The sequence below is a fragment of the Strigops habroptila genome, chromosome 4, assembly GCF_004027225.2.
Source record: "Strigops habroptila isolate Jane chromosome 4, bStrHab1.2.pri, whole genome shotgun sequence".
Lineage (NCBI taxonomy): Eukaryota > Metazoa > Chordata > Aves > Psittaciformes > Psittacidae > Strigops > Strigops habroptila.
In genome coordinates this window covers 33,259,514-33,403,692 of record NC_046358.1, presented here as the reverse complement: position 1 = coordinate 33,403,692, position 144,179 = coordinate 33,259,514, and the positions used below count along the sequence as shown (strand labels likewise).

The window sequence follows — 144,179 nt, the reverse complement described above, 5'->3', positions numbered from 1 at the left end:
ATATTAATGACAAAGATGGTAGAGTACTTGAGCTTCCAAAGGTGGATTTGGAATAGAAAAGACAAGTGTTCACCAAAAACTACAGAGTTTTTATGGTTTTCTCAACTACAAGTTGGTGAACAGCTTTCTTGAATTCCAGTTAAATATCTCTAACTCATGATAGCTCTGTCAAGCTCTCTCTTTTCTTGGCAACAAATCTAGCTCACTGAAGATCTTTAAAAAAGTATCCTTTTTCCAGTTTTCATTAACTACATATTGGGCAAAGTATTCACAAACATTAAAACTAAATCATGTTTAACATCAGACATCTGCAGTGAAGTTAGAATGGATTTTGAATTCACCTTGAATGAAGAAATTGTTCAAAGTTAAAGATATATTGGGAGTTTTTCTTTTCTGCATCTATAGCTACAAAGTAAAGCTTTTTATGTTTTCTATAAATATGAAGTGGCATCATTCTTAAACGACAGTTCAGCTCTTTGAAAGAAGTAAAAGTGTCAGCTGCTGCCCAATAGGAAAGAACTGTGTTTGCAAGGGCCAACTGTAGACTTCAATTCTCTCTTTGTTCATAGAATTGGTATCACACTGGGTTCTGACACTGGTCCTATATTTTGACATACAATCAACAAACGGATAAGGGGGTGGGTGATTAGGGATCCTGTGACAGAAGTAGCTCTTAAGCTGTTGTTGAATAATGCTCAGGACCAGGTTTTAAATATTTACAATTAAAGAATTGTAAGATCAGCCCCAACATGCTTAGATTCAGTATCCATAAAACAGAAAAAAACCCAGTCCAACTTAAAAAATCTGCACAGCTGCATTCACCTTCAAAATGAAAAATAGAGAAGACCAAGAATGTTTCTTTTAAAAACAGCTAAAAGGAACATCTTAGCGTTAAATCCTTTTGAGCAGCATGCTGTCTAACTAAAGGTGCCCTACTAGAGGCACATGGTGAATGTATACTACCTATTACAAGGTCTTATGAAGAAGCAAAATTAAACCAACATGGCTAAGTAGGAAGATGACACACATAATTCGTAAATTCAGAAACCTAAAATGCTATCCAAAACAAAACTAACAAAAAGTCTTTAACTCATGAGTTAACTTTAAAAATAACACACAAAACCGTCATGATACTGACATAAACTTCGGAAATCACTTTCAAAAAACTAAAAAACCTTTGAGTCAAATAGCTACATGCTGTTGTGTAGCCACTTGCTTAATATGATGTTGGTACCTAGGAATGGGAGGGTGATGTGTTTGATGCCAAGTATTCCAGTGGAGAACTAGGAATCAGTAAAGGAGAAGTTGATAGGGTCCGTAATGGAGAATAAAACTGATAAACACATGGATAAATGTGGTATCTTAGGGAAATATTAGGATGACTTTGGTAAAGGAAGTCATGGGCATGTTCTATTTTGCTTCCAGTGTCCCAAAATCTTTTTAATTTGCCCATCCTTCAGATGGTGTTCATAACCCGACCCACCTCAATTCCTCGGCTCCCTAATCCTTTCCCTTCTTAGCAAGCATTAGTAGATGCAAACTATTTTATTTGTAGGAGTAAGTGTAGAGCCATATGAGTTCTCTGCACAATTCAGAAAACACGTATACAAAATACAAACTCACTTTGACAGACATAATTTAGAAACAAATCAACTTTTTTCTTTTTTTCCTCCAATTTCTAAAAAAGGGTGGAGCTAACTGACACGGAATGTCCTGCCTGTAACAGATCAAGCCCTGGGGCTCATACATGCTGCTTAAACAACCCACCTTGTGCAAAAGCCATCCATCTGAGAGGTTGTTTGGCTGCTCAGTGAAGACATGTATTTTTTTACCCTATTTGACTGTGTGCTGTGGGGCCAAATTTCGTGGAACGTCACTTAAATGTTGCCTGCCCCATGGGAGCTCTGGTTTGCTCTCTACAAGGAATAGGACTGGCAGAATCCACCATTAAAAATCTGTTTGGAAAGAGTTAATATCTCACTAACACACAGTTTCTAACCTAAGGTCATTAAAGGAAGAATATAGATCCGAAAATAATCCAGCTTTGCAGAAAGCGACTTTCATTTTTCACTCTGAAGGCTCTGGTGCTCTGTTCTAATACCAAAACCATTGTTCTGTGTCTCATAAAAAACAGCAAAACTAGATTTACCAGACATTGTATTCATCTACATGGTCTCAATTTTAAGATTATTGAAAAGTTATTTGCATTCAAGTGCAATTCTGACCACTAAAGACCAGGTATCCTCAGTTGGCATGGTCTGAGTACAGGCAGGATGCTCCCACCATCTGTCAGGCTTTGAATGTCATATTCATTTCCCAGATGCTTTTGGGCACTGGGAGGGCACCTCTGTGCCAAAGACGCAGCAGGAATTGTATTCTGTTGTTTAGCTGGCTGGCTGGTTTCCTTATTACTTCTCCCTTCAGATGGCTGTTTCTGATTTAAGCCATATGTAGCCATTTTTTCAACCACCTTCAGGTTCCTCCTCAAAACTACTCCATAATGCAAACAAAACCTGCCATTTATACTATGGTATAAATGTAACCCAGAATTTATAACAATATTCAGAATATCACAAGCTATAAAAAATAAAGATTTGCTAATTTTATGTAAGGCATCTAAGGTCAACTATACCAATTCTGCAAACTGAGTCATTCATCCTAATGAATTATCCATTCCACTAGAGATATTAGTTCTTTAGAGGTGTGAATTTTTTTACAGAGGTAAATTTCACAAAAACATAAAATCAATATGTATATTACCATTATAGCGTAAATTGCAAGAACTGGAACTGTGATATGTCTGAATTGAAGAAGATTTCAAGTTCAAGCATAGAAGCATAGAATTGAAAGCAACCTCAAAGGCACATGAACATGGGATGTAGTCAGCTAAAGAAAGAGAATCCTAGCTGATTGTCCTTCCTGAAATCAACAGTAATTTTGCAATGTACTTGACTGGGACAAGATTTCACCCATGGTTTATATACAGCATCCAGAAACTGAACTTAGGTACCTTCATGTCTTTCCTTCCTTTTGATTGCAGAGGGTTAAGTTAGGTGATGTCTCATTTCTAAGCAATTTTGTTAAAGAGTGGAAGTTCTGCTTCTTACCTAGATTTGTTAGACTTCTCTCCCTTCTTTTCAAATCTCAATTACGTTCCAGCATCGCAGAAAAAAACTAGTGAGTATTTAAAATGTTTGCCAACAGAAACACCTTAATAAAGAATTTACATGAAAGTACAAGCTCAAGCACTGCCTAATCAGTTTGAATTAAGCACATCAGGTTTTGTTCACTCAACTGGAAAACTAACATTTGCTCAGCTTGGCAACTCTTCGTGTTTACTGGTGTCTGAACGTAATGTACAGATCTCTCCAGCATAGTGTTTGTTCAGTACCTGTGCAAGCATCCACTGCTTGGTTAGATTAAGCTGACAAAATTCCAAAGGTATTTGGCATTCTCAAAGAAACTGTTAAAAAGAAATAAAAATCTCTAATGCTTGGAAAGATCCTGTTTTCTTCTGTTTCAGATTCTGAACTGTGGAAATTGGTACATTTCTATTGTCAGTGAGGTTTTGACCCAGACTCATTTTTATTTTAATGTGTGTCATTTAAGATGAACAATTCAATTAATAAAATTTACACTTCTTTTACCAGGAACTCAATAGCTTCAGACAAGGTTATCCTACTCACAATGGAAACTCAGACAAGCTTTAAGTTAGCTTGAGAGGCAGTCCTGTTGTGGAAGTACAGATCTTGACAAGCTATATATCCTGGATAAACTGAGTCATGTCATGCAGGGTAGCAAAGCATTGTCTTTTTCTCTTATTTAGAGTATATCTGAAGAAGGCTGGCTTGTTTCAGGAGCATGAAAGAAGGTATTTTAATATGCACAGCAGTGAAGTTTTCATTTCCAGGGACAACTTTGGTTGTTTCTCACAAAGCTTTCAATGAACAGCCTGCAAACTACTTTGACCTATTAGTCATAAACTTGCATTATCACCTACCTGTTTGCCAGTAAACAAAATTTTGTTTGCACTGTTTCTTTCTATCTCAACCTATTTGTCATTTCGCGCTTTTAGGAACACAAATAAGAATCTAATTTTTTTTTTTACTCTTCCTAATAAAATGAATATTTCTCCCTCATGTTACCTCAGTGTTTTCAGCATGCTCTGTTTGGTCTTTGACTGAGATAATGTTTTCCTGGACTACATATTATATCTTAAACCTCTTTCTCCTCTGCATCTTATTCAACTTCAGTATTCACAGGTTTTTTTCTTAGCTCTGATACGCTTAACTCCCATTTTCTGTCACTGATAAAGTGAAATTTTTCCTACCTGTTGTCTCACATATTTGTTCTTGGCATTAGCATGGACTCCTCATTTCGATATCATTGTTTCCATCTCAATTTCTCCCCTAGAGCTGCCAACTGGCTATTATTTCCTTAGCAAGCAGTGCAGCACAGAAATACAAGACGATCTATGTATGCAGAGCAGACATTTTTCTTAGGCAGTCAAGCTGAACTTCTACAGCACAACTCTATCCTCTCACATTCTCTGCCTTCTGTATTTTAGCACCATCTCCTCACTCTGTATTTGATGAATTTCATAGTCTCCTCAACCAGTCTTTTGCTGACATCTCTCCAACAGTTCTGCTGCTCAAAAATTTCTGAGTGGCCTCATTCTTTCTGTTCCATTTCATACAGGTTCTTATATGCATTCCTCAGTGTTTGATAGATTTATCTTGTTTGCTGTACTTCTATCCATCCACCCGTTCCATCCATCCATCCACCCATCCATCCATCCATCCATCCATCCATCCATCCATCCATCCATCCATCCCTCCATTCCATTGTCAATTTTTGCTCACACTTTACCAGCAATAGCTTGAGGATAGCAAATTCCGTTGGTTTTGGCAGCAGTCCTCTACTTTCTCCATACAGAGACAGAGAAGCAGATGAGACTGTATTGAATAAGGCAGGATGAGAATATGTTCCAGCCAAAACCAGTGACAGCTATGCTTAAGAAACTGTCTCTTAACCTTTTTCTAGGGTCAACTAAACTACAAGGCAGAAATCAGAGAAATGTATGGTACTGACCTTTTTTCTTCTGAATACTGTTTAATTTGTCATAAGATCCAAATGATGCTGTCTTATGGTGCAAAATAATCTGAAACTTTAATGGAAAATATTGGGCATAACTCTAGCTGTCATAATGGAAATGAAATATGAACCTTCAGTGCAATAAAAGAAGTATGACCACAGAATTGCAACAAGCAAATAAAGACTATAGGATTTGATTTGTATTATGGTCTCTACACAGAGAGCATCAAAACTCTGATGCTTCTTATTTTCGTTCAGGTGGTTTGTAATTGAACAGTACCATGTATCTGTGAAGGTGGAAGTAGTATTCAAGAAGTAGTATTCAAAGTAAATATTGCCAATTACTTTAAATGAAGAACTGCTCAAAGACAGAGCAGCTGAAACTTCCCTAAATCACACAGGATATGTCTACATTAGCAAGCAATACAAAAGGATCTATAGATCAAAGCATTTGGTTCTAAGACTCCTACATCTCAGATGTCTGCTTTGCCAGACTATATTCATTTTTGGTCACCTAGAATGAAAGTGGTCATGAATATGCTTGAAGTTGTCTAAAAGCCCAGTTCTTGGTGGTGATGTCTCTTAGGGGCTGCTGAGCATTTGTCATGCTGGAGTGAAACTTCTAATTTAATTTCCACTGAATGGAGCCTTGTTCTTATGCACCAAAACTGCTAACTGAACTAATACTTAACAAATTTAAATCTCTAGCAAATTGTACTCACTTTACTTTGAGTAATGGAGTCTTGATATAAGTTGTGGTCAGATGCAACTATCTTTAAAGAAAATGTCCATCTTTCAATATCTAGACTCTCGCACAAGCACAACTGGAACAAAACACCAAAAGAAACATTTGCAATTCTGACAACATTGAAATTGTGGGTTTTTTATTTTTAAAGAGTGGTGCAAACCAGCTGGCTGTGCACCTGAGAGGTTTTTAAGGTATCTAAAACTTATATCACTGTAACAACCCACAGAAAACACAGGGAGGTAGTAATGATAGTTCACACTTTGTTAAATCCTCATCCCTTAGCTCTGATGCTGTTTGTCTTTTGCACACTCTGAAGTCTTCTGTTTCTGATAGTGTTGGAATATTTATCCTCATTCATTCACAGATGATAGTCCACTTTGAGGCACACAAGGCAATTTATATACGAATACAGAAAAAGGTCAAAGTGACACTTAACAGCAATAGCTCCACTTACACAGTCCCTGCAGAAAAGCAGTTCAGTTGGAAGCAGTGTGGAAAAGGCAATGCAATCATCATGATAATTTAAATTACAATATTGTGTAACCCAATTAGGTTACACTATATTGGAAAAGAAATGCTTTTAAAAGGCACTGTTTCAGACAAAGGTGGATAAGAAAGGTTTTATGCAAGATAAAGATCATAACTGGAACTATCAGTGATTCTCTGCTTTTGTCTTTTTGAACCAGCATAAATTGTATTCCTCCTCACAGCTTTTTCTTTTTTTTTGCCAGGATGTGTGCCAATGGAAAGTCTGATCAACTTTACAAAACAAATAGCTTTGTGTGGCGGTCAGTGATATTCACTGGCTTTTTTTTTTTTAAGAAAGCTTTGTGTAATTTTGGGAGCCGAAAGGTAATCATTATTTTTCAAAAGTTCTAATTAAGATGTCAGACTGGGAAATGGAATGAATTTAGAATCCCATGTAATTTGATTGTGTTGGCCTATTTAGATAAATTGCTTTGGAAAGACAAACCAGCTACTTAAAAAGTCCAAGAGTCCCAGGCTTCGTTCCAGTATTTCAAGCAATGACTGAAGCAACAGCCTTTTGTAACTAACAGCCAATCCAACGACAGACATCCAAGTGTCAAAGTCTGATACAAAGAATGATACAAGCGCCTGGATCACTGTCACTAATAGAATAAACAGTACACAGTGTTATTTAAGCACAAATGCCCAGCTTTTTTTCCCCTTTGAACTGCAGACCTTTGGAGACTTACATTAAAGGAAATAAACACCCAAAGTTTGAAACATGTGAAGCTGAGACAGCATCCTACATAAACCCCTGGGATTATTTGGGTTTGTTTAGTTAGTGTGATTTCCGTTCAGTAGATGTACTAAATCTGTATGACAAACCTAGGATTTAGAACATATTAAGACTGTGCTGTCAGTAACCTGAGACTGTAAAATCCATAATACTATTCTGAAAATTCAAAGTAGGCTCTGACCCATTTATATATATATATATCTCTCCATTTTATCAGTTTGCCTCACAATGAACTTTTGGTCGTTCCCCCTACAGGGTAACGAGACACCCAACTACTGTCATGCCACGCAGCACGAAGGAGGAGAAGAAAGGTATTTGCTCTTACTTGGACAGACTTTGGTTTTTCCCTTGTTTTGTTTTGGATTTTGTTGGTTTGTATGTTTTTTGTTGTTGCTGTTGTGAAAGGGCTTAGGGGGAAGAATGTTTTCCTATGGTCTGACCCATTTTTACGTATATATATATATCTCTCCAGTTTATCAGTTTGCCCCACAATGAACTTTACACTCTATTGCTTTTTCCTTTTATCAGCAAGGAGTGTTAAGTCTGGAAAGGGTTAGAAAAGCATGTTTGATTTCCACAGGAAGTAGCTTGGTACTTTCTTTTCCTTGCATCCATTGTTGAAGTGTGAATTTAGGCACGGCCAGCTCTCGCAAGAGGAGGCAGATGAGCTTCTTGGTAGTCTATCCCAATGGCACACTTTCGTTGCTCTCAGAGCAGCTTTTCTTCCCTGATCCTTGATTTTATCTGCTGCTCCTATGCAAAGGCTAGCATTTAAGCCCTTGGTAGTGCTTTAGCTTCACTTGTGTTTTGGGATTTTTGTGCCGTTGATTCCAACACATTTTTTCTTGCACTGTGCATCTCGTGACACAACCAAGGTTCAGTTTCAGGGGCTTAGAAGGGGAATTGTGAAGTTGCCAGACCAGATGAAACAAACCTTTCTTTTTGAGCTGGGGGCACAGCAAACACAGTAGGGCTCTGTGGTGCTTTGGCATAGCAGCAGGGGTGTGCTGTCTCCCCAGGTCCCCTTCCTGTTCCCAGGCTGTACTGTGGATTATGCTCTGAACCCCTACAGGGTAACGGGACACCCAACTACTGTCATGCCACGCAGCACTGAAGAGGGTAAGAAAGGTATTTGCTCTTACTTGGACAGACCTTGGTCGTTCCCTTGTTTTGTTTTGGTTTTTGTTGGTTTGTGTGTTTTTTGTTGTTCCTGTTGTGAAGAGGCTTAGGGGGAAGAATGTTTTCCTAGCTGGAAGGTGAAAAAAAATTAAAAACAATTTTGCATGTCTTTGCAGCTAATGTTGCAAATGCAATGTTTGCTCTAATGCTGCCTGGACACTTTACTGGGAGGGATAACTTACACCCAATTTCCATCCCTTTCATTTGCATCTGAGTTTCCAGTGCCTAATGAAACAAAGTTATATTGAAATTTAACCTAGTGTTCTTCTCTGCCTTTCTTCAACGATAACAGGGAGAATAAAAGGCAATAGGATCTGACAAAGATATTACAACCATTAATTTTATGCTGGTACGTGAAGTCCTAAATCAACCCAACTTCCAATTCATTAATCAGGTTTAAAGCAACAGGAACAGAGTGTTATGGCACAAAACCAGAATAATCTCAAAGCCTTGGGGAACTGCAGTTCACACGACAGGCATATATAGGAGCTCCCAGCCAGGGCAGCAGGAAAATGATGTGAAACATTAGAGACAGGGTAGGCCCTGGCAGGCTCAACTTCCCCAGCGTGTTATTTTGTATAATTAAAATTAAATTCTTCAGATTTCTTTTCTTTCCTGAAAGGCGAAGAAGACTGGGAGCAGGACTGATGTTTCCTGACAGCTGTAACCAGTCACAGACTCCAGCCTTTCGAAGTATTTTTTCATTCTGTGACTTACGCATTTTCTTTCAAGGTCTTCCTGTGTTGATTTACTCCCAATTCCCCTAACTGATATCTTCTTCCCTGTGCTTGCTATAGTTGTGCCCCTAGTTGATCACTTACATGGACTTAAAATTAGCAACGCAAAATCTACAGCAGTAATTCAAGCCTCTTGCCAGTTCTCTTTAAAAAATTCAAAATTGGACAGTAGAAAAATACCTTACATTTTCTGATGAAAACAGTGCCACTGCACTCTTTCTTTCTGTTTAGCCTACTAACAAAGGTAACTTGTTAGGCTGTTTAATCTAATTTTTTGTACAGATAAAGAACTTTACCCATAAATACCTTAAGTAGATTACTACAGAGTCTTACAGTTAAAGCAAGGAGACTTGGGACCAGGACTCTTCCTGGTTTAGCCACAAGCTTGTAGCTTTACTTCGGTCAAAGCACTTTACGTATCTGGAAATCAGCACGGAAGTTAAAAGCAGATATCACTCCTCACCAACCAGAAGAAACAAGAAACAAGAGGACAGATTTAATTTCAGATTTGGCATGCAGGAAGGAAAGCTGCAAAAACAGTGTGAATAGTAAAACATTTTGCAGAAGTACCAGCTCACTGAGGTTATTCACTATGTGAGGAGCCAACTTTTTACAAAATTATTCTCATGCATAATACTGATTATTTTATTTATCAACCCTTTTCAATGCATCCACAGTATCTGGCATGCGGCATTACAAATATAATAAATAATAATTAAAACTTCATCAAATACACAATAGAGAAGGCAAGCAAACACCAAACAGAGTAACGGAGCACTGAAAAGTAAGCTTTTATATCTCAACCCCCGTGTAACTTCCAGCATCCTGCTGGGACATTGTTTCGGTACTGAAACAGATGGAAGAACAACCTCTCTTGAGTCACCCACATCAGTCCTTCTGGCACCACAGAGAATACTGCTGTCAGCACCAACTTTACTGAAGAACAGCCCCTCCCTGCAATACCCTTGCTACTGTCTGTAGCATAGACACTGATAGCAGTAGGCCAAGACTCCAGTGGTCATAGGAATCATTAAGGAAAAACACTCCTATATTCCACAAAACAATGGACTTTCCCCAGAAACTGCTGTTTGAAAAACTTCTATTCTTCAGGATCAGGCAAGGATGAAAACACTTCCAGATATGCAGAGATTGAAGGCTGGGATGATTTAAGAGCCCAGTTGTGTGCAGCAGCAGCTGGTATTCTGCAGATTAAATTTTGTGTATGCTTGAACAATACTGTAAATCTATTGTAGGTTTGCCTGCACACCATAGTATCTCACAAAGGGCAATTCCTTCCATGTTAGAGCAGTCTGTTGAGATCCAACAAAGATTACATGCACCTTGAATTCCAGTATAAATCAACAATCCAATATGAAACAGCAATCTTCTACTGTTCAATAAAAAGACACAGTTGTGTTTACATACCGGATTTAGTCTAGGCTACTTTGAGTGAATAGGGAGCATTGTTCCTCCCCAACTTCATTCAGAAATGCTGCTTTGAAGAAAGCAGTTTTGCTAGGTCCTGGGTGTCTTCTGCTCATTCATTCCCTTGAACATCTAAATGAGGTACTCTCATTTACTTTATTAGTTGATATCTGTTCAGCAGAACAGTCCTAGTTTCTCAGAAGAAAAGGTGTTCTTTTGAGACTACGATGTGTCTAAGGGAGAGATCCTCCATCAGAAGTCATGAGATCTCTGGTTCACACGTTGTCTTCCATGTGCCACAGAATATAGCCAGAAGGGTCCAACCTCTCTCCAGTAATTGACAACTCCAATAAATTTTTCTTCTTTGTTAAAAAAGTTCCTACTCAGATGGGATCCTTGCTGCTGAAGCACTTCCAAAATATCAGGCAGCCACAGCGGAGACTGACCAGGAAAGAAATTACTTGAATCTTTCATTTTCTATCTTCATTTCAGAACAGCACATTTTATGATAAAAGAAAGGTCTTCAGGAGACAAATTCTCTTTTAGTATAGTAAGAATGAGGTCATTTGTAGGAGGCATATTCAAAAGGGTGACTATAGCCACACTAAATGATTAAGTAGCAGAACTCATTGCTGAAAGATCTTACAGATGCCAGAAGTTCATACAAAAGTGTCATACGTTCAAAAAGTGTCAGCACAAATTCATGTAAGCAAAAAGAAACCTTGAGGCTATTATTAAAAACAAGACTATTACAACAGGTTCAGGAAATCTACGAAACAAAAATTGTTAGATCCTAGGAAAATACCTTTAAAACCCCACGACATATTTGCAAATTTCTCAGTACTGTTCCTTGATATCTGGAGACAGGATTATAGATTAAATGAATCTTTTGTTTTAAATTGTACCACTGTTCTGGGGTTTATGTTCCCAAAAAAGTATTGCTTTATTTTGCATTCAGGTACTTTATAACAGAGCATTTGAACTCTGATCTCCATTCCTGCCAATAAACATAAGATGAAAGTTGGCTACATCAGCGGTTACTGCCAGCCAGTGCCAGCTGTAGTCATAGTATCAAGATACTTCAAGCTAGCAGTAATGGAACATGTGGAATAGCTGGACCTGAGCAAGAAAGGTTGCCTTCATTAATCTAACCAGAAAGATCCCAAAGGAGCTGGAACATATAACTTCCCCTGGATTATCAAGAAGTTTCCTTACCAGAGATATTATGTGCTTGTTAAGTAAGGATGTGAAATTAAGAAAAAAAATCTCTAAACAGCTTGTGACTAATTGCCTTCTAGTGGAAGAGGAGTAGCAGGCTCCTCAAAGGACAGAGGCTGGAGATGAGGAGACAGGAAGAATTAGGGGCCAGAATAGAATGGCTGGCAGAGAACAAACAGGAACAAGCAAATTAATAAAGATGGAAGCAAATAATCCTGCTGAGCAGGAGACTTGTGTACTGAGAACCTGAGGTAAAGGATAGTACAGGAATTCTGAAAAAGAAAGAGCTTAAAGACATGGCATGATGGGGCCTTGAGTCAACCAGGGATGGAAGGTGGATCATCATAAACAATCAACCCAGAGCAAATTCTGCCTCCAAGACTGCAAAGATTTTAAGCAGAGAAAAAGAGGCATTGTCAGAACACGGGTTAGAATAATTATTCTTTCTAAAAAAAAATAAAAATAAAAAAATCTTAAAATGTTTAAGTAAAACAGAGTAAGATTAAAAGCAATCTCTAAACAAATTTCCTCCTGCCCACAAATGAGTTCTTTCTTCCAACATGGTGGTTTTCTGAGATGTAGCAAATAATGCACAGTCCTTCCTAAGTTCCGAGGAATGTTTATTTCCATCGCCTCTCAGGCTTGACTGTGTATCTGTCTGTTCCCTCCTCTCTGCAAATGTCCTATTTTTGCCTCTTGCTGAGCTCTCTCACTCTCAGTGCCCCAACCCAAGTACTGAAAATTTCTCTGCTAAAACACATTGTTAGGCCTTGGGAGAAGTCATGTTCCTGCCTTTCCCCAAAGGTACCTGACCCCATCACTCTCCTTTTAAAGAAACATGACATATAAACTCAAACAAATAAAAGAAATGTAACCCATTGCATGAGGATTACAAAACAAAAGGATCTGGGAAATGGAAAGCTGCATATGCCCCGAGGGTAAGATCAACAGATGAAATGACAGGAGAGCAACTCTCAGAAACTCTGAAAAAATTACCAAAACCATGGCCATAACATCTGAAACCTAGTCTAACTTGATTTATGATGGTAATTTTGTTATGTCTGTATTCAGTGGATGTCTTAACGGTCGAGTTTATTGTATTTCTAACACAAAACAGAGTTTACAATAAACTAAGCGAAATAACACTGCTTTTCTAGACAGGGTAGATGTGGGGAGAAGTTTTGGAACCAACTTTTAGCAAAGACATAGTATCATTTGTTCCAAGGGACTGTAAGGAAACCATAAGCAGCACTGATCTCTATCACTGTTGTTGGTTGCAGAAGCCTATGCTACATTTTATATACCATTGCCTGTTTGGAAATTTATCATAAAATTGACTATTAACTGGCTTGCACATTGCCATAGACAGACTGTTTTAGAATTCTCATTTCCTGAGATAAAATCCATATTTTATTTTTTAGTACTGCCCACTGTTCTTACTCAGCAGTTCTCGGGAGTCTTTCATAGACTCAGTCTTGTACTCTGGCTTAGTTGCTATCTATCTGAATTTGAGGCACCAAGAGGTACACAGGACCAGGGCAGAAAGAAACACCACTTTATACTTCAGTGGGTTCCTGTCTTGTAAAACAAGCACAAGGAGAGGTCCACACTAACTGACCTAGGGCCAGCTGGAGCTTCTATTTGAGGATGCAACAAAAGTATTTTACTGAGACTGCCACTAAAATTCCTGTTAAAACAATTTGCGCACTCTTTGTATCAACCCACTTTCTTTACTCATTGAAAAATGTCTGAGTTGTAATGGGGTGCATAGCACAGTGCATCAGAGATGTTGTTTGACATAGTTATCCTGTCTTCTGGAGAACCAGTGGTTCTTCCAGCAGTGGTTTTCAGGCAGCCTTTTCCAGACAGTATTTTCTGCTTTTTCAATTCTACCTAAGGATCACATATTCTTAAGGTATCAAAGGAGACTAGAATAAACTTCTTAGTTTCACTTGTAAAGGAGCCTGTAGGGTATTTGTCTGCCATCATGTTGTTAGGGGATGCACCTCAAGCTGAAAGTCTCTATTAGCAGCTGTAGACTAGTACCTCCTTCAAAAGCAAAGAAGAAATGCCTCATTGCTTTGGACAGTACATTAGGCCATAACACCATGCTACAGGCTCCCAGTGCAGTTCTGCCCCAGTTAATGCTGATCCCCACCTGAAATTTCCAGTAGTTCTGAAATACCTTTCTTCCACACCTACTGGCTGCTGGGAGAATTCTACAACCCATTCTTTAGGAAAGATGAGTTGAAACAAACCAATACAAAATTTGCATATACGTTTCTATTGTCAAAAGATTTTTAAAGGCACCTGTGGTATTCTTTTTGTGGCATTTAATACAAGGGGATCCCAGTTCCTAAGTCATTTAGGATCCCATATAATAAGATGTTCCTGGCTTTTTTTTTCTTTTGTGGATTCCTATGACTATTTATTACTCTTTTTGTAAATCTTTCTTCCTGTAAAGTGCCAGCAAAATTCCATCATGTTCTCTCTGGAGTACCTGTGACTTCAACTAAGCACTGACCTTAAAAAATATTTTAAAATGTAATGTAACTGCTCTGCTTTCATGATGTTCACTGGAAGCTGCAGATGGAAATAAGAAACATTGGAAATAAACGTCACTAAGAAATTGTTAAAAAAAAAGCAAAATGTACAATAATTTCGATGTTACACTGTATATGGGAGACACCTCGCACTTTTTTTTAGATTTATTTTTAATTATTTAAAAAATTCTGGCGAACTCCAATATCTTGGAGTTGAACCTGCTCTTTGCTCTACTGCAAGGTAAAAATACCAGCCAACATACATTACATAAACCAAAAAAAGAAAAACCCAAACCAAAACTAACTGGATTTGTACTTGAAATTTGACCTTCAGAAGCAGTGGGAAGATACTGAAAATAATAGTTTCTTTGGGTAGTGGGTTTTTTTCTCTCTTTTTAAAACCAGTTGAAAACATGTTCATACTCACACATTACCAACTACAAATTCATCTTAGGGAAAATAGTATAAGAAACCCCAGCAGTTCTGGAATTAATGAAGTCAGGTTTCCTATGGCTCTGTGCCTTACTGTGGAACTGCAATAGCCTGTGGCTGGTGTCACTGCCAGAATTTCGGGTTTTTCAATAATGGGATGATCTACATGGCACCACTCCTGCTGGCATAAGATGGGATTAAAAAATGTGGACCAAGAGATACAATTATAGATTTTATTATAGATTGTGTATATTATACAGTTTTATTACAATTATAGATTGAGAACTACATCAATGGCCCTATGCTTCAGATATCAGTTCTGTAAGATGCGGGGAAATTACATATCTAGGTAAGGTATAGAATGTGTAGGACAGTTCTAAGGCCACTTGTTACTCAGGTTCTCTATTGCATTTCCCTGCCCTGATCAGTTTTGGACTAATCTATCCTTTCTCCCACAGGGAATAACCATGCAAAAAAATGCAATATTGTTATGAAGAAAGAATTCCATACCCCAGTGAAATGCCAGAGGTTAGAAAATGTATATGTAACAAATTAAATTGGAATTTGGCCAGAACTTCCAGGTTAAATCATGGAAACTAACAAAAACTGTCGAGAAGTCTATCAATCAAAAGTGCTGGCCAAAATCCTTATGCTTTTTTATGCCTTTTCTTTTCTTTTTTCAATAATCTCATCTGACAGCTATTACAGCTTACTATGTTTTAGGCCAAGCCACCCCTAAAGCCCCAGAACACGGGATTAGCAGTGGGCTAGCAGTAGCTGAAGCAAAAAATCACTTTTTTACATCCAATGAAAAGATATAATTAGTTAATGTCAGTTACTAAATGTTCCTTTCAAATGTCTTTTTTTTTAATGCAAGAATGTATTCAAAATATATTTCTGTAAAACATCTGCTCTGATAAAATATACAACATTTACAGCAAAATTTGTCCTTTATGCTGTTTCGCTCCAGCGAAAATTCCTATTCATGTACCACTTGTATGTACGAAAACTTGAAGTTCATGATTTCTGTTGACATAGTTACAGGACACTGCTAAGTGTCAGCTGCCTTTTCAACCTTACTGTCCATAGTCTCACAGGTAAAATTTGAACCACTATGCTGATGTGTATTGGGTTTGCATGGCAAGTTTGATAGTGGGGAAGCTACAGTGATGGCTCCTGCAAGAAGCTGCTACAAGTTTCCCCCATGTCTGATAGAGCCAATGCCAGCCAGCTCCAAGACAGACCCGCTGCTGGCCAAGACAGAGCCCATCAGCAATGGTGGTAGTGCCTTTGGGATAAGATGTGTAAGAGGAAAAAACTGCTGTACCAGAAGACAGGAGTGAGAATCATATGAGAGAAACAGCTCTCCAGACACCCAGATCAGTGAACAAATGGTATGAGAAGGGAAAAAGATGTTTGCCATAAAACAACTGGTGCTTACAAAACTACGTAAAAGACATGCAAAACCTCTTAACTCCAAAAGGCAAGGGAATATGTAATTGGGGAGAACTGAATTAGTAAAATAATTACAGGATTTAAATAAGTGATTTCTCAGGATAAAAAGAAAATGTAATTTGGCCATCTCATTGTGAGAAACCAGAATAAGAAAACTTTTTTTATATGGAACGATGCAACACATATTATTTCATTTTTGTTTTGTTTTACTTTGTATTTTAAAACATAGTGCAAGGCTTTGCTTTTCCATTAAATGCTTCCATAGAAATTTAGCTCTATGGAACTTTCCAGCAACAATGCTTTTTTTTCCATTAAATACTGCAATGGCTCAATCTGTTTACCTGTTTAACTGCTTCCCATTCCACTGACTCCAGTGATGTCTTTTATTTAAGTTAATAAAGAACTCACTTTCGAATCCAGATGAAGTACACACACATAGACTCCACCCTGTGGGTGGATATAGTGAAACCTACCTAATTTGTGCCTATAATGCAGGCATATGCACCTATGGTAGCTGTCTGATTTCTCTTTTTACTAAATGGATATCTAGTCAATATAGTTAGAGCAGTTTGCTGCAATTAATTTGATTGAACCCTGGTGTTTATTTTGGGGTGAGATGAATGATGCCACAGATCCCAGGTACTCTCTTGCCAAAGATAGGTTCATTTAGATGGAGGCATGTGTTCTGTCCAAACCCAAGTTCAGTCAAATGCATCTTACTCACTATCTGTGAGAGGTGATAGACGCGACAGCCTTGTCCCATTCAAGGACACCTCTGGAAACACTCATGGCAGATGTAAACACCCACCCCTATTGTAACACTATATTATGTTGCCAGATAATTTCTTTTTGGTCCATAATGGTAAACAGATGTTTACCTAAATAAGTGTTTTAAGCACACAGTTTTGAAGAAAACTACTGATTCTCACCATGAAACTATCATCCTAGTTTTTAAACATATTTTACAGTAGAAGAAAGAAAACAAAGAAAAAATCCTAGAGCACATTGTTGTTCTTGGAGGCAAGCCAAAAGCAAAATCTGACAACAAAAATCCATACCAAACATCTATGTTTCACACAAAAGAAAAAATATCCATTACATAAAACTGGTCTTTATAAAAGTTTGGCAGTGTCAGGCAATGTGCATTGCTTGGAAAAATAATTTAGTTTGTTACCTTACAAAAAAAAACATTTCATATTACACTTTAAATTATGAATACAACTAGCAACTTTGATCCTGCAAAGGTACTATCTCCTGAGATGCAACAAACACGTGCGACCAACCTTGCTTTCAGGGATAGCTTGGTGTAAGTCCCTAGTCAGAAAAATGTAACGAAGTTTGATATTTTTGTTACAGCCTCATTGGCTAACATTTTATATTTTCATTGCAAAAAGTAGGTACAAATGTTAACACTAAATTAACATATGAGCTTTCCAGATAAAGCCTTAGCCAAACTTAAACATACCTGCATGCTCTGTGTCAAGCTATCAGTTTGCAGCAACATACTCTTGGCACAATAGACAGCTTCCATATACTTTGTACTGTCATCACTTAACATGATCTCAGCACTCAGTATTCTGATTGGTAGATATGCTTTATATACAAGATTTGATGCTGACTTCATAGAATCATAGAATCATAGAATAGCAAGGGTTGGAAAGGACCTTAAGATCGTCTAGTTCCAACACCCCTGCCATGAGCAGGGACACCTCACACTAAACCATGTCACCCAAGGCTCTGTCCAACCTGGCCTTGAACACCGCCAGGGATGGAGCATTCACAACTTCCTTGGGCAACCCATTGCAGTGCCTCACCACCCTCACTGTAAAGAACTTCTTCCTTATATCTAATCTAAACTTCCCCTGTTTAAGTTTGAAGCCATTGAAGCCATTACCCCTTGTCCTACCACTACAGTCCCTGATGAAGAGTCCCTCCCCAGCATCCTTATAGGCCCCCTTCAGATACTGGAAGGCTACTATGAGGTCACCACGCAGCCTTCTCTTCTCCAGGCTGAACAGCCCCAACTTTCTCAGCCTGTCTTCATACGGGAGGTGCTCTAGCCCTCTTACCATCCTTGTGGCCCTCCTCTGGACTTGTTCCAACAGCTCCATGTCCTTTTTATGTTGAGGACACCAGAACTGTATGCAGTACTCCAAGTGAGGTCTCATGAGAGCAGAGTAGAGGGGCAAGATCGCCTCCTTTGACCTGCTGGTCACGCTTCTTTTGATGCAGCCCAGGATACAGTTGGTTTTCTGGGCTGCAAGCACACAGTTCCGGCTCATGTTAAGCTTCTCATCACCCAACACCTCCAAGTCCTTCTTCTCAGGGCTGCTTCATATTAGTATAAATCACATATGCATTCTGAAATCAATGCAGCCACACAACAATAAAACTGGTGTAATGCACGCGTCAGACCTCATGCATGTAACTGAGTACCACAGACTTCACAGGTTGATGAGGACCTGTGCTTTGGAATAACATGGTAACAAGCTTCTCCTTCTACACTTCTAAAATGCTTTGTTCCTAAACCTGAAAGAGCTATTCTGAAAATGCAAATTGTAGACATGTGCATCCATGTGATTCACAGAAAGTAATAGTCAAGCAGTAGTTCAGCTGGACTTGATGATCTTAAGGGATTCTATTTTTTTTTAATTCATTACATAATTCTCAAGACAGCTAAGCTGTGGTTTGTTTCACAAATGAAATGACAAAGTAGGGTGAAAAAATATTTCTCCTCCCTTTTCTCAAACTCAGCATGAAATTGTAACTCTATATTATAGACAAGGCCTCTGCTAGCTTTAGTTTAGTCAGGATCCACAACCAGAAGGATTTTTTGACCAGTAAAGTTTTACAGCATATGAATACGTTTATGTCTATGTCTATAAGAAAGATAAGTAATTATGTGAACAGACTATGCATGAGCTTTACATGAACATAACTGTACATTTCAGAAACCAAGTTTGAAGGCAACTGCAATAGTTCTGGTTCCTACAGCAATGTCAGCTCCAATATGTTGCGTTTTCTGGTGCATTTGATAGGAAAGAGAAGTAGTAGCATGTTTATATGTCCACACAGAATCAAACTTGTAAGAAAGCATAAATATGATGAAAATTTAACAGAGAAAAGTCAGACACACATTTTTTCACACAGTTGTCACTAAAACCCTGCTTAGTTGAGCCTGTATGGGAATGTGTCAAGGAGCCTGTTATATTAAATCAGGAGCTGGAATCCTTGCTTAGCAATAGGCAAAGGTCTTTCAGGGACTTTACGTCAGGAAATAATTGCATATTGAGGAATTTCATTCCACTATGCCTATCTCCATTATGTGAACAGGTTCAACAAGGCAACAAGGTATTAAATCGACCTTTCTGACTCCACACCAGTGCAGAGACATCCCGCACCCATGTAATTCATTGAAATTCTGCAGATTCTTTAAGATCACTTTACAATGTACTGCAGTGGCAATAGTCAACTGGGAAATGTGAAATAATACGCTCAGTGTCACTGCATAAGACACCTGGGCATTCTTAGTTTTAGAATTTCCCAACCTAAATGCTAGATCACAAGACTGATTTTGTTCCAGTTTTACAATACTAGATGTAAAAAACACTGTATTTTATTCAAATTAAATTAAAACAAAAGATCTGGAGGAAAATGACTCATGCATCAACTAACTTAATTTGGAGTGCTTGTAATGAGATATCAGAATTAGCTGCTTTTTAGTTATCCCCAAATTAAATAGAAACTGGCAGCATAAAATGACAAAACATGTTCCAGAACTCAAAAATGACTAGCATAATTTTTTCTCATACTGTCAAAGAAAAAAAAAAATCAGCATTTGCTAATAAGCACATATAGGAATTTCAGCCTCAGAAGTGACTGACCTTGAGAACCACAATAATACACTGAATGGACAGTCCTACCTCCAGTCTGAAATTTGAACATTTAATCTGTTTGTTAAAATACATTGTACCAGCCAGTACTCCATACACAGCACATCAGCTATCTCCAGTGGAATTATTTCAAGTCTAATATTTGGTGCAAAGTGCACATAACAGAATTTCCCAAACTACGGAACATAATTAGAATCAGAGAATTATAGAATCAACTAGGTTGGAAAAGACCTTTAAGATCATAAAGTTCAACCATTAGCCCAGGACTGCCAAGACCACCACTAAACCATGTCACCGAAGGCCTCATCTACACGGTTTTGAACACTTCCAGGGATGGTGATTCCAACACTGCCCTGGGCAGCCTGTTCCAATGACTGATCACCCTGTGAAATTTTTCCTAATATCCAATCTAAACTTCCCCCGGTGCAGCTTGAGGCCATTACCTCTTGTCCTATCGCTTGTTCCTTGGGAGAAGAGGCCGACTCCCTCCTCATTCCATCCTCCTTTCAAGTAGTTGTAGAGATTGATAAGGACCCCCTGAGCCTTCTCTTCTCCAGACTAAACAACTCCAGTTCCCTCAACCATTCCTCATAAGACTTACTCTCCAGACCCTTCACCAGCTTCGTTGCCCTTCTCTGGACCTGCTCCAGCACCTCAATGTCTCTCTTGTAGTGAGGGGCCCAGAACTGAACACAGGATTCAAGGTGTGGCCTCACCAGTGCTGAGTACAGGGGATGATGACTGCCCTGGTCCTGCTGGCCACTATTTCTGATAGAGGCCAGGATGCCGTTGGCCTTCTTGGCTGCCTGGGCACAAGCTGGCTCATGTTCAGCTCCGTCAATCAGCACCCCCGGGTCCTTTTCCACCAAGCAGCTTTCCAGCCACCCTTCCCCAAGACTGGTGTGTTGCATGGGCTTGTTGTGACCCAAGGGCAGGACTCAGCACTTTGCCTTGTTGAACCTCATACCATTGGCCACAGCCCATCGATCCAGCCTGTCCAGATCCCTGCAGAGCCTCCCTATATTCCAGCAGATCAACACTCCCAGCCAACTTGGTGTCAACCGCAAATTTACTGAGGAGGCACTTGATCCCCTAATTCAGATCATCAATGAAGATATTAAACAACACTGGCCCTAACACCAAGCCTTGAGGGACACCACTAGTGACTGGTCACCAACTAGATGTGACACCATTTACTACCACTCTTTAGGCTCTGTCATCCAGCCAGTTTCCAACTCAGTGAAGAATCCACATATCCAGGCCATGAGAAGCCAATTCGTCCAGGAGAATGCTGTGGAAGACAGTGTCAAATGCTTTACTTAAGTCCAAATAGACAATTTTCTATTTCTGATAGAAAATGAGCTTTTCCCTCACCAACCAGGTGGGTCACATTATCATAGAAGTAGATCAGGTTGGTCAAGCAGGACCTGCCCTCCGTGAACCCATGCTGACTGGGCCTGATCCCTCCATTTTCCTGCACCTGCTTTATGATCATCTGCTCCGTGACCTTCCCTGGCACTGAGCTCAGGCTGAGAGGCCTGTAGTTTCTGGGGTCTTCCTTCCTGACCCTTTTTGTAGAGAGGCGTCACATCGGCCAACCTCCAATCCTCTGGGATCTGCCCACTAAACCAGAACTGCTGATAAATGATGGAGAGTGGCTTAGCAAGCTCCTCTGCCAGCTCCTTCAGCATTCTTGGCTGCAACCCATCCAGTCTAAGTGGAGCAGGAGGTCTCTAACCATTTGTTCCTGAATTATGGGGATTTCAATCAGCTCCCCATCTCTGCCATCCAACTGAAGGAACTGAGTACCCTGAGGACGGCTGGTGTGACTATTAAAGACTGGGGCAAAGGCAGCATTAAGTACCTCAGCCTATTCCTCATCCTCAGTCACTAGGTTTCCCCTAGTATCCAGCAGAGGATGGAGGTTCTCCTCGGCCTTCTTTCATTGCTAACATATTTGTAAAAGTACTTTTTATTATTTTTTATGGAAGTGGCCAGATTTAGATCCATCTCTGCCTTCGCCTTTCTAACTTTCTCTCTACATAACCTAACAACATCCTTGTACTTTTCATGGGGTGACTATACCTTCTTCCACAGGTGATAAATTCTTTTTTTCCTGAGTTTAAGCAATATCTCCCTGTTCAGCCAGGCTGCTCTGAAGTCTAAATCAAAGTGAGGAAGTCTCTCCCAGTAAGAGATAACATGAAGTGGGATTGCTGTCTGTTGATTAATATATTCAGGAGCTTCAAGATAGGCTATAAAAGGCTGCCACTACAGTGAAGTTTAAGAAATTACTTGCAATATGAAAAAATGAAGTGTTTCTTGACTTTGGTACTTGATTTTTCCGTTTTCATAGAGATTTTTTATCTACCAAATAAGAATGATTTCTCCACTTTTTTAAAACTTTGCTGATTAGTCTTTTGTTAGTATACAGACATCTAATCAATCAATTGGCAACATGCTAATAGATTCACATTCTGTTGCTAGTGAGCCTCACCACTGATGTCATACTGACTAAGATTTCTGCATTTTCTAGCTTTAAGACTGCACTGGAGACCTCTCCAGTGAAGAGAAAACAAACAACTCCATACTTTCTGATGGACTTCGTGACATTCTATTAGTCAAAACATAGAAAAATTCTGGAGCTACACAATGTCTTCATGGTTGCTGCTGTTTGGATGGCATTGTGTTGCCAGTGCTGCATCCGGCTGTGAAAGCCTTATTAAAAATAGTGCACTCATTCAGCTCCATACACAAAACAGCTTATGCCACAGATCCAAACTGTAGTCTTGACCAGCAATAAAATACAGCTCATCTTCATCACTTTCCACTCCAAGTACAAAACTGGGTCACTGGTGGTTGCTGAAGAGCCTGGTGCCAGTACATAAATTGGGCTAGCTTCCGAGTTCAATGCTTGTTTAACAATGTGAGTAACACAGAAATCCACATGTGCAGAATGATACTGTGATCATCTCTAGGAAATTTCAGTATCACTTCCCAGAAATACTTTAGATGTCAGCAACTGTTTCTACTGAGAACAATTTGATATTGACACACTGAAGAAATATACTTCGTAATATGATTTTTTATTTTTTTAGGTTCTAGACTAAGCACTTTAGGAGATCTCCTAAATTAATTGTACCTTCTTTTTCTGCTTGGAATTAGTGATATTTCAGGGTTATTGCAGCAAGGTCTATACTTTGCTATTTATCTCTACAAACTGATAGTAGAATGAACGGTAGCATTTAGAAAATCTAGATAAATGTAGTAAGACACGTTTACTTTTACCTGTGTGATAACTTTTAAAATTAGGCAACATGTGATCTGACGTTAGTCAGTTTATCAAGCGGGTTTTATTTTAGTAAACAAATAAATGACAGAATTCATATGAAAAGTTATTATAAGAATCAACTGCCTTCAATGTAATTCTTTGGGCATATCAACTACCCAAATTATTAATGTAGAGTAAGTGAAGAAATGATGGTATGTCTTCTGATATACTAGTAGACTGTAGATGGCAGAGGAGAAAAGCAGTCTAAGATCAAAACAAATCTGGTCTGAAGACAGATGAAAATAAGAGACAACTCAGGAACAATTGTGGTATTTATTGAAGCAAAACACCTATTATGGAGCCACATCCCTAAATAAAGATAGCAGAATTATCCTAAAAGAAATCTCTCTATGCAGTTCTTCTGTTTAAATGTAATCCTTTAACAAAAACTTGTTAAAGTTTCGAGTTCCAAAAATATTTAGTTCCAAATAGCACCAAGTAGGTACTTAAATAAAATTACTAGAAATTTTAAAAATATCATTACTGCATATTTGCTCAAGGCTCATGACATTATGGATTTTGCCACTATAAAGTCAAGAGAAAACACAATCTCATTCTTGCAACCTGAGAAATGGCAGATGTGCAACTTTAGCTTTAGAAACGAGAGCTATTGTTGTTAGCACGAATGATAAATGCTGTATGTTGCTGTATTTTAACCACAGCAATCTCTTTCATTTTTGTTGTCAACACTCCCAGACGCATTAGTTTACAGATTCTTGAAAGACTGAGGTTGCCAAATTCTGCTCTGCTCTACTTCTGTATAGAACACTAAAATGTCCTTCAGATTTAACATCTGATTTAGTTCTTTACATAGAAAAGCAAAACAGTTCACACTACAACAGCCTAGACATGCTTACAGTAAAGAGTTAAGTTGTGCTATAGAGTATTTTAGTATGTAATAAAAATAATTTATCCAAGACAGAATCTTATTTAGGGATCACTTTCATTTAGATGTGAATACTAGCTCTAAAGCAGGTTTTAAATTATGGCACCAAGAATAAAAGTGTTCCAAAATTCTGATTTAATATGAGCTGCTTTCCATTCCTTCTACTCCTAGTTTTCCTCTCCATCTGCTTCTAAATTCTACAATTAGATGAAAACCACAGGAATTTCTGTGATGTCCATTTTTGACAAGGTTGCATCCCTATATTGGCCTGCAGCTCACATTAACCTCAGTATCAGTTCCTTTTGTGAGGTTAAGACAGTCTTGAGAGAGAGAAATATATTACTAACATCCTTTGAACATGAAAAGCTTAACAGACCCATGGTAAAATTTGACTGTATCAAGCAGTCCCACATAAATTTATTAATTTCTTCTGCATGTTGTAGATATGAGAATGTATTCAGGTTTCATACCACAAATTTTTAGCCATAAAAATGGTATTGGTGTTACAAAAATACTTACTTGTTTACTTTCAGGGTAATATTGGCATTTTCATTCATGAAAAATCCATTCAGTGCTACATAGTGCAGAGACTATGCCTTGCTATCCGGAGACAAACTGATATGCAGACTCCTTAGATCAAAAGTGGATTTCAGAATAGTGTTTTCTTTGTTCTAAAGAATTTTAATGTATCTTCTTTATTTACTTTGGTGGGACATCTAGCAAAAATGTGGCTGAGGTTTGCATATCTAAGGAGCACTTTCAGCATTACTATCACTGAAGACTGTCTCCCATCAAAATTTGAGAATTAAATGTAAGAAAATTGCTTTGTCTCACACTATAGAACTTTATTTTTTATCCTGGATCAAGTTTTATTTTTATGTTTCTTCTTAGGATGACATAATAACATAATAAAACCAAAATATTTTCAATACTTAGTAAATACCATCACAAAAGTAATTAAAAAAAAAAAAAAAGTAATCAAGTCTGCTGTAAAACATTAAGGAACTGATTGACAGAAAACTTAAAGATTATTCAAGTGACAATTAGCTGATGCTGAAATAAAGGGCCAGTGTATTTCAGAAAGCACAATACTGAACCACTGCAGTGACAGCATTAAAAAAATGGATGTCTGATATCGTCTTATTAAAAATATGCTTAGTACATACATACAAAGTTTCCTGATCTACCAAAGGCTGAACATAACAGAGGAACAAACCACCATTTGTGATATGATACCACATTTTTAGATTTTTGAAAACTACTGCTTTGGGCAGGAATTCACGAACAGGTCATTAAAATTTTAAAACATAGGAAAAAAATGTGATTACCAAAAGGGACAGAAACTTTAAAGATCTGAAATACACAAAATGTTTTATTCAAAAAAGAAAAAAAAAAGAAATCTGTTTTTCTACTTTAAAAACTGAAGCTGGTTAGGAGAATATTATTTCAGGCCAATATGGAAAAAATATTTTTTCCTAAGCCACAAAGGGACAGTTTCACATAATGTCATAAATGGAACTTTAGCCTTCAGTAAAATGGAAATAAAATTCACTTTGTAATATGAACCTCTACCAAAGGTGAAAGAGAGAAAACATTACATGCTATCTGGACTGCCATGCCAAGAGGGCAAAAAGAATTTCCTGGCTTAGGAATCCATAACTCTACTCATTAAAAATTCCTCTCTTTTTTTGGTTGTTTGACTTCTTCTCTTCTGTTCTCCCAGCCCTTTTAGAAAATTTTTTAAAAGGATATAAAACTCTGCTGAAAACCCAGTCACATGGCCACAGGCAAATATGTTAAGCACTGAGCATAATTAAAGTCTTAAAGCCAAAATTATTCACCTAGTAGCAATTTCTGTCCTGCATGGTATAAAAATAATTTCAATAGTTGATGTAATGATGCGGGAGTTCAGACTGCTTATTCTTAGTTTTCTAACACTATAAAGCAGTAGTGATACTGTTTTAAAGAAACATACATTTCTGAGTTACAAATGATTAAAAAAAAGTATAAATACATACAATGGTGAGAGCAATCAATACCCAGATTTTTACAGATTCCTTAGGAAAAAGAGAGGACATAACTTTCTGTGTATTACTTCTCAGCTTAGACTCTTAAAGCCCCATTCATTTACCAACAGACCCTTTACCTCAAAAATTGTTTCAACTTTAGTAAAGCAGGTTGGGCATACATTTATCCATCAATAATCCATGCATCAGACCTCACTACAAGATGAGCTGTTTTGAGAGCATGATTTGCTGTTTCATAGTATATTTTAAAATTACTTTTCTGCATTTTTAGCCATAATCTGTGGGTACCATAAAATGTGCAAACTGGTGACATTTTATTTTGCAATTTTTTAATGTTTCACCAGACAAACCAGCAAAAATATTTTAACCATATTTCCAACTGTGCTCTGATCTAATTAAAAAAATAAATTATAAACGTTAGATACATTTAAAGTAAGTTTAGCTTATGGTAACTGTGGCTTGAGCTAAACACCGCTTCATGACATCCACACTCCTCGCAGACCATGACACAAACAGGTTTCTATTTATCCTGCTTTCTCCAGAGTAGAAGTTTATTTGTTTTGGTTTGTTTTGTTTTTTCTTGGTCTTGTCATTGCTGCTGCGATCAGAACTGATGGATGTGCCCGGTTTGCTTTCCTGACCTTCTGAATAAGCAGATGTGCCAGCAGTCTGCAAAAAGTCCATGCCAGCATTACAATGCACAGCATTATTCACATACAAAAGGTAAAGAAAACTTAAGAAAATTAGATTTTTTTTTTTTTAAGTAATTTAAGGGTATAGAAAATGAAGGGATTTTATTTTTCTCATTTCATTGTCTGATTTTGATATTCTCAGCAAGAATTTCTGTTTGAAACAGGCTGAATCTAAGGGGATTGCCAAGAAAGTACACTGTCCAGAGAACAAAACACTTCTTCAGAAAATTAGAAAACAAAAAAAAAAGGTCCTGTTTTCAGGTGGCACATAGTGACCCGAAAAATAAATTATGTCTGAGACACCTACAGTGCTAAATAAAGACAGTGTTTCAGAGAAGAGGCTTCCTAAATATGAACAAAGTCTACAAACCAAAATGGTTTCAATGGTGTTCATGTTGCTAGAATATTCTGATAAATTTGGCAAATTTTTAAGGCACATTAGTAGTGACTCAACCCAGAAGCACTAGAGAGGAGAATAAAACAAGGAGCATCAGAAACACTTGCATTTCTTTTGACAGCAGAAAATTCTGCTGTGATATGCTGTTTGAGACCATGGTAACACAGAATTGTATCCAATTCGTTTAGAATAGAGACATCTGAACAAATACAACTGTGGAATAATGCATTTCCATAACATTTTAAAATCAATATGACACATATGAGAGCAGAACAGAATAAATTAGTATTAAATCCTGCTATTAAAATTTTCATACCCACACAGCAGTGCCCTTCCACAAGCTTAATATAGATGGGCAAGATTCAGACGCTGTTAAGTGCCTTACCAGTGACCATCTGATAAAACTGTTCTGGTCAGAAGAATAATTCTAAACAGCTTATAACAGACATATGCCGAACCTGACATCATAATACAAATTTCCACTGATTTTGAGGAAATTTGCTTATGTCAAATTTTTATCATTTTTTTCTTACATGATTTTTATCATTTGGCATTGGGGCAATCCCAGGCACAGCTAGAGGTTGGGTGGAGAAGTGACTCAGAGCAGCCCTGTGGAGATGGACTTGGGGGTGTTGGTAGATGAGAAGCTTAACATGAGCAGGTAGTGTGCATTTGCATCCCAGAAAGCCAGCTGTATACTGGGCTGCATCAAAAGGAGCGTGACCAGCAGGTCGAAGGAGGTGATCCTGCCCCTCTACTCTGCTCTTGTGAAACCTCACCTGGAGTACTCTGTACAGTTCTGGTGTCCTCAACACAAAAAGAACATGGAACTGTTGGAGCAAGTCCTGAGGAGGGCCACAAGTATGATAAGGGGACTGGAGCACCTCCCGTATGAAGACAGGCTGAGAAAGTTGGGGCTGTTCAGCCTGGAGAAGAGAAGCTGTGTGGAGACCTCATAGCAGCCTTCCAATATCTAAAGAGGGCCTACAAGGATGCTGAGGAGGGACTCTTCATCAGGGACTGTACCGATAGGAGAAGGGGTAATGGGTTTAAACTTAAAAAGGGGAGACTTAGTTTAGATGTAAGGAAGAAAATCTTTACTGTAAGAGTGGTGAGGCACTGGAACAGGCTGCCCAAGGAAGTTGGGTTCAAGGCCAGGCTGGACAAAGCCTTGAGCAACCTGGTCTAGTGGGAGGTGTCAATGCCCATATCAGGAGGTTCGGAAATAAATAATCTTAAGGTCCTTTCCAACCCAAACCATTCTATGATTCTATGTTTCTATGAAAAACATAAAACCACAAATGTATCTGCACAACACTGTATAATGACTCATAATAAATACTAGGACAAAGGTAGTTTCTGAATATTTTTTCATTATTAATAATGTTATTAAAGATTATAAAAAAACACGTCAGAACAATTCCTGTACATGGGTAAATAAGCTGATAGCAAGCATTAATCTCAAAGGTCTTTCATTTCATAGTATTTCAGGAACAGAATAAATTTCATTTAGGAGGACTGCAGAAACAAATACAAGAGAATAGCATAATCCCTGAAAACCTTTGGTGTACAAGTTACATAAATTACCACAAGAGTTCATTAGACTCACTCTTTGTGCTCTTTTATGTAAGTGTTTGCTTACATAACTCCTATAACAGATGGAATTATTACTGTTCAAAACCCAAAAAGAGTGGAATGGAATTTACCACAGAGAAAGATGGTGTGTTTTTGTAAAATACTCTACTGCTTCCCTCTTTCTGCTTGCAGCTTCATTTCACTGACAGCAACATTAACGGAATCTTCCTTGGTGGCACTTGTATCAAAAGGAGCCATTCTTTTCATAAATGCTAGATATAAGTCAGACAAAAAAAAACCCAAACAATTAAACCTCTTCAGAGAAACACATACATTTTGCTGACTGACCGTCAACATTTATATGAAACATACATTTCATTATAAAATATATACAGATTTTAATACTATATAACACAGGCAAGACCAAAAGCTTTCTTATACAGAAGAAATGTAAACTGGATTTTCAATTATTTAATAATTCCACTAATGTTTATTTTCCATTTAATTTTCCAGCATTTTCGTTTAAGTAAGACAAAACAAAACCACTCAGAAAATTTCTGAAGGAATATCTTTACCAATAGCATGGACTAAAGTCAACAAGTGGCACTTAACCTTTTCAGTACCATACGGCACATAGGATGCCATACGAGTGTATGTATAGCACAGTGCATATATAATGCTTATTTCTAAATACATTATCTTGCATCAAAATCTAGACTATATGAATTGACAGAATGTCTTATGATAAAGTGTTGGAGGAAAAAATCCAAATATACAAACATATAGCTATTATTTAACAAAAGGCATAAATTAAGAGGAAGAAAGTGGATATCACTTTATACCCTTCTTCTAATGGCCTTCCTTACATCATAAGTATGTAAGAAAAATGGTCCTTCCTGATTGATTGCAATAAATGTCCAGAGTGCAAATATTTAGTAGTCCAGTAAAATTGGAGCAGTAGATAGCCAAAATTTATTTAATAGGGAGCAAGTCTTCACAGTTTGATTAGAAGGAGTGAGATGTTTTGACTTTTAGGAGAATGAAATCACTGTGTTTGGTACATAAGTAAACTAGTGAGACATCATTTGTCAGCACAAAGTTTTCAGTATTGGTCCAAAACTATGCCACCATATGCTATTTTAGCAGTACTTCCTGTGGTTAGTATTTAAAGAAAAGTGAAAAATCATAAAGAAAATTCATTGCTAAACTAAATAAATTTGCATTTTTCAAAGAGATGATGTCAAGTTTCCAATTATTCCAGGTTCTTGTCCTTGAGAAGCCTTAGAAGGTTTTGTTCTAGAATGGTGCCCTGCAGCACCATGATTTTACAACGTCTTTTTACTTTTAATTAAGTTACTTATTTATACATGTAAATACAAGAAGTCTTCAGAACTCATGAAAAAGTATAAGTAGAAGTATAAAGACATATAAACATACACTTCAGGAATTAATTGTTATGACAATAAAAATCAAGATTCAGGACAACTTGGTTTTTTTGAACCATGATCTCATTCCTTCTATATACCATGTTGACACAACAGTGTTGTGTATCACCAGAGCCAAAGGATCAGAGAAGACACTGATCCCAGCTACAGATGTTGGGAAAACTGGTGGCTATTTTCTTCTCCATAAAGTCACAGCTTATGAAGCCCTGGAACATAAATTCCCAACAACAACAGAAAGCCTGAAAGCCATATGGTTAAAACCTTAAAGTGATGAACTGTACAGTGAGAAAGACAGGATCCAATTCACAAAGCTAATGCAAAGCACGTGTAACTTGAGGTATCTTTGTAATACAAAATTTAAGAAAAATACAGTGGCCATGAAAAACAATTTCTGAGGATTATTCTTTAGATGACAACTAGTAGTGACATTTTTGACCAACTGTTTTGGTCTCACAATTCAGAGTGCAAAGCATGTCTGATGAATGCTTTTCTCAGTTAAATGTCTTCCTTTCTAAGAAAATGGTTATAAAATAAAAGCTCATTCCCACCACATCTTTAAAATAGTTTGATATGGAAAATCTGTTATTAACTGTAGATATTATACCAGAAACATGAAGACCAGAAATAAAACAGAATGTTAATGTTAATTACTTCTGCTTTTAACTGTCTGCTGCGCTGGCAACTTTATATATACGGAAGCAGTTTGTTGTTCCCTTATTTATTTTTTCATACTTTTTGTCTCTCTTTCTTCAATCCGTTTTAAACCTAAATCCCAAGATTCCCCTTGCAGATAACTTACACTATACCAAACATGTCTGCTCTCTTCCCTGGTGCTCTCCACAAGTCATGAGACGCACATTGGGAAGGCAGCTTCTAGTATTACTTATTGACTCTATAAACTGCAAGAATTCATGAATTTAAGAGAGATGGAGTGGGGAAACATTAAATCATAAATGCTTGCAAACTCTCTAAGAGGTAAATGAAAAAATAAAAAGTCCATTCTCCTGTTTCTGAAGAAGTAAGGAGATAAATTCATCACAGAATTAGGTGATGACATTTATAGGTAGATTAATTTAAAACTACAGGGGATTTGGGAGGAAAAGACCTCAAATTATACTTCACTGTCAAAGTCTCAAATTATAATTAATTAATATCATTACTGAAATTAAGAGTTCATGCTGTTCATGTGACTAAATGACTGAAGCAGCTGATTTCATCATTTGCCACTCACTGACAATTACAAGAAAAGCTCTTTAATGTTAATACCACTGCAGAATTTTCACTGTCCTCAAAAACTATAGCAGGAACTTCAAAATACACATTTGACTGGTGGAGATTAGGTTCAGCATAAAGGTAAAACATTCAGTCACTAACCAAAAATCTACGGAGTAATGCACGTACCTTAGTGCCATAAGCTACCACATACATCTACAAAGAGCTGCAAAAGATGTGATGGGACCTATTGGAAACCTGTGCCTTCCTGGAATGACGGCTAGAAGCATACTCTAGGACATCCGAATTGACATCAGGCATTTTCTCTCCTACTTACTTACTAAGCATAAAAAACATATAATAGTACTAACTCTTGGAAGTAAAGAATCAGCAAAGTGAGAAATTAAGAACACCATCTTCATTCTATCGGAGTCAAATCACAGATAGGAAAAGTATTCTATACTACTTCTCTGTTTTACCCTCAGAAAATCTGACTAATGGATTTTTATAGAATACAAGTAAGAAACCAAATCTAAAGATTTTTGTATCCAGTTTCTTTCACTTAAAAACAAATAGGAAAAAGTAAAACATTCACTGTTTTCTTACTTTTTTGTCTGCCCGTCCCCCCCTTTTTTTTTTTAATAGCTTTTTACCATCTGGGCAAAAGAACAAAATTAAAAACACTCTCAGCACCATTTTGGGATTTGGAAAATATGAAATATGAAGATCAGCTTAATTTATGATGTGGAAAATACCTTCCTTAAAGTTTTAAGCAAAAAAAAAAAGAAGCCATGGCCCCTGAGCCATGCCTGAGCATGGTTTCAAATGCTGAAGACTTTGCAAATATTTCATAATGATCGACTTATTGAATCACTACTGTCTCTTCCATTTATCACTTTTTTTTTTAACCTCCTTTTTTTTTGTGCTGCTTAAAAAAACCTCCAGTTGAATCAGAGAATAAATATGCAGAATTGGTTCATGAGATTGGTATTCAGATCACATGGTTCCTTTTTCTCTGACAGTTGCCTAAAATTGATTAAAAACTACTAAAGCAACAATGTCCTAGCAAGTTCCATTCAGGTTAAGCAATATGAAGATATTGCAATATTTTAGGAACATTTACGCTGCCTCTTTAAATTTCAACAAGTTTTTGCAAGGGAATCACAGAGCTGCTGAAGTTGGAAGGGACCGCTGGAGATCATCTAGTCCAACATACCTGCAAGGTATGGATTATTTCTTTTCTATACTAGGCTGAGTTATACTTTGACTTGCAAGACTGATAGGAATGAGGTCAGGAAAAATGGAAAAATAACTCTGAGTCAGGGGAAACTGCTCCTGAAGTACAGACGAGATGGCGGCATTTGCTGTTATGCTTTATTCCTACCATTGTTGCTCAGTATGCTCTGCAGAAATACATTAATCACAACCCACAGATTCTAAAGGGAAAAGAAACCAATTGTCTTTAACCTCATCAGATCAACTCAGGACTTACTGGTGAGCAGTAATGTACTGCAGCACTCATTCTATGATGCAAAGGTTTGAAAGTGCAATGAAGCCTGAAATAGGACCTGCCATTACATAGAATTCAACTTACTGAATAGGTTCCCAGTACACAAACTGGCTACATTAAAAAGAAATGGAAGGTGATATCCTTCTAAGGAAAAGTATTCTGATATTCTGATATCCATGTTCTTATAGGCTTAAAAAAAAAAAAAAAAAAGCAGCTTTTTAAGGGGTTTTAAGTTAGTTTTGACACTTATGCAAAGGTGTGTCTCTTCCAGATAAAGATCTAACGTCCTATCTTTTACTGAGCAGCTCCTAGCTGTATCAGAGATCCCGTAGTCTTGCATGACCTGAAGCTGTATATGCACTAAGGGACAGAAAGAATAATTAAAAACAACTACTGAAATAGAAGCAGAATTAGTGAATTCAACTTTCACTGTTAAACTGCTACACAAGCACAGACTAACTAGTACAAATGAAAGATCTGGGAAAGAATCCTTGGCTGAGGATGTCTCTCTGGTCCCTGAAAAGATACTCAGCTTATGCAGATATGATTCTTCATGCAGAGATTCAGAATCCAAGTGCAGTCCTTTTTCTAACTGCAGCCCTTTATTTTTGGCATAGATTTGGATGACAGAATATATTGTATGTCCCAGTTAAAGAAGACCAAACGACTATCAGTGGGATGAAATGAAGTACCTCCTAGACAAAGGCATCCATCCAGTATCCAAAGCTAAAACAAAGGAAGACTCTTAAGATAGTTCTAGCTTTTCTTTTTTGTTGAAAAGTAGTGTCTTACTCTTTCAAGTAAAATAGCTTTAAAAGAGGAAAATACACTACTTGTAGATTTTTTTCTGTGAAACAATACTTACAACCTGAATTGGACAGCAGTGATCTGGACAAAAAGCTGTTTTGAGTTTGCCAACTAGAAGAGGGAGCAGCCAGTTCTATATCGGACATTTCAGCATCCATTTTCACGTTCTATGGGAGCCAAATAAAACATTTTCATCTGTTAATATTAAACAGCTGTAAACTTTATCAAAAAACATATAGCAGCACACATACAGGTATATGCTGTGATTTCACCCATGCTAGAAAATACTGATCTGAATTTGCAGAATTCTCAGTGTTGCAGTTAGGTTTAAATTAATTTGTCTATGAATTTCAAGCCTATTTCATTACAAAATCTCTCTAAAAAAAGTACTTTGCCTTGAGAAAAGCATTGGAAACAGTGTGAGTTTTTGTCACTACAATAAATTGTAAAAATGCTCTCTTTCCTGTTTACATCACATCAGCAGTTCAGGACAAAGCATAGTGGCAGGGCAGACATCAGTGAACGATGAATACCTCATCAATGAATGGTCCACATTAATTCAGTGAAGTTCCATGGTTGTCATGGTTTAATCCCAGCCAGCAACTAAAGTATCACACAGCCACTCTCTCACATCCCCACCCACAGTGGGATGAGGTGGAGAATCAGAAAGAAGGTAATAATAAAAATTACATCCATTTTCCCTGCCACCGAAAGAACCTCAAACTTGTTAATTCTTTAAAAGTTGTTATTGTGCTATGTACACTATAGGTATTAAGTCTTGCATTAGCACATAAGGGGATTAATACGTATAATTCCCATTAGTCTTAATAGGAGTAAATCCCTTTTCAGTGATGGGACAAAAGCTCATTGTATCTCTAAATTAATGTTGAATTTTATTTTGTTTTCTGTTTAGTTTTCACATCTTGGTAGCAGCATGAATGATAAATTGCAAAATGTTTTAACAAAATTCCCTGAGGCTGTTTATGATAAGAATTCAGTAGCAAAACTGAGTGTTTTATGAACTGATGCATTTGTGTATTATTGTCTCTTCTCATTTCAAGAAACTGAGTAATTTGGATACTAAGCCAAGCTTTTAATCTTATTTTGGAAGGTATTGCAACTGGGGACTACTTGCTGCAGTACTAATAAAGATTTATGGAGATTTTTGTTTAAATGGCCTTTTTAAAATGATCTTTTTTTTTTAGCTTATAGACCAAATGACTTCACTTACCAAAAAGCTGTGCTGAATGGGTCTGGCCATAAATAGTGACATTGTACTTCAGACTTTATTTAATAGTTTTACAAAATAATGAAAAGCAACTTCAGGTATTTTGATATGAGAAAAAAATTTTTGTCTTTTCAATCTGCTTCCAGAAATGCTATTTTAGAGCAGGGCTTTTAAACAAGCAAGGTACTTCTACCAGCATCTGCAATGCAAAATGGCATTCTCTTTACAAAAATTTTAACTTGGAGAATGTGCCTTTTCTCATGTGCTTCATTTACAATTACACCTGTATGCTGTATTTGACTAGAATGTCAGTTATTTGTGGCAGGGAAACTACCCTAAAATATTTGCATCTATCAATCATAATATTTATCTTTAGTTTTCCTCTAGCTTTCCCTTTTGATTTTGCTTCAGATGGTATCCTCTGTTATTTATTTTATTGCATACATTATATTTACCTTCTTTTCCCCCAATTTCTTCTTTATCTACTACCACTCGCTCTTTCTCAGTTTTAAAATCATGACTGTTCTACTTGATGGTATTCTGCCAGAGTCTGGCCTCCTTCATTGCTGGCAATCTTACATTTTAACACATACGAATAGCAACTATGATTTTCCTGGGCTTCTATGCAGCAGGTATTTTACAGCCATCTGACAAGACTACAGAAGAGTAGGAAGACTGAGTGGGGACAAATGAAATCATAAGAAAGGAAGAAAACCAACCACTTTTAGGGGAACATTCAACATCAGTTTCATGTTTACTGCTTAAAATGAAGAGGCTAGGATACAGGACTAGATAACGCCTGTCTGAGATTAATATTGGTAAGCAAGCTGAAAGAACTGTATAACATGAAAGGCTAGAAAGAAGATCATAAAAAAGGAAAAAGATTAATTCCACAAGTAATTTTATCTAAAATGGTCAATGTAAAAATTTTACAAGAACTTTTAAAATGTTTAATGCATGCATTTTAAAAACATGCATTTTCTTATCACCTACCAAATAACTGTCTGTTTTGTACAGCAAAAGCACTGTGTTATGTACAGAGCATGAAACAAAACTGTAAGAATGAATTTTGATGTCCTTAAGTCTACAGTCTTCCACCAATCAATTTCAGAGACAACTGATTGACAAATAGTAAAATAAAAAAAAAAAAAAACCAACAATGCATTTGAGTTAGTTCCAAGAGAGGGTGAGAAAGGCAAGCACTAAAAAGAGGTTTTTTTAGACTAAGCTAGCCTGATCACTGAAATCAGATTAGCACCCGTCTGTTACTTGTTTTTGAACATTCTGTTCTATTTGTAACAGCCGTGACAGCAAAAAGAGTATTGTATGTCATGCAAAACCCCAATTAGGCATAACTAAATGGAAGCCATTAAATGCTCTCTTTTGTCTAAAGAGGAAATATTGTTTTGGAATCAGCTTTGTACTGGATTCTGAATATAGAGTTCACATCACACGAGCTCAGTAAGTTCAGTCAGCTTACTGCAATATTATATTCTACCGTCAGCTGATTGCATTCCACTTAGCTTTTCCAAATTTCAGTAGCTACTGAATTAGCAACTCTTGTGTGAATCTGAGAAATTCAAGAAAGCAAAGATTATAATTAGCAACAAACTGAAACTGAATCTGTCCTGTTTCAATTCTTTCTTACAGAAGAGTAAGATGGCTTTTTCAAGTAGCTTAATACTTTCTTCTTACCACAGCAACTTACTGAGCTAAAATACTCTGTATTTATTTTACTTTTTTGACTTTTAAAAAGACCTACTGCTAAGTATGTCCTCATTTTACTGAAGGCCACTATGGAGGCGGTGGGGAACACAAACAACGGGTTTTTTATACACAGTATGTAATCCTAGATTTTTAGCTCAATGCTTAGAGACACTGGTAAGATTCATTGCTAAAGAATCTTGATTCAGTTGTGATGAGTAGCAGAAATACTAGCATGGTTCTTCAGTTCTGATCACTTCTTTCAATCACGTCCATAAGAAACTGTAGTTCTACCAAAGCAAGCTGCTACCACAATGACATGCAGTGAGAAATGGTACGACAATGAACAAGCTATTACAAAGAGAAAGCAAGCATGTTAACAGTTGGAAAGATGAGTGCATTACAGGCAATGTTTCTCAACAAGAGCACTGGATCTGTCTTGCATGGAGTTAGGAAATTATGCTTAGCCCTGTTATCAGTCCACTGAGTGACTGCTAACGAACCACTTGCCCTGTTTGCCTGGATTTTATGTATGAAACAGACATCATATCTTTTGTAAAGAATGCAAAGAGTAACTACTGAAAAATTACAATAAGCAAACTAAAAATTAATCATTCTTTTCATGGAGGAAACATTTCTGTATTTACCTTTTACATGAAAGGACAAGGGAAACTTGAACATATTAATCAAAAAATTGCTGTAGACAGCAATTTGATAAAGCAGGTAAACACTTCAGAGTTGTAAGACACAGTAAGACACTTTTCTGTGAAATTTTAAAGATTTTTGAAAAATATCTATGGCACTTTACAATGAAGACAAACTTCTGTCATCAAATTTTACATCAGCCACAGCAGCTACACAAAACAGAAACATTCATGTGTGATTTTGGTCTGTGTTTGTACTAGGAGTTAATATGCATCAAATAAACTTATGCTGCTGACTGAAAGTAATTGGGAAACAAAAGTGGAGTACACACACATACCTTGAATTGTTGAACTATTTGTTTTGAATTTTCCAGCTGTTGCTGTAGAGAACTAACTAGTTCTTTATATTTTGTATACCTTTCCTCAATCATCTCCCTTCGGCAATGTGACTCCTAGAAATGGATTGAAAGATCTAAATGGTTTCATAATCTGAAAAGCAGTTAATAAATGTTGGCTGTAAACACAGGTATCACCAAGATTTTTCAATACAGCAAGAATTAATTAATTACTACCTTTCAGAGGTTGCAATACAGGGGCCATAAAAAAGCATGTAATCTTAAAATTAAAATAGGTTAAAATGTGAACAGCCTCATCCTTAAGTAGTGAAAGATTGCTTGTAACTCCAAAATTCATTAATATCGTGCCTTCTAAGAAAAAAATTCTGTAATGGTGAAATATTAAGCACTTGAACAAAAAAAATAGCATTCCAAGGATATGGACTAAACAGAAATATCTTCAAATAAGAAAACAGAACACTTCCCACTAAACTAGTTAATCATTCACTTGAATGAATACAACTACCAGACAACTTGTGAGACATCATTGCCAAAGATTTACTTTCTCTTTCCTTCTCCCTTCCCATGAAAACACTGAGGGAAGAACAAGCTAGCAGTGGAAAGCAATGAATGGCTTTGAAATACTTCATTCACACATACTACTTGAGAGTAAAATATGTTATTGTACAAAATATCCAATGTATTATTTTCAAATATAAGAATTAATGAAACTCCAAACTGAGATCATACTTTTGGCTAAGGTATAAAGCTTAGCTCTCTTGAATAATAAATTATGTAATAAACAGTATGTAGTTGTTGGTAAGGACTCTTTTTTTTTTTTTTATTTCCTCCAAAAAAGGTAAAAGGTCTTTAAAAATTAAGCATCAGGGAGAAGGACAGAGCTCAAATTAAGACAAAGAATTTGAGTTCCAATCTCACAGATGCTGGCTAAGTGATAACTACAGCAAATCAGAAAATGGCAATGTCATTTCATAGTAACATTAAGCAAAAGAGTGCACATGTGAAGGAGACTGTAGAAACCCCACATTCAAGCTATCGCTTTGCCCAGCTGGGAGCAGAATTTTTCCTTTTGCAATGCAGAACCATCAGAAACAAAGGGCAAATGTCAATATCAGAGCAAAAAGCTCTTCTCAGGATACTTGGAATGTGCAGTTAAAGCTATAGATCTCAACAATATTTTTCTTTAAAAATCCAAATGTTTCAACTAGCATTTGTGTTCCTAACTTTGATGATGATGACAGCAATAAAATAGTGTACAATTATTAACACGTGACCTCGTGGCAAGTACATTTAGAATAACAAATGTTGTAAACAAGTATGTTTTGAAATGTTTATGAGTACCTCAGAATGCATTTGTTGATATGTGATTTAATACTGATTTTAAATTTATATTGTGCAATGAGATTCCAAGTTGTCTTTAGTAAACTACCAACTTCATGTATGGAAAGTAATAATAATACAGTAGTTTAGCCACTTAGCCACTGAAGATCTGATATATGAGGCTTATGTCTCTTGACAACACTCCACCACTACTGTCAATGTGACATAATTTATTTCATTTAAAAATTTTCATTTTTTAACAATTAGTATATCTGAATTCACCACTTAATACAACTATTCTGAAGCAGTAATTAGGACTTGACCTATTATGCCCAGTTATCAATGTTTGTTTACATTACGGAGCACCTCAGCAATGCTAGTAATTAGAACTAAATTTATAACCTCATAAAAATCTGTATAAACATGAAAATAGATTTCTGTATGTTTTTGTCTATATAATATGTACATATGTAATTTTACATATCTTATTAATTAATTTATTTATACATATGAAGAGGGCATTAATTAACCAAAATATTTTGGAAATGCTAAAAGAGTCATACGAAATCTATCTCACTCCAATATCTTTGAAATCTTCTAACAGGCTCAGTTTCTCAGGAACAGACTCCAGATGGTCTAAAGCTACTTGAGTATGCTAAAGAACAGAAGGCAAGATAAAACAAAAAAGTTAATCAATTCTTTCAGCCATCTCAGACATTAAAAACCTCTTATATCTATGGAAAACAGGTTTATAGGCATGTATGTGTCTCTAAATAAAACAGGTCAACAGTAAGAAGGTTGTTAAAGAAAAAGAAGGACAAAATAAAACTTACAGCACAGTTTCCTAAATTTGAATCGCTATGAATAGTTACCAGTTTACTGAGCAAAACAATATGTATTTACAGTTTTGGAGTTTATGTAGCCTTCAGTATGAAATTTTCTTTTATTGCACTTCAGGGAGTAAAGTACATTTAACAAAAATATAAATTGTTACTCACAGCGTATGTATCTTTGTAGTTAAACACATAGCAGAAACATTTTTTTTTCCCAAATAGAATTACATGCAGTTAGCTCTTAGCTAAATATAGAACAATCAAATTTCATATTTTTGTTTTAGATATACGGTATGTACTGCTGAAGAATGAATAACCGCTCTAGGGAGAGTTAGGGTTGGACTCAACAACAAGATTTCACATTCACACCCATGACACAAAAACTCTAGTGTGTAGCAAGATGCAAGGAACTGAAGAAAATTAGTATCCTGTTTTGCGTTTTCTGCACTGGTGGGTTGGTCATGCATAAAGAGTAGTCATGCCCCACAAGCCAGATTCCTCTGGAGCTTCTCAAAAGGTGCTCTTCTATTATTTGCTGAAGAGCAAGTAGAGAAAAATACTGCTTACAGTTTCTGAACAGTCGGCATTTCCTCCACAATTCTATAAATTGCACTTCTTTGGATAAGGTTCTGTTAACCTGGTATGCAATCTAATAATAATGGATATCATTAACTATGTTACTGTCCTGGCACTTTAAAGCAAAAATCTATACAACAAATAAAATTCATCAATTCTGAAGTCAAATATGATTATGCTGTAAAGTCTGCAAACTGAGTTAATTTGCCCTTAACTACAAAAGCTCTGTTGCTACTCTTGGAAAGTCTCCATCTGACCAACATGAAAAACATCCCCTTTTGGTCCCAGGCTTAAGATCTTAAGAGACTAAAACTTTCAATCACACCAGGATTAAAAAAAAAAAAAATGAAAAATCAGTGGGAACCTCTCAGCATAATTGCACTCTACTCCAAAAAGATGGAGAGGTGGAGCGAAGAGTACAGAAACAAAACTGAACGGAGTAAGCCCAAGTGCAGACACACCATCAATTTAGAAGCAATGATGTCTTATTGTTTGCTTCTTTCCTAACACTTCCAAATATTCAGATTTTAAGATTGCAAGAAATATGTTTTCTGTAACTAATGAAGGTCAAGTTTCATAAGCAATGGGATTCATTTGCATCTCGCAGGGCTGAACTTGTTACCAATATTCAGTCCCAATAAACTAGATTAGGTAGTGAATGCAAGACTCTTTTTTCTGCTTCTGTAATCATATGTACGTAAAAATATCATGTATGTAAAATAATTTACCTAAATTTCTGTAATTAGGAAAAATTTGTACTGGCAGTTAACATGCTGACAATATTGGGACCTATTTCTACAAAACAACGACCTTGTTAAATTAGCGTTCTATATATTTGGGGTTTTTTAACTTCTGAGACTAATGAGGTTCAAACGATAATCTCCCACCTTCTCAGAATAAACTTCTACTCTTAGGTTGTATACTTCGCTAAAAAAGGGCTCTCTTTTCCCACTGTTATATTCTGCAGTAGGAATGCAGAATGCAGTAGGAGAAAAATAGTCAGGAACTCCCAAATCTGGCCTCTTTTTCCAGGAAAATTCCTACTCTTCACACAGCACAGAGGAGAACAAGGATAACTTGTGGTCAAAGTTGTTAGAACACTAACAGCTCCATTAGCACAGGCAAGGGGAAAGAATTCCATGAGAAGGTTGAATGAATTGTTGCTTGAAGAACAATAGGAAGAGTAAGAAGCCTACAAAATGGGATAAAAGGACTGACCACCAAGGAAGGATATTTTAGATTCCAAGAAGTACAGGAAGAACTGTCAAAAGTGAAACAGAGTAAAACAGATACTTTAGTCAATTAGAACGAGAAAATAGAAACGAGACATGAAAATAAGGCATAGATAATTTAGATATGAAGCCAAAACAAATTAATATTTCTTCTATACTAACACATTAATTGTTACATTTTAACAAAACCCAGTCAGAATTAATAAAGGTTTTTTTCTTCTAACAAGAAAACAGTAAACTCTTCTTTCTCACCTCCTGCAGAAGAAAGGAAGTTTAGATTTCACACTTATCTAGCTCTATTTGGACTAAAACTAAAATTTACTGTATTATCTTCGTAAGAAGTCTTGCAAAATTCACCTAGGAAGATTTTATAAGGAGAAAATATTAATTTTTCCTGAAACATATCTGGTTCTTTAGCAAAAAAGAATTAGAGAACCTGCAGTAATATATTAATAATTCTTCTTCATATTTTCAGGATGCAATTGGGCAGGAGGCCTACATATCATGTTTAAAGTGTTTTTCACAGATTACAGTGTAAAAATGTTTTTATAGCTATAAAATACCTTTTTTCTTTTTTCAAAATGCTAGTATACATCTTCACTTGAAAGTAAAATTGCCTAGAGGTATCTATCAATCTCTAATGTTTCCCTCTTATAAGAATGAACCATTTCACTTTTACTGCAGTAAAGCAGTATTCATTCTTATTTCATGCTTCATTTACAATGGCCTTATGTTCATCAAAGCATTAATTTTCCACTTCATTAATTTATGATGAGATGCAATGTTTGCTGCTGCTTCACAGAGTAGCCCCTGGTACTGGTCTGCATGTGTGTTTCTAAGGCTGGGAAATACATGAGACACAACAGATCCAAAGCAATCTAAACTTAACTATATGTGAAACAAAATACTGAATCCTAATGTTTAGCAGTCATCCCAGTATCATAAAGATCTGATGGGACACATGTCCACAAAGTTTTACTTTGAACACAACATCTTCACTACCTCTTCAGAAATATAAAATCCTCCCTCACAGGAAATAACCCCAAAAATCATAACACCCCCCAATGTCTCTTCTTGGTACAATGCCAAATTAAACCATAAATATTTTAAGCTTATAGTATATATTACCTAATTCATTTTGCTAAAGTATTTTCCTTATGAACTGCAGAAAAATATACATTTGAGGTATCACACAGAGTTGAAATAAAACTGCCTGGGACACAGGACAAATTTAATGTAGTGGCTCCTCAGTATGCATTAAAGTATATTCAATTTGCAGCAATTTTTTTCCAACTACGAAGATTTTTGCCCTTCCCCTCTCGCTCCCCATTTTAATAAAGACAACCTGTGATCTGTTCCCAGAATAAAAGGAACTCAGGCCCTAAATGATGCGTTAAGCCATCCCATTTTTCAATTCTTTCTCTAAATTCCAGTGCCAAAACCTCATGTCAACACTGTCTGTTCTCCCCAAGTGTCTCCTAAATACAAACTATTTCACTACTTTTTGTGGAACACAAAAAATCCCCAAAACCGTCAGCTGTGCCTCAGGTAGTCCACGTTAGTCACACTACTAAACGTAATCTTGAAAGCAGAAGACCAGCCTTTAGGTTATATGCATACTCAGTCCTTGTTTTTTCGGTTTCATCAAGAATCACGTGGATAAAGGATGATACATGGTTTTTTAGATTCTTAAAATTTAAACCCAAGCTCACACAAGAAATGATGGGCTCTAAGCTAACCATTACTGCTCAGGAAGTAGATCATGGGGTAATGATACGTATTTCCAAGAACTTGTTAACTCAGTGTTCAGTATCAATCAGAAAAGCAACAATATTGGATATAATCAGGAAAGGGGAAAAAAAGAACATAATTATTCCCGAGTATGAATCCGAGTATGGGTTGACAGGGTCAACCCATCTTGACAACTGAGTGCAGCTGGAAACTTCTGTTTCAAAACAGACATAAGGAAAGGTCAGAGAAGACCAACAAGAATGATCAAAGCCATGGAGTTCTGTTTCCATGTGAGAAATTATTAAACACAATGACTGAAAAAAACCAGGACTCTTAAGCCAGGAAGACAAAGGGGAGAAATGACCTATTTGCATAAAATAAGAAGTGACATAAAAAGAAAATTTTAAATGGGTTTAAGCAGAAAACTGGGCAAGTTCATGAATGAGGAAGACCATGGAAGGGTTCCAAATCCATAGAAACTACATCTATGTCTGGAAGCCTCTGAGCTTTGAATGGCTGGAATCAGAATGAATGAGTGGGAAACAAAATATACATCAGTCCTGTTCATAAACTCGTCCCTACTTCCCTAGGCGTTTTAATTTGGCCATTGTCGCAATGCTTATAGCTGGGCTAGACTGACCTTTGGTCTTAACCAGAACAGCTCCTTTTATATTCTAAAATTCTCACAGTCTTCTGAGCAGTTTGTGAAATGACTTGAATAGGATAACTCACATGCTAACATTTTCAGGGACAGAAATGCGTGCCTTTTTCATAAAACTAATGAAAAGAATGGTAATGATGTGCAAATAAAAACAGAAAAAAAAAAAAGCCAAGTTTTATAAGGGAACTTCAATAAAGAATGTAGCAACAAAAGAATACATTGAAGAATAGAAGGGAAAGGTGATGAAAAAGTTTTTAGCTGGCCCACGGGACTGGTCTGGTAACTCAATGAAATGCAGGGCAACCTTCTCAGTGTGGATCAAATGTCATACTTGTATGATTAATGACTACACTCTATTCTATTAAATGAGATAGATTTAGCCACACAGATAAAATGCAAAAAAGGATGTTAGAAGCACCTGACATAGAGGGCAATTAAGTACTGTTAACTTTTTTCCCAGAAATCAGAAAGCTGTATGCCATAATGCATACATATAATCCTAAAGACAGCAATCACATCTGTCTGCTCATTGTTTAACAGGGAACAGAAGGTACTGATACAGTGCACTGATGGTACCGATAAGAGAAAGAAACACCAATTGTACTGACTGAAACTGTATTAAAGACATTTTACTTTCACAGCACACTCTTCCATAGAGTGCTATTAATCTTTGTTTTAAAAATAAAAATTATTTACTTTGAAAAGGGGCGTTCTATGTTTTCACAGAGAATTATAAAACAAATTACTCATTTTCCATGACTTCATACAAACACTTTGATGTTTAAACTGCATGTGAACAGTTAATCCTCATATATGGATCTATTCTTGGTGATAGACAGCTTCACACTGTCTCAAGGGACAGATCTAAATCAAGATCAGATACACATTTCATTTTTAGTCTCAAAGCTGCAATGCTAAACGCAAATAAATGAGAGTGGGTTTGTATATAGCCCTCCTAAAGCCTGCCTTTAAAGTCCATGTATTGAAAACACATAAACATAAACCAGAAACCAAACTTCATTCACTTTCAAGTACAGTGCTCCTTTCTTTTCCGAGGTAGGTAAAAACAAATGGCTGGCTGTATTGCACAGATATTTTTGAAAATTAGAACTGACTTAAGTGCTAGTTAGAGCTAATCCCCAAAGAATACCCATGAAGAGATTAAATGTGACTGTAATTTTAACTGACTGCAATGCATGTCAGCAGGCAGTTACTCACAATTCAGATGAAAGATGTAATGGTAAAGGTGACCTATGATGACTTATTTTAAATGGCCTTAGTAAGTTGAATACTTAAATAGCAAGAATAGGATACACCCAGCATGTATACAGGTATCCTTTTCTTTTCCTGTTAATATCTGTGGAACTGTGCATTGTTAACTTCTATCTCCAGCACTAGACTGATAAATCATATGCTCTTCTTTTACACAGGGCATGGCTCTACACCTGAGGTTCTCTGTTGACTTTCATGCACCAGGCAAATTCCATGATAGCTGGCACATTCTGTACGTCATATGTATAGAGGGAACTTTAAGAGAAAACAAAAAATGTATTTTGCATCTTTAAATTCCATGTATACCATTACTCCAATTACACCATTTTTATTATTTCAGCACATCAAGAAATCAATTTACCTTTACAAAGATAGGCAATACATAAAAACTTGTCAAGTCACACAACATGTAAGTTCAATTGTCTTTTTTTCTATACTATATTGTTTCACAAAAATTTTAACAAGATTTTTCTTTTCTTCAAGCAAAAACTACACTCATAATAATGAAAAACAAAAGACCTTTGTAACAAAGCATTGCAAATGTCAAACTAACTGAACTTTTAATTTAGACTCCAGATGTTTTTGTATGGGGTGGACCACATTTTAATTAAGAAAGCTTCATGGATGCTTTTGCAATGTCATGGACCATCTCTCATTCTTGAGCACATAACATCCCTGTGGTAACTATGGGAATTGTTTACATGGAAAAATATTAGGAAAACATTTCATGAATTTTTAGTTGTTTGATGCATACTAGCAGCTGGAAATGTGGAGGAGACAGTGCGTTCTTCTGGCAAGCCAGCTCTCTGTGAATCATCGGCTAGTGCTCTGAATACTACTAACAGTCCACAGGACTACTTTTTGAGAATCTATTCTTTACCGTTTGCTAAGATTTTGATCAAAGACATCCAGACATAATTACTAGAAATTAAAAGAAATACAAGACAAGAGGCAGAGTGTCTAAAGTAAAGCAATGTTAATGGGCACACATTCCTAAAAGGTATGAAGACTTCCCTGTCATTCATTCATTAATGTTATCTTCAACTTATGCAAGCTAAAAATAGTTACATGTAATTTATGTTAATGTTTTGTACGCTAACAGTATTTCATCAAGCCTTCCAGAAAGCATTACAAAAATTCAATTAACACAGCCTTCATGGGAGGGAAGAAATATTGTTCAGTTTCACAGCTGAGAAAAAATGAAATACAGAGAGAAGTGATTTAAGCAAGGATTCACAGCAAATCAGAGTAGGAAAATAAATTAGGAATTTGGATTATAGATTTCCCCATTTTAATCAAAAGATGAACATCTTTAGATGAGATGAAGTGAGAGAAATGAGGGAAAAAAATCTATGGTAGCATTGATAGGTGTAACTGATGTCTGTGTCCCTAAAGTTATAAACTGATAGAATATAAAACATTTAAAACTAAAACAAAGGACCTAGCTACATACTAAACACATTTCAGTAATTTGTCAAACAAAATTTCAACTTGTTTTGTGATATATAAAACAAACCTAAAAAAGCATGTTACACCACATATATCTGTCTTACTTATCAAGTTATAAGTATTCTATATTCTGTGGAAGAATTCATAGATACACATTCCACAGATGAAAGGCCAACATTTGTAAAGATAATCCTGTGGATGGAACATATAGGATCCCTCTTTAAAATTATATCTACATACATATACACACTATGTTCAAAGAAATGAAAGACCACTGTATGTTGCTACTCCTAGTTAAACTAAAAGAAATAGCTTAGGATATCTAAAGAATTACAGTCTTCTATAATAAAGATTTATCCTGAGATTTTTACTTTCTCCAATGGAAAACTGAGAGGATTTTGGTTTATTAAAATGTGGCAAAAACATTTGATTTTTGCAACATGTGGAACACATTTTCACAATGTTGAAAGGAGCTTTCTACATAGAGAATCTAAGGGTTGCATTGGGAGGAATAAGTCCAGCGGGTCAAAGTAGGTGATCCTTCTCCTCTAGTCAGCCCTGGTGAGACACATCTGGAGGGCTGGGTTCACTTCTGGGTTCACCAGTATGAGAGACATACTGGAGACAGTCCCAGCAAAGGGCAACTAACACTCTTTAAGGGACTGGAGCATCTCTCCCATGAGGAAAGGCTGAGAGAGCTGGTATTGTTTAGCCTGAGCAAGAGAAAGCTCAGAGAGATCTCATCAATGTGTAAAAGTATCTGAAGGGATCACATAAAGAAGGAGACAGGCTCTATTCAGTGGTGCCCAGTGCCAGGAAAAGAGGCAATGCACAGACTGATACACAGGAGGTTCCATCCAAACATAGAAAACACTTTGTGAGGCTGACCGAGCACGGGCACAGGTGGCCCAGAGGATGGATAAGTAGCAAGGTATTCAACAAGAGCAATAGATACGTAGGGGCAGAGGAAGGGAAGAGGAAGGTGAGCATCAGGAGAAAAGTAGTCAACAGCAAGCACCGTTAGGCAGCAGAAGTTACTTGGTTGGAGTGGAAGCAGAGGAAGGACTCGAGGAACCCTGGGAAAGTTCTCCATCCCCAGCAAAGGGAAGTGGCTTGCTGATGAAAGGAAAGGAAAGGGCGAGGCAGGCAGGACAGAAGTTCTCAGATTGCTGCTCCTCTCCCGGTCATTTTTTGTAAGATCAAAGAATGGCTCTGTCCTGGGAGAACCAGAAGGCCTTTGATGTAATGGTAGTTTTGGCAAGACACTACAGAAGCAAACCAAGGGGAGAAGAAAGCATTAACCCTTAGATTCAAGATTTCCTAAACATTCATACGTACAAAGCATGACAACCATGAAATAATCTCACGAGCTGACAGCAAGATTTACTTATTGATGGAAGGCACACTGAGAGACACAGAGAGCACCCTAAAACAGACGGTGTCACTCACATAATGTCTCTGAGAAATGCATTGGGCATTGCTACTCTTCCAATTCTTCTTGTAAGTAGGGTGATAAATCAGAAAACTGATGCAAATTTGAACCTGCTACTACAGTAGATGAATCTAATAGCTTTTATATTGCTGAGTGCATGCAGACAGACATTTGTTTTACTGGTATTCAAAACCTTACTTCCATGAACATAAAATATGAGTTACAACAAAATACATAAATGTTCATACTGAAAAGGAAATTTGTATTACATAACAATTTTGCAGAACACTTACAGCGTTACTGGAGTTAACCTAGATTTAAGACATTGTAACAAAAAGTTGAATCACATCCAGAAAAGTCTGATCCAAGTATTCTAAGCAAATGCTAACCTCACTTCTGAGTTCTTTACTGAAAGCAGCAAGCTGTCTTATTGATCAAAGGATATAAAATGTATATGTTCACTGGAATAGCTTCAGGATGTAGTTGATTTCAAATTAAGTTTCCCAGTCTTTTATGTCAGACTAGTACTACTAAGGCAGAGCAATCTGACTTGCAGCTTATGGTCACAAAGAACATGATGAGGTTTATAGAAACCTACTAAGGTTGTAAGCATGGCATAACAGCAGCTTGTACCTACAAAATACACCCTGACCTCTTTATAAGAATTAGATGTAGCTACAATGGGAAGTGTATCTAAGAATACAGTACAGACTTTTTCCCAAGAAAATTGTACACCTTTGTCTATAAATAATACAGAGGCAAATCCTGTATGTAAGAACTACGCTATACTCAAGAGAAAACGAATCACCTTATTTAAAGATAAACTCTGTTCATTCTGGCAAAAATCAGACTACATAATTGATTACTAAAGTAATCAGGAAAATTACTTGCTAATAGCTATGTAATAATTAAATTCACTTTATTAAACAGTATTAAACAAAAAACAAAAAACAAAAAAGAGCCAAAAAAACCACAATCTCTAGGTTCTCAAATAATCAGTTTTTCCTGTACTTGTTACTCCCCTGGCACTTCTCATGAGTTGAAGTATTATTCCAGAATATACTCTGATTCTTTAGCTCCTTTTATGTTCATTAGTGAGTCTGTCTAAATACTCCTGTTCTTCATTCTTACCTTCTGCTCCTGTCCTGTGCACCCTGCTGGAGCAAGAAGCTATGTACCCATCTACTGAATCATACTTTAGAACTGATCTGATTGAAGAAAAACAGACAAAAAATCCAAAAGCTTCTTGTGATAGGTACTATTTGTTCGCAGGTTCCTTAAGGGAGTGACCAGATCAGGTGTCATGTCCTGAAGGAGGATGGTAATAAAGCAACTTCCTTGGGAATCAAGTGAATTGGCTAAGGAAAAGGAAGATCCAAAAAACTGTTGGGTACAGTAGACAAGATGAGGCACGGGAGAGGGAGCTTACAGTTCAAACAGCTTGCAGAGAGGAGAAGGAGCTGACAGAGCTTATAGATGATGCAAGGGACTCCCCTAGTTTCCCGCAACTTATAAAAATCACTGAGTTAGATTAAGCTAGGCCTGGAAGGTTTGTTCATCCAAAGCTCAGAAAAGAATCTACTAGGTTCCTCTCATGTTTCTTTCCACACATACATCCTCTTTTTTTTCTTGCCTAAGTTGCCAAGTTCATCCCATGACTACTACAATTTTACTGGCAAGTGCAGGAGGCAGAAATGAGTAGATTGTAGAGAGAGGAGGGCAGGCTGCCAAACATACCTCTCAAAATATATACACATACAGTTTTTAGGTCATTGTGTAAAACTGCTTGTTTAGGTTATAATCTTAATCTAAAGATCTAAAAATTGCATTTACTGCTAGATATACATGTCTTTTCTGTTGCTTAAAAAGGTATATGCAGGGGAGAAGCGATATAAAAAGTGGCTGCAAGAGGCTTCATACTTGTGGTAAATCTCACACAGTCCTGCACTAAACATCTATTCCTGTGCAGATCAGTTTCTTCCCAGAATTAGGCAGAATAAGAACATGGTGGAAGAAAATGCAGATGAGATTCCTAACCCAGCCATGCCATGGTCTCACAGTTTAAAAACAGTTTTAGAGAGTTGATGCTTTCCTATGCATTTTATATAGCTTGTGTATGTGTGTGTTCTGGCATTTTCCTCTCTTGCCCCTTTTTGTATCTTGTATTTCGTAAATCTCACGAACTGCCACCTTTCTGACAAAATTTTCCTAAGAAAATGCTTTTTCTACAAAGCTTAAATTATTTTTTTTTCACTAAGGAGTCTGTTTTAATTTAATTCAAGAACTTGAATAGAGACCTTGAATTTGAATAGAGACCTTATGTCTCTATTGTATTTCCATTCTCTATAACCTGAATTAAATCACAAAATATGTGAGTGGTTGTACTTTTTTGATGTCATGGTCTGAGGACTCAAACAGACAGATGATAAGAAAATTGTACAAATATCTGAGTAACATAACTATTATGTACACATTGTTATAAATGCTGCATAGATACACAGCTATGTAGACATGCACACTAAAAGTGTAAGGATTTTTGAAGATCCCTGAAATGGAAAGCCTTATTCATTCTTTTGCTCAAGGGATTTTCTATCATAGCTCATTCTGACACATCCAGACTGCGTAAGTATTACTGTGTGTACATTTTTAAGATCAGTGAAGGGGGCGTAGAAGACAAAGATAATGCTATCATTGCCAGGACTGAAACAGATATAAAAGTCAAAACCACTTATATTTTAAAAAGTATTCACTATCAGCTATCTAACATCTGACTTTTGAGTATACTTACCAATATATGTAGCCAGAGCTCTCACTGAATTTAGCTATTACTAAACCTTAGCATTCCTGAAAATCAGGCCTCAAGTCACAAAGCCAGATACCCAGAACATGAGGAACACAAAGTAATTTACAGTCTGTGAAAGATCTTGTTTAAGTGATTTGCCTGACATCATAGAGGAAATTCAGGGTAAAAGTAAAATGAGTGCCATGGGAGCATTCAACAGCCTTAGTGATGACCATATTTTCTCGCCTGCAGTCTCAGGGCTTAACATTACACATCTTCCAATATCAGCAATAATGAAGCAGTGATTGATTTCAAGCTCTAGGATTTAGCATCACAAATTTGCATTCAGGTGTTACGTCCCAACTTGCATCAAGAAAGAAAATAATTTTTTTCTGATGATAATAGTCCTATCTGAACAATAACTTACAAATCTTCCTACTTAAAGTATGAGAAATTAGAAGTATAAAGAGTAGGAAAGCTCCAGAAAAAAATACAAACATTATCACAAAATACGGATTGAATTTGCACGACATTGGGCTATTTGCAAGCAATTAACCTCTGCCTGCACCAAAAGAGTTCTGGAAGCAGAAAAGATAAGGCATTTGCAGACAGTTTAACTCACGGCTGGTGAGAAATGGATGGCAGTGGATACATGCCTGACATGGTTGTCATGTGAGCAAACCATGAATAAGAGATGCTACTGAATAGAACTAATGTCCCGGCAACTCTTTACACCCACACAGCACTATGTGAAGTGCCAGGATACTGAATCTGAGCATTAGCTCCCTGGTCCCACAAGGCAAGAGTTCTAAAATTCTCATTTACAAAGGGCCTTTCATGTGTGAATGTCAGGTTTTTTTATCATATTCAATATACTAGATACATTTTTGAAATGGGAAGCTGTTTCTAGAGACAGATAATCAGGAAGGACAAAATAATTTGCACAAGCAAATATAAAAGTTTATATTTGTAGCCTTGATATTGTCTCAGTACTGGTTTCTTTGGATTAAATTTGGAAGAAACTACAGGCCTGATACATACTATTGTGGCATGTCTTACTGGACATTCCTACACAAGAGGAAAGAAGCGTGGTTCAGAAATGCTAGGACAAGACGAGACCCATCCCGGCTATTCCACCTGGTACTCTTATGAGCCTGGGACAGCTGCATTCATGGCGTGTACATTCATGAAAGCTTTGGTCCTTCCAACTTAGTACTTTATTAAATTATATTAATATATGTTAATTACTCAATGGAATGGTATTCCTTCATGCTTTTAGTTACAGTGTTGATGTGGGCAGATGAACTGATTCTGTCTGCACTTCCCAGCATAAACATGTAAAAAGCACATGTACAAGTCACTGAAATCATTAGATCTACCAAAGGGACCCCAAACATTAGAAGTGTTAGCAACAGGAAAATAACGTCCTTTGTATGGCTTACATGAAGATGAGGATTGAACTATAAGGAAAAACATTACACTAATTCATACAACTGGTGCTCAAATATTGTAGTAAAAACCTGCACAGAAAGGTGCAGTGTAAAATTATTACACCTTCTCTTAAAAGTAAAATGACAGTTAAAAGCCCAGAACTGCAACTTTTTTTTCTTCCTAAAATAGATAAACCCAATATTTTTCATAATTTAGAAGAATTATAAATGTGATTGTGATGGGTTTGGAAATGAATTTAAGAAACTTACCACTTCTAAGGCCATAATACGTTCCTAAAAATAAAGTTAGATGTCATTAGAAAGTACAGAATATAAATGCAGTACAAGTTGAACAATGATGAAAAGGATTCATTTTGTTTTTTTGCTGGTCATATGCATGGTATTTTGTAAAAATATCACTGAATAGGAACTACTGTACTTAATTGGACCTCTGACCCATTTATCATCCTATCTCTCTTTAGAAATTTGTTCTAAAGAAAAGAAACTCCCCAGAAACAAGGTAAGAAAGAATTTGAAAAAAATTCCTTCATGATACATTTTATTCAAATAGTACCATTTGACTTTCAATATTGTTCATACTACTCTTCTGTATCCCAATGTTTGATTTCTTTTTTTGATCATCTGTGACTGTAAATCTAGCATATTTTGGAGTTCATGTCACATTAGCATCTGTTTTAGTTTTCTTTTAGGCATTTCCTTCGAAAACTAACAAGCAAATTCCATATAATTATTCTGCTATACAGAAATAGTTCTGAAGAATGCTTTCTTAATAACAAGTGGGTGGATTAGGCTAAGAATCCTTATATGTTTTCCTGCTCTATCACTCCCTAACAGGTAAAAATTATTGTAATTATCTGGATTTATTCCTGCAGCATCCAAAGACAGTTAGACAAGTCTGACTTCACGACACTGAAGGAATTGACACATATAACAAAAATTTCTTCCAATGAAAGAATCTGGGAGCCAGAAACAGTTCTTGCCATTTGCAAGACTGCAAAGGGCATGAAGCAATTTGATCAGGAACTTGGCAGACCATCAGAAATACAGGCAAGCACATGTATGCACACAAGACACTATTACAATGCAACTTTCTGCAGTATAAAATTACTCCTCATTAAATCAGAAGTAAATCATTAGAACAATTTGTCAACTATACAGCTTCACATGAAAGCAGATGCAGAATTGCTTCACATGAAAGGAGATCTTTTTACATTGATGTAACTAGATATGCACCTGTGTAAACTGCTTGCGTAGACAAGCTCTCAGCCTTGTTGAACTTGAGCTGCCAGAAAGCTAGGCCAAGATTTTTGTTTGAACAAGGAACAGCTGGATTGGTGTGTTGTGTAACTTGTCTCTTCTTACTGGATCAAACTGTTTCTACACTAACTTTTTGGTACATCTAGTCCTCAAAATGCCTCCTCTTTATGATACAAGAAGAGAAAGCTTATCTTTTCAAACAAACTCTTATGGTCAAAACTCAGGTCAATACATAATTTCATTTTCTTTAACAGCCTTACCTTCATTAATTCCTTCATAAATGTCCTGCTTAAAGAATACTTACAGAAAGTTGCTTCATTGATACTCTTCATACTGTAGCTAAACTTCTTTATAGTCATGTTGGGTATTGTCTGCTGTAATTTGTTGTTAAAAATTTCTCTTTTCCCTTCTCTATTCTGAAGAATACATACTCTACCCTCCCTAATAACCTCCAGACCCTCACAATTTAGACATTCCAGCTTGGTTTTGCTTTCCTAGCCATTTTCATTTCAAAGGAGTATGTTTTCCTTGACTGTAATGCTTAAATACTATTCCAAAGCTGAACCTAGGGTAAATCTTCCTTTCCAAGCGCAAATTCAAAGTGCTTAGCACAAGCAGCTTTAGAGCTAGATGACATACAATGAGGAATTATGTACTATATCAAGTCCTAGCACATTTTGACTGGTCTCTTCTTCCTCAGGAAGGTGATTATGGACATTTAATGTTTCAGACATTTAAAATACTTAAAGTCTTTTACTTTCAGTTTATACAGAGATACAGAAGAAAACAACACAGCCCAGAAAATCTAAGCCAACCAGTAGAATATAAAGCATTTTTGCAGTTCTAAATGCAGATTTGCACTGCCCCATGTCACATACACTTTCAACGAAGCCAGCAGTATAACAGAACTACAGTATGTAGCGGGACTTCAAAGCAGCATTCTTTTCACTGATGGACTAGACTTACTGACTCATAAGTAGAATGCTGACTACTTTTATCTTCTCTAATGTGCAACTTAACTGGTGGGCAGAAATTCAGTAGTGATTATTACTAGCTATCAGGTCTGCATTATTTGGCTGCATACATTTCCAAAGCAGAATTTCAGATATAAGGCAGTTCAGAAAAACATAATGTTGTAATACAGTTTAGTAATTATAAGGGTGACAAAAAGTGTAGCTACTTAATTAAATAGAAAGTATACCTGGAGAGCTCCCATTTCTTCCTCTCTTCTGAGGGTCTTCTCTAGTAGCTCTGTAAAATGAAAAATTGAACTTGTAAATTCAACTTCCTGTCTCGTGGCCTGACAGAAAAGCACTGTGTGAAACAGCTAGTGAGTTTTTTTGTTTCACAGCTTTCACAATATTCCTTTTCAGCTGATTAAACTAATTGATTAAATGTGTCAGTGACATCATTGTTTCCAAACATGGGCTGTTGAGGTAACTAAAAAACAGCCACAGGAAGATGGTTTGACTGGGGGGGGGGGGGGGGGGGGAAGCATTCAAATTCACAGAAAAACTTTCCTATACTTAAATCAATATTTTGGTGTGTTTGTAGCATTGACTGAGGGGGAAAAAAAAAAAAAAAAGACAAAGAAATTCCCTCTGAAAATTGATTAAAGCAGAAGCGGATCATCAAAACTATGCAATTATATATGAAAAATTACTCTAGGTTATGTTTTTAGCAACCAGGTAACATCCCCTGGGAAACGAGTACAGACAATTTTGACTAATATTACAGTAATGACCTTCTCTCAATAAAATGGAATATTTTTGAAAACAGAAACAGCCAGTTCACTGTAACAAAGATATTAGAAAAGCTTTTTATAATCTTTACAATATAAAATCCTAATACCTTGTATTCACTTGTGTGACAATTATATATGCCGGCATATACATGCATATAAATAACATTACATGTTAGAAGTTTGAGTTCTGTGGGATATGTCATGAGTTGTTTTTCTATTTTATTTCACTCACATATTTTTATGGTTAAAATTATGTTTTGATCAAGTGCATCAGATTTAGAATTCTGGGAAACTTTAAAGTTATAACCTCATAGAGAGCAGAAAAACCAAAAACCATGCTGCAAGCTTATGACTATTTTAACTACCAGAAGTTCACTTGTGAGTTTTGCATGAGAAGAGCACTGCCTTAACTAAGTCAGAGACTGACTTTGAATCAAGATATGCTCCAGTTTGCTAGCAATTAGGAGAGTTCTGACATTATGAAATAGCTTTGACAACCTCATAGGACTGAATTCTGACTGTGAATTCCCTCAGCATCCAAGTACAGAACAGCTAACTCAAAGTACCTGTGTATACTTAAAAAATAAAGATTATTGATAAATGCATAGTTATTACAGTTCATTTAGTTATTACAGTTTATATTACTTATTACAGGTTTTATTATTTATATTAGTTATTACAGTTTATTTAGTTATTACAGTTTGTTTATTCAGTTATTACAGATTAGCTTCAATGATTTACAATAGGAAATAACTAAACTATTCTACCAACATCAATTTGCCTTCTTTTCTTTATTTCTCGAATCTTTTATTTTTCTTTCTTCCTTCTCTCATTATGAAGCCTCCTTGTGAGCACTCTAACTCATTACCTCTTTTCTCATAGCTCATTATCCATTTGTGTCTGCATGCAGCTTATTTGAGACTTATTTTCAGGCACCAGTCCTTTAAACGTGATGTACACAAACACATACAAAATCTTAGTTATTTCTTTCACAAGTATAGAGATTGACTTGCTGTTCCTTCTTCCTAGCTTCTAAACAGTTTTTTCAAATCCTTTCTTAAAATTAATAAAATGACCATTTCTTCACTTTATTTTGGCACATCTATGTTTTTCTGGATTATACTTTGGTATGCTTTCCAGTGCAGTGACTTACTACCATATAAATTACTATATCTAAATCAACAATTTATAGCTAAATCAGTTACTATAGCAATCAACATTACTTAGTGCAAGAATATGGGTTTGGAAAGTGGCTGCCCTGTATCTGTTCTTTGGGTATATTTCCATATTGTAACTGAGTTGATAAAAAATTGTATCGTAATACTACCTGTTAAAAAAAAAATTAAGAGGGAGGAATAAATCTATGAGAAAGGGAAGACAAACGAAAGATTTTTCCACATGTTCCATCTGATCAAAAAAAGATTCTTATACCTCACTTTGCTTTATTTTCATTCTAATGCCATATCTGAGACTGTTGTACAGACACAATTGTTCTAAGTGAAAGGAATGTTCCTATAAGGTTCTTTTCAAAGCTCTTTTATAAATCTAAGCTAAACAGAGCTAATTTCCGGTAACAGCCTCTGGGTTTGAAAGTTCTGTATCTGAAACTAGGGATATCTAGAATCCATTTACTTTATTGTACCACTGCCTAAATTGGCTGTCCTGCAGGACATTCATAAAACTCTGTCCCCACGAGTATCTACCACGTCAGGTAGGTATTGAAGTGTTGTTTTTAACTGACAATATATATCTCACCCTTTATGACTACATGTTTAAGAACCAAGTTCTGCATTTAAACTGATGATTCCATTTAGTACTCCATCTAAAATAATAGCAAGTTTTCTCCAAAGCTAAAGAAAAAAAAAAAATTCAAGCAGTACATATTAAACAGCTATATAAAAAGTCTCATAAAAATACAGCATATTGTATAATTCTGCTAAACAGTGCTACTTATAATGACAGAATATCTTTACTTATTTGATCTGAAAAGATCATAGAATCATAGAATGGTTAGGGTTGCAAGGGACCTTTAAAGATCATCTAGTTCCAACCCTCCTGTCATGAGCAGGGACACCTTCCACTAGACCAAGTCGCTCAAGGTCCCATCCAACCTGGCCTTGGGGCAGCCACAGCTTCTCTGGGCAACCTGTGCCAGTGTCTCACTACCCTCATGGTGAAGAATTTTTTCCAAATATCTAATCCAAATCTCCCCTCTTTCGGCTTAAAGCCATTTCCCCTTGTTCTGTCACATGCCCTTGTAAAAAGTCCCTCTCCAGATTTCTTAATTTGTAAAACACTTTCCACATTTAAGTTCTTGTGCAAACATGTTTTATATATTCAGTGCCAGAAAATAATATTACAATAAATTTAAGATAGAGAATGCATTGTGTCTGTAATATAGCAAAGCTGGTCACTAGCCCTGATGGAGGCTCCTTTTGTTAATCCTGTGAACAGCCTCTGAGTTTTTCTAATTGTAACTTTCTTTCCTAACCTAAGTTGTACAGTGGCATGAGTTTCTACATTTGTGAACAATCCTGCTATGATCATCTTTCAAGGCCTAATGTAACCATAGGGTTCTTTTTTGGTTTTGGTGGGGTTTTTTCCCAAAGTAATGTATCATTATTCTCACAGGGTGCAGAACACATCAGTGAATAAATTGCCTAGAAAAAACAGCATTAATGAAAAAGCATTACAAAATCACCTTCAGGCATTGATGGTTCTTCCCAAAAGATGAATAATACATGGAGAAAGACAACAAGAGAAATGACTTTTAGAAATAGAGATATTCATCAAAATATTTGCTTTTTTTATTTTTAGCTCAATAAAAAGCTCGCAATCCTATTGCAAACGGTAAGCTAAAACTATTAAAAAATCAAATGTTTCAGTTTTTTAATACCATTCAAAACCAACAGCAAGTTCAGGATAGTGTCTGCAGAATTAGGGATTTGCTTTTGTGTAGTTTTACAAAAATTATTTATTTACAGTGGTTAAACTCCAAATCATCTAGGGTTTATCTCTCATTTAGCTACTCATCAATGAGCACCAAGTGTCCTTGCAGTGGCTTAAATTTATGTGATCAAACTTTCAGGAAATACGCAGGTTATGATTTAAAACATTCCATAACAGCCATTATCTTTTGCAGTTCACCTGACACTGAAACAACACAGTATGTTGCAAAATAGCACAAATATTAACCTGGAGATGAAGATGGTCACACTCCATTGCTCAAGGTCCAAATGGAGATCAGTGACAAGTGGTGTCCCTCAGGGGTCAGTGTTGGGACCACTGTTGTTTAACATATTTGACAGTGACATGGCCAGTGAGACTGAGTGCACCCTCAGCAAACTTGCCGACTCCAAGCTGCGTGGTGCGGTTGACACGCTGAAGGAACGGGATGCCATCCAGAGGGACGTGGACAGGCTTGAGAGGTGGGCCTATGCAAACCTCATGAAGTTCAACAAGGCCAAGTGCAAGATTCTACACCTGGATTGGGGCAATCCCAAGCACAACTACAGGCTGGGTGGAGACTGGACTGAGAGCAGCCCTGAGGAGAAGGACTTCGGGGTGTTTACTAATGAGAAGCTCTATCCTCCCTTTACTCCCCTCTCATGAGAGCCCAACCTGCAGTACTGTGTTCAGCTCTCGGGCCCTCAAGACAAGAGGGACATGGACCTCCCTGAGTGAGTCCAAATTTGCAATATATTTATTTCAAGTCTTTCCACCATTCTCACTTCAAATGCACATCCCATGGTGTTCAATCATCACTTGGATATGTTTCCCACAAAGCTGCTGAACAGATACTGCAGCATTCCTTTAAACGCACACGGCAGCCAAGCAGGTTTCCATTAAGTCTGAAGGAATTTTCAAGCAGCTGAATAAGCCAGTTTATCTCAGCTAGGAATTACTTATCTTGCACATGCCTACAGAGCAAAGTTTAATCATATTATACCACTTATAGGTTTTTCCCTTCACACAATGAATCTGACATGAATGCCTTATTTTTGGGAGTGAATTAACCTATTTCTAACTGAACCAGTTTAAGCAAGATGTTTCAGAATATTCATGGCTAGTAGAGACAGAACAACTGCAGTTTCGGCCCATACCACTGATAGTATGATTCTCATGAATGGACTCACTGTACCATGACAACGGTCACGGTCCAGAAACACTCAGTACAAGATGTTTAAATGAGGCTGGACCTTCCTACAGTCAGGCCAGACGTCACAAATAACCCTGGAACTAAAACAACTGAGAGGTAAACCAGTACCAGGACTTGCTTCAAACTACCCTAATTGAAACAGTACTTGCCATGCACGTAAGCCATTAAGAGAATTTCTACATAAACATGTTATTACCTTAAAAGAGCTCTACAGAAATACGTATTTGTTAGAACCTTAATTTTTGCTAGTGTAGAACATGGCCCATAAATTATGAGCATTTCAGAATGCTTGTAATCCCAAACAAGATTTAAAATATCTGAAGCCAAAAGCGACAGTTTGATTTGAATACATCAAGTATCTCTACGATATAGAATATTTCTAACCTGCTAGTTTCATTATTAGCATTCATAAGTTTAGTGAGTGAAGATACAGCAAGGAGAAATCTCAAAAGCTATTACTTTTTTGGGAATTGTATTCAGATGGTTTATAGCTTTCATTTAGTCATTTTCACAGCAAAACTCAATGGCCACTGCATTTTTTTTTTCTTTGTAGCTTCTGCTAAACAAAGTCTCAAGTGATTTTTAATACTGATTAGAGCTTTCTATTCTGTTAGCAAACTGTTATATTAACATTGAACACATTCCACTATATTTAAAGACTGTCATTCAGTTACCATCACTGCACTGCTCATCACCACCAAGAATGAAACAGCTGTTCTGTTTCTAAATCAATAGTTTTCTCATCCATATGTAAAAAGACCTCCAAACTCAAAGGAATACGATTTTAAAAAAGGGATTCCATTTTGCCATATTCTTTGCCTTTATAAATTCTAGCAATTTATCAGTTACTGTAGTCTTTAGTAAGTAACACAGTAAATATTTCAAAATAATATACTTCACACAAGTATATACAAAACTTTGAAGTTTTTTTTAATCAGCTCATTCTTTTAATACCTTTTCGGTATACGCTTTCATTTTTGCTGTGGAATTTCAAAGCAGATTCTTAAAACTATAGCAGTGCATTTGTTTGCGTTAACCTGAAGCTGCACCCACAATCATAACAGAGAACAGAAAAAAGGCATCTGAAGCCAAGAGAAGGAAACAGCAGTCCACTCTTCAGATTCCCTAACAGACTTACCACTATGCAGGAAACAGAACATACTGTGTTTTCTTTCTATTCTCTGAGGCTTAGGCAGGTTTGATATTCTGTAGCACAACTTTTAAACCTTCATATCTCCAGTGCTGGTCTGGTCTATATTTCCTTATTTGCAAAGAAGCTAATGGCTTTTGGGAAAAGAAAAGGGTAACAATCAGAAGGGAAATGTAATAATTTGAGGTGGTGAGGGACAACAGAGAAATGCAACTTAGGATTCTCAGAAAATTTTCTATTCAAGTACTCATGCTCATGAGATTTACAAGACTTTAAGGAATTAGTGGTAACTTACTGAGTCAGGCCTAAAGTCACGCAGACTACATCCGACTTCAGACAGTAAGCACAAGCGGATATTAAGACAAGAGGGAAAAAAAAGAGATAATATAATTTACTTTAATGGCAGTTTCCAGCAATAAGCAGCTGAGAGAATTCCTAAGAAAAAGGACTGCATCTGAACCATCCATGATCCATCTGGCCTCCATGAACTCGACTATTTTTTCATTGAACCTTTTTTTTGTTTTGGATGCCAGAACATTTTGCAACAATGAGTTTCTACAATTAAAACATGCACTGTGTAAAAATGCCTTTTGTTTTAAACATATCTGGACTGTCAAAGACTTCTTTACATGCATAACTCTTGCTTCTAATTTACTTCCTTCAGTAATTTCTCACATTGATTTTCATTTGATGCAGATACTCAAAGATGAACTATCCCATCTCCCCCACTTCATTTAGAAAACCTATTTTTTCATTTGTCCCAAGCAGCTGTTCTGAATTCTCCTCAACAGCTCTATAACCCCTCTCTCCCTACCATCACCTGAACTATTACAGTGTCTGCTGCACATCAAATTCAAAAGTATAAGAGTGGATGAACATACATTTCACATACTCAGTTTAAGTATATGAAGTACTATGCTGAGTTGCTATAACCCCTTCTACAGTGCAAATACGCTTGCATTGGAACAGTTTGTCTGAATATGAGATTAAGTACTTTCAGAAAACTATAGAAGATCACCAGACAAAAAAATTATAGATTGCAATGTGCTGATTACACATTTTTAAGAGGCCTTTATCAAAAGAATGAGAATTTATTTATCAATTTTTAATGCTTGCATAAGACTTTTTATTAGTTCTATTCCTGGCTCTGCCACACGTTAGTATCTTCCTGGTAAATTTTCTGTGCTTCATTTAAAAATGGCTAAATAAAATATTTCCCTAACTTCATACAGCTGATGTGAGGCTAAAAGTGTACCGAAATCCCCATAAAAGATATCCTTATGAATGCAAAAGGTGGTAAGAGCACAAAATTCCATTCTGTCTTAGCAATTGCCTAACTTAGTAGCTGGGAGAGAGATGTTAAACTATGTCTATCATACTTATTTTGGACCATGCTAATTCTTAATTGAAAGCTACTGTAGGAGAAGTAAGAGAGGGTTGTGAAAAGACACACAGTTAATGCATCTTGAAGAACAGCTATAAGTAATCAATCCATTGTTTTCCTTTGAATGACTCTTGTGTATCAGCAGACATGCTGCAGAGGATTCCAAGCAGGTCCTGGGGGACTTCAGGGATTCTAATTAAATAATGACTGTAGAACAACTTTCCAGAGGAAGCATCTCTTCCTAGATGCTTTAGTAAGCTCCAGTAAGTTTCAGTAAAAACACTTGGTGGCATGGACATATCAGAAGTCTAACCTTGAAGTGAAAATGAAAGCATCTTATTCTGAATAAAAAATGGTTCCATTATGAAAATGTAATCAAGGCACAGAATAATGGTCTTCTAGCTAAGTGGGGTGGCACTCCCAAATATGTGTATATTTATTATCCATGTACATGTATATTTATTATATATGTATTATCAATAAGTAGCCATATAGTAAGGGGTCTGTGTTCAAAAAATTTTACTGATGAGGCATGTAATTAAAGTTTGGAGAGCAGGGCTCTGTAATAAGAACCGCAGAACAATCCCCTTCCTGAAGTGAGCAGACTATGGCTGACAGTCAAGTAACAGAGGCCAGGAAGACATTTCAAGTTTAATAAAATAGACTGTATTGAAAAAAAAAAAAAAAAAAAAATCAAATTCTTTCTCCTTTTATGTCAAGCTGCATATTTCATGGCATGTCATGGAAAAAAAAAAAAGCCAAACCAAAAACAAAAACCAAAGTTCAAGTAACAACAAGGTTTAATGAGAAGGATGTCTATAAGAAGAGAAATAAGGCGGAAAGAATGAGGAAGAGGTGAAAGGGCTAGATGAATCTACAGCAAAGGAACAGAACAACTATGTGTGCCATTCTATTCAAAGAGAGGCTCTCCTCTCCAGATGCAGTGGATCGTATCCAGACACCTTACTGTGGCTCTTGAGTCAGTTATGATGTATACCAACCCATCTTTACGAGAAGCGCCAAATACATCTTCATATCTGGCAGAGGAACTGTATGTATGGCAATGCATATCTTTAAGGAGATTTGACTTCTAGAGCTATGAATGTCTCCTCTAAACAACCGCCACTATTATAAATTCAGAGGTGGTATCCCAGGTATTATTTGTTCTCTGAAATAGTGCCCAAATATGCAAGCTGAATTCCAGCCAGAATAGAATCAAGGGGCTCCTCTAGAATCTAGCAAAATTGTACATCAAAATCAACACAGCTGGAACAACAGTATATAGCTATCGACTCACAGAAGCTCTGAGAAATTGGCAAGCCACAACTGCAGAGCTAGAGAAAACCTTCTGTTTTCAAAACGTTATGTGCTCAACTCTTCCCTAGAGAGATGTAAAAGCATATAAAGTCAGATCACCTGTATTTCAGTTTTTGGCAGCCTCATTAATCAATGAGCTTGTCTTTATCCTAAGCAGCCACTCTTCCTTGGCAGGAAGTATTAAATCTCCTATGTGACAGAATGTCCTTACACTACGGACTTTAATCTACATCATCTGCTGTAGGATGACACCATCATTGCTTTTCTTCTCCGAAATCCTTACTAAACTAAATGATTCTACTGATTGAGAAAACCACTACTAGCTAAAGTTCTCTTTCTGCTTCTACATACTGGTTTCCTAATTTTTTATTTTAATATATTTCACAATAAAATAATTTTCTTGTCTGAAAACAAGATGTACAGACATCAAGAATGGTACAATGAAAAGAAAAAAAAAAAACAAAACAAAACCAAACAAAAAATGCCAAACAAAAAACCCAGAACAAAAACATCGAAAATGGATCCAGTAAAGCAAAAGTTTATCTGAAAGGCATGGCTTCTGCCATGAAAATTGAAATGAGACACACCAGATATCAAAAACGCAGTTGCCAAAAAAAATATTTTTTCAACTATTTTTAATGTATATCTTGGTTGTTTCGAAAACAGTTTCAAGTTTTCAGGATGCTGTCATTTTCTAATTATGAATTAAATATCTGCTTATAAAAACTACATCTATAACTCTGCAGCAACCAGAAGGTTGCTGTGAAGATCATACTTGAAAAATCCTGGCAGTCAGGCGAAGTTCCTGATGACTGGAAGAAGGGTAATATAACCCCCATTTTCAAGAAGGGGAAGGTGGAGGACCCGGGGAACTACAGACCAGTCAGTCTCACCTCTGTGCCTGGCAAAATCTTGGAACAGTTTCTCCTGGAAAACATGCTAAGGCACATGAAAAACAACGAGGTGGTTGCTGACAGCCAACATGGCCTCACTAAGGGGAAATCCTGCCTGACCAATTTGGTGGCCTTCTATGACGGAGCCACAGAACTGATGGACGGGGCAGAGCAGTTGACATCATCTACCTGCACTTGTGCAAAGCATTCGACACTGTCCCGCATGACATCCTTGTCTCTAAATTGGAGAGACATCAATTTGATAGATGGACCACTCGGTGGATAAAAAACTGGCTCGATGGCCACATGCAAAAAGTTGTGGTAAAAGGCTCGATGTCCAGTTGGAAAACTGTAACGAGTGGTGTCCCTCGGGGATTGGTGTTGGGACCGGTCCTGTTCAACATCATTGTTGGCGACATGGACAGTGGGATTGAGTGCGCCCTCAGCAAGTTTGCCGACGACACCAAGCTGTGTGGTTCAGTTGATACGCTGGAGGGAAGGGATGCCATCCAGAGGGACCCTGACACCCTTGTGAGGTGGGCCGATGCCAACCTTATGAAGTTTAACCAAGCCAAGTGTAAGGTCCTACACCTGGGTCGGGGCAATCCCACGCACAGCTACAGGTTGGGTGGAGAAGAGATTCAGAGCAGCCCTGTGGAGAAGGACTTGGGGGTGTTGGTTGATGAGAAGCTTAACATGAGCCGGCAGTGTCCGCTTGCAGCCCAGAAAGCCAACCGTATCCTGGGCTGCATCAAAAGAAGCGTGACCAGCAGGTCGAAGGAGGTGATCCTGCCCCTCTACTCTGCTCTCGTGAGACCTCACTTGGAGTACTGCATACAGTTCTGGTGTCCTCAACATAAAAAGGACATGGAGCTGTTGGAGCAAGTCCAGAGGAGGGCCACGAGGATGATAAGAGGGCTGGAGCACCTCCCACATGAAGATAGGCTGAGAAAGTTGGGGCTGTTCAGCCTGGAGAAGAGAAGGCTGCATGGAGACCTCATAGCAGCCTTCCAATATCTGAAGGGGGCCTATAAGGATGCTGGGGAGGGACTCTTCATCAGGGACTGTAGTGGTAGAACAAGGGGGAATGGGTTCAAACTTAAACAGGAGAAGTTTAGATTAGATATAAGGAAGAAGTTCTTTACAGTGAGGGTAGTGAAGCACTGGAATGGGTTGCCCAGGGAGGTTGTGGATGCTCCATCCCTGGCGGTGTTCAAGGCCAGGTTGGACAGAGCCTTGGACCACATGGTTTAGTGTGAGGTGTCCCTGCCCATGGCAGGGGGGTTGGAACTAGGTGATCTTAAGGTCCTTTCCAACCCTTACTATTCTATGATTCTATGATTCTATGATTAAAAACAAGTCATACAGTCATTGGTTGAATCTATCCTCAAAACAATATAAATACAAAAAAAAAACCCCAACTAGTAATTGCAAGCCACTCCCATCTTGTAACATTCTTTGTGTCTTATTTAAAATTATATCTGTCAACAATCATCGTAGCAATCTTAATAAAGATGCCAGTGATGAAACAAGCCAGAATGCTAAAGTGTCAATATCTCAGTAACATGCTCAAGTTAAGGATGACAAACAGGTAAAATATAGCAGGAAAAAACAGCACTGTTACTCCTTTGTGCTCCTCTTATATAATGAACATTGTCCTGTAACTGTACTTCAACACTTCCAATCAACACAAAATCCAAAACTCAAACAATAACAACTGTGAAATTCTTCTAGTCTTTGTAGCTTCTGGGCTATGTCTTCTACTCACAGGTAAAAAGACAGAATTTTTTTTTAAGTGCAAAGAGAACTTTCTTCATGGCAAACAAAATTCTTAGTACCACTAAATGTAGTAATTAAAATATCTGAATTTCAGAGAAAGCAGTTTCAAAGTTGACCTTACTTATTATCAAAGATACATATCCCAAAGAGAACTCATTAACACACAAACACTCAGAGGATGTTGCAGTGCTTTTCTCTTGGATACTGACAATATCTATCAAAATACAAATACTCCAACTTTTTCTTTATATTATCCTTCGATTGGCAAGGATTGACTATAATCGCAGAAGTCTCTTTTCTGTTACAACTATGCCCTTATGAGCAAATATAAGATTAAAAGCTCTAACAGTAAAGATAATTGAGGAGATCATTAAGATCCACTGAATTTAGAAATTATTTTGACACTCACAAAATTCAAAGAAAACACAAGTAAATAAAAATATTGATGTGGATGGGAAACAACCCACTTCACTAGCTTTTTGCAACCATCTACTCTGTTGGTCATGTTTAGCAACAAGTAAGTTACACAAATAAGTAATTGGCTGGAGTTATGGAACAAAAGGCCAAATAGAATACACGTTGTGCTAAAAGAGAGCCCTTTGACACTGGTCTACCAAGTTTAATGTATAGGAGAGAAAAACAGTAAATTGCAACAGTGATCAGCAGTTACTGGTCGCTTTGGGTTGTGTGGTTTTTCAACTTTTTTAAAAAGATAACATCTTTTGGGTCAGCACACATTTGTTTTATGTAAGTCTGATCCCACTCATGATTTCTGTCGCTGCAAAGGTTTAAAAGGATATTTTCATTATTTCAAAAGCGTGCTAGGTGAAGACGCTGTAAATCCAGTCATTAAATAGTTTTTAGAAACCATATTGATATCACCTCTAAAATAGTCTGACGGGTAGCTGCTTTTTCTCCTACCGGTTTACATGAATATGAATTTAACAGCATGTGAGAAACAGAATCTCTTCTAGATGAAAGGTATCAGTAACAATAAATGACAGCACTTCAGAGAAAGTCCATATGTTATTCTTGGGTTTGGTACTATCACAATGATTTCATGCTTCTCTTTGAAAAGGTGCAGCTACTCTTTTTTTAAATATATTTAATCACAGTTTGTACAGAATTCCATCATCTGTGACAGGGTAAATATGACCTTTCATACACCACATAAAGGTCCAGACCAGGGGATGTGAGGAAACATCTGTTAAGTTTTGCCTTTCCATTCAGCAACCTATTGTTGACCTGTGAATCACTCAATTGTAAGCACATGCAGATACAATTTCCTTGCTCAATTACCGCCATTAAGCATTTTGTGAAGATTACCAATGCTTATAAGGCCTTAAATGCCAGCGTTTCAATAATGACTTGATTCTATTATGAAACGTAACTGTTATAACGCATATAGGTGTTGATTACTCATGGAGCAGTAACATTGACAACTAGTGCCGAATACAGGCAAAACCATTTCTATTATAAATAAACCTTGAGAACAGATTTTATTTTAGAAAATTTTACCTACAATGCTAGTGAATAAACACTTGAAATTTTACAAGAGGCTGAGAAACCTATACCCTACTAGTCTAATAGTATACTTATACTACAGTGAAGTTCTTCACTTAAAGGAGTTAGCTTTAATAAGCTAGCTTGGGTACTAATGACTGTGTAATTATTGTCCCAACAGAAGCTAGTACACCCCCAGCTGAAGTGGTGCTAGCACTATGTGCTCCAGTTCCACCAGATGTGGTCTGATCACATCATAGACTACATCTGCAGATGGCATTTGCTAAAAGGTCTCTACTCCCTACCTCTGGTTGTGCATTACTCTTGCTTACTTTGTCCTGGCAAAAAAATGCTGGACCTGGACCTCCACAGGTTCAATTTAGCTCACTACATTGAGAACAAAGTTCAATGGCAAAAAAACCCAGATAGTCCTATGTGGCTAATAGTGAGTAGAACATAGTTATAGAGGGGTCCAATGAGGAATAGACATGAAAGAAGGGAAGGAGCAAGTAGCACAGATGGGAGTGAGAAACAGAAGCAAGAATCTAGCCTTTTGTCTGCAGTGACAACAAATGATTCCATTGAATGGGAAACTGCAGTGTGACCCACTAACTCATGACTATTTTGGATTTGTGTGTGTGAGCTGTAATCACAACTCTGTCTGTAGCACAGATCTACCCAAGCTAACTGATCAATGGCTTTGGAGAAAAAAGCAGTTTTGATTAGGAAACTCAAATAACCTGGAAAGGGGAAAAAAAAAAAAATCCAACAAAACCAGCATTATATAAAACAAAATAGAGTAAGAAATGCCCTTAAAGTGAAGTCTTCAGAACAGCTGACATTTTAAACAGAAAACACAGTTTAACATTCCAGTTTGTCACTGCATACAGGAGAAAATTGTAACGATTATATATTGAATGGAGAAACATTTCCTTTGTGATGATGAATAAAACCTTCCAGGAGTACACAGAAGGAAACTGAAACTTAATTTGTTTGCATTCACCAAGTGCAAGCTTGAAAAGATAATTCATCATTTCTTGTTTTAGAAAATTATGTTGATATGTTTATGGACATAGCAGCTACATAAAAATTATGGTATGGCATATATAAATGACAACACAGGAAATTGAATGCCACTTTCTTCAGAGCGTTCTCTGCCTTAATATCCTAGGCTTTTCTTTTTTTGATGTTTATCATACCAACCATACTTATGCATATCAGCAAATTTCCTTTTGGCTACATCTGAAAGGCAGCTGCATATCTTAATGCAAAAATACACAGAAGTGATCTTAGAACTAACAGCTAAGGAAGGGTTGAAGATTAAGGGTATTAAGTTTTTTGAAGCAGCTATTACAACTCATTTGAATTGAAGTAACTGGGCAAGCCAAAGGAGGCTGTTAGCTGAGAAACAGAAGCTTTTCTTGCCAAGGACACTTGTTACTTGAGATGAGTAATTCTTTGGAGCATGTCCTAATTGGGCTGTTTGAAGATCAGAGCTAAACAATTTATTTACAATGTTCACAGCAAAGGACAGCAGATTACATAGGAACCTGAAAGGTGGTCGTGAAATTAAGTTTCCCTACCAATTTCAGAAAAAAGAATCTTTCAGCATTTTGGTCATTTTAATAAACTGTCAGAAGAGTAAAGCACACAAAAAAGTTATAGCTCTCTGGGATTCAGTCCTTGCAAAATGCTGTAAGAAAGCTTTAAATTCTAAGTGGCCCTATGTATTACTAAAACCCAAACTGCTTCTAAGAAAACATTTACTTCAACCAAGCATATACACAGAGGTCAGTGTGTCTCATTGCAAGACAGAGAACTTCCCCCAAATTTACAGAAGTTCCTTCTTTGTAATGAGACAGATATTAGAAACCACAATATAATGCAACTAGCAGGTATTTAACACCCCACCTCATAGAATCATAGAATCAACCAGGTTGGAAAAGACCTTTAAGATCATCAAGTTCAACAGTTACCCCAGGACTGCCAAGTCCACCACTAAACCATGTCACTAAGGGCCTCATGTACATGTTTTTTTAACACTTCCACACACGGTGATTCTACCACTTCTGGGCAGCCTGTTCCAATGACTGACCATCCTTTCAGTGAAGAAATGTTTCCTAATATCCAGTCTAAACCTCTCCTAATGCCTCAACAACTTGAGGCTGTTACCTCTTCTCCTATCACTTGTTACCTGGGAGGAGAGATCAGCCACTTCCTCGCTCCATCCTCCTTTCAGGTAGCTGTAGAGAGCTATAAGGTCCCCCCTGAGCTTTCTCCAGGCTAAACGACCCCAGTTCCCTCAGCCATTCCTCATAAGACTTGTGCTCCAGACCCTTCACCAGCTTTGTTGCCCTTCTCTGGACCAACTCCAGCAACTCCATATCTCTCTTGTAGTGAGGGGCCCAAAGAAACTATAAGCAGGCAATTATGAAGAAAGTAACTCTTATTCCTAATTTTCTCAGCTGTAGTTCAGCTTTGATTTTCTTCCTTGGTAGGACAATCCTGTTGTTGTACTGTCCCATGGTAACTGATGACATACAGATGAGATTTACCAACACAGCTGGGTAAACATTTTAACTTCCAATGACTGGCAACATTTCACTAATATCTAAAACCTTGTTTTGAAATTCTAATATCTAAATGCAGTAACTTACTATTCCCTCCATGTAGATATGTGTAAAAATCTATAGTATAAAAATTTTAGTAATTTTTTCAGAGAAAAACACTGAGAAAAAAAATCTCCTATACTTTAAAAGAGAAAAGAGTATTAAGAGGAGAATCATGGAATGCTTTGGGTTGGAAGGGACCTTAAAGATAATCAAGTTCTAACCCTCTGGCTGTGGGCAGGGACATAATATTAAACATTTAAGTTTGCTTCTCATGCAGCAGGGATATAAACATAAATTGATTTTTTTTCCAATTTCACAAACTGAAGAGCAACACTAGAGCTTTGTTTTCATCTTGTGCAGTGGAGTATACGCCATTTTCAACTGATACTTGACTATTTCTGATCAATCTAATTCCTAGAGACTGATCACAACAAAGCCAAATTTACACTGCTGTTTTCACTGGGTAAAGAGGTAAGAGGGTATTAGTCTCAGAATCAAGATTACATTGAGAAATGAATATCCTGTATGAGCAGTATAACAAGCTTATTATAAAATTTGTTACATACAGACATTGTAAATCTTATTACGTGGTTGACAAGAACAGCAAACGAGTTATGTTTATTATAGAATTGCTTATCCCATTTCCCCAATACTACATCATTTCTACAGGTAGAGTCATTCCGTTACCATTTAGCAATGAAGTGGCCAAACGACTCTGTCAGTATCCCACACAAATGTCACTGTAAATGGGAGAACACACTATATATCCTACACGCCTACTTCTTGCACCTATTTACATCATAGTTACATCTCTGTTTAGTCTCAACAAAATACCAGGAACGAACTGAAGTTTGCAAAGCTGATAAAATGTTTGATATTTTTTATGATAAAGGCCTCTGGTAGCACACTTTATAAAGTATACTGACAAACAGAAACCTTGGAAGTGCTTTTAATAGCTGTTGCATCATCTCCTAGCGTAGGAATGAATTCTCAACAGTGTCAGGACTGGAGAGGTACCAAGCAAATTGTAAATATGCTTCATTGGATATGCCCCTGAAGGGTATAACTGTTGAGACATAGGTTGAAATGTGCATTGATCTGCTCATGCCTCCTGAGAATTCTCTACAGAAACCTAGCTTGTCAGAATGTATGCTCAGTGTTGAAAATGCATACTGTTTACATGAGATTTTTATATCCTTTAGCAATCTTGCTAATTGGCTAAATTTCTCTTCCCTTGTGGGTTTTATTTTTATGTTGCAGAAGACAAAACATGACAGCAAATTAAAGCTCTTGAGCCTAAAGTAAAGGTTTAAGTCCTCTCTAAAATAATGTTTTGAACTGCCAAAATATGATTCTAAACTTGTTTCAGAAAACAAGAAAATAAATCAAATCAAAAGTTGGTTTTGATTTTCAGAAATTGTTTATGGCTCTTACCCAAAAGTTCATACCCTTTTCTGTATATTGTATTTCCACCCTTTGTCTAGTGAAATTTCATTTTGCTGCAACATTACATTTTTGCTGCCATATTTATTTAAGAAGGTCTTTTAGTCAATGTAAGAATCAGATTTTTTTTTCCTGTATGACAATCTATGGAATTAAGAATGAAAATAAAATACAAGTCATAAACAACTTGCAGTTTCAAAAAGATCTTTGAAATTAATCATGCTAGGTTTCTCATGCTAGATTTCTCGGATTATATGGAGCTTTCTGACGGCGTCTTTTCCAGCCCTATTCTTTATACACAGTATGCCAGAGTGCAATGTACAACTGAGCTTCTCCTATACACATTTGGTCCTCCAAGTTCATTTCTCCCAAAGGACTAACTTTATCAATTATTAAGATTTTGTTCCCACTGAATAAGAACTTCTGTTGTATTTTGTAAATGTCTGCCCTGCTGTCTTGATGTGTATTTTATATACTGGCAGACTGGTGTACTTAGACTGAAGGACAAGAGTATTAGAAATTCTTCTGGAATAAACTCTGTTTCTGTTGGAATTTGTTTGCTCTCCTGAGACAGGCAAACAAAGTCTTTAAAATAATTTAATTCAAGAAAACAGAGTTGTCTCTTACAGGCCCCAGATTAAGAGCACGGCTCAGGAAAAAGAATAATGTCAGATATGCTACTTGTAATCAGACTACACATGCACTACATCAGAAAAGAACAGAACATACAGAACAAAGTTTAAGGAACAAGTGACCCAAGACTGCTTTGTCTTGACCTGGAAATATAAAATTGTGCAATCATATTGGTGATTCAGATGGCGAAAGGATGTGATTATTGACATTTCTTCCAAATCAGATTCAGCATGGTTCCAGGATCTGTCCAATACTCAGTAAATTAGATTATTACAAGCTATCAAATAACCATCAACTTACAGTATTTATTTCCTAACCAACAAAAAGAGATATTAATTTCAAAAACTATACAAGATGAATAGCAAGAAATAAAAAACTCAAATTAAAATCTCTAGAGTACCATTTAAGGAATAAGAAATTCTAACTTTATGAACTAAAAATATTTTACACTAACTTCCATTCCCATGATAATAACAGGTGAGCACATGAAAAGTGCATAATCACATAGCTGAATGACCTGGATATAAGAGAAACATTCTAAACTCAACCTCCTTGAAAATTACATTATTTCTTAACAAGATCATAGAAGCCAAAATACTGTGCTCAAGGATGTGTTTCAAAGGCATAACTACAACAACTGTACAAAAAATGCTACTGGTCTTCACAGCATCCATTACTACTGAGGGACAGAGAAAGTTCCTGTTACATTGTTTAAAATAATTTGAAATTATTTTGTAATTTCTTCAGTTGCTGGTTCTGAAATTATAAAACAGTATTTTGGCAATTTTACAATCTTTCCATGACACTCAAGATGGTGCTAAGTTAGTTCTGTCCTTTGAACTCTTCCTTATTAAATATGCACTCCATAGATTCTAAATGCTTTCATTGGGGTTTCGATTTGACATAGTATCTTACAACAAAAGGCATACTGTCTCATCATTTGACTTTTGCAAATGGAAATGGTTTTCCATACATACAACATTCAAACAGTCTTTTCAGAAAATGCTGTTCCTAGAGCTCCACACTAATTAAGACAGTAATGTTTTATGGCCAAGTCATCAACTGTAAGTAAAATCAGGAAGACAAACTTTTAGTCCAGGCAGCTGAAGTATGTACAGCGTACATTGACGCAGTATCTACGTACACATGAAGTACACATATATTTCAATGAATGCGTTTGCTTGGGTTTGTACTTTGTTTTTTTCTGTAGTGATAGATATCTCAATTTTTTTACTAAAAACAAACAAAAAAATCCACACTTAAAAGTGTCAGAATTGTGAAACAAGAACAAATTTTACATTTAAATATTTTCTGTTAAACAGAAATTTACATACTGGCAGTATATAATGTTGTACAAAGGGTCAAATATTAGAAAACAAAAATAAGTACTGTAACATGAATATTTGCATTTAAAAAATACTTCTCACTAGAGAGGTGGTCTGGAATTAAGAAATTAGACTGAGAAATACGAGACCCACCTTTATTCTCCTTTTTTTTTTTTTTTCTTAACCAGGAACAAGCACATTATCTCTAGGAATCAGATATTGTGTCTGTAGAGCAAGAAAACAGTATTTTACAGCAACGTTTAACAACAGTGCTTAAAACATTGCTTAATAACCTGCAGCTGGAGGCCTTTATGAAATAGGCAAAAGCATGCAAATCATGCCCAAGACTTTGTTACAAAAAAACAAGAAAACTGTGACTCTTTGCCCACAATACAGAAGATTCAAATATAAATGTCTATTATTACAAGTGGGTTTTTAATAAGTGAGACTCGCTATTTGGAAAAAATCCTCTACAGCTTATTGTTCTAATCACTGATACTGTATGAACTACGTAGTTGATTTCCTTGCCTTGCTTGACTCAAAAGGTAAAATCCTTTTTAAATACAAAAAATGTGTAAAACATTTAAACGTACGAATCACAGTTTCCATTTTGTAAAACCAATGCCAAGAAGACCTAGTCAAAATAGTAAACAAAAGCTGAATTTTAGATACAGCCAGTTGCTACCTTGAAGATGCTAATCAGAATACATTCATTACATTGATTAGAACCTAGCAATTTGTCATATTTAAACCACTAATGGAAAATGATGTAAACAGGTTAATTGACCACTTAGTTAATTTAGTATTTATATAGAAAAAAACAAATAGTTTGCTTTCTTTTTTTTAAGGATTCATTTGTAATGCCTATTCTGTAAGTAAAACTATTTTGTTGTATACAGTCAACACTAAGAGTTAGCTTTACCAGTGACTGAAGCTCTTCTCAAAGTAAGAAATTTTTTGGGAGTGAAATAGAACTTAAATCTAATTTCTCCAAATACAAAATAGCACTAGCACTCACTTTAGGGGAAAAAAAAAAAAGGGGGTTAAAATAGCACGTCAGCATGTCAGGATATAAAAGCTGTTAACATATCAATGAACTACACTGAAATACATATCCTAATACAGCCTGACAAATCCTAGGCAAAAAACATAACATTAGCTCTAATTTTAAAATATATTGAATATATAATATAGCAATATGCAAAATTTCAAATATTTTTTTAATTTCAAGAGCCTTATTATATTAATATTCTTAGTGAATAAGTTTAATTTCTGCTTAAATTTCCAACATGAGTTATCTATATTTTAGACCAAAATGACTTTGTTTATAGGTGGGAGGACCACAGACCCTTGGTTCAGTCTCATTTCCTGTAAGACAGCGTATTATTTAATTAAATTGAAATCAGATATTAAAGAGTTTCCTGGGAATGTTCTCTCTACCTAATGAAGACTGAGTGATAGATAACATGTTTCTGTTATGTTCTTCTCAGAAAAATATTGAATACAAGACACAAGATTGAAAGTGCCTGTGTTGGGGTTTTGCATGGTTGGTTTTTCAATAGTTGTAAATCAGTGATACCGATTTGGTATGGAAACACTACATAACCTGAAATCATGACAAATGCTAAGTCAAGAAGTTCTAATATAAAAGTACAGATGCTTACAAAATTCTCTTTATTATGTAGTGTTAAAGCACTGTTAAGGTAGAACTGTGATTATAAACACTCCTATGCCATCATATCAACAGCTGTAAAAAACCCCAAAAAACAGTAGGTCTTAGAACACCAGCTCTTTAGCTTGATTTAAAGAAAAAAAAAAAATCATAATTCACAATAGGAAGAAATAATTAAATTATAGATTCTAATTAATATACATTAAATCCCTATCCCCCAGGTTACTCTTGTTAATTTTGATTGTTTCCAGTATGTGTAGGTGAACCAAGAGGCAAAACTAATAAATTTAAGTCTCTTACTGTTAGTGTGTACTATATACTCAGCAATTTAATGCTTAAAAAACATATCATGCTTTCTAAACCATGTCTGTACATAAGTTTCAGATAAGCATTCAAAGTATGTGATTCAGAAAGAAAGAAAAAAATAAATCTAAGAAATCTTGAAAACATCTCAGCTCTAGTTTGATCCCATCTCTTACCTTCATTTTTTCCACAATGGCAGCCATATTTTTATGAGTGCATAAAAAGACAATAGCAAATGAAAACAGTTGCATAAAATACTAGATAATTAGAGAAATGCATGTCCAGACTGATACTTCCAGTTCTCCAATGCAAAAAAACACCCAAACAAAAAAACCCAAAAAACAAACTAACCCACACGTTAAGATTTCCAAATGATTTGGGCTTATTTCCATTCCTCTAAGACTCTGAATGCAGGTTCATTTTGGCAAAGTTTAAAATAACTTAGAAGTCCTCCCTCCTCCTTCCCCCATCACATTAAAAAAACCAAACATGATTTAAAGGGCAAGAACACTATTAAGAAGATATTTGAATAGTAATTATACTTCAGCTTTATGTATTTTTAAGCTCACCACCAAAACCAAGTATTATAGAGAATTTCTCTGAAGCTCCTCAGATTTCTTCCTTTATGTATGCTTAAAAAGGATGTTCTCTAATTGATGTTCCCATTCACTGTTCAATATGAGAGGACCTTAAAATACCTTCTGATGTTTCTTGCTGCCACAGAAAGGACTCTGTTGTCATACAAGGATAATATGAGGTAATATATGAAAAAAAAGAAAACAAATTGGAAAGAAACAAACCAAAGCTGATAGGGCAGAACAAGGCTTAAATTTATATTCACAATAGCATATATACTTCACTGTTAAACATAACAGTTCATAGTAGAAGTATTTTACAATATTTCAGTTTTCACTGGTTCCCAAGTTCCCACTTGCTCAGAGATTGCTCAGTGTCAGTATGTTTGCACTCAACATACTGCATTGTCTCTGTATTTTTACATTTACTTTTACACTTTCTGCTCAAACAATAATTGGACCTCCAATTAAAAAAAAAAAAAAAAAGAAATATAATTTGGAAGATAAGATTTTGTAAAATCAAAGTTTTATCTACATTTCAAATCTACTTTAATGTAACAGGCTCTTTGAATCTATATTTTCCACAGCAGTTAAACAACAAATAATCCTGATTTTTTTTCCTAAGAGAAAAAAAAATAATCCTTAAATGTAAAAAAAAAATTGAATCTCTGTAACTAGTAGCTGACTGTATGATTAACAGAAATGACACCACCACTTGATTTTGGAGCTTCAAATCTAAGACAATGAATAAAAATATTTCTTCTTCTGACTCTTGATTACAATGAATGTAATTAGAATAAACAGAATGAATGACAAACTTAATGCACAAAGTATAACACCACAGACTTGCCCAGCACAGTTTTGTGCTTGTGACAAAAGCATTGAAGGTCAGGATTAGAATCATTATCTTCTTAAGCCCTACTTAGTAGTATAATCTACGTCAGAACAATTCTAAAAATTTAATAATTTCGTAGAATCATAGAATGGTTTGGGCTTAAAGATCATCTAGTTCCAACCCCCCTGCCACGGGCAGGGACACCTTCCACTAGACCAGGTTGCTCAAGGCCAGATCCAGCCTGGCCTTAAACACTGCCAGGAATAGGGCAGCCACAACTTCTTTGGGCAACCTGTTCAGTGTCTCACCACTCTCAGAGAGAAGATTTTTTTTCTCAATATCTCATCTAAATCTACCCTCTTTCGATTTAAGTGTGATTATAGAGTGTAGACACTGAGAAGTTGTACAGAACACGGCTTGCATCACCTGGGGCTTTAGGTAAAACAATGTTTGCAATATATTATACCTTTGATACAAATTAAATCGGTGTATTTTTGGTCTACCAGAGCAATACACCTGCTCTTCTTACATCATGATAGCCTTACCAACAATGCCTTATTAAAAAAAAAAAAAAAATAAAAAATTGGATGTGGCCTCGTCAAATACATCAGGTCTTATTTTGTTAAACATTTCTTTGATGACTACCCATGTCTTCTCTGAAGTAGCAGTACGTTATCCTGAAACAAAAGAATTGTGCAAACTCCATGACTCACTGCTATACCACACCATGTCTGGCCTCTATACATTTCAATATATGACAAGAAAGATTTTCTTGAAAGACCTATTTTTCCTCTCTGTATGAAACAGAAACACAACAGAAACGTAACAGAAACAATATACTTTTGTATAGAAGGTAAATATTCAAGCTTTTAATGTCTATTACCACATAGACTTAGCACCTTCAAATAAAAAATTATGAAAAAAAAAAAACTGAAATATTTTAAAGGCATTTAATCAATAACAAATAAAAAGTTTGCTACAGCTTAATGTTGCTTTTTCTATTAATTAGCTATTCTAACAGAACTATATACAGGATTAGTTTTCTTCAGAACAAAATTCAAGATTATAAATACTCTGGCACACTGAAACATATGGCCAAAGATAATGAAATCTTGAAATCTCACAGAGAGAGAAAGATCAAGAAAGGAACACACACAGGTAAATACGGCTAGGACCTGAGCTCAACAGTCCATGCTGTTCACTTAGTTAAGTATTTTTAAAATGAACATGACCTATTCCAAGAAAACAGCTCTCAAGTAGTTTAAACTATGCTTCTGTGCTAAGGGTGGCAAAATAAAACTCTAAAAACCTGTGATTTGAAATAAAAATTCAGATATACACCAAAGAAAAAAAAAAATACTATTGTTTATGCATGAGAGAACATTTGATTACAAAATTTAGTGGGGGTAGGCATGGTAAAAAGATTTGAAGGGCTTGGGTATGAATGGAAATATTTTCCTTGTCAAAAGTAAAAATAAAATTGTACCAAGCATCTTGATGCTGTTTTCAAAAATTGCTGATGTTCTACTCTTGATGAAGAGACAGAGCTGATACTTTCTTTTGACAAAACCAATCAGCAACTAAAGCAAGTCTAAGTGTGTAAGACCAATAGGTGCTCCCAGGATCAAGTATAGACTTTCACTGATTTGCATGATAAGCTTTTCAGGCTACCCAACCTGGCTAGACCATATAAAATTGGGTAAATAAGGGAAATTTGGGGCAGGTCTTGGGTGCAATTCAGGAAGACAGTATTTTTCCTGTCTTCAAACATTTCTTTGTAATAATAGTAGTATCTTTGTCATCTGAAACAATTTTGAAACAGATTTGTAAGAACACCTTGGCATGCTCAGTGATTCCAGAACACAAATGAAACGTAGTTAAACTGGGCTTTATACCTTTATTTCCTCAGATCTTTGCCCACTTTGTTTAAATATTGAATACTTTGTCAATGCTATTAAAATAAATTTGATTATGAAATCAAAATCACTTCAAGAGGAGATATCTAAGAAGTATTTATTTTTATCTAAGTTGTTACTGAAGTATCCAACTGGGTGGCATGCTAGATAAGCAGCTTGTTACTCAGATAACAACTTTTTAAGTAGTGAACTGCATCAAAAGTACAATTCAGCTAACGTGAAATCAGAACCCACATCTTCTTCAGTTCTTAGGTGTTTATAAATATTGCTAGACTTCTGAATTTCTTCACTCTTCAGGATGGTATGCTTATCAAGAGGGAAAGAGAACTGCAACCAGTCTTGATGCATCACCAGAGAGCTATGAAACTCCTGCTACTCTGTAAGCAAACCTGAAACTCTATATGACGTTTCTGTATATTCTTTCACTATTCTCTCATTCATGAATCCTTATGTTAGCTTACTTGTGTTTGTCAGGATTATACCATATAGACTGTGATAATGTTAACACTTACACAGAAATTTGTACTGAGCATCCAAAAGCCTACAATATCCTCAATATTTGAAAACACTTTGGTGAAGAAGGGAAAAATTGAAAACCTATGTAGTTAAGAGTTTTGGTAGACCTATTTAAGCTTATAAAACTTCCTGAAACATGCTCATCAATAAAAGAGTCTAAACATTCATCCTATATACTTTTGGCATGTTTACCATAAATCTCTATACTTATTCTTCCCCATCTCCTTCAAAAAAAAAAAAAAAAAAAAAAAGCATAAACTATTATCAGATCCATTGAAAGAAAATCAACAAATAAATTTCTTGAGAATACAATTTCTCAATCTTGTTTTTATAATTTATGATGATTTATGCAAACTTAAATTAATAGAGCATTTTTAGACTATATTTAAGTACTCAGACAAGTGGTTTGTGGTAGTGGGGACATCCAAAACTACATCATTCTAAATGCAGCAGAAAATATTTCCATCCATTTGCACCAAATTTGACTGAAAATCCATTTTATTAAGCAATACTGTCAAGTACGCTTTGGTGTTTATAAAAAAAGTGCAGGGTCATTTTTTCAATTAGAGTAAATCCCATTCTGCCTTTGTTTCCTTTATTCATGGACCTACGTTTTGCCTGTAGTTTAATTACTGACTGTCAGTATTCTATAAGTACTTCTTCCAGTTTTTATGTTTAAGTAACAAAAGCCAACCACCATTCTGTCTCCTTTACTTAAATTTTCTACCATTTTGGTACATGGCTTTCTCCTTTTAGGTTAAAACATTTTTTATGCTATTAACCATGTTTTCTGTTTTCCTTTAGGAAATAGCTTTTCCAGTTTTCATGTCAAAGTCATGTATACATTAAATTATTCACATGCTTACATTCTACTAGTTTCATCATAATTGAACCTAGGCTTTTCATTCAGTATGCAAGAGTATTACAGTCCAAGAAATGTAAATAGCCATATTTTGTCTTGCGATTTTTTTTTTTTAATAAAAATTCTTTTAAACTTTTAAATGTATCACTTCATGAATAACAGCAGTCAGGACTCACATTAACAGACATGCATTCTATTATTTCTCTACCTTCTACCAGATTACCTGATTTTGTGTAACGAAGGCCATAGTTTTCAAATTAAAAAGAACAATCTATGTTGACATAACTGTGATACAAACCAATTAAATTCATACATAGATTGTAAGTCCATTATTCTTGCATATACTGTCATAGGCACTGTCATTTAATTCAGTTGCACAAGAAAATGTTACTGAATACCGAGTTAACCTGCCTATTTCTTAGTGCATTAATAAAAAGATCTTAAAACATTGTTTGATGTTTGTCAACATTATTAAAAATATCTGAACCTGGCTTTAAGTTCAAAATTAGTATAAAGAAAGAGTGGTAAAACTAAATAAAACATAAAATTTCCTTCCTTGGCAACAGGTAAACAAATTAAGTGACCCCAAGGCTATTCCACTTCCTCTATGTACCAACAAGGCCACAAAATTATCTAAGGTTCCACGTTTTATTGTCATAAATGATGATAATAAAACTCACATGAGTGAGCTTCATACCAAGCTTACTCAGGAAGAAAAGTGACTCTACAGACCAACATCTAGGAAACAATACCAGCTACCCCTTTCAATAACTACTCCTTTGTCAGAGTAGCACCTTCCTAACTCTTAACTTACAGATCGCATATTTAATCATCATGCTTACATTAACAATTTCCTGCATGTCCCACATTGAATGCTATACAGACAACAGCCACACTGTTATTTTATATATAGTGTACATATATATACACTATATATAGCATATACTGTATATTATGTTCAGTTATTTGTTAACTACCAGTATCTTATTAAATGAATGAAATACCAGGAAGTTGGGTTAGGTTACCTGTGGTAAATTTCCCTATCTCCATTCAGTAGATGTTTGTTCTAAAGTCTTGAACATTATTAAGAGTAGATGACCTACTGCTGGAAGGCCTGTGACACCACAGCAGCCAATGCTAAATAAACACACTGTTTCTGGGCCAAATCATAACTACTTCATCTGTAGCCACAGAACCTGTTGACTATTGAATCTAATCAAATTAGAACGCGATGAAGTGAATCATAAACTTGCGCATACGAATATTCTTAATTGTGCATATAATTAATTGCCGTTGTAAATTGAAGTACCTGCTTCCCTCTTCTAACACTGTTTTCATGGTAGTGTCCAAAAAACCCCCCAAAACACCAACCACCCAAAAAAACACCCCACCATCTCCCATGACCAGGTTTCAAATTATATCATTAAAAAAGGTGAGGTGTAAAGAACCAATAAGATGCTTACAAACACTCCTGAATGCCTATTTCTCTATAAAACAGTAAACCTCATTACCATCAATTGTTTAAATCAAATATTAATGTTTTATGAATACTTTTAAATGAAGACAGCAAGGAGGATGTTTTGGTAAAATCCACCAATAGCAGTCAGTTACCTATCTTCATTTTCTGTTATCTTGATATCTATGTGACTCTGGATTCTCAGTGTGTGCATGTATCCTGAACCCAGATCTTAAATCTAACACCAGCCTGCATTGTCAGCTTACAAATTACTTCTTCTAAGTCCTGTTTCTCACCCTATATTTGGTGGAATTTTAAAGCATTTTTACTAGTTTGTGTTACACAGAAAACGAATAGCTACACAACTGTCAATTTCTTTTTCTTACCTACTTTTAACCTGCATCCACCTCTAGAAGCAGATAGAAGAGAATATAATTTACTCAGAATTACAGAAATTGCAATATCTCAAGTAACAAGTGTAACTGAGCATATTTGTAGGGAACAAAGGAATGGGCCTTATAGATAGAAGCTATGAGATTACATACTACTTTTTGTGCTCAGTGCATAATGATAATTTTTATCACTCTTTTCAGTTTAACAATTTCCCATGATAACTTTGCCTATATCTTGAAATATAAATGCAGGCTACGAATTTTTCCACAAAGCATAAAACAAGTCAGGTACAACAGAATTAACAACTGAATAAGGTTTGCTTTATTTCCTATGCACTTAAATTTAAAAAGGCAAATAAGGCCTCAGGGAGACCACCTTAGCAGATAATTATTCAAATCTAAGACTAACACACTACTTAATATTATACCAGGGTCTTGGCACTATCATTTTAAACAAGTGAAGGATAACAATAGAAACATTCAAGCTTGAAAGATCAAAGCACGCTCTCTTTCAAAGTTCTTTGTAAGTGGAAGAAGAAAGTCTGGACAGGATCTTACTATTCTTGTAAAGCAAATAACCTGCCCTGTTGTATAAAATGTTTACAAGAATGTTTTTATTTGTTATTGCTATTGTTGTCATGGTTTAACCCCAGCTGGCAACTAAGTACCACACAGTCACTTGCTCACGCCACACACACACACACACCTCCCACCCCCCCCACCACAGTGGGAGAGGAGAATCAGAAAAAAAGGTAAAACCTGTGGGTTAAGAACAGTTTAATAATTGAAATAAAATATTATAATATAACAGTATAATAATAATGAGTGTATTGAAGAGGGAGATAACAAAAAGACAGAAATAAAACCCAAGAGAGACAAGTGATGCACAATACAATTGCTCACCACTGATGCCCAGCCTGCCCCCACAGCCATCGGTGTGGCTCCTGGCCAACTCCCCCAGTTTCTACACCGAGCATGACATGCTGTGGTATGGAATATCCCTTTGGCTGGTTCAGGTCAGGTGTCCTGCCTATGCTCCCTCTCAGCTTCTTGTGCCCCTCCTCACTAGCAAAGCATGGGAAACAAACAAGTCCTTCACTTAGGGTAAGCCCTATCTAGCAACAACTACAACACCAGTGTTTTATCAATGTTATTCTCAGTCTAAATCTAAAAAAAACTAAAAACATAGCACTGTACCAGGTACAAGCAAGAAAACTAACCCTATCCCAGCCAAAACCAGGACAGTTGTTTCACTATTATTTTGTTACAATATTTCACAAAATAAGTAAGTCAGCTAACAGAAGCTGTAATTAAACTTCTGTAAAAGTTTACTTTCATCTGGTCTCAGACTACATACAAAATGACTACTAATAAAATGACTAAAGAGACTAAAGAGTACTCAGTCTGACAAAAAAAAAAAAAAAAACAAAACCCTATCATTATCAGTATTGAGTCCTGAATAAAGGCCAGAACAGTTTATAAAGGAACGCAAGAAAAGAAAACCTGAGCGGTGACATCTTCCTTCAGAAACTAAGGTAATAGAATACAGTGAAAGATCGTACCATGACACAGTGAGGTATGCACGTAGGAGTCTAACATATCACACAAAAAAATGCAAACCAGATGATAAGTCAGCCCTATTTATAGACTGTATCAACTCATAAGGCATGTTAATAGTTCTCAAGGTTCACACACATGTAAAGGTTTTGTAGAAGTACTTTATTCTGCTCATAAGTCAGGTTAGCATCAGCCATTTATAGGTGTCTAAATACCATCTCCTCACCATGTAGCCTTCCATTTCTCCAGGCTTCATTAGATAGTTGAAAAAAATTTATACAGAAGATGTGGAACCAAAGAATTTATTTCAATATGGAAATTCTGATCCATGGACCTTGTGCCAATTAGCCTATTTTCTCAGTGATCATTTTCATGCATTAGCTTTATCTCTTTTTCCTTTGAGTACATTCTTCTAGCTCTACCTGTAAGATTCCCAGCTATCCACATTTTCTTCATGCATTCAGAAACTTGCTCTTCTGCTGGGAAAGTACCTTAGAGGGAGAGTGTGAGGAAGCATACACATGCATACATGCACTGGACAAGTAATATTCTCAGAATATTCATTGCAGGTCTTGAGATAATGTTAAGCCTGAATGCCAAGAATTAGACTCATATGAAATTTCTTCCCTTTTTACGTAAAAACTTCTGGCTTCAGTTCCTTTGGCTAAAGAATTCTCATCACTGGCTATATTATAGAATCATAGAATCATAGAATCATAGAATCATAAGGGTTGGAAAGGACCTTAAGATCATCTAGTTCCAACCCCCCTGCCATGGGCAGGGACACCTTGCCCTAAACCACGTGGCTCAAGGCTCTGTCCAACCTGGCCTTGAACACCGCCAGGGATGGAGCATCCACAACCTCCCTGGGCAACCCATTCCAGTGCTTCACCACCCTCACTGTAAAGAACTTCTTCCTTATATCTATATTACGCTTTTTATTCTACCATTACGCTTTTAGCCAATGATACCTAGGGACAGAAAGTTATCATGAATTACTAATATTATGGGAATATCATAGAATCATAGAATGGTTTGGGTTGAAAGGGACCTCTAAAGGTCATCTAGTCCAACCTTCCTGCAATGAGCAGGGACATCTTCAACTAGACAAGGTTGCTCAAAGCCTCGTTCAATCTGATCTTTGATGTTCCCAGGGATGGGGCATCTACCACCTCTCTGGGCAACCTGTTCCAGCATTTCACCACTCTCATTGTACAAACAGTCTTCCTTATATCCAGTCTGTATCTATCCTCTTTTAGTTTAAAGTCATGACCCCTTATCCTATCACTACAGGCCCTACTAAAAGGCTGACCTCACTTTTCTTATAAGCCTCCTTTAAGTATTAAAAGGCTGCAACAACACCTCCCCTGAGCCTTCTCTTCTGCAGGCTGAACAACCCCAACTCTCTCATCCTGTCCTCATAGGATATAAAATATTAAACTACAGGTTCCTGATCTGAGACTGAAAAATGGCTTTTGGCTGGGAACAGTGAGGTCCATCCCTACCAGAACACATTAACAACGCTCAATAAAATCCAATTAGTATGTCCCCTTCATGATAAGCATGGAGAGGGAGAAAACTATGTTTATGTGGTATTCCATATATAATGTCATTCATTTTAATTAGAACCAAAGCTTGTGTTACATCATTTCGCAATACAGAAGAAGGAATAAGAAGAAAATTTACCACAGTTCTTTGTACATACAATTTAAGCAAAAGGGAGTAACTGCGCAGGACTTGACAGTAGGCTCTTTCCTTTTGGCAGATAAAAGCAGTGTTAGCAATGCTGCCTCAACCTCTTGAAAAACTCCTCTTTGCACGGGTTATGGGATGTCTCAGATGGCACAGTTGAAAAATAACTTCTATATCTACTGCCCACTTTGCAAACTCATGTGTTATTCAGCAATTGTACTGGGTTGAAACGTAGTTTATTACATTTGCACTTTCCGTCAGCAAGGGAAAACAAAACACCTAACTTGGTTTTCTTGGTTATCACTAGCACATTACCAAATTAGAGTGTGTAATAACTAGTTGATCAATACATCTGAATGTGCCACACAGGTATTATAATTAGTAGAATTTTAAAATTCTTTCTCCCTTTTCTTACCAAAAATGGAACCAGCAACATACCTCTTTTTTCTCTGTGAACTTCTTCCAGAAGTTTTTCTTGCTTTTTTATCTGTTTAAAAAGAGACTGATGTTCAGCCTCCTTCACCTGTGTAAAGTGCTTGAGCTGTTCTCGGCTTTGCCGTAGGTAGCATCGCAGCTTTTTTTCCTTACTTTCTCTCTCCTTTACCTCCTCGCACAGCCACTGAAGCTTAGTCTACATTAAAAAAAAAAAACAAAAAGGGGGTAATAAAAAGTAAAGAATTCTAATTAAAATAAGGCAAATGTTAACTGATCAAACTACCTTTGGAGTCACAGATTACTCATTTGTACCTATTACTAAATAGTAACAATAAAAGGGCCATTCAGATACATTAAGAAGACATATGCTGACCTTCAAAGAGTCTCAAAAGAGATATATTTTGGCTGATAATTGTATGTGAAGAAGCAATATATAGATTTCGGGGATTTTGTGGGGTTGGTTTTTTTTCATTTGGCTGGTTGGTTTTGGGTTTTGTTGGGTTTGGTGGGATTTTTTTTATCCACGGGGTTTTTTTGTTTGGTTTTGGTTTTGGTTTTTTTTGGTTGGTTGGTTGGTTTGGGGTTTTTTTGCTGTTGTTGTTTGTTTGTTTTTATCAGGAGCATGAATTTGCTAGCATATGTATGGAAAATCGCATTGAATTAGTGTATACCTAAACATCAAGAGATATTCCTTCCTTTCAGAATATCTTTCTGTATGTTGACAGAATTTAAAGATTTATTGATTTTAAAAAAAGTTACGATAATCCTTTCTGGTCAGTAGAAGTTAATTTCTAAGGTTCATGCAGAGGAAAAAGAAAAGAGAGCTCAGATAAGATATGTCATGGTCAATATGGTAAATCTAGAAGTGAAAAAGAGAATAGTTTCATGCTGCCAATTAAAGAAAAAAGAAAAAAAAAAAGCAGTAGGGATTTCACTAAACATTCATTCATTCTAAACTTCACTCTAGTAGCTAAAGAAACCAACTTCAGTGAGAAATGTATGCAAATGATTAGGCGCTCTTCGAAAGGTGTTTTTAATAATACGACAGTGTCAATTAAATGAAGAAAAAACTGCATAACATTTCTCTTTTGATCCTCTTATCTCTGCTATCTATTGCGGCAGTCTTTCTTGGTCTACAAGTCTTACACAGACCAGACATCATCAATAACCTTAAGTTATCTTACATGTAAACAGTAACAATTTTTGCTTAGGCAATCCTTCTGTGGCTTTGACCTTTTTATAAGAAGCATGTCTTCTACAGTTTCTCATGATGCATTCTGATCATGAGAAACTTATTCCTTTCATAAAGATAACTGGATAAGAAATGTATTTACGTGTGTGAGTTGGGGGAATAGGAAAAAAGCTGAAAAGTGAATGGCAAGGGTTGTAAGTTATCAGTCATCACTGACGAAGTTTTCAAGCATGTGTGCACCCACATTATACAATTCAAAAGCTTCAAACAAAGGAGGAAAGAAAATCGGTCATTTTCTACGAATCCAATCTAATCTCTTTTAGATTTAATAAAGAACAGCCCTATTTAGAATCATTTCTTGCCTTGTCATAGCCCTGTAAGAGAAACTTAGCTTGCTGAGTACGTTCTCATGTTTTTCTTGCCTGAAAATAGATGAACCAGATCTAAAAGCTATCACTGCAGTTACTTCAACACTTTTTTTTGTAAAAGCAGCATTGCTATTTATTTTGCTAGAGACACCTACTGTTTGTTGATAGCAAAATTTAGAAAATTATTCCAACAGTTGAAATAAAAGTCTAGGAATATCAGAATTATTGCCAAAGGAATGCTTTTGTACTTTTCCCTTTCCCCTTTAAGTGCCTTTTCAATTACACTTTCAACTGAGTGATTATAAATGTTGAATATTAGCTTATTCAGTGAAATTTCAGGAGATTTGACTATTACCTTTGTTTCTGCTAACCAGCGATGAGGATCATTCAGCACTGTTGGTGTAAGTGATACTGCCTATGTAATTACAGGGGAGAAAGAAACAGGCATAAAAAGGGGAATTGGACATAGAAAAGAGAATAAGTCTTTCCCACTACTGGAAATTCATCAAAAAATATTCTTTGCTAAAAATCCACCTTGGAAATTATATCTGTAAATGGATTAATATAACTATTTAACCATAAATTACTCACATTGAAAAGCAAATTATGCAAAATCACTGATACAAATTTTCTTTAATGTGCAACTTAACTAAATTGCAACGATAGTAAGTTGTATTCTGAATCTGTATAGATTTCTTCTAAGAATCACTGATGCAATGATGCATTTCAAACATCCCCAGAACATACCTCTGAATCAAGATGTATATTCTCAGTTTGAAACTGTATGTCCTTTTTTGATAATATAATATTTCCAAGTAATATAATCAGACTCTACTTAAAAATTACTATTTCTTAAGGCCAACTTCGAAGTCATTCAACTGGTTTTTTTCCTCCATTCTGCAGAACAACAGTGGCTGCATATAAACCAGAAGTAGCAGAACCAACTGTCCTTAGCCATCAACTGTTATCAGTATATCTACAGAAATGCTATGTGCCACATAAATGTCTTATCAAAAAGTTAAAAACGACAATCCCTCAAATCTTTAATTATGCTTCATGATGATGTTCTTAGTGCTTTCATGAAAAAGACAAATCACTTATTTTGAATATTTGATGCGCATAAAAAGAAAATTGTGATCTTCACTACATGGATAAGAAGAAAATAAATTTGTGCTGAAATGCTTCATTAATACTTCATACAATTAGAAAATGTGATAGGTCTTTCTGCATTCTGCATTTACCAGCTAAGTGATAGGTGACAACAATGCATACAAACTCGGCTACAAACATTCGTTAAGAAAATAACAAAACCTGCAGAATACTTAGAATTACTTTTAATTTCTCCATGGAGTCCTGAGAAAAAATTTCACAAGCAACATCAATTTCACTTCCTATCATGGTGAGAATAGATTCCTGTTCCATTTCTAAGTGACGCAGCTGATCCTTAAACTGCAGTCTAGCCTCATCCATCCTCCTCAAATGATCTTCTTCATTGCTGATCTGTTTATCCTGGAGTGAAAGAGGAAAACAAAACAAAGATAAATTATTCCATTTATATTATAACACATCATTAGCAAAATGTGATAATCACACTAAACTCACTCATGCACCAAGTTCAGTTCCTTACCATGGAAAACAATACCTTCTAATATTAGTCATAAGTTCCTCTCTTGATCCTCCCTTATTCTCCCGCAAACCAGTTATGAAGAAACTGATACCACATGCAAACCCAACAATCATAGAGCCTATTTTCAGAGCCAAAACCAGGCATTCTATTATAAATCTATTTTTCACACTTGGAAAGAGAGCCTAAAACAAATACTCCCTTTATTATCTTTTGCCCTAAACCAGTTACAGGCATCTAATCTCTGTCACCAAAGAGAGATCCCTGAAGGAAACCTGCATAGGCAGTCAGTGTGTTCTCAAAGGAGAAGTATTCATATAATATCTCAAAGACAGTGACTGGCACTGCGGAAAGCATTTTATGTTATCATTCAATATCAGAAAGATCATTAAACATATCTTTTAAAAATCCATATTCTCCTCCTTCATATCTATGATTGAAGAACCATCTGAGTAAAACTGAACCCACCATCTGAGTAAAACTGAACCCAGGAGCAGTGTTGTTAAACTATTTATTGAATTATGCATCATAATTAATATAACAAAACTGTCTTGCAAGAAATGAAATTGCTTCACCCCTGTCTGCTGCTGAGATCAGGAGGATGTAATGCAGCGAAGGCTAAACACTTTAGCAGGTACATTTCAGTATGTGCAAGTGTGTTGAGAATGGTGAGAAAAGTAAGAATAATAATTTTGAAAAATTATTAATTATAGACCTCTGCAATGACAAGGTGCAATTGTTTAAATTTTATTTATTGGAAATCTTCATACACTGCTCTCATTAGTCACCACTGTGGAGCTAGGTAATTTCTAACATACAAATTCTGGGAATGGAAAACATATGGAATCATAGAATCATTTAGGTTAAAAAAGACCTTTACGATCATCAAGTCCAACCATTAACCTAGCACTGCCAAGTCAACCACTAAACCATGTCCCCAAGCACCACACCCACACATCCTTTAAATACCTCCAGGGATGGTGATTCAACCATTGTCCTGGGCAGCCTGATCCAATGCTCTCCTACCAGCACCAGCATCAAACTGGTAGAAGTGCAATAGATGGCAATGATACAGTTACCTATAGTAGAAATACAGCAGGTATTTCTGATACCTGCTGTAAGAGGACTTTCATTTCTACGCCTAAACAGTATTAGCAAATCTTTGAAGGGATATAACTCATGACTCAGTCAAAGCACTTTTGCCTTCTTTGACTTATAGAGAAACTCTGCACTACAGTATGATTGGATATTCTTTACTATGCACATGTATTTTTTGTATTTTAAGTTTACTGGCCATTTCTATAATTCATCATTTATTTTAGATATTTATCAGCACAGAGATGAATCATGGTTAAAACTAAGTAAGTTTACCTTTTTCTCCAGTTCTTGTTTTATAAATTCACATTTCCGCCTGAGTTTTATATTTTCTTCTTCATTTTGGGTTAATTCTTCTGTCAATTTATCACACTCAAATTTTATCTTCTCTAGTTGTTGACACTGAGTTTTCACTATGTTCTTCTCTTCTAAAAGCTCCATCTGATAGTAATGGGAAAATAGATTACAAGGTCATCATATGGGTTATTTTAAAACACTCTCAGACCACAGAGTTTCAAATCCATGGAACAATATTATGGAAGGATATTTCTATTTAATTTTTTACATTTAAGTTATATTAAGTGCAATCACTTACCTGAACATGGAAAACATGTATCACAGAGTTGTAGAACCATACAGTGTTTTAAAAGCAGTAAATGGAAGTCTCAGATTCTGCACTTCAACTCTGTTACACTCATCGGCTTAACTCACCATAAGAAGCCCAGTGTTTACGCAATTTTTCCATTACTGAAATAATTTGGAATCATAAAGTCTAAGGCTACCATTTCATTTCAGAACCTAATACTAAATTTACATTTGCAAGGAAATAATTGCAAAGATTTGGTATTTTAATTTCTAGAACTCTCTGGGTTTCGTGCTATTCATTGAAACATTGCAGAGAAAAATTAATAACAACATTTAAGGGCCTTGAAAGTTCTAACTAGGTGGATTGATTTCCAGTGGAAAAGATAACTCACTAAAACCGACAGATATGAGGAATTCTCTAGAATTTCTAGAAAATGAAAAAAAACCAAACAAACAAACAAAAAAAAACCACAAAGAAGGGAATTACACACATATTACTCAAAAGCAGCTTCATATTAGATGAATTGTGGGATACAGGTACACACAAAAATTAGCCTGCAGCGTAAAATCCTTCCTGAGGAAAAGCAGGAATTCTATTCTCCCACTTACACTATAAATATAACTTTTACGGGGAAGAAGGGTAACGAAAGAAGTTATACGAGTTAATTTAGACACTACAGCCAACAGAGTACAAAAACTTCTCTGAAGGACAATTCTGAAAAAGAACTTTAGTGTCCTAAGTCCACAAAGACTTATGAACACAAAAACAAGTCTGCAATGCCTAAAACATTTTCTGTGAATACACTTATATAATCAACTTCTGAGTTCCTACTAAAGCTAATTGTATTAAAATGGCTATGCAGATGGAGACAATCCAAAAACCAAATTCCTCACTTATATTACCTTTGAGACACAATGGAGAAAGGTAATTTTTATTAATTTCCAGTATGGACAAGCAGATGTAATCATAATTTAATTGGTCTTTATTGAACACATATTCCACACCTGATAATCTTCAGGAAAAAAAGAACTATACCCACCTGGTATATGTATAGAAGAAAATTCGAAAAGAAATACACATACATACACAATTTTATATGTAGAGATCTATACCTCTACATAATCTTACATTACAGATTAATATTTGAAAGTGCTGTCAGGCACAAGGACGTATTGTATTTCACTAGTCTAAGAGAACAAGGATGTTTTTAAAGCAAATGATCTTATGTAGTAAAATTAGGGGACAAATTCAGAGCTTCTAAACACATAGCTGATTGGGGACCACTAAGCAAACCACTTCATTTCCCATGCCTAGTTTATCTAACATTTCAAGTAATAAAAAAAGACATCATAAAGACATTGGTTGAGAATCCATTAGAATGTTCTAGCAGAAATGGAATTAAAAGCTTAAGCACTAAAATGTCAGTACTGAGACAGTAAGAGCCTTCTCAAGACTGACATATTATACAAAATTCTATGTTCTTTTCCAGTTCTACTGCAACACACAATATTCTTATGGTACCTCCCCTATTACCCCAAAAAATCCCTAACTACCTGATAATTATTCAACCCAGTGCAACATTACAGAAAGCCAGACAAGAAGCAGAAAGTATCATGCAGAGGAGGCAAGAAAGAGAAGAACAATAAGGATCAAGTCACTTCTTTTTACAACCTAGGCAGCAGTTAGTCCTGTAAACACAGGGCTCTGCACCCTTGATTTCCTGAAAGTAACTCAAACTTCCTCCTCTAGTTAAGTTTAAGGCTTTGGGTCTTAATAAATGTGTTAAATTTCCCTTTACTCCCCAAGTGTCTCCCAACTGACCTTTATTTTTAAGACCGCAATAACCTCTGGACAAGGTTATGTATATTCTTTCCCAAAAGCAGTTACAAAGGTTGGACAAGGCTGAGACATAAATAAGGTCAAGATTACTACTGTAATAGTAAGAGACAATTGGTTACTGGGCACAGAAAACAACCTGGAAAAAAAAATAGAATCAGGAAAAAAAAAAAAAAAACAAAACAAAACAAAAAACACCAAAAAAAACCTCACAAAAAAACCCCACTACAACTCTTCTGTTGGATTTTCCTAAACTCCACCCTAAACCCACAATATTTAAATACTTACATTATTTAATATTTAATATTTAATATTTAGATTTAATAATTTATATTTAAATATTTAAATTAAATACAATGCATGCTAAGTTTTATTGTAATTTGGAAGAAAACTATATCCATAAAAGTGAAAACTCAATTGCAATGTAATGATGACTTCAGACAAAAAGTCTGAAGTCTGACTTCAGACAAATCACCTGCATGGTGACATGTTCTCATCAGGTCTTCCTACAGATGGATATGATTATCTATTTTACTGCACATACAGTCTCTGAAGCAAGTGAGCGTTGTCATTATCATTCTATGTACTTCTAAAAAAAGCAGCCCACCCTATTATCTTACAAACATCATCTCCCTCAAGCCTTCTGTTCTGTGTTTCAGAGACACAATGCTGTAATGAAACGGTGTGCAGATTAAGGATTCTGGGAATTCATGGCACTTGAAATGAAATTAAGTAGTTAATTTTTTAAATATTCTGTTCAGATACAACAATCAGTACCAATATCAAGGATCTTACCACAAGATTGACCTTTCAGTAGAAAAGGAACATACAGTATGATCAACTCATTATTTGATTACTACCATATAGAATACACTTTCCATCTCTGCCTTTGATATTAAATGTACAGTCTTAATTTCTATGTCATTGTCAAAGAAAAAATACATATTTTGAGAGATCACTTAAATAACACAAGACACGTTACAAATCAAGTTCCCAGTGTTAAGCACTGCTGTCAAAATATTTTGATTTTAATGATCCTTCCATTAATAACCTTCCAGATTTTTATTGCTATCTTCATTAGACACTTTCTGTGTTAGCAAGGTCTTAAGAATTATTGTCAGTTACTATCATAAATGATATATTAAATAATTAACCACACTTTTCTAAGTAAAATCAATCCATAACTACAAAAAAGAGGAAAATATGCATTTTTACCTAGCCACATATTTGTGAGAAGGGAAATAAACATGTTTAAATTACTTACAATGAAGTAAATCATAAATCACTTAAGCTTTGATTAAGGACCTGATAGCTTTTTATGGTTAAATTGGTAGAATTTTGACATGAGCAAATTTTTAATTTGATGGGAGCAAGGTGGAAATTGTATTTATAGTGCTTCAAAAGTACACTCAAAATACGTCAGTAATTTACAACCTATCTGGAAAACTGCTGCCTCCATTAACATAAACATACAAATCAGTATTTTGTATGTCTTAATAATAATCTTGCATATATATTTAACCATGTAATAAAGATTGCTTCAATAGAAGTGCAATGTATAGCTTATTCAACTGTTGATAGTTAATTCTGCATTTTAGACCACTTCAGCTTAACTTTTCAATTGTATTCTACCACTTAAAGCCACTAAAACACTCTATTTCTTTTCAGTGCAATAGCCTTGAACAAGGAGCAGTCACTAAAGACATTAACTTGTGTCTTCCTGAATAAAATGCTATATTTCATCATTTACTATTTGAACATAGTCACTTTTCTGAGAAATCGTACAGAAATTAGAAATTCTAAAAACTCCTTGAAACAGAGAGAACTTTCAAAATTAACCTTAACAAGTGTTATACATTATCACTTGGCATTTTGAAAGTGTTTCCAGACAAATTGCATGATGCAGAAATAGTCATTTTAAACATTCACAAAAATGCATCATTCCTGAAATACGCAAGGTCTTTAACAGAGCCATGACAATAATTGTAAAAGTAACAACTGAAGAAAGGATCAAATCATATTAAAACACTACAGCCTCATATATCTCCTCCTGTTCTGATCAAAAATATACCTATTTCACTACTTTTGAAGTAAGAAAAGCTTTTGACCTAAAACTGTTACTGCTACATTTTTTACCCTGAACTTTAAACCTTTATAATGACCTGCAATAGAACGTGTGTTAAATGTTTTAAAGGCCATGTTTTATTATCTTCACCACTCAACAGGGGGGAGAGGGGAAGCCTGACACTGGAACTTTTCAGAATAATGTACCTTTAGCATTCTAATCTGAGCCTCTGCGTCACCCTTTTCTTGTTTAAGGAGTTTCGTGAGCTCTTGAATGTTTCGTTCATGTTTGATTTTAGCATTTTGTAATTCTGATTGAAGATCTGCCAACTCCTGTTGGTGAACTTCTCTTTCCATCTTCAGCTGCCTGTTAGCTGAAGTCACCTCTTCATGCTTGGCTTCCTGCTGTTTCTGGAGATCTGAGAGGCTCTTATGTAATTCCTTTCTGACTTTCTCTTCTTCTGCTATTCTATTTGTTAGTTCCACACGTACAGAGCTTAGGTTTGTTACATCTGCTTGCACTTCTAAGAGTCTTTCTTGGTCTTTTTTACGGATCAAGTTACTAGTTGCCAGTTCTGTCTCCAAGTGTTCCTTTTCAGCTTGTATTTGATTTTGTAGTAAGACTTGCTTTTTCAACTCATTCTCCAATTTATTTACAGTACCTTGAACTTCTTTGATCTCTTCTTCAAGAGATACCTGGTGAGACTTCATTTCATTCAGTTCTACCTCTTTGCAGTGGAGGAGTTCTTCCTGGTGGGCTCTCTTCGTAAGCACATCATTCAGCTCTTTCCGAAGGTTTTCTATTTGGTGTATAGCAGAAAGAAGTTGACTTCTGAGGTCATCCTTTTCTTTGAGGGCCTAGAGAACAAGAAAAAGAAACCCAGTGCAACCTAAGCTAATGAAAGAAAATTATTGGAAGGATGTCCTTAGACATGCTAATGTCTAAGGAACAATTAGCACACTTTGTTCTGTGAAAATACAGAAGTTTTACTTGTTTTGAACTCAGTTCAAACGTATTCAGTGTTTCTTTAGACACAGAATATTTGTGACCTCAAACATATACTTGTCCTTACACAATCTACCCTCCCAAGCAGGGATAGTTTTGACTAATTCCCTGCTTTTCTCACCCTCTTTGCAAACTCAGATGTGTTTCTTTACTGGTCCTTCCAAATAGCAAGATGGAGGAAATAGGCAATACAGTAATGCAGCAGAATACAGAGATGACTAATGGTCACACAGACCTTACCTATAGATCTATTTTATAGGCTGACTTGTTTTGTTTATTTTTCTAAAATATTACTTATGAAGTATATTAACTTTTTTTTTAATCTGCACACAGTAGATGAATGCACAGCAGTTAAAAGCCTAGTTTGCTCATGCATCAAAGCCAAGAAATGAAGACTTAAAAAATCAGTCACATTTAATAAAAAATTCCACTGTTTTCCTAAGGAGCCTAGGGGCTGGAGTTTTCTTCTCCAGCATTGATGTATTTCAAGCTTAAAAAATCCTTGAAAATGTGCTAAATTATAGGGAGAAAATTGCACTGCAAATACATGCGTATTACTAAATACTGTATTTCATCAAACTCATGTTACACACACCATTCTGGATTCTTACTTATCTCAAGCTATATTTCAATTTTTTTAACATTGTTTAAAATAAGAAGGAATTTACGGTGCCACTATCATAAGTCACACACAACTTCTACTACAGGAAAAAATCATAAAAGGCACAACACTGGATTTCCTGATATATCACAAACCACTGGACTCTTTGAACCAGCTTAGAATCATAGAATCATAGAATCGTAAGGGTTGGAAAGGACCTTAAGATCATCTAGTTCCAACCCCCCTGCCATGGGCAGGGACACCTTGCCCTAAACCACATGGCTCAAGGCTCTATCCAACCTGGCCTTGAACACCGCCAGGGATGGAGCATCCACAACCTCCCTGGGCAACCCATTCCAGTGCTTCACCACCCTCACTGTAAAGAACTTCTTCCTTATATCTAATCTAAACTTCCCCTCTTTAAGTTTGAACCCATTACCCCTTGTCCTACCACTACAGTCCCTAAGGAAGAGTCCCTCCCCAGCATCCGTGTAGACCCCCTTCAGATACTGGAAGGCTGCTATGAGGTCACCACGCAGCCTTCTCTTCTCCAGGCTGAACAGCCCCAACTTTCTCAGCCTGTCTTCATATGGGAGGTGCTCCAGCCCTCTTTATCATCCTCGTGGCCCTCCTCTGGACTCGCTCCAACAGCTCCATGTCCTTTTTATGTTGAGGACACCAGAACTGTACGCAGTACTCCAAGTGGGGTCTCACAAGAGCAGAGTAGAGGGGCAGGATCACCTCCTTCGACCTGCTGGTCACGCTTCTTTTGATGCAGCCCAGGATGCGGTCGGCTTTCTGGGCTGCAAGCGCACACTGCCAGCTCATGTTAAGCTTCTCGTCAACCAACACCCCCAAGTCCTTTTCTGCAGGGCTGCTCTGAATCTCTTCTCTGCCCAGCCTGTAGCAGTGCCTGGGGTTGCCCTGACCCAGGTGTAGGACCTTACACTTGGCTTGGTTAAACTTCATAAGGTTGGCATCGGCCCACCTCACAAGCGTGTCAAGGTCCCTCTGGATGGCATCCCTTCCCTCCAGCGTATCAACTGAACCACACAGCTTGGTGTCATCGGCAAACTTGCTGAGGGCGCACTCAATCCTACTGTCCATGTCACCGACAAAGATGTTGAACAGGACCGGTCCCAACACCGATCCCTGAGGGACACCACTCGTTACAGGTTTCCAACTGGACATTGAGCCATTTACCACAACTCTTTGCGTGCGGCCATCGAGCCAGTTTTTTATCCACCGAGTGGTCCATCTATCAAATTGATGTCTCTCCAATTTAGAGACAAGGATGTCATGTGGGACAGTGTCGAATGCTTAATGTCGAAAGCTTAAATAAATTTTATACTGAATTTTACTATTTCCACTAATTCCACAAACAGTACACATTTCTTATAGCAACATTACTTGAAATAATCCAGATAAAAAGGAAATCAACATTTTGCAGGTTAAAAAAAAATATTAAAGCCATTTATAATTACATCAAGAATAACCAATGGAAAACAAAATACAGAAATAATAAATTAAGGATATGGGGTAATGACCATTGTGCCTTTTTTTCTGAAGAAAAATAAAATAAAATAAAATAAAATAAAATAAAATAAAATAAAATAAAATCAGTATTTCAACCTCCCTAAAACTGTCTTGCAATTGTGGTTGCATGATTTGTTTAAAAAAACAAAAACAACCCACAAAACAAAAAACCCCAAAAAAATCTCACAAAACAACAAAAACCAACAGAAGTAACTTGCTTTGACTGTAAGCATGTTTTCTACATTACATGCTTGGAAAAAAGTACATTCCAAAAGACACAAGATGGTAGAGATTCCACTGTCAACCAATATCAAGGATAACCACATAAGCAAGACTTTAGCCAAATTACACCAGTAACTCCAAAAGTTATGAAAAGAATGAAATCTAAACAGTGTTTCTATAGGCCACCCATTGTCTGCAACTATTTAGGATATTTCAAAATTGCAAGCTATGATTGTAATCCAATTTTGAAAATTTACCATTAACCCTTTGAACTCCTATAACACAAAACAAACACAACAGACTGCCATTTCTCCTTTCTATTATTTATTTTTATATATTTTTGTCTCAGATGTGAATTGTCTGTATATTTCAAAGATGGTTAAATTATGTTCATCTAGTTCCCTGAAGCTTATCACAAATGCTGCACCTGGATTGATTATATCCTCATATGGAAACTGTCTACAACTTTGTATTGAGAAAATGAAATACTGTTTATATTTTTTTCTCTTCCACAACGACACACATTTTATTTGATATTATATATCCGCCAATAGAGAGATGTTCTTCAGGAGTGACGTTTACCTCAAACTTGTTGGCAGGATGCTTGATGATTTTAAAAATAAGAACGAATACTGACAGCATTTCTTAAATGGAGCTTCAACCAAAGTGACTGCATTTGGCATTTTTATGCCTTTGTCACATAAAAAGAGGTAAAATCCATGTCAAAGAGTCTTATGTGACAAAGAAAATTTCAATGTGGACAGCTCTATCAATTACTATTATAAAGACCTGTCCATGGATTTACATGAACAGTGATTTCAGAACCTTTTGAATTATTATTCTGCTTATTATTCCTGCTTATTATTCACAACTCTCCCTCCTCTACTTTTTGCTTCTCATTTGTATATTATGAGACACACACATGATTTCTAAATGATTCAGGTTTTCTTCCTTTCCTCAACACCTCCATTTGCCTAGGTAAGAGACGACTAACTTCTGAAATGTTTGCAAACCTTACTTCCTCAGACAACTGCTAAGGCTAACCAATACATGATTACTATTGAATTAATTGTTGGAGCATGGATAGAGCAAACAATAATAATAATAAAGAATAAGGAATATGATAGGCAGTTCAGGAGAGAAATAGCAAACCCAGGAATCACAGCTTAGATCTGGTAGAGTTCATTAATTTCAACTCAGTATTAATCCCATTGTGGCTTAAAATATAGAAAATCAAAAATACACTAGTAGTACATAGCATTACAGTCTGCTAGCAATCTGACACACAAGGTGAAAGTAAACACCTGCTTTCCAAGATGTGACCACTGTTCACTACATGAGACAATGCATAACTTGAACATTGGTTATTACTTAATGTGAATTTTTTTTTTCCAAAAAAATAACATCACATTATTTCCTTAAAAATTAACTAAAAATAAGCTAAGTTACATCAAGTGTTAACTGAAAAGATAAAGTAAAAGCAACATTCATAAAAAAACTTTTTTCTTTGCAAGAAGAAAGCTTTGATTAAGTGGAGAGACTAGAATACATACTGGATAAAGAAGCAAATGTGGAACTCCTTAATATCGAAAAAATACTGCCACCTATTAGCTGTTTTGAAGCTCATCAGAAAATTTGGTCCAGAATTTAAGGTGGGAAGTGATTTAAGTAAGTCATAGTTTGTGTAACTCCTTATTTTTATTTCTAAAAAAAAAAAAAAAAAAAAGGGAAAGGGTACCTTAAGAACAGTCTTACCTGACTGTTCTTGTCCATCAGTTGGTTGATAGTTTCATTTTGTTTTTCCACCTCATGATCCAGTTTCTTATATTTCAACTTCCATTGGCGGATAGTTTCCTGTGCTCTCACTTTCAGATCTTCTCTTTTTTTCTCAGCCTCCAGCCTCAGTGCCTCTGATTGCTTGAATTCAGTGAAGTACCGTTCTGCTTCCTTGGTACTCTCTTCTACCTGCTGAGCTAACTCGGCAGACTGGAGTTCAGTCTGTCTACGGCCATCCTCACAAGCCTTGTAGCAACTCTGTATCTCCTTTAGCTGGTCCAGCATTTTTTCCTGCTGCTTCTCCCTGTTTTCCAGGTCAGATGTTAACTCCTGGAATCATCACAGTAAAATATGAAAATTCCAACTCTAAAGATATACAGTATGAAACCTTATCAAACAACATACAGCAATGTTAAATAGCATTTCTATCTAAAATACGAACAGCATAAAAGATCTCCTTGACTACCAGGGAAAACCCTGTAAGCCCACAGAATCTCCCCCTCTGCAATGGTCAAGAATTTCAACAGATATAAAATACATGGTTACTCTATCCTGTTTATACCTTCTGTATTTGTTCCTCATCTGCTTGTTCTTGTTATTATTTATATTTTAAGTAAGTTTGAGAAGGAATCGTTGACCAGGATTCTCAAGTATTACACTCTACACAAATATGGACTAAAGAAAATAGTAAGATGTGAAGAGATGAATATAAACAGATGAGAAGAAACAGATAATTTGCAAGGAAAGAACAGCATTCATCACGGACGGTACATGTTTCTAGAACAAAGTGCAAAGACATTTGAAAATGTAGCAACTATATTAGAGCCAACATTAGCTGGCCTTTCAATATTGAACTAAATTGAAACCACACATTTTAATAATAGCAAGTACTGCCCATCTCGAATCTGATATTTCCCAGGACAGTCTCACAAGCAAGTCAGGAAAAATGTTCTCCATATACCTTCTGCAAGAGCATATTCAGAAACCAGTTACTGAGGCTTCACTCACAAAACTGAATTTTATTATGACCATCACACAGAATTTCACATTAGTATTCAGTATTTTGGGCCTATTTATACTGTTTTCATACCATTCAGTATTTTCATTGATCATAGAATAGTTTGGGTTGGAAGGGATCTTCAGAAGTCATCTAGCCCAATCCTCTCTGTAATAAACATCTAGTCTTCAACTAGGCTGGTCTGCAAAGGTATTGATTTCCCCTATTTTGTAAGAATACATCTTTACATTCAGAAAAGTGTTAATTATTAATTTTCAGATATCTTGAATCACATAATGAATAAATTGGCTAACATTTTCATCATTAGAGGATGAAAAGCCATAAAATTAATTTTAATGAGGATAAGATCTTAATCAATCTTCATAAGACTGAAAGACTTATATTACTGAAGAATTCTAATCTTAAATAAGCAAATCAATAACTCTCCATGAGAAAATTTGAAGTATTTTAATAAACTGACTGTCTGCTGTTACACTCTAGTGGACAACATCGTAAGACCACTTTGACCTAATTAGAATGAGAAGTAATTAGTAAATCAAACAATTTCATGAGTATAAGAGTCTAAAAATGCTTATGGAGGCACTAGGGTATTGCATCTTACAATTTATGTACTTTATTTATTTCTTAGCCTAATAGTCAGGTCATAATAGTCAGCCTAACAGCCTCGTATCTATATAGTTCCATGCAGAAAAATATATTTAAGCTGGTTGGATACATTTGCAAGATCTTACAGAAACATCCTCAGGTGCTACAGCAACTGAAATAAAAATTTTCTCTATTAAATTTAAAATATAATTTAAGATTGAACTTGCTTCTAAACATGAGTTTAAGAATGTGATTATCGTCTTTTTCATCCTTTCCATTTTACATCATATCGTGAGTTTATGGCAACTGTCATGGACTAAATATACCACACAACTCAAAATGTTGAACAATGACACTTAAATAAATCAAAGGAAATTTCTAATATCACATGTACACCAGAGGCAAGTGAAGTTACTTCCCACTAACTAAAGATAAATTACACTTAAGTCAAACGTGACTGGTCACTTCCAACTGGGAATCAGACTATCTGATAGGAGCAGCTGTTAGAACAGGCTTGACAAAATGCTTTGTTAGTACGTAAGTTTAGAAATTCACATCCTTGCATTCCTTGATGTCTCATCAAAAAACAAAAACACACTAGCTATTTTCCTGTTACTTCCTCTGTAGGAGAATGGCAGTGGGAAGCAGATAAGAAGTACAAAGTATTTTCTGTTGAGATAATCAAGGAAGTCAAAGATCTCAAACTCGAAGCAACGGCAATAACCCCAACTGAGCAGTCGTCCATCAGTATTTCACAGAGCAGGAAATAAGTATCAGAACGTCATTCTGACCCTCAAGAAAGTATGTTCTACAAGCAGAAGTTTTAAGAAAAGGTTTTATCCAATTATCTCTTGTCACCAAAGTAATTGGAATTTCTCAGGTCCCACAAAACTAAAAAACTATGATGTTTCAGATTAGTCTGGAGTTGCATTGGCCAGCTAGAACAAATGCTGATGGGCATCAGGAAATTAGTTCTGCTTGCCTTATCCTCTATAGAAGCACTGTAGGTCTTTTTAAACTTGTTCAATGAACCAATTTCATAAAGCATGTAGGAACTTATTTTGAGACTTCAGTTTTTTCCAAACATAATTTGATGTATTAGTTCAATTTAAATCGGCACAGAAGTTGACAAGGGAAAAGAGTAGATATAGACTGCACAGTATGTTCCTGTAAATCTATGAGAAGAAAAAAAAATAAAATAAAATCCTACTTTTGAATGTCCCAAGTGATACAATACCATTCCAAATCAAAGTACCTTCATTAGAAAAATAAACACAAAATACAGACCCCCCTGGCTTGCTGAATGCCCCAATACAAGTATAACAAATGTTAAATATTTGACTACTGAAATCCCACATAGGGTTTTGAAAATATCCTGATTTCTCCTTACAGTATTGAAAGACAGTAGAAAATGGTTACTTTTCAGGGATCTTACTACCAATGACAAATCTAAACAAAAAGCACAGAAGTCTACTGTATTAAATAAGAAGGTTACTACCTCCCTATGTTTCATTTTGTGTTCAAGATAAGTCTTGTAACTAAAATTCCAGTGTCAGAGACTGCTGTTACTCTTTTCACAGAGAATCACTTTAAATAAGTATTTGTTTACCATAAATAAGAATACTAATACTTATTAATGTAATCATTATTATGTTGCCTCTAATTGCTAAAAAAGAGGAGTTACGACCTATTTTTGTCACTCTGCTGTACTAGCTCGTAGAACAAGGTATCCCAGTTCGTTTAAATTAAGTATCCCAGCAAGTTAAACCTTAGTTCCAAAGCATGATGAAGAGGGAATGAGGAAGTAAATACTAACTTATAAAAGTAATTCCAGAAACCACTATTAACGGTAACTGCTGATAAAATCAAATCACGTTTTCTTTGCACATGGGAAAGAGAAGCAATCCAAACCATGAATTCATGGGCAACAGCAAATACCTTTTTTGATTTATTTACAAGATTGAAGAGAAAAACCTCTACAAATGCCAACCAATTTTCAAAGTTATTTATAGAATAATCCAAGAAGAACATGGCAGTTACTCTAAATTTTAAAGGTTATTCCCTAATATGGCATATCACCTACCTTAAACATATGAGAAATTATTAAAAAAAAAACCTAACAAAAAAAACCCACCAAGAAAAAAAAAAACCAAACCAAAAACAAACAGAAAAAACAACTCACCTGTACGTGCATTACAAGCTGTGCTTTCTCCTTGTCCTTACGCTCTATGCATCTCTTTAGTTCTTCTACCTCTGACATTACAGCATTATGACTCAACTTTGCTTTAAGATCCAAAATATGTTTCTCCAGTTCCTGCTTCTCTCTCTCATACCTTTCGGCTACTATAAAACAGTGACACCAGAACAATAAACCCAGTAGAAACACTGACTTGTGGTAAATTATTTTTTTCTCATTTCTCTTCCAGCAGTTTTCTTCTCTACTTGAGACTATTCTACAACTACTGATTTTGAACAAAGTATCTGTGAAAAATGGCTATACTTGTATCATAACATTTTACTCAGACAGTATTTCCAGTTTATCAGTCATTTTATACGGGTTCCCCCCCCGCTTTTTCTTTTTTTTAATTAAAACAAAACAAAATACCCCAACAAAACCCAATAAAATAGAATCAGATGAACGAAACAATGGTGTAAATGAAACTTGGCCACAAACTTCAAGGCCAAGATTTTATCCCACCAGAGTAATACCTCCTGCTTTGGAAATCACACTACTTGTGAATTTTATGTCTGAATACTACAATAGGAGTTCTTGATGAAAGTAAGCTATAAATTTCCCCAAGCAGAATTTCAAAGGTCTGTAGACATAAACAACTACTGGAGGCAAAGAAAATCTCCATTTGTATTCTTCCCATGCATCTTTGAAGAAACAGAAATAACACAGTGAGAAGAAAAACAACTGCATAAATCATATAGATATATGTGTATAAATAAATAGCTCCATTACATTGTTCTTGTTTTCTTTATATTTTTACAACAGTTTTGATTTATAATACAAATGGAAAAATTAAAATACGCTTTCATTAACATGAGATGTATATTGTTTCAAATAAATCCACTTTTAAGCAGATAGAAACATCGAATCATAGAACAGTTTGGGTTGGAAAGGACCTTAAGTTTATCCAGTTCCAACCCTCCTGCCATGGGCAGGGACACCTCACACTAGACCATGTCACCCAAGGCTCTGTCCAACCTGGCCTTGAACACTGCCAGGGATGGAGCATTTACCACTTCTTTGGGCAACCTGTTCCAGTGCCTCACCACCCTCACAGTAAAGAACTTCCTCCTCATATCTAATCTGAACTTCCCCTCTTTCAGGTTAAACCCACTACCCCTTGTCCTATCACTACAGTCCCTGATGAAGAGTCCCTCTCCAGCATCTTTGTAGATATATTAAAATGACTGGAGAAAAACTATAAAAATGAATATGTACAAAATCTAGCCATTTCCCAGTGCTCTATATGGGATTTGTAAAACAGGGAGTCAGATTTCTATTTTGATAACCTATTTTAAAGAATCTATCTTAAAGATAATTCAATACCTTAAGTAGGACAATATAAAAATAAGTCATTAACCAAACCAATTAAACATTCACAGAGACATTGGACTTGGAGTCACTATTCCTCTACTGTCTTGACTAATACATTTTTATGTTAATAAAGAGAAAGATAAAGTCTTTCTCTAATGCCCTTTTGATAATCCTTGGAAAGTTTAAACTCAGATAGATAACTAACAATGTAGCAAAGACCTTGCTAAAATGGTAAGTTAATATGCAATTAATTGCACCTTGGAATTGTTTAAAGTATTCTAAATATCATTGTTCCATCTCTAAAATTCTAACATACTGCAAACAGTAGCCCTGACTGCATCATACTGGAAAATTTTTTAACCTCTCTGGAACATGTAGTTACCCCTTAGAAATTCTACCGGAAGCTCATAAGTCTTACTAACCACCTACGTAAATTACATTTGCTATGATATTCAAGATTGAAGAATTTAAACTGCAAATGGACTGAAACGTAAAATTTTAGAAAAATTATTACAAATATTTCATGTTTTTCTTCTGTGAAAACAGTATGTACTTTGCTGAAATTGCCTTTAATAATCTTCATTTGTTTTAACCATGCAAATCATGGTATTTTATCCTAAATTTTAACTCATGTTGCTATTTATTTGTTAATTTTCAGGTGTCAGTACTTATTAACTTAAAGCTGGGGACTTATATGGCTGGTTTTGTCAAAACAGTAGAAGAATTAGACTGACACTCCAAGACAAAATTAATGTCCAGGCTAACTAACAAATTTGCAGGCCTCTGGTACAAAATATGAGAGCTGAACCTGTTCTGATTCTCCTGTCATTATCTTGTACATCCTGGTAGCTCTGGTGGTGCGAAATTTGATGTTGTAACTCTACACGGTCTTCTTCTGCTCTCAAAAGTTGGGAACGAAGATCCTCTATCTAAAACGCATGCACAAGTGTCAAATGCTTAATTAAAACAGAATGAAAACATAAATGGTGTATTTCTATTAAACATTACCAAAAAAACCCAAAAAAGACTATACACAAGCAGTATTTAAACAAATCTCAAGAGTACTGAAGATGGTAAACGAAAAGACCTATTGCTTCCTAATTATAGGCCATAAAGGTATTATTCAAAATTAAAAGAAACATTTCATTATGTTGACCACAGCAGAGCATTAATTTCTCTAGACCAAACAAAATGCTACCATTTTATATGTTGCAATTGTCTTTTTACAGTGGTAGTGAAAATATCTATACAAATTTAATAAGCAATATACTTTATGTAAATTCTGCTCATTAAAAATACAATGTACTTATACTTAAGAAACACAGGGGCTTTTTACATTTTTTCTTTTTATCATATACAGTCTAGCACTTAAAGATGACATTGTGCACAGGAAAATAAAGAAAATAGGACATGCTAAAATTGCCTTGTAGGAAAATAATTCTAATTCATATTACCCATATGTGATAAAGCTCTATTCCATGCACAGTGACTTGAGTTCAAAACAGTAATACAACCAACTCAAACTTCTGCTAGATACACAAGTCAAACAACTAACATTAACATGTAAGTATGCCAATTGCTTCTTCTCTATTTATTTCAAATTTTTCCCCCAGCTCCTCTGAAAGAAGGATTAGAAATGTTTAGGAGAAAGGAGAGGTTTTTGAAGCTATAATCCAGGTTCCTACAACTTCTAGATTTAATCATATGTACATCAACAGATATTATTTAGAGCACAGTTTAGATAGTTTTTCAGGTGTTTGTTCTTTATATATTTTTATCACATTTTAGCATACAATACAGCAAATACTTCTAGGTCACTGGTTTATCCAAGTTCATAAAGTATAGCGTGCACTTTGTATAACAATAATTACTTATACAGAAGTTTGTACATAGTAAAGCATACTATGAGGGGAAGCTACAAATAATTATTATTATTTGTAATGTTATTGGTTATGTGCTTAAAAAGGACCACAAGTACTACCCCTACTATAATTATTATATACAAGCATACACACAAACGTTTGGAAAGCAGAAAACCATACCAAGAGCTCAGACCACGGTTTTTTAGACCTTTAAATCTGTCTTTACGTATCTCTTTCTTGCCTTTCCAAAACAATGTTATCAGTATATGAGATAGGAAGATTAAGCAAAAGATTCAGACACAGTCTAATATGAAAACTTCAGGATTTTCACCACATCAGAGCAGTTACCTGATGCAAAAGAGCTTCTCTTTTGCCTTCTGATTCATTCAGCTTTTTCTGTGACTGCTCCAATTTCTGTTCAAGCTTTCATTACAGAAGACGAAGAAAGAAAAGCCATGTACACATCATAGTACAAAAGTGTATTTTAACTATTCAATTCTGGCAAGAATTAATCAATATAAGCACCTATCTAAACCAAGGTATACATTACATAACATCCTTATTTGTCCAAAATCTTAAAGTAAGCTTTCATTTGTACTAAATTCCTGCTGTATTTATTTAAATTATATAAAGTGAATTTAACTCACAGTCTATAATTTTTGTACCATATTCTATGTCACATGAAGCTACAGTGGTATATATAATCCAAAACAAAAAAGAATGAAAGCAAACTTTTACTGAGTTAAAAGTAAAAGAAAGGAAGATAAACTTCAAGAAAAAGCTTCAAAAACATTGTCGCTGGATTTGAAACATACTTTCAAACTCAAACCAGAACTACCAATGACTTAAGACTTGAAGTCACCTTTGTAACACAGTTCATTCATAAAATTGTTAAAGATAATATGCATTGGTAGAACTGGTAATTGGTAAATTCTGTGGTTTTTCTGTGTTGTGCAAGATGTATTTGAATTATTCAGGAAACAAGAATGAAAAACTGAAGTGCCAGAATTTCATACGATTAGAATTTTTCCTAAAAACATAATATTAAGAGAATTTTAAAATATTTACATCAGAAATAGTCAAACTGATGACCATTTAGAAAAACAAACAAAAATGAATAAAAATCAACAGAAAACAAAAGCTACAAAAAAATTTCTTACTTCTACCATAAATAGTTCAAAGATCACAAAGATCCAGATGGAAATAAATATAGTTTTTGACAGCAGAAATTGTTATTGCAGAGATAGCAATCTCAAAAGGATGTTGAGAGGCTGGCAAACAGGCAAAGTAAACAGGACTAGCATTAATGGAATGGAGAGAATAAAATAAAACATTACATAGACGGTTAGCATAAAGGGGTATGACTTTGAAAGCATGGACAAAAAGGCTAAACTCTAAGAGCAAAAAAGACAGGAAGAGCATAATATCGCCCTAGTATCCTGCCAGAACAGAAATATAAGAAATCTTGTTTTCTATGAATAGGAAGAGAGCAATATGGCTTCAGATAGCTCAGTAAGAATAATTAATGATAACAATGATGCAGAATAACTAGCATGCATTAGTTGTAGGGATAAAGAAAAGATGTATCTTTGAGCTGCTGCAAATAAGCAACAGCAGACTATGTATAAATCCAGAGACGAATCAGAGAAACAAATCAAGTATAATCCCCAAGTTATAAACTTGCCTGCCTGGCAGGATGGAAAAGTTGTTAGAAGTAACACACTGTAATTCAAGAGCTTTGAAAGAAAGACAGAAATTCAGCACTGCTATATTCACAGTGCATTTAATGCAAAAAAAAAAAAAAAAAAAAACCAACACAAAAACCTTGTTATCTTAAAGAGTAAAGAAAGTTTCATCCTGCTGATTTCCCTGAAAAAGGAAGCGTATACTGTAACATATGACACTATACACTTACCTAAAACCAAACAAGAAAGGAGAAAACTAAAGTCTTACTTGGTTCTTTTCACTTTCATATTTCACAAGTTTATTTTTCATGAGTTCTTCTGTTTCATCTGCTTTAGCATCTTGCTTCCTTAAAGCCTTTAAAGGGGAAAAATATATTGTGAACTTCATTATAAAAGTTACAGAAGTCTTCTTTGCAAGTCTGTTAAAATGAAAGAATCTGCTGATGTATTTGAGAAAGGAGATCTAGACAAATGCTGTCTATGTCCAATAATTCCATGTGAAGCCAATGTATATTATGAAAAAATAAATATATGTCCACACATACATAAACACACCCATGCACAGAACAGGGTCAAATAGAAAGTCAAAACTAGCACTAACATCCTTCCGATGTATAGAGCTCCAGACGCTGAAGGCTGACCCTAAACACTTTGAAATGAAGGCTTAAGAGCCTCAAGAAATCCCCTACAGATAAGCTGCAAACATATCAGATGAAAAGAATATATTCTGTAATATAAAATATGCACAATATTAAATACAATGCACTGTAGTAAGGAAAACACTACCATAAGGTTGTGTTAGAAGCCAGAAAAAGGAAAAAATTATTTTCATCCAAATCTGGGCATATGCTTAGAATTGCAGTATTAAGACAGAATAAACTGAAACTTCCCTAATCAAAAGTTACTGAAATTGTTGTGCCCTACTTGGGGGGTGGGGGGAGAGAGAAAATAAAACATGGGGACTTTTTCCCAAAGTATCTAAAAACAGTTATGTACATTTTCTAAAACATCTTAAAAACCAAAATTGCCTTAAATTAAAAATTGCCTTGCCTTAAAAAACTGCAAATTTTTTTTAAGGCAATTTAATTGCCTTAAATTGCCTTGAATATCAATTTCAAAATCTTTCCTTTCTGCAAACCAACACTATTTGTAAAACACAGCCAATCACTGGCAAAGGAATGCATTAGACATCACAGACATTAATGACACAATTAGCAACATACACAACCCAAGCTTGGATATCTCGAACCATAGCAATGTCATTGGCTTATCTTAAATACCACTTAGAAACACCAGCTGAGAGAGGTCACTAACCATACTGATAGAATTTGCTCTGAATTTGAGTAACTATGTTGATAAATTTTGTTTTGCCACTACGCAACACGATCAAGTGGTTTTCACACTACCTACAAATCAGAGACCTTAGCATTCATTTTTTACTTTCATCCAATACCATGAAGCACATCTATTCCTTCCACCATTACTTGCTAAAACTACAGCAGAACAACAAACACATAGCATGTCCAGAAAGAAATGTCTTTTTCCCAGTCTGTTCTTCCTGAGCAGCATTTTTATTTTACATTTTAAAAGAATATTTCCTCAAACAAATATCCCTGAATTTTCCCCCTATAATTAGTGCAGTTTCATTCAGTTTTTGAACATTTTCTTTTCATTGTATACGGGGGCATGATTTCACTGTACAAAAACAGAGGGCAAGATATTAATCAGCCTCAGTGAAGCCAGGCATTCAGATTTAGAAGTTCTGCTTTTAAAAGTAGCTCTGTGGAGAAAATAAACAGATTTATATACTTATCTCAGTCTTATATCCTACCACCTCAGGAAACATAAGGTTTTCAGTATAGCTTGGACTACTTTCCTGCTTGAACAGTTTACACTAAAACTGAGGTTGTGGAAGATGCCACTGAAAACATTATGCTACATAAAGAATCATGCTTTTAATCTTACTGATTCATAATCAGATACTGTAAGACTGTAACATATTTAAGATACTTCTCCAAGTATTTAATACAGATTCAAATCTGTCTTTCCCATCAAATACAAAACTCAACACTGCACACAGACCTGACACACTCCTATTTCACCCAAAAAGACTAGGGACAAATCCCAATAAGCTACATGAACAAAAATAAAAACAACCAAAACCAACCAAACAAAAAATCGAACAAGATCATCACTTCAGCTAATGCCATTATTGCATGAGTTTTGAGGGTTTCTATAAACAACTAAAACAACCAGTTCAGAACACTCTACTAGAGATATATGATGAGTACTAACTGCAAATGATCTTCATTTTTATTAGTAAAATTAGAAGGTCTGTTATATAGAGTCAACTGTATGCCACCTGTATTTTTGGCACTAACTTAATAGTTAATATAGGAATAAAAAGGCATGTTTTCATGTGCAGATTTCGCTACATGTCAGCATCATAAGGAAAATGTTAAAACTGGGCTTTTATTAGAAATACTAGGAAAATTTTCAGAAATTTCCCTAATGAAGGCAAAAAGTATATCTCTGCATTAGCAGTACATCCTAAACCCCAGAAGAAGCCACAGAAATAAATATGCTATTTCAACTCATCAGGATGACTGAATGATATTTAGGCTATTAAATAGCAATAATTTCAAATAAACAGGCAGTCTTTCCTATCACTGATACTACAGATACGATGTTCAGTTTTATTTTCTGTATACTGTAAAAATAGGCCATATTTTTAACCATTGCATTTTTGAGAAAAAATAAATCATATATATATGAGTTAAAATACTTCAGAAAGAATGTAATGTTACAATAAATTATATATACCACATGTGCACTACTTCAACTGTGAAACATACCTTTTCACAGTAGGTGCTAAGTAGGCAATCACTTAAATAATCAGTGTCATTAAGAAATTAACACATCTGGTCAGCCAGACAAACATTAGCTTTTACTGACGATTCAGAAATTGCATAGGTAAATTTTAATTCTATGTTCTCCCTCCTCCTTCTACTGCTTTTTAAATAGAATAATAGAATAATAGAATCATAGAATGATTTGGGTTGGAAAGGACCTTAAGATCATCTAGTTCCAACACCCCTGCCATGGGCAGGGACACCTCGCACTAAACCATGCTGCCCAAGGCTCTGTCCAACCTGGCCTTGAACACTGCCAGAGACGAAGAATTCACAACTTCCTTGGGCAACCTGTTCCAGTGCCTCACCACCCTCACAGTAAAGAACTTCTTCCTGATATCTAACCCAAGCTTTCCCTGTTTAAGTTTGAAGCCATTACCCCTTGTCCTACCACTACAGTCCCTGACGAAAAGTCCCTCTCCAGCACCCTTGTAGGCCCCTTTCAGATACTGGAAGGCTGCTATGAGGTCTCCCTCCATGCAGCCTTCTCTGCTCCAAGCTGAACAGCCCAACTTTCTCAGCCTGCCAAATAATTCTTTCTTATTGGTTTGTGCCACATTTTTTTCTCCACTAAAGGTTTCACTATGTATGCTTTCTCTTGGGAAATGAAGAGTTAAAAGAAAAAAATACTATGCAAAGATCCTACTGATTCTTTGATTTCATTTGTTGTCTCCAAAGAAGGGGCTGGGGGAGCCAAATGTCAAAAATGGAAACTAGGAAGGGGATGCTGAGGACAATGGTTCAAATACACACTCGTCCCTGATGGGTCCCAAACAGCAGGCAGGGACTTCCCAAGAGAGCTCTGCCCGGCAATGCTGAAGCACCAAGGAACAGTAACAAGCCTACCAACATTAGGATTCCCTCACCAAGATCCTCCTCTCAAAAGCATTAATGTCCAGGTTAGCGAGGAGGCTGACGAAGCCTTTGAGGGGCAGGCATGGAGGAAGCCACGAGGAAACAACTTCCACATAAAGAGGTCGTCACAGCAGGGATGGACGGGCTAGAAGTTACACTGTCTGCCTAGGTGGTCAGAAACAGGCTCTTGTCCCTGACAGACAAGATGCTCTTTTGATTTGACCCAGTAGAGCAATTCTTGGAGGTCTTTTTAAAGAGTTCACTAGCACATGGCAGTATTAAAATACTAACATACCTGGTATACCCCAGCTCAACATACCTCATCCATGTATAGTACATTGAACCCCGAAACTTCAAATAGATAAAATTATTCATTCAGTGCTAGACGTATTTTTTCTTATATAAGGGGAAAACTAAGTGGAGGCCTCTAACAACTATGTTAGGAGGCCTCTGTCTCAATCTTTCCAAATTAGGAAAATCTTCCAATGACGAGTCATAACTTTTACTGCAAACTAAGCCTACTAACTCGTTTGGCTTTTGGTTTGGTTTTTTGGTTTTTGTTTGTTTAGTTTTTTGTTTGTTTGGGGTTTTTTTTAAATAAAACCAGGTTATTTAAAAGTAATGCACAGCCCACGAACTGAAATTTACACTTTTAAAGTGAGACAGATCAGTGAATTATATTCTTACTGGCAGAAATACACAAGCAGACAAGCCTCATGCTATACTTTAAAATAAGGCAACAAATGTACCACATCCTAGTGAAAATTCTTCCCCTAACTTGCTAGATTAGCAGCTAGCATAGGTCTGAGTATGCTACCTAGTTATACCAGCCAGGCATTTAAAAACAGACTGCCTAAATATTTTAGTGACAGATATGTATGAAACTTGCTCATGTTCCAAGACCGTCATATTCAAACGAGAATCGAAACAGAAACCATTAGCCACAGGTGGCATAACACAGAGCCAAGGAACAAGTATCGACGATGCATTAAAACATCCAGATGGCTCAGAGCACAGATCAAGTTTATGTTTGTCTAGAAGGATCAGAGATAAAAGACATGCAAAAAGAGAATTTTCACACACTCATTTGATTGTCAGCCTATCCCACTCTCATTGAAAGTACACCAGCCTCTTGCACTTCAGAGTATGTGCAGTGGGAAGCAGAGAGAATCCAAGTATCCAGTTGCATGAAGGAAAAAAAATGTTTCCCAGCCTATCCAAGCTATTAGCTTAAGACATAACTATAGTCACTGCCTTATTACAGTCCATGGGTTCAAAATGTTCTATAAAGATGATTCTGTTCACCCAGAGCATGCAAAGCGTGAACACACATAGTCATTTCACCAAAATCCAGGAAGCCAAGCATAAGAATTAGTAAAGCCATCCAGGACATCCAAAAGCCCATTTTTAAGAATGACACTTGATCTTGTTTTGGAAAATGGATGCATAAATACAAATAAACAGTACAAGGTAATGGCGTCTTTATGTTTAAAATAAAGCACTGAAGAATCTCAAAACAGTTTTAGGTTACACAACACATGTATTTTGTTAAAGCAACACATACGTATGGGTCAGTAGCACTAGAAAGATGAGAATATTTGTTCTCATTTCTAATCAGAAACACATTTGAATCAGAAATATAGAAGAAACAGAAGATGTATGATTTGCATGAAATTCTGTTTGCTAATTGCAATTTTCTAATTTGCAGTAATTGCTGTTTAAACAGTGTGTATTGGTGTGTTCAAACACTAAGTTAAAAGACACATAAAAATGGAGAGAAAATAATTCTTATCCACCTTATCTACCACACGCAGCACATACAGACTATGAAATCAAAATAATAATGTAAATTTAGATGTTAAAGATGAAAAAATTTATATGACAAGATTTCTTTATGGTGAGTATACAACTAGATATCATCCTGGTTAATAATCACTCTGTGATTTTAATAATAGTGCAGTACACATATAAAGTTTGCACATCACAAAAAAGACAGACAAAGACAAGACAGACAAGAGAAAGACTGAAACATACGTATCCTCATGTTCAGTTAAACCCTGAAAACATATAATTTAATAACTGAGATTTAGGAAAATTATTTTCATCAGACAGTAAAATACTGACAGGTAGTGGTGAGTCATAGGCACTGCACTTTCCTTAAAAACAATAACTATTAACATTTAAAAAAAAATTTCTTAATTAAACCAATTACTGATTAAAACCAAAAGTCAAATTTAACTTTGTTTGGTTTGAAATGTATTAACAGGCAAACTAATGAAAAAGTTGTTTCATTAAATAGCCACAAAATCTAAATAGCATTTCTTTGTAAATCATTCAGGTCATGTTAAATGACAAGATTTCAGAACTCAGTCCAAACCCTACCCTCCCATCCAGTCCTGTTACTCGGGACGCATCTTGGAGAAATAACATAGGATAGGAAAGGATCGTTAATAGAACATTACATCCATGCAATGATCACCACAACACTGAGGTTGCTGACAGAGCTAAGAGTCCATTTAACTCAAAATTGAAATTATAAAGGACAAGAAACAGAATAACAAACTAAAAAGCACTTTAAAATTATGTAGAAACATGCTTCATCCAAAGAACAACTGAAGCAAAACATTTATTTACTTTATTCTCACTAGGGTATGCAAAGTACATACAAGCAACTCAAGAACATTCTTTCTAACATACAATGACTTAAGCTACAGACATACACATCATACCCTAGGAACATTTACATCTTATAAAGACTACTTCTCAATACATTCCTCAGTACATACATCTCTTCCATATAGCATCAGCTATGAATGTACGGCGTGTGGAATAAGACTGTTCCTGTCAGAACTGGCTCTGAATCATGACTTGGGCAAATTCCTGAAAGTAAAAGTTTATCAAGCAGACTAACAGGTGTTGAGATTTCCTGTAAACTGAGAATGAGGACTATGTCTTGAACAGCAGTGTCAAAAAGTATTTTAAATAGAAATCTAGGGGCTCCTCAGGAAAAATAATTTACAAATATGTGCACAGAGCAAAATACAATTTTCAGGAGAAAAGATTAAAACATCTTCATCTACACCTGGACAGCTTAGGGGAATGAAAGGTCAGGACTTAGTATTCCATATTCATTAGGCATTAAATTTAAAAGATGAGCTTCTAGGAAATAGGGTATCCGTCCTGACGGCTCATGATCACATAGCCAATCATATGAAAGTCTTCGAAGGAAAACTCGAATTCAATTGAGTGAATTCAAATACGTTTCAAAGGAAACCATGGCGGTGTCACCGTATCTTTACAGATAAAGTTGTTATCCATTTAAAAGGGTACAAAAAAAAAAAAATTGTTCCAATTTGCAGATAACACTATAACATGACACCAACTCATTTCATTAAGCAGCTCTCTACCAGATGGAAGGCACAAAGAATCTAGAAATGGATGAAGGCATATTAAAGAGTAATGAAAACTGTAATAAAGCACTCTAGTTCTTTTCACTCACTAAGATAACAATACAGAGAAAAATGAAACAGTAACTCTTTCTGAAATACTAGCAGAAGCATTATGAGCATTTCAATAAACATTGCTTTTTATAAATATCAAAAGAGCATCTTATCTTCTTAAATATGACCTCTCTGTAGTCTCTAGCGTCACATGAAATAAAGACATCAGTCTAAATTGAGGTTCCTCAATATCACTGCACAGTATAAAACAACTGCCTTCCAAAAAGTATGTATGCCACTGCTTGTATTAAGTGAAAAACAAGGAATTACACATTTCTTCTTAACTCTATTGCATAATTAGAGATAACATTGCAGATCATATCTGAAGGGAGGCAAAATAAAAAGTCACTCTGTGTTAAAGCGCAGATTTTCCAATTAGCAGTAACGTCAGAAATAGAGATGTACTTTTCATACATTTCCCAAAGCAAGCAGAAAAAAGCTACTAGCTGTCTCCAACTTTAATTCATAATATAAACATATGTCTTTGCCTCCTAAACAATATTTTATGCTTCATCAGATACTGTTGAATGAAACTGTTTGAAAAGCAATGAAAAGCTGTCTGGCCACTGCAGTGCATTTGATTGCTTGTCGAGATAAGTTAAAAATAAACTGCTCACAGCAAGCAAAGTTTACATTTTAGAAAACAAAATGTTTTAATTGAGACAACCCAGCTAATGACTTGTTTTTGTTAGTCTGGAGTTTGAGGAAAGGCATGCAGCGTGGGTTCTTTTAAAGAATGTTTGTGCCAGTTACAAGAAAGGTCTAAACATAGACAAGACAGTATCATGAAGAACATAGACTGCACTTGTTATCATCTGGTCGCTAAAACAAGCGGGGCTGGATACAGTTAAAATTAAGTGCCAAAGATATGAGCACTTTTACCAGTTTGACAGGTACAGGCTCACAAATGCAGCAGGTTCCTAACTTACCCCTGAATACACAGGAAGTTTTCATTTGCATACCTCTTGTAATTGAAGAGACATATGTCCCAGTTGGTCCTGGCGCCTTTCTACAAGCTGTCTTTTAGAACGCATTTCTTGTTCTATCTCCTGAAGTCTTCTCTCTACCCGTTCCAATACCTTCAAAGGAAACAGAAACACCCTTAGGAAATTAGTGTGTCTTTTACCACATGTTAAGATAACAATGGCAAAAAAACGTAAATAGAGTATAGGGCAGAAAGAAGAAAGAACACAATTTTTATTTTATTAAATAAAATTTAGATGGTATAGAAAATACCTAGAGTTATAGCAAAATTACTCAATCAGGGAACTAACCTGCTATCTTGCTAGCAATACCCTCCTTTAGGTATACATATATTTTTCTCTACAGAGGTGATTCTTCTCAAGTGCTAAATATCTCAATATCAAGCTCGGTGCAGTCTAACCTGAAGCTGCAATACAAAAATTAGCTTCTCTGCTTCTCCAGACCTGATTAACCCCTGGAGAACAATTTCTTTCACATCTCCAGTCTGTAGCACAGAGCAGTGTTTGCCTCTCATAATCTGAAATTTGTGAGTGGAAAGTAGAAAATGAGCTGTCATAGTGCAAAATAATTACATCACTTTAAGATTTTTTCCCAGTATTCTGTGAATACAAAGGAATACAAATAACACTAGTTATTTGTTAAAGCAATTTGGATTATAAACACAATAATTCAACCTTGAACTACAATACCAGCACGAGTTTATTTTTGCATTTCATGCTGCTAGCAGACAGCACCCTCTTGTGGGCAGCAAGTTAAATTTATATCGTTAAAATTGAAGATTAGCAAGGAAAATATGTATCATTTCCTCCCTACTTTAAAACTACTTATTTTAAACAACTACTAGAAAGAAATACCTCTTTTTATCTAAATACCATTCGGTAATATAGATTTAAAACACTATTCAACTACTAGTTCCTGATGTATGTAGAGAGGAACAAGTTCTGATCTGTACTTTCATCATTAAGCATGCTTCTACTAGCACTAGGCATAAGCACAAATAGAAAATTTTAACATGAGCAACACTGTTGTGTATTAACAGAAAGGTTACATTTATGGTCTGGGCTTCATGAATACATCGAGTTTAAAGAATGGTCTTTCTTTACAACAGAATACATCAATTTGAAAACATTTCTTATTTGTGCAGCTAGATGAATAGTCGACTGGCAATTTGGGATTCTGTATTTTCTCTTAAAAACCTCAGGAGAAGCTCAAAAAATGTACAACAACAAACCACACTCTTTCATGTAAATTATGAAAGTTCTGCAGCCATAATCCAGAATAATAACTTAGTAAAAACTAATGTACAAAAAATAAGGACCACATCACAACATTTGTATCTGTTTTGAAAACTACTACTTAATGTTACTTCTAATAATTTAGAAAATACTCCAGCTAACAGAAACAATGATACTATGTAGCAGGAACAGAAAACAGCACTTTGGCATTAAACTTGTTACATCTTTGCTGAAAACTGGGAAATATCTGTCATTCTTTTCTCCATATACCTCTAAAAGAAACAAAGTTATGTTTTTACATTTTAAAAAAATCTTGGCTACATTTTTCTGAAGGCAGAGGTTTTCTCAGCTCTCTCACACATCTTTCAAGTGAAGTTAAGAAGGAGAGCACTACAGCTATAAAGAAAATGTGTAATTTAGACTTGTAAGAAGATCCAAAAGTAACATCACCCCCAAAGACAACATTCAAGAGGAGAGAGGACAGTAACTTCCTCACTGACACAGGTCTAGTTCACCACATATGCAGCAGATGACATGACATAAGGCAGTACTAGGCAAGCTTCAGGTTCCTGTAAATTTAAGATTTCATTGCAAGTTATCATTGATGCAGAATGAGTAAGAAAGTAATAGTTTTTACTAGCTACAAGAGATCAAGTGATTTGCCTTTCCTCTAACTTTCACCTCCCTCCAGAATACAACCTTTATCTTATTTCTAACAAGGTACTGAAAAAAATGCATTCACTATATTTGTCAGGTGCATGGAGATTTCAGACTTACAGACATAATCCTAAGGGAAAAACAAAATAAAAAAACCAAACAACCAAAAGCCCCTGTTCTATCCTCCAAGCCACATCCAGGACTGGATACAGGATTTCAGTTCTGTTTTCCAACATACCTGAAGCATTTCTATATTGTATCACCTAGAATATTAACAAAAATTTCAGAGAAAACCAGATGAAGACTAAAATTCACTTCACTAACAGTTCTCGAGCTAGTTTTATCATATTTCACTGAAAAACTTACTAGAACAGTGTATGGAATTCTGTCTAAAAAAAAAAATAAAAAAATATACATCAAGATATAGGAAACCACCACTTCATCCATGTAAATTCCTTCTATAACACAAATGTAATTTTTCTTGATAAATCTATGTTGTCTGCTGTATCCTCCTGGATGTTTATTTTTTCCAGAACTTGAATTGTGATCAGTCTATTTTTTCCTTTCCAAGATTAGATTTGCCATTTTTCAATATTCCAGGAACATTTTTTCTAACACATCCCCATAGTTGCTCATGAATATTCCAAAACAGCTGTTAGTGGTTTTAACATCACTTCAGATGATTATTTAAGTTTCCTAGCTAACTTGCACCAGGTTATTTCAAAATATTTTACATGCCTTCCCCCCCAGTATTTTAAGCTGAGGTCTTAACACCCCATTGCTGGTCACAAACTTGTAGATTAACTTGTTGGCAAATATTAGTGTTAAAAAGGTGTTAAACAGGAATCTACTGTCTTGGCACATTGGGTCAGTAGTTTGCCCTCCTCTGCAAGGAACATGCCAATTGTTTTGGTCTCCCTGAGAAAAGGTGATGTATTTACAAGCGAATCATCATCGCTTTTAATGTTTCTTTGTTGAGGCATCCTATTATGTACCACAGTGGCCTTTCCACTCTCATCCTCACTGTATTTTTTCATTACTGTTTTTATTAAGCTAGTTTAGTTTCCACTTTCTGCATTCTTTCTCTTTGTGTCTAAAGTAAATGCAGAGCTTCTAATTCAGCCAAATAGATATATTGCTATACTTCCTACGCTTTGTTGTCAACTTTTCCTTTTTAAGAGGATTTGCATAGAACATGTTTGACTATTTGCCCACTCTCATTTCCTCCAAATACTGAAGTTTTTTCTGCACGTAATCACTCATTTCATAAATTAAAAAAAATTGCAACCTCGCAAACTATTCCAAATATGTATGAAATAACAAAAGACATACTAAACAAAGAACAAATCTTAGACTGTGAACAAATTGATTCTTAAAGAAATGATTTTTCCACCAATTTTTTAATTTTTTTTTTTTCTCATAAAATAGAGTTTGGCATACAGAATGGTTGACTATTAAAGAAAGGATACAGGAATAGGTACCACATTGATTAACATTTCTTCAGAAGGAAAAGTATTTTCTGGCAGACAACTGCTTCCTATGAAATATTAAATTCACATTAATCCTGAAAAAGAGGATTAAACAAAGGCAGCCTCATAAACACTACCTTTAGCCTACTTTATAAAGAACAATACTAGTTATATCAGTTATCTTTTGATCTCCTTCACGTCTTTTAATGCATTTATTTGAAGTCACAACTGTAGCGTATTCAGATCACTTTGACTGTCTAACCTCCATTCCTCAACATTTTTCTTAGAAGCTGCTTTATATTTATGCAACTCTCTTTTAGAAACCAAGCCTTATTCTAAGAGGTTTAACATTTTTGCTCCAGTAGTGATGCCAAATATAAGTTTGTTTTGGTTATTGTCACAAGGCGCACTGATTAAAAACCATGCACTGGACTCCTGTTTATGGGGGGGGGGGGGGGGGGGGATGTTGTGGGTTTTTTGTTGTTGTTTTTTTCTGGAACACTGCTGCTAACTTGCTCCACAAAGCAGTTAATGCACCACCCAGAAACACAGTTCCCCCAGCGTAACATTTACCCAGTCTACACTGGTGCAGACATTATTTCCCACAAGAAATATGTTCCCTGGTTTTGTAGCCTCTTTGACCTTCCTCGGTTTGTCACAGGCTCTGTGACACACAACAATAGGGATAAAAAAAAAGGAAAAAAAAAAAACCAAAACAATTAGAAGCAGTTAAGTGTCAATTCATTAATTAGCACATGCAGAAGAAACTCTAAAACTCACTTCCTTTGTCCCAAAAGACTCTGACTCAGGGCATTTCTACCATAAGAGTATGTATCGTGTCCTCTGGATCTTACCAAAAGCTTTGGTGTAGACAAGCAATTCACTGAAGAACAGTACAAAAAATACAGAGGTTCTACTTAACATAAATTCTAGCACTGAATTATTGCACTGACAACATATTAGAATGTGATTTCAAGGATTCATTTTTAACAAAACGGACAACCTGAATGATAATCCCAAAACTAAGAGCTGTGTCTCCGCAGGCTTTCAGCAAAAATCTGTAGCAGCAAAACCTATGAAAGTTCTCCCACCACCAATTAAACACAAATAATAGAATGCCTTGTTTAAAACTGGGGTGACATTTCAGTCACACCGCTAAATATAATCTTGTGGAAGACGCTGCTGGATGCTTAATCTACAAACAGCAGCATCCTACTTCTTGAGTTTCTCTCCTGTTTTTCAGCTTTCCACTGTTATTTCTAGTGCACAAGTCCTGAGGACTGAAATCTAATTCAACAGATTTTTGTCACCTTTCTTATTTTGACCTATTTTATCATCAATGCAGACTTGAAACAGAAGTATTAAAATTACAAAAATAGCAAACTTCTTTCACACCTGTCACTTCAAACACTGTTAAACTTTTCCGTTGGGCAAATGATGATGTGTGACATACATTTCCCAAGTCACCTGTGCAGTGCCAAAAATCCCTATATCAGATTTTCTGAAGGACAGTTCCTTATCTGACAATAATCCTGGCTCTCCAAGATATCACAACCAACACAAACTTCATGTGAGACCCATTTCACTTGACATTGCTGTCTTTTTCCTTATACACTGCCTACATTAACCTTCTAATGGCACCATCTCAATTAGGTAGATACCTAAAGCTTAGTGCCATTAGAAGGTTAGTGTAGCATCTCAATTAAGCATCTAATTAATTATATATAATTTGAACAAATCTCTGCTTCAGTGCAGTTGCTTTTTATGCACAAAGATCAGCTTCTTGTGCTATTTGGGATGTGCTTCTATACCAGGAGATTGCAACAAAATATCAAAGATGGCTATCTTATGTAACCATAAAGCAAATAAACATTCTTTCAATTGTTTATAACTCTGTATGAACATTCCTCTAGCAAACATCCAAACTCTTCAAGGAAAAAAGGAATCTCACAAAACATCTAGATAAGAGATTTTGATAGAGTCATAGAACCTGCAATCTTTACATCAAAATCAGACATAGATTCTCAAGTACAAGGCCATGGAGAGCGCTTGGTTTGAAACAAGCATCCAACTATGCCTGTGTTACCACCTCAGATGTCCTCTAGGGTGGAAACAGCTCCCTTTAAAGGCAAAATTAACATGCATTGATTGTGTTGTGTGGCTTAAAGCATTCAGATTCAGCATCAAAAATGCTGTAAGAATCATAACCTCTAATAAAAATAAATTCTGAACTAGCGACTGCGAACAACTGCAGTGACTAGACCTTTATCACCTCACGTATATATATACACAGACAATTTGCAAACAGCACTGAATATACCAAACAGTACAGCTGTAAGAATTTAGATACGTGTCCCTACAGAAATGAAGACTTAAAGACACTGAACTGAAAATAATGTTTCTGCAATGACCTCATCCAGTCAAGTTATCAAGATTTCAAGTTGACAGTTCATTGCCAAGAATCATATAGTAGAATATCAATACAAGGATGGCAGTATTGGAGGTGATAAAAAAAAAACAAAACCAAACAACTCCAAAGCAAAATGATAAAGGCACTAAGGACAAAAGCTCCTGCACAACTTTGCATGAGGGAAAAAAAAAGACAAAAGTATTGCCTCCTACCCAGCTCACTTTCACCGATCAGAAATCATTCTGAATTAAATAATCTCATTAGAAGAATTCCTAAACACAGACAGGTACTAAAGGATCTCAAAAATGTACAATAACAGACCACAGTTTCTACATGCACTCTAAGGAGGAACCAATGTTCAAAATGAAAAAGCAGCTTTCTCCAAGATCGTGAATTTTGAAACTGAAAATTTCACTACATACAGAGTTGTAAAGCACTCACTTTTACTTTAAACAAGTATCTGAAATACAACACCTGTCTTGCTGATTTCATTATGGAAGGGTAGCATTATGATAACCCATAGTAGCCTAGATAAGATCATGCTCAGATATATGTACTAATATGTGGTATTGATTACCAGGACAGACATCAAAATAGAAGTTCATGTCCTGTTTATAAAACTAAAAATAAATCACCTTTTCACGTTAGTCACACTCACCGTTTCTTGTCTTTGGGAGTCAGTGAGCTTTTCAGACAATTCTTCTACAGTTTTTCTTAATTCAGCTTCAGTGCTTCATAGAAAAATATAGGTAAGAAAATATTCTACAGTGCAAAAATTAAACATCAGTTGTGATAATTTTAAGCAGAATAAAAAACCTCCCAGATTTTTAAGTTACTTCAATTTCTCCTACAGCCTCTAAATTCCTAGCATAGAGACCAGCCTCAAGCAGAAAATTCATGATAAAAAGCATTACCATTCCTCAAGTGAAGATAACAGAGCATCTAGCTTGAAAGGCTGGGTATCAGGTCAACAAGTACAAAATTATGAACATGTCTACACAGTGCTTTGGAACAGCAGTTCCTACTAGGAATTAGCAGACCAATTCCCGTTACTGCTATTAGACAAAGCACCATATGTTGAGACAGTACGTACTTCAGAAAAGCGTTATGGCCTGCATAAGAGCTTGCCCTCAAGAGACTTCAGTACCAAGAACAAACAAGGAGCAAAGCTGTAATAAAAATTCCCAAGTCCTTGTCATTTTGTCCATATATTAAGAAGGGGAGGAAAGCTACATATACTGTACAAATCAGAATTGAAGGGTCTCATCTACATTTATAAATACTGCACAAGATGACGGGAAACAAGCAGTTCATAATATTGCTTTCATCCAAATCTTGTGCAATCCCCTGCTCTTCACAAAATCATTTTTTTTTAATACAGAAGAACAAAGGAGTTTAAGAAGGATTTAAAAGCATAACAATTATTTTCCACACTATTCTTCATATGGAGTTATATTCTCTTCATACCGATTCCTTCTTGAAAACTCCCGACTGATGTCATCTCCTAGGCGAACTTGTTCACTGCTGAGATCGCGAAGAGACTGGTGGAAAGAATGCAGCTGTAAATCAAAGTACAGAAATGAAGCCAAGGCTTAGGAACCCTTTTATCTGTGATATTCCAAAAATATATATTTACACACTTTTTAAAATAAAGCAGATCAAAATAATCTACAATATATCAACACAACAAAATTCCATGAATTGCAGATGAGCCTGAATGAGTGGCTGAGGCTTGCATGTCTCTATTTCAATCAACCCTTCACAACACTTGCTCATTGACATTTAATTTTCAGTACATTATTTGCTAAAACAAGTTTCCCAACTATGGGGTTTTTTTCTACCATTCAGCTTGGTCATTTTGGTTATCTATCTGACACTTCACCATCTTTTTAACCTAATGCAAAGCAAGTTGAAAGATCAGAACAGGTGAAGTCAGGAGAGACACATTTTCCTTCTAACAAATGGTAGTGTAAGTGAAACAAAGTTCTGCCTAGCTATACATATTGCTATAAAAAGATGGAAGTGACCAAGCAGAACACTATGATGTATTCAGGATGTACCAGAGCACTGAGGAAAGATATTTTACTTTGCCCAAGACTTTACATACTCTGCTAGAATGCATTTCCCGGAGCTTGGGGCCAGGGGGGAGGGGAAGGCAAACAAAAAACCTCCAACAAAAAAACCCCCAACAAAAAAACCCCAACCACATCTATTTTCCTCTCTAAAACCTCCCATCTTTCCCATTCAGCAGGCCTCCAATTTATAGTTAAACCTTTTAAGTAAGCAAATTTTTACCCTTCATGGGATAAAAAGTGACAGTTAATCCATCCTAATCCAACCTACTGCTGTCAACAGCTCGGTAGCCAGGACCATCATTATGAAAAATCCTGGTTTATAATAGCCCCTTTTTCTATGCCCAAGACTTAAAACCTGGATCTTCCACAGCCCAGCTGACTGCCATCAATATTCAGACACAGTCACTAACATCTCCCCTGTGTGACTAACCAGAAATTTCAACCTGACCCAAGAGACTTTGAAAAGCACAGCATATTTTCAGAATCTATCAGCCTAAGAAGGAGAAACTCAAATGTGTTAAAAGCACACTCAGCTGGAAAATTACCTTTGCTAGAAGCAGTCAGAATGTGAATAAAGGGACTGTGGTTACAGAAAGAAGAAAAAGCCACAGCTTTAGTTAAGCACTCCACTGCTTCCTCTCTGCCCCAGTGTTTGCCTATGGTCATGATCAATGATTAGTTCTGCTTCATCATTCCTCAAAGCACTATACTCTTCTTACAAAAAGTAGTTAATGATCTAGTAAAGCCATACTCACCCACTGAAGAGCAAGAATAAGGAATAAACCAGTAGTAATCATCAAAACAGGAAAAAAAAGAGCTATTTGCTTACATAGTTACTTAATAGAATCCCACCCAACTTGGTGTCATCTGCGTATTTACCGAGGGTGTACTCAATGCCCTCATCCAAATCATCAATAAAGATATTAACAACATTGGCCCTAATACCAAGCCCTGAGGGACACTTAGAAACTAGAAATTTTGTATGCATTGCAGGAACTTCCTTGAATAAATTTTTTAAAGATATTTATAGAATATTTAGAAGTAGTCTAAAATAGTTTGAATATTTTCAGAAGCTTAGGAGGAAAGATTTCTGCATAACATTATTTCCTTCCAAGGATGAAGTTCCACACTAACCTTGGGGGATGAATGAATGAGGGGAGAAGTAGCCTGAAAGGAACAATGAAACAGGATTAAATAGAAGTCTAGGAATTTCTGTAGCACTCAAGACTTCCCAAAAAGTCAATTGAATGTACTGTGGTTAAGTCTAAAATTATTTGGAAGTTGAGACATTTAATGAAGTCAACATGAACATCTCACAATCAGCTGCTGTATTATGGCAATAGTCATAATACATTTCTCCTGGACAAATTAAGTCCACAGAGAGAGATTCACTCAAGTAGGTCTAGCTGCTGGAAACTCCTCTCTATATGTAGGATACAGAAAGCCTACAATCTTATCCATTAAAGTAATTAATTTATTTTTTCTGAAGAGTCTGCAAGTAGACACAAGTTGAGGGGTATGAAAATTACCAGTACCATACACACCCTCTCCTCCTCGCATCATCTGCCTGAAGTATGGGGTCAAATTATCCCACTCACAGGTCAGACCTAGAATTAAGATGGAGAACTAGCTGGTTCAAAAATCAGTCCAGGCAACCTTGAAGTAAACAGCAAAAGCACTAAGATCCTCTGCCATTTACCAAAGCAGAACAATCCCCTTTACAGCCACAATGGATTTCAGCATGTAGGTGAATGTTAATCACATATTCAGAAATTATTTTTATTTCTCATATGTAGTCTAAAAAGTACAGATTATTTTCATACATTTCTTTTGATATCATTACCATTTGCATCTTCTTCTCTGTAATGATTTGCATGAAACTGACATGACTGACAGATACAAGAAAATGAATGAAGAATGGCGGCTAACACTGAAAGCACATTTCATAACTGAAACATTCTCAGCTGCATCATCAGAATAACCTCATTTGATGTAAAAGCAAAGAACCTGGTGACCATGTGTTGCATATTTGGGAAGCAACTGCCATCAGTGCTTTGTACCTGGTCCAAATTATCTGAGTCATTGACAAATCGAACACTTGCAGATCTAGACCTTCGATGTTTATTGCCCTGTGAGTCTCCATAATCCCTGAGAGGAGAAGTAGGCAGGAAGTGGCGGTTCCCTTTATGAGAGAAGAGATAAAAAAAAATAAGTAGGAAAACAAAACTTTATATGGGAAAGTTTTCATTTTGCTTTCTCAAAAAGTGTGTTTCATCTTGCCAATATCCTTCTAGGCCACGTTACAGACAAAACTACTACTAAAGTTACATAAAATGCACAGGCATACTTCTTATGTATAGTTTACCTCTTCTCGGGATTCTTCTTCAAGTATTTCTGAGATACATGTATGTGACCGTAAGAAAGAGGTTTCCTTTGTTCCTCCAAGGAATAAATAGGGGGTTTCCTCTAATTTATTTGCCCAAGCAATAGCTTTTCTCTACCTGGTTCTATTATAGCTTCAAACTACAGTACTTCACAGCTTTTACATTAGAAAAACTGAAGTTTTCTACTAAAAGGCTTTAAATTTACTAAAATTCTTTTTAGTAAATTTACCAAATCTACTAAAATTCTGGGAGGAATACTGCTCCCAAATAAACTTTGTTCTAAAATACAATGAATTTTCAGAGAGATGTACAAGAAAAAGCTACTTTTCTGTAGGTTATACATTGGTTCAGTTCTTCCTTTTCCACTGAGCCTTACATAATTTCATCCACACATCCATAATCTTATCCATTTAAAATTTAACTTCCCTTTTGCTGTGAAGCAAGCTTCAGAAGCTGCAATATCTTTTGGATTTAGCTTTAACTTGTATGTACCTACAACTCTCATTACTATGCATATAATACATCATGCAGTGGACAAGGAGTTTTCTCTACTGAAAGAATCAATGTTTCATTTAGATCTCTCAGGATACCAGCAGAAAAGACTATGTAATAGAAATCTACAAGAATTTACCAAATCAGCAACTGCATACAGGTCTCACAAATTTCTAAACCTGATTTCTTTAAAGTAATCAATGACAACTTTTCACACCTCTATCTTTACATTTTTCTTAATTTCCTCTTTCCATACAACAGCTATATGACATAATTTAAGTATACTCAAGCACCCTAAGTATTTTACCTGACACTCCTCCTCCATCCAGATCACTAGGGTATAAGCTTGAGAGAGAAGCACTTCTCATTTCAGAGTTTCGGGTTAATCGTTGGCTCCTTAACTGACCTATAGATTGTTCCAGCGTTTCTTTTAACTGCAGAGAAATTACAATTTATTGAAATATGAACACAGACTGATGAAAAAAAGTATGTAAAATATTATTTTTCAAAGAAGTCATTAAGAGAATCAAAACTATTTTTAAGCCAAGAATAGGTATGAATTAATAACAGCTTTTCTTCATTATCTTGTATGTCATATTCCTATAACTATTGCACAACATGTTTACAACATTGGCAGCTTCAAATATCAAGTTTCTCACAACAGTGGTGCAACACATCAGGAAAACTCAAAAGAAAAAAAGTGCCTCCTACAACCAAACTAAGACCTATTTGTCAGCCCTGAAAAATCCAGAAAACAACTTCAGTGAATTTATTTTCAATTGGCATTTTTCTACCAGCCCTACCTGGAATCAATTTGACATACAGCTGTCAAATTTCACTAAGCAGCTTTATATCAAGCCCTACTTTTACTAGCTACACTTGAAGAAAAGGACAGTCATCCCAAACTTGAAAGTTCAGAACTAACTATATTCCTAAATAAGTTCCTCATTTTTCAAACTTGCACCTTATTTTCTAAAATTACATTTGCTAATTTTGGTTCTCAGCCACTTGTTTTTGACACACCTTTCTTTATTCGACAATCCGCAAAACATCTATTCCTAAAGGGTTGCCTTCCCTTTCCCTAACAGAGGCTTGTACACAATGGTTAAATTGCTGCTTTATTCTTGCAGAAATATACACACTGTTGGATCTCTCTCTAGGTGGCACAAAAAGTGCCTAATATTTTGGTCCTTTCCCATACCTTCCTTTTTATATATATATATTAATTTAAAGAGACAAATACCAGTGCCATCGGAAAAAAAAAAATAGATAACCACAAAGCAAACAGATATCTCTCAAAGGCTAATTACTTTAAAACCTCTCCAAAACAGCAAAGTCAGCAGGAAAATAACTTTGCTCTAGACCAGAGCACATATGGAAAGTACAATGGTCCCACCACTACAGAACTAACAACAGCAACAATGAAATAAAGTTCTGAACAGCAAGTCTTCCTGACACTGTAAGTTATGTAGCAAGTTTTTCATTGATTCACAACAGACACTGAGCACCTCAGAGTGGGGTAGTGAGATTAATTTACAAGTTAGAATGGAAAATAGCTCCACAGCAGCCCAACAGTCACCAATTCATAAATGTAAATATGCTATACAATGGTCTGAAGAAAGTCTTTTTAAAGGAAAAGATTACAAAAAATTCAAGGGTTAGACATTACAATCAGCATAACTAACAGAACCTAAACACATATCCCATTTGGAGCAAATTATTCTTAGATAAACAGTCTTGTTTAAAATGACAGAAATGCTGGACCGATTACCACTGTGAAAAAAAAAAAAACCCAACACATCACCATCCTAATGAGAAATTTATTCAAGTTTTTCTTAAATATTTATTAAACAAGGAAAACAGATTCACTACTTCTTGACTCCAGCTGCTTCTTCCCACATACCAAATACACACAACAGCTAAAACTTCTGCTTCAAAAAGAGAAGAGGAACTCGGAGAAACATGCTATCTTTACTAATTTTACTAAGAAGACTGATTTTACTTTATTATTTAAAGCTCTAGCAGGAGATGGTTAGAGTCTCTAGATTTCTCCTTGAGCCACAATCAAATGCCACCTAGCACGACTAAGAAGAACAGACGTTAAGTCAAAACTAAATGTGAGTGTTGTCTTGCTCATCTTGATGTTTCCTAATTGAACATCTTTTTAGTAACAATCTTGAACTACATTTAGTATCACTATTTGCTAAAAACTGACAACCTTAAACAGCTCCAACACTCACCAGAAATTCCACAAATTCAGTATCCAAGCAGAGCTTACAAAGACATAAACAGGATTCAAACAGAAGAGGAAAAAAAAAAAAAAAATCTACTTTTAAGGCATCTAATATCCCAGATTACTTCCTTGCAAAACTTATGCATATCAATTTAGAAAGCAAGCTATCTGAAGAAAACAAGTCTTTTCTACATATTGCAAGCTCACTGCCCTGGACTTCAAGAGAGCAGACTTTGGCCTTTTCGGGAACATGCTTAGAAAGGTTCCATGGGATATAGTCCTAGAGGGCAGGGGGGCCCAAGACTGCTGGTTGATATTCAAGGATCACCTGCTACAGGCTCAGGAGTGTTGCGTCCCGACTAGAAGGAAGTGCAGCAGGAGGGCCAGGAGACCTCCATGGATGGATAAGGAGCTGCTGAGGAAACTTAGAGGGAAAAAAGAAGCTTATAGAAGGTGGAAGCGAGGACAGGCAGCCTGGGAAGAATACAGGGACGTTGTCCAGGAAGCTAGGGACCAGGTTAGGAAAGCTAATGCCCAATTACAATTAAATCTGGCAAGGGATGTGAAAGATAACAGGAAAGGATTATATAGGTACGTAGCAAATAAAAGACAGACCAGGGAAAACGTGGGCCCTCTCCGGAAGCTACCGGGAGAACTGGCTACCATGGATTTGGAGAAGGCTGAGGTTCTTAATGACTTCTTTGCCTCAGTCTTCACCAGCAAATGCTCTGACCACACCACGAAAGTCTTGGAAGGCAGATGCAGGGACTGTGAGAATGAAGACCTTAGGTCCACTGTAGGAGAAGGTCAGGTTTGAGACCATCTTAAGAACCTGAACGTGCACAAGTCCATGGGACCTGATGAAATCCATCCACGGGTCCTGAAGGAGCTGGCGAATGAAGTTGCTAAACCACTGTCCACCATATTTGAAAAATCCTGGCAGTCACGTGAAGTTCCTGATGACTGGAAGAAGGGTAATATAACCCCCATTTTCAAGAAGGGGAAGGTGGAAGACCTGGGGAACTACAGACCAGTCAGTCTCACCTCTGTGCCTGGCAAAATCTTGGAACAGATTCTCCTGGAAAACATGCTAAGGCACATGAAAAACACTGAGGTGGTTGGTGACAGCCAACATGGCTTCACTAAGGGGAAATCCTGCCTGACCAATTTGGTGGCCTTCTATGATGGGGCTACGGAACTGATGGACAGCGGCAGAGCAGTTGACGTCATCTACCTGGACTTGTGCAAAGCGTTCGACACTGTCCCGAACGACATCCTTGTCTCTAAATTGGAGAGACATCAATTTGATAGATGGACCACTCGGTGGATAAAGAACTGGCTCGATGGCTGCACGCAAAGAGTTGTGGTAAATGGCTCTATGTCCAGTTGGAAACCTGTAACGAGTGGTGTTGCTCCCCTCAGGGATCGGTGTTGGGACCGGTCTTGTTCAGCATCTTTGTTGGCGACATGGACAGTGGGATTGAGTGCGCCCTCAGCAAGTCTGCTGACAACACCAAGCTGTGCGATTCGGTTGATACGCTGGAGGGAAGGGATGCCATCCAGAGGGACCTTGACACGCTTGTGAGGTGGGCTGATGCCAACCTTATGAAGTTTAACCAAGCCAAGTGTAAGGTCCTACACCTGGGTCAGGGCAATCCCAGGCACTCCTACAGGTTGGGTGGAGAAGTGATTCAGAGCAGCCCTGCAGAAAAGGACTTGGGGGTGTTGGTTGATGAGAAGCTTAACATGAGCCGGCTTCAGTGTGCACCTGCAGCCGAGAAACCAACTGTATCCTGGACTGCATCAAAAGAAGCATGACCAGCAGGTCGAAGGAGGTGATCCTGCCCCTCTACTCTGCTCTCGTGAGACCTCACTTGGAGTATTGTGTACAGTTCTGGTGTCCTCAACATAAAAAGGACATGGAGCTGTTGGAGCAAGTCCAGAGGAGGGCCACGAGGATGATAAGAGGGCTAGAGCACCTCCCGTATGAAGACAGGCTGAGAAAGTTGGGGCTGTTCAGCCTGGAGAAGAGAAGGCTGCATGGAGACCCCATAGCAGCCTTCCAGTATCTGAAGGGGGCCTATAAGGATGCTGGGGAGGGACTCTTCATCAGGGACTGTAGTGGTAGGACAAGGGGTAATGGGTTCAAACTTAAACAGGGGAAATTTAGGTTAGATATAAGGAAGAAGTTCTTTGCAGTGAGGGTGGTGAGGCACTGGAATGGGTACCCCAAGAAAGTTGTGAATGCTCCATCCCTGGCGGTGTTCAAGGCCAGGTTGGACAGAGCCTTGAGTGACATGGTTTAGTGTGAGGTGTCCCTGCCTAGAACTAGGTGATCACCTGGAACTAGGTGATCTTAAGGTCCTTTCCAACCCTAACTATTCTATGATTCTATGATGTTTGCTATTTTTCCTCTTTCTCTCTACCCTCACATGCAAAATGTTCCTACATTTCACATGTATTTGTTCCAAGGGGGCAGCTGCTGCAGTTTGTTTACAACTAAGTTACAAACCTCTCTTGCCCTACCAGCACTAATTTGTTTTACTTTCTCTGTCTAGACACTTGTTTTGAAGCTTGTAGAAGATCGCTCTTTACGAGAATTTCACCCCTTCTGCAATTTAGAGAAAGCTGGTCAACAGATTCAGCAGCTGTTGTAGAATGACAGGAAAAAACCTACACCAGTATGATCACAATCTCATTCCTGCTGTAATTTAGCTTTCATATTATCACTTATTCGTGCAAAAGAAACACGTTCCCTAATACTCTATTTCAGCTATACACCTTGTACATGGTATTGTATCATAACAACCTATTTGGTGCTTAGAAACCAGAAAAGCAATGAAGCTACAAAACCTGCCAGGTTCATTATATAACATATTAATATAGTTTGATTTAGATTGCTCAAATAAATATGCAAAGTTTCTCTTTACATCTACCTAATTCTTGATACATTCTTACCAAGTAAGAATGAAACTTATTACCAAGTTTCCAGCTATGAATGCTATTAGCAGAAGAGATTTAAGAAGTTAAGATAAACTGAAGGTTACTCACAGTTGCTATCGCTTCAGTTTGTTCCTTGTTGTATTCTCTGTACTGCCCCAGCAAATGGTCAACATGTCTTAGATTTCTGTTGGTATCCTTAAAAAAAAGTTTGAGGAAGAAAAGTCAAACCAGAAATCTCCCCATTCAAACATTACTGTTGTCTTTATTATTGTTGGTTTATCGGTGTAAAATGATAATACAAGTGCTTTTTAAAGAGTCTAAGCATTCAAAATCCTGTTCAAGCAACCAGAATCTGAAGAGGTACAGCATGGCTAAAGGGAATGAGAACAAATAAATACATAAATAAATAAATAAATAAATAAATAAATCTCACAAAAAGGTCATTATCATTTCCAGTACAACAGTAAGGCCACAGCTTCAAATTCAAGTTTTGTAAGTTTCACCCACCCTAGGTATTCAGAACTGTCAGCTGGAGAAGAATGGCAATGCATTCTCAAGCAATAAATGGCATTAAGATAGCTAAATGTCTCCTTCCACTTGCAAAACAGATTCATATATTTCTTCCACTGTCTCCGCTAAAACAGCAGGAATTAGATGAATGCTTTTTACTACTTGGGTATGGATCTCTTGCAAGTTTACAAATACTGCTTCTTATTGTGAAGTTCCACACAAAGAAAATCTTTGAATTGTAAGCTCTATCATGAGGGAATTAACTGCCTACATATGTACTTTATCACAAATTGGGCAATTTTACACAGTGCAAGACAACAAAGATGGGGCTGGAATTTTCTGCTACAAAATGTAATACCTCTTTTGAGAATCTGACAAATTTTATGTGGCATTATTCAGTTGGCTAACTTTATAAACAGTATTACCAAACAGGTGATTGTTTCTGACAACACTATTACTGTCTGAAATAACAGCTGTATACAAGTGTAACAAACCACATACTTTCAGCTCAAAGGCAATACAAACAATTCCCCAAAACCTTTCTGGTTTGCACAGAAAGCAATGTTTCCCATCACTGCAGTATTTTCCACAATTTCAGAAATGAAAATTTGACCCCTGTGTTACAGAAACACAGACTCTATAAATACTTTAAAACCATATTTTATAAACAACCTGTAAGGTGCTTGCTAAAGTATGGATCTTCTCTGTAACTTCTTCTGCACCATAGTTCCAAGCTCTGCTGTGGGATGCTCTCAAAGGTGGCCGCCTTCCTATTCGAGCCCTAAGAAAGTTGTCTGAATCACTGGATGAATCTGCCATTAGTATCTTGAAACCTAGACAGGAAGACCAGAAAAAGTTATGAATGTCGAATCCAGACTTTAACTGAAAAGTCTCTGACTTGCACAATATTCCCAAAGCAACTTCACAGACTCAGACCACATTTACACTAGCCTTTCTGGTTCAGGTCAGCAGCATATACTTTTGAAGCAGATCTTCCAACTGTTCCTCAGTTATTATGTTTGTTCACACCATGAGGCAGTGCCGAGATGCAAAAGGCAGAGCCAATTAGGAGAGAACTAAATCAAAAGATGCACTCTCGCTACTTCTAAGTTCAGTACCCAGATAAGACCATAGCCCAAAGCAAATTCTCCCCCCAGACATACACTGGAGACATCAGAGCTTTAACAATTGTTCTGGTCTGCAGAATCACTCCCCTTTACCTCATACTACTTGCTAGAGAATGGCCAGGGCCAATTAAGAGGAATAGCCCCAAGTAACTAAACATCTGAAGCAAGTCTAAGAACCATTACCTTAACGACTCAAGAAGAATTGGAGATATTATGGAAAAAGGCAAATGGTGCTTCTTAAAAAGGAGGGAAAGGAAAGAAAACTGAGAAGTTATAGACTAATCAACTTAATGCAAATATCCAGAAAAAACAAAATAGACTAAGAAAAAAAGGCAATGTATCCGTTGATATCAAATCGATATGGTACCAAGGAACCAAATTCTTTAAACAGATAAGTATGACAACTTGTAATATCAGAAAAAGAGATAGGAACTGATAGAAATCAATACAAAGCAGCAGCTGACATCTTCTGAAAACATCATTCTGAGAAGCATCTCAACCATAAGAATCATAGAATCATAGAATGGTTAGGGTTGGAAAGGACCTTAAGATCACTTAGTTCCAACCCCCCTGCCATGGGCAGGGACACCTCACACTAAACCATGTCACCCAAGGCTCTGTCCAACCTGGCCTTGAACACCGCCAGGGATGGAGCATTCACAACTTCCTTGGGCAACTCGTCCAGTGCCTCACCACCCTCACAGTAAAGAACTTCTTCCTTATATCTAACCTAAATTTCCCCTGTTTAAGTTTGAACCCATTACTTCTTGTCCTATCACTACAGTCCCTGATGAAGAGTCTCTCTCCAGCACCCTTGCAGGCCCCCTTCAGATACTTGAAGACCAACCACCTCATTGTTTTTCATGTGCCTTAGCATGCTTTCCAGGAGAATCTGCTCCAAGATTTTGCCAGGCACAGAGGTGAGACTGACTGGTCTGTAGTTCCCCAGGTCTTCCACCTTCCCCTTCTTGAAAATGGGGGTTATATTACCCTTCTTCCAGTCATCAGGAACTTCACGTGACTGCCAGGATTTTTCAAATGTGATGGACAGTGGCTTAGCAACTTCATTTGCCAGCTCCTTCAGGACCTGTGGAAGGATTTCATCCGGTCCCATGGACTTGTGCACGTTCAGGTTCTTAAGATGATCTCAAATCTGACCTTCTCCTACAGTGGGCCTAAGGTCTTCATTCTCACAGTCCCTATGTGGGGTAAACCCCCAAACTAGACAAATGAATGTTAATAAACACAAGCAAATATCTAAACACCCTGTGTAACAAACACTGAAGAGATTTCTTAAATTCTTCTTCTTTCCAAGAAGACGACCTCACCATAAGCAGCATAGTAGCAAATGCCACCTGGTGTATTGATAAGGAATGGTGAGGAAATCCTGTATGCTCTCTACGTTTCTGCAAAGTTCATGCAGAGGGAACCAAAGCCCCTTCTTTCACCTCTGGGATCGCCACAGTCAAATGATGTACATGGTATAAAAGCCTTTATTGATACAGTCTGAACATACAGACTAATTTACAGGGACATCCAGCAGCGGTACCCAGTGTGTGGCCGCCATGAGCAGGGACATACTCCTGGGCCTCCTGGGCGCAGGCACTGCCTCAAGGCCAGAACCCCAAAGGCCTTTCTCCAAGGGATGCTGGGCAAAGGGGCAGCAGCAGGGCTGCACTGGGCAGGGCTGTGGGGGCCCCGTCACCTCCGTGTCATAGTGCCACCACCCGCCAACACAGCATCACAATGCTCTGGGGCAGTATAAAGCAGCATCCTCCTGTGTCCCACTGCCAGAGTGCCCGGCGCTGCCACCAGGACAGAGCTGGCAGCCTGAAGGCATCCGAGAGGAATTCCTTGAGGCACCAATGGATTTACTTGGAGGGGCTGAGGGGAGAAGACTGCCCGAAGCTGCTGGAGGTTCTCTGCTGCAACTCCAGCTCCTGGAGGGGCCACACTCAGAGCTCATTGGATGGATGGAAATCCTGCTTCAGTCTTCAGGGAACTCGCCGTCCTCATCTTCTGGGGAGATAGTGGCAGTAGCCATAAGAAATAGGATCCACAGATGGCCCAGTGCCCTCTCCCAGTGCTTTGGAGCTCCCACTGCCACGCACAGGAAGGATTCTTGCCCCCGGGGTTGATCATGCCAGCGGCATTTTGCTATTCTTGGAAGCCCCTGAGATGGCTCCAGGTAGAGGCAGAAAATGCAGTGCCAGTGTCCCCTTAGAGCCATAACCAGCCCGTGGACCAGGAGCAGGTCTTGCTCACATGCTCAGGGAGTAGCCGATCGCCAGCGCTGGGGTCAGGAAGGAATTTTCCCCCAGGGCAGATTGGCACTGGTCCCTGGGGGTTTTTTGCCTTCCTCTGAGCACTGAGCATGACCACTTGTCACGGCTCCTTGGTCCACTTTGGCTTGGTTATCACCTGGTGCTCATGCACCACGAAGGTGGCCCCTCGTGTCCTGCAGCTGGGGGGGGAAGGGCTTTTTTGCCCCCAGGGTGGCCCAGCAAGTGTCCCTGGGGTTTTTTTGCCTTCCTCCGCAGCCGAGCACAGCCCCTCCATGGGGCTCCTTTGGGCTATTGTGGCCCAAAGGCAGCTGCTCGTGCTCCACGCAGCTGGCCCTCGTGCCCCGCATCCGGGGGGAGGCAGCCTTCTGGACTCCCAGGGTGGCCCCAGCGTGGCCCCGGGACTTGCTGCTGTCCTCTGTAGCACTGAGTACCACCCCTTGTCAGGTCTTCCCCGGCCCATTCTGGCTGAGTTCTTGCACTGCTCTCGCACCACCACGGCACCACTCCTGCCCTGGCTTTCCTTTGTCAGGCTGCAAGGGATGTTTTTTCAAGTTAAACTGAAAGATGCATCAGTCTGCTGCTGGCTACGCGTGTGCATCGTGTTAGCACTTGTGAGCATCAGCTCTGAGAGATTTAGAAAAAGAAAATAGAATCTAAACTAAACTAGGCTAAAATTAACTAAACTAAACTAAGCTAAACTAAACTAAATTAAAATGAGATAAATAAAATTACCTTATAAATAAATAAAATACTCTTTCCACCTGTAACCTTTCTGATTTGTGTCTTTGAAAGTGTTTTTGGTGCTGAAAACCCCTTGGCATTTCAGGTAAATAATGGTCTCATCATTCTACAACTCATTGTGAGTGCAGGGAATGAAATGGAATAGAACAGAAGAGAATGGAATGGAACAGAATGGAACAGAACAGAACAGCTATGGTATGTTATGCATGTAGTTCTGCATGACAAGCTCTGACGTAGGTCTGAGGGGCTATCTGCAGTGCAGGTCTCAAGGGAGGCTGGTCCCAGGCACCGAGGCCTATGAACACCCTCTGGACCCTCACAGAAGTAGACCTGCACTCCTCATCTACTCTCCTTTAGACATGTATGGGGTGCCACTGGAGAGAGAGGATTGGGCCAGATGGACTCCTGATGGAGTGTCATTCTCAGGCTCTCGTGTTTTGTTCTGTTTCTCCAAAAGAAACAACTCAGGCATTTTTACAAACCAGTATTTGGGGGAGGGGTGGGGTTGGGAGTGGGGGGAAATCACAAGGAAATGAGCAGGTATTGCACACATAAACAAGATCTGCAACCATTTAGTTCAGGAGCACACTCTGCTTCGGGCTGAGGGCTTGCTCTTTGAGCCTCACTGATGTCAGAGATGTGGTCTTTTGCTATCCTGTGGAAACCCAAATAAACTGGATGAACACAAAAGAGTTTCAAAAACCAGTTCACACATGTTTTTCGCAAATCTGTTCAGATGCTCAAATCATGCAGAGACAATCTACATCTCTCACCCCCATCAGAAGGCGCAGGCTTCCTTCCCACAGAGTGACAGACCCAATGCCTACAATGGGATGTGATACCCATTCAATCCCTTCCGCTAGTGCCATGCTGGGAAGAAATGTCACCCAGTATTTCCTCAGCATGTACTGTTAGGGAAAGAAGGAAACAGTGAGAAAAGAACTGGAAGTTGGAAGAGACCTACAATGATCACTTCCAAATGCTTGACCAAAAGTTAAAGTATGTTATTAAGGGTGTTGTCCAAATGCTTCTGAAACACCGACAGGCATAGGGCACTGGTCACCTCTCTAGGAAGCCTGTTCCTGGTTTTGGCCACCCTCGAGATAAAGAAATGCTTCCTAATGTCTAGTCTAAACCACCACAAGCGCAGCTCCGAACCATTCCCACATGACCTATCAATGCATCGCAGCCAGAAGAGATCAACACCTCCCTCTCCATTTCCCCTCCTTGGGAAGAGCTGTAGAGAGCAATGAGGTCACCCCTCAGCCTCCTTTTCTCCAAACTAGACAAACCCAGTGTCCTCAGCCGCTCCTCACTGGACATGCCTTCCAGCCCTGTCACCAGCTTTGTTGCCCTCCTCTGGACACATTCAAGGACTTAAATGTTCTTAAATGCTGGGGCCTAGAACTGCACCCAGTACTCAAGGTGAGCCTGCACCACCGTTGATTACAGCAGGACAATCACCTCTTCCTCCTTTTTTTGTTGTTTTTTTTGATACTAGCTCCCAACTTCCGAGATTAATGCCCTCTTCCTTTTCTGTGTGTACTGTGGCGGATGCTTGTGGCCCCTGAACAGTCTGGGTCTGGAGAAAGCGGTCCAGCTCCCTCTCAGCTTCACTGACAGCTTTTAGCTACTGACAGCCTCCCGCAGCTCAGCCCCTGGGCGCACCGAGCGCAGCCCTGCCCATCGTGCACCCTCGCCTCCAGAGACCAGCGGAGGCACTTTGTGCACCCCGAGCTCTGCGCCGCAGCCTCCCCTCCCCTCGGCTCTGTCCGGTGCCGCCGCTGCCACCGCCGAGGCAGCCGGAGCAGAGCTCCCGGAGCGGGCCCTGGCCCTGAGCCGAGCGCTCCCCGCCCCGCCCGCTGCCCGCCCGCGCTGCCGGCGCCACCTGCCGCGCCACGCGCTGCCCGCCGCGCCGCGCGCTGTTCCCGCGCTCCCAGCCGCGCCGCGCGCTACTCCCGCGCTCCCCGGGGCGGGCTTTCCCCGCTCAGGCTGTGCCGTCCGAACTACTGAAAAGCTATGACACTGGAGAAAACAAAAGGGAAATTAAGGTTCACAAAAGAAGATACTATTGGTTTTGTTTTCAGCTGCCCAAAAATAGGCTCAGTATGGTACTTGCTGGCCAAAGCAGTGAAGAAAGGCTAGTAAACAAGGTAAACATGAAAGAAAACGCTAGACACGGGCGGACATTTTGTCTGAAGAAAACTTCCTATTTCTGGTTAGGTAGCATTCCTCTTTGTTCTTATTAGCAACATAAGAGGAACCATAAGTACTTTTAAGTTGAAGAAGTTTCGTTTCGTATAAAGCAACATCCTCATTTTTAAAGGAATGACAAAAAATTCATTTTACATTTTTAAAAAAATCATAATATATGTAGAAATTTGTACAAATACTCTATATGCACATATGCCTATTAATGTAAATTAAAAAGTGCCTATTATCACTTTTTACAAAAACCTAGACTGATTTCAGCACATGATCATACAACCTACTTGACAGTGAGAGTCATTTGTCTTTTACTAGTTTTCAGGGTACCCAAACAGATTACAACTGACAACTTTTTGCACTCAGGAAAAACACTAGTACTCAGTATTTTCCTTCACTGTAGGAAACAGAATGTTTCAGTTTCACTCTGGACTATCTTGTTAAGAGATCTGCAGGGTGAAGCAAACAAGAAGTACAAGTGACAGTCTCAACTGCAAGTTCTCCAGCTCAAGTAAACAAATGATAAACTCAGTATACACAACCTAATTACTTCAAGTGTTTTTATTTGTTTAGCTCCACTCAGACAAATCTATCACTAGGTAACTAACTTAGTGCTAAAGGCATGTTTGAAGCCTTATAGATAAGACTGAGCACGACAAAAATATTCTTTCCCAATAGAAAGGGACCTGACATCTGAAAGGTCCTTGCCTTCAGTGGTTCTAATTGAGCCAGAAGTTTTCAAAAACCAGTAAGGTGATCCGACATGGTGACAGTTCACAATCATGCCAGCAGGCACCAGTGCTACATTTTATTGTCAATTTGTGACACCACTTTCCCAACCTTCTGCGGCACCACGACACATAAAACAGTTCCTTCATACTACACACAGCAAATAAAACCAACTCCCTCTGCAAGCCCTCCCTCCGCCGTGCACGTACCGAAATTCACTAACACTTGACCTCATCCCTGAGGGCCTCCGGGATCTTTTGCCCTAGACACGGCCGTGAAAGCCCCAGAGGCAGCGGGACAACACCAGGACGGCGCCGGGCACGCCGACGGCCGCGCCTTCCGCAGGCCGGCGGGCTGCAACCCCGCGGCCGCCACATCCTGCGCCTCCCGCCGCGGCTCCCGGCTGCCGCGACTCCCGGCGCCGCTCACCTCAGCGCCCGCCCTGCCGCGGCGCTCCGCACCGCACCAGCCCCGAGCGGCAGCGCAGCGCGTTTCCGCAGCCGCTCTAGCCGCAGCCCCCGACTCAGCCCTCCCCGCGGCCGCAGTCCTCACCGCACAGCAGCTACAGGAGGTCGCGACAGCTCCCCGAGGCGAAGCTGACCCCTTTCCCAAGCAAGCCCAAGGGCCCCACACACCGCCTCACCTCGCCGCCATGGCAACTTGAACTAGCCGCCCTGCCACCAACTGCCAGCACCGCCTTCCGGGCGCCAGGCCCCCCCTCCCCGCAATGCTCTGTGGGACAGGTAGTCCGCGAGGGACGAGCCTGCGAAGGAAAAGAAGGCTTGGAGGACTTCAACTCCCAAGAGACCTTGCGGCAGGGACGGTGGCCGAGCCGAGTGGCGTGCTGCCTCAGGAGCTGTAAGGGAAGGCAGGCCCCGCCTGGGGGGGTGGCTGTTGGTCGTTCGGAGGCCGCGGGGTTGAGGCGGGAAGCTGGTCACTGGAGCTGGTGTTTGTAAAAGTTTTTAAAAGGTAAACCTTTACAAAATGCGTTGGTGTTTTATACGGACTGCAGCTTAATAAACGTGAAGAGCAGAAGCAAAAGCTGTTGCCCTGGCAAAGCAGGTGTGTACATGCCACTTACGAGGAGACTGGGCACCTGGCTGGTGCTGCTGAGAAAAGGAGTGTGTGAGTTACTTAGAATCATAGAATGAACTAAGTTGGGAAAGACATTTAAGGTCATCAAGTCCAACCATTACCCCAGGACTCCCACGTCTACCACTAAATCATGTCACTGAGGGCCTCATCTCATGGTTTTTGAGCAGTTTCAGGGATGGTGATTCCACCACTTCCCTGGGCAGCCTGTTCCAGTGCCTGACCACCCTCTCTGTGAAGAAATTTTTTCCTAATATCCAATCTAAACCTCCCCTGGTGCAGCTTGAGGCAGTTACCTCGTGTCCTATTGATTGTTACTTGCAAGAAGAGACCGACCCCCACCTCACTACAACCTCCTTTCAAGCAGAGAGTGAAACTTGAAACAGTTGTTTCACACAAGGGATACATATCCATTCTTATCTCTTGACTTTTTCCTGTTTCATTAAGCCCCGCATCTCCCAACTCACAAATGTGGTTCCTGTTACCCTTGTGTGCAGTAAAAACGACCAAATATTGCAGACTGCTACACTGACTGGCCTTGAGAGAAAAGGGAAAGAGTGCTGTGGGTGGTCACAGGAAACATCGCCTGGTCCTCAAACTTGGACAGAACTTGGAAAAGTCCTAAAATCGCTGGCATATTTGGCTGGAAATCACCTGTAGGTGAGCTCTCAAGCCCCAGGTAAAGAGTGGGTTGGGTTTTTTAATACAGTAAGTCTGTATTGCCTCAAGGTTCCACTCCAGGGAGTGATCGTTGGCCTCTGAGCACAGTAATAAAGCATGGCTGACAATCCATACTGCCTGCCTTCATTCCTATCCCACAGGACTGTTTCATTTACTCATGACAAGTCGCTAATGCAGTAGGTGTGCCTTCGTGCCATATGATTACAACAGGGGTGAGCCAATTCTCATCAAGCTGAGGCTTGCTTGGTATAAAAAGTGAAATACTAAGGACTGTTACAAAAAAAAACCCCAATCATGTAAGCAGGCATGTCTTGGCTCCTTGACTGTGTGTATCTTGATGAAAATGATCCAAACCATCAAGATCCCCACCACTCCTAACAGAGAAGAAAGCAGCAGGCCAGTGGTGGTTTCAGATTCAGTTGATTCAGTGAACACCAGTGTAAGGTAATGAACTGCTTGAAGATCACTGTGGTTTTGCACAAAATGTTAAGCGCAAACTTCTGGTGTCCTCTGTTCCCTTCAAAATCCAAGGAATGGGAGAGGGAACAGGTAAGAGTGATAGGGTTGTTGATGAGGGTTGCAAATTTACAAGTCTGCTGAACTGTCAGCTCAGTAAAGTCAGTTCCTGGTACCTGTGCATGTTGATTTCCAGACTAGATGGATGCATTAGGGATTTTTTACTGCACCTTTCTTTAGAGTTAAGGAGAAGGCTAAAATGATTTGCGTGCATGTATTTGTCACCATGTCCAGATAGGAAAATAAAAAATGCTCTGCTGGTCCATATGACCCAGCATACTGTATTCAACAGTGACAGCAGGAGATGCTATTTAGAAAGAGTACATAAACCTGGTTACTTTCAGTGATCTAACCCTCTCTGTAGTTTCCTACTGGAGCAAGAAAACCTGAGGAGAGTCTGAAGAAAGGAAGAATTCCCTTGGTGGAAGAGGATCTGCTTAGAGATTACTTAAATAAACTGAACATATAAAAGTCCATGGGCCCTGGTGGGATGCATCCATGCATGCTGAGGGAGCTACTAACATGCTGAGGGCCACTGAGATGATTAAAGGACTGATGCATCTCTCCCATATGGAAAAGTCGAGACAGCTGGGGCTCTCTAGCCTGGAGAAGAGAAGGCTTGGAGGATCTCATCAATGTGTATGAATACCTGAAGGTATAAAGAAGGTAGTGTCCAGTGACAGAACAAGAGGCAATGGGCACAAATTGAACAGGAACTTCTGTTTGACCATAAGGAAACACTTTTTAGTTGTGAGGGTGACCAAATGCTCCACAGGTTGCACAAAGAGGTTGTGGAATCTCCATCCTTGGAAACAGCGAAAAGCCATCTGGACACAGTCCTAGGCAACAAAGTCTAGGTGATCCTGCTTGAGCAGGGGCCAGATGACCTCCAGGGGTCCCTGCCAATCTCAATGCGTCTGTGATTCTGTAATCCTTTCTGGACACAAACATACCTGCCTGGAAAAAGCTTTCTTACCTTAACTAATTGCAAGTTCAAGGGATAGTTTCATCTTAGTGTTCTCTCAGAGCTCTCTTAGAATTGACAACCTCAGGCTTCACAAGGCTTTACACAGCACTACCTCGTATTTAGTTTTCAGCCAAGTATTTCAATTTTAACAGCTTTTTCATGGCTTTTTCATGAAATAAAGCAAAAGCAGAAGCACAAGAGTTCCTTAAGATCCCATACCCATAAAACTCCACAACTACCTGCTCTTGAAGGTAAACTGGTTACATAGACATAAATCTTCAAGACCCTGGAATAACATTCTTTCATGTAGCTATTCAAACACTTGGCCTGGTGACTGGTGCTGTGTCAAAGTGGTATGTCTGATGTAATTCTTTTTCTGACAGACTAGAAATTCAGATACTGAAATAGAAACAGGTAGGAACGGGCATATCTTACAAGTGTCTGGAATGGCTAAACATGTTAATTAATCTGGAAAAAAACCCACAAACTTTGCCTTTATTCTACTCTTTATTGAATTATTTTCCCAGTTTGAACACTTCCTCATACAGATATTACAAGATTTAACTGTTGATATCTAGTAATCCCTTGGGGAGTTTATGTGGAACACTAATTAGGAGCTAATT

General features: G+C 37.0%; 1 protein-coding gene across 5 annotated transcripts; it reads right to left on the bottom strand.

The window, feature by feature from the left end:
- Window positions 1-23,474: 23,474 nt before the first annotated feature.
- Window positions 23,475-141,055, bottom strand: CEP128 (centrosomal protein 128). 5 transcript variants are annotated; one of them, XM_030482350.1, is made up of 25 exons: window positions 140,853-141,054; window positions 133,886-134,046; window positions 132,812-132,898; window positions 127,835-127,961; window positions 126,712-126,833; window positions 124,044-124,135; window positions 123,235-123,307; window positions 116,784-116,900; window positions 108,823-108,909; window positions 107,218-107,292; window positions 105,816-105,936; window positions 103,643-103,803; window positions 99,837-100,187; window positions 94,924-95,574; window positions 90,507-90,671; window positions 88,844-89,020; window positions 87,867-87,926; window positions 85,955-86,147; window positions 55,000-55,049; window positions 52,791-52,814; window positions 39,700-39,777; window positions 37,785-37,898; window positions 33,929-34,037; window positions 29,028-29,168; window positions 23,475-26,901 (listed from the first exon to the last, which is right to left on the bottom strand). In XM_030482350.1, exons 2-24 carry the CDS (start codon window positions 134,030-134,032, stop codon window positions 29,062-29,064), a joined length of 3,288 nt encoding a protein of 1,095 aa, XP_030338210.1. In that variant the 5' UTR covers window positions 134,033-134,046; window positions 140,853-141,054; the 3' UTR covers window positions 23,475-26,901; window positions 29,028-29,061. The 5 variants fall into 5 exon arrangements, with proteins under 5 accessions (XP_030338210.1, XP_032775760.1, XP_032775761.1 ...); XM_032919869.1 differs by lacking the exons at window positions 23,475-26,901; window positions 29,028-29,168; window positions 33,929-34,037; ... (2 more) ...; window positions 52,791-52,814; window positions 55,000-55,049 and adding exons at window positions 83,966-84,315; window positions 125,786-125,818 and having other exon boundaries at window positions 140,902-141,055; XM_032919870.1 differs by lacking the exons at window positions 23,475-26,901; window positions 29,028-29,168; window positions 33,929-34,037; ... (3 more) ...; window positions 55,000-55,049; window positions 107,218-107,292 and adding exons at window positions 83,966-84,315; window positions 125,786-125,818 and having other exon boundaries at window positions 140,902-141,055.
- Window positions 141,056-144,179: the final 3,124 nt, after the last annotated feature.

Bases quoted from the DNA above. Each gene is read 5' to 3' on its own strand.
- CEP128 (XM_030482350.1), bottom strand. From the start codon at position 134,032: ATGGCAGATTCATCCAGTGATTCAGACAACTTTCTTAGGGCTCGAATA. The intron at 132,899-133,885 runs GTTGTTTATAAA...CTTTTTTTTAAG, and splicing joins CTTTAGCAAGCACCTTACAG to GATACCAACAGAAATCTAAG. The intron at 34,038-37,784 runs GTATGTGTGTGT...TGGCTCCCATAG, and splicing joins AAATAGTTCAACAATTCAAG to AACGTGAAAATGGATGCTGA.